Source organism: Equus quagga, chromosome 4 (assembly GCF_021613505.1).
Source record: "Equus quagga isolate Etosha38 chromosome 4, UCLA_HA_Equagga_1.0, whole genome shotgun sequence".
In the NCBI taxonomy this organism is placed as follows: domain Eukaryota; kingdom Metazoa; phylum Chordata; class Mammalia; order Perissodactyla; family Equidae; genus Equus; species Equus quagga.
The window spans coordinates 98,982,533-99,126,711 of NC_060270.1; the positions used below are offsets into that span (position 1 = coordinate 98,982,533).

Here is a 144,179-nt window from a genome sequence, read left to right on the forward strand (position 1 = left end):
TCCAACTGTTTGCTGCTAGTAATGTAGAAGTACAGTTGATTATTGTAAATTGACCTTGCTAAACTCATTGTTCTAGTGGCTATTTGTATATTTCTTGGAATTTTCTATCTACCTAATCATGTTGTTTCTGTGTTTTTGATTTCTCTTGCCTTATTGCCTGGCTAGGACCATTTATACAATGTTAAATACAAAGGCTGAAAGGGTATGTTCCAGTGTCAGGGGGAAAGCAATTTAGTATTTCACCATTCAGTATGGTGCTAGCTGTAGGTTCATTGTAGATGCCATTTATGAGGTTGTGGAAATTCCCTTCTATTTCCAGTTTACTGAGAGTTTTTATCACACGTGGATATTAAGTTTTGTCAAACACATTTTCAATATCTACTAAAAATATCATATGGCATTTTTCTTTTATACTCTTAATATGATGAAGTACATTGATTTTTGAATGATAAACCAAACTTGCACTCCAGGACTACTCTCCACTTTTTATATATGGCTGGATTCAAAATTTATATTGCTGGACTCGATTTCTATTTTCCCCACTCCCTAGTTTTACTGAGATATAACTGACATATAACATTGTATTAGTTTAAAGTATGCAAGATAATGATTTGATATTTACATATATTGTGAAATGATTACCACAATAAATTTAGTTACATTCATACCTCACATTGTCACAGGCTTTTTTCTTGTGATAAGAACTTTTAAGATCTGGGTCTTGGCAATTTTCAAATATATCATACAGTATTATTAACTATAGTCACCCCACTACACATTACATCCTCAGAACTTATTAATCCTATAACTGGAAGTTTATACCTTTGACCACCTTCATTCAATACTCTCACTTCCCCCACACCCACTTCTGCCAACCACAAATCTGATCTGTCTCTATGAGTTTGGTTTTTTATATGCCACATATAAGTGAGATCATATAGTATTTGTCTGTCTTTGTCTGACATTTCACTGAGCACAATGCCCTCCAGGTTCATTCATGTTGTTACAAGTGGAAGGATTTCCTTTTTTTTTTTATGACTAAATAGTAATCCATTGTGTATATATATACCACATTTTCTTTATCCATTCATCCATCGATGAACACTTAGGTTGTTTCCATGTCTTGGCTATAGTAAATAATGCTGCAATGAACATTGGGGCACATATATATTGTTGATTTAGCATTTTCATTTTCTTTGGATAAATACCCAGAAGTGGAATTGGGGGATCATATGGTAGTTCTATTTCTAATTTTCTGAGGAAGCTCCATACTGTTTTCCATAGTGGCTGCAACAATTTACATTCCTACCAGTAGTGCACAAGGGTTCCCTTTTCTCCACGTCCTCGCCAACACTTATCTCTTGTCTTTTTTTATGATAACCCTTCTAAAAGGTGTGAGGTGATATCTCACTGTGGTTTCCATTTGCATTTCCCTGATGATTAGTGATGTTGAACACCTTTTCATGTACCACTTAGCCAATGTATGTTTTCTATGGAGAAATATCTATTCAGTTCCTCTTCCCGTTTTTGAATCAGATTTTTTGTTTTCCTATTCAGTTCATCATAATTTTTTTTGGATATTAACCCTTTATTAGATATGATTTGCAAATATTTTTCTCCCATTCAGTAGGTTGCCTTTTCACTTGTTGATGGTTTGCTTCGCTGTGCAGAAGCTTTTTAGTTTGATGGAGTCCTGCTCATTTATTTTTGCTTTGTCGCCTTTGCCTTGGGTGTCAAATGCAAAAAATCATTGTTGAAACCAATGCCAAGGAGTTTACTGCCTATTTTCCCCTATGGGTTTTATGGTTTCAGGCCTTATGTCCAAGTCTTTAATTGTTTGTGAGTTGATTTTCGTGTATGGTATAAGATAGTGGTCCAGTGTCATTCTTTTGCAGATGGCTGTCCAGTTTTCTCAGCACCACCGATTGAAGAGACTATCTTTTCCCCATTGTATATTCTTGGCTCCTTTGTCATAAGTTAATTGACTATATATGTGTAGGTTTATTTCTGGACTCTCTATTCTGTTCCGTTGCTCTAAGTGTCTATTTTTATGCCAATACAATACTGTTTTGATTGCTATAGCTTTCTAATATAGTTTGAAATCAGGAAGCATGATGCCTTGATCTTTGCTCTTTCTCAAGATTGCTTTGGCTGTTTGGGGTCTTCTGTGGTTCCATACATATCTTAGGATTGTTTGTTCTAGTTCTATAAGAAGTTGCATTGGGATTTTGGTAGGGATTGCATTGAATCTGTAGATAGCTTTGGGTAGTGTGGACATTTTAGCAAAATTCTTCCAATCCATGAGCACAGAATATTTTTCCATTTATTTGTGTCATCTTAGATTTTTCTTTATCAATGTCTCACAGTTTTCAGGATAGAGATCTTTCACCTCTTTGATTAAATTTATTCCTAGGTATTTTAGTCTTTTTGATGCAACTGTAAATAAGATTATTTCTTTCTTTCTAGCAATGCGTTGTTAATATATAGAAAGACAGCTGACTTTTGTACATTGATTTTAGTATCCTGCAACTTTACTGAATTTGATTAGTTCAAACAGTTTTTAGTTGTCCTTAGGGTTTTCTATATATAATATCATATTATCTGAAAATAGGGATAGTTTTACTTCTTCCCTTCCAATTTCGATGCCAACGATAAACCAAACCTGCATTCCTAGATGCTCCTCACTTTTTATATAAGTCTACATTCAAAATATATATTGCTGAATTCAACTTCTATTATCTTTTTAAAGATTTTTTGCATCTACGTCTGTGAGAAATTTTGGTCTATAGTTTCTTTGTAATGTCTTTGGTATCAAGATAATGTTGGCTTTGTGAAATAGATGAATAGTCTTCCTTTTTATTTTTGAAAGAGTTCGGATAGGATTGGTATTATTTCTTCTTTAAATATTTGAGAAAATTCACCAGAGATAATATCTGGGCTTGAATTTTCTTCACAGCAAGGTTTTTAAATGTACGTTCAATTTATTTAATTGCTATCAGGTTGTTCAAGTGTTATATTGCTTCTTGAATCAGTTTTCATAATTTGTATGTCTCAGGGAATGTGTTTGTTTCAACTTGGTCATCAAATTTATTGGCATAAATTTGTTCATATTTCCTTATCTTTGGAATGTCTGTAGTATCTCTAGTGGTATTTACTTTTACATTCCTGATACTGATAATTTCTGTCTTTTCCTTTTTTTGACCAGTTTTTATACAGTTTATTGCGCTTTTCAGAGAAGCAGATATTTTCATTTTTATGTTTGCTTTTTGTTTTGATTTCTGCTCTTATATTCCCTTTTTTAAATTTTGGATTTAACTGCTTTTTCCTAACTTCCTGGGAAAGCTTAGATTATTTGAGCTATTGTTTCTGTTCTGATATAAGCCTCTAATATTATATAAATTTCCCTCTAAGTACTCCTTTAGCTGCATCCCACAAATTTTGATACTTTGCATTTTTATTTTCATTCTCTTCAAAATATTTTCTAAATACTCTTGTGATTTCTTCTTTAAACCATTGGTTGGTTGTTTAATTCCAAATTTAGGAAATATTCTAATTTTCTTTTTGATTCCTAGTTTAATTCTGTGGATGTTCAAGAACATAATCTATATAATTTCAATTATTTTTAATCTATCGAGACTTCTTTTATGGCCCAGCATATAGTGTCTTTTGGTAAATGTTCCACGTGTACTTCAAAAGAATGTGTATTCTATTACTGATGATTAGAGAGTTCTAGACATGTAAGTTAGGTCAAATTTGTTGATAAAATTGTTTAAGTCATGTAAATCTCTACTTGTTCCTGCAGTTACTAAAAGAAAGAATATTGAAGCCTCCAACTACACTTATAGCTTTGTGACTTTTCCTTTTAATTTTTTCAACCTCTGTTATTAGGGCCATACACATTTATGATGTTTTATGTCTTTTTGATGAATTGATCCCTTGTGAAAAGTCCCTCTTTAACTTTGGATATATTCCTTGTCCTGAAATCCACTTTGTCTGATATTAATAAACCAATAACACATTTCTTCTAATTGAGATTTGGATGATTTATCATTTTCCTTGCTTTTACTTTTACCCAATCCGTATCTTTATATTTAAAAAGAATTTCTTTTAGGCTTTCTTTTAGAGTTGAGTCTTGCTTTTTAAGTGGATTCTTTAGACCATTTACATTTAATATAATTATTGATATGATATGATATGATTTGATTTAAATCTACCGTTTTTTCCCCCTACTTATTCCTGCCTTCTTTGGACTGATCCTTTTCATAGGGAATAATTTTTTTTTAATTTTATGTTAGCTCCATTGTTGGCCTATAAGTTATACATGTGTGTGTGTGTGTGTGTATTTAGTGATTGCTCTAGAATTTACAGTAGGCATACCCCCAAATAATATTAATCCCTTCATATATAATATACACTTATAGAAGTTTACTTCTCTTCTCCTTTGTTTGTGTTCATCTCTAGCAATTCCATTTGGTTCTTTAGCAATTCCATTTGGTTCTTTTTATATCTTTTGTTTCTTTTCTCATTATCCTCATGTTTTCTTTTAAGTGTATGAACATATTAAGCATATATTTTTTTAAGATTTTATCTTTTCTTCTTCTCCCCAAAGCCCCCCAGTACATAGTTGTATATATTTTTCAGTTGTGGGTCCTTCTAGTGGGGCATGTGGGATGCTGCCTCAGCATGGCTTGATGAGCAGTGCTAGGTCCATGCCCAGGATCTGAACCCCGGGCCCCCAAAGCAGAGTGTGCGAACTTAACCACTCAGCCACAGGCCTGGCCCACCCACTTTTTTTTTTTTTTTTAAAGATTTAAGCATATTTAAAATAGCTGTTTTAGCATCCTTGACTCATAATTCCATCTCTGCCATTTCTGGGTCTATACATATTGTGTTTTTTTTCCTCTTGGTTATGGGTTACATTTTTCTTTTTCTTTATATGTAAAATTTTTTATGTATGCCAGACATTATGAATTTTACATTGTTGAGAGTGGAATTTTGTTATATTCCTTTAAGAAGTTTTGGACTTTGATCTACAGAGTATTTATTTGTGAACTACTTTTAAAATTAGGAAAATTGTTTTATTCTTTTTTAGAGAGGCTCTCACAGGTCTACTATTCTAAACTTAATTTAATTTAGCCCCACTACCAAGGCCTACACCTTCTAAAGTCTTTATGAGACGTTTCATTTATTCAACGAGGATTCTTCACCCTGGCTATTGTGAACAATTGCTATCACTGTGTGAGCTTGGGAAATTACTTAGCTTATAGATCCCCCATGGTCACTTTTTAAAAGTTTTTATTGCCAACCTCATGAGTTTTTACCCTAAACTTGTGCAAATTGTTATTCAATAAAAGATTTGAGCACACGCCTATAAAGGATTTTTTTTTTTAAATGTCCTTTCTCTGCATAATTTCCTCCTCTCCAATAGTATTTTAAATTCAGGTGATTAGTAACCTTAATTCCACCTGCACCCTTAATTCACCTTTGCCATATAATCTAACATGTTCACAGTTCTGGGGATAGGACAAACACATATTTGCAGGGTTATTAGTCTGTCTACCACAAAGGGCAAATAAACAATCCACCACAACATCTTCCAGTTTTGGTGCCAGATTTGGCTTAAGACCTAAACATTAAAAAGTAACTTCTTATGTAACTTTAAAACTTTACTGTTTATAGTCTTAAGAATATCATTGGCAATAGGCTTTCAAAAGCATAAAATTAACTACAATTTATATTTTTGTGAGCTAGAATATAGATGTGAAAACAAATTAAAAATTCTTATTTATAAATTTCTATAATGGTCACTTTATTTTTCTTATATATTCACAAGTTATGTTAAATATATAAATACGTAAATGTAGATAGGAGTCACTATAGTATATCTCATATATAGTAATTTCAAACTTTGCTATAAAGCTGTGTGCTTATGTGAATGCACAGTTCCTTTTCCTAAGTGTGATATCGCTATGGACTTTTTCCAGTTTTATTCAGATATAATTGACATACAGCACTGTGTTAGTTTAAGGTGTACAGCATAATGATTTAACTTATATTGTGAAATGATTACCACAGTAAGTTTAGTTAACGTCCATCATCTCATATAGATACCAAAAAAACCAGAGATTTTCTTCCTCATAATGAGAACTCTTGGGATCTACTGATAACTCTCAAATAAACCATACAACAGTGTTAACTATACTCATCATGTCGTGCATTACATCTCTAGTACTTATTTATCTTACACAGGAAGTTTGTATCTTTGACCACCTCCATCCAACTCTACCCTCCCCCAAACCCCACCTCTGGTAACCACAAATCTTTTTCTACAAATTTGGCTGCTGTTGTTGTTTTAGATTCCACATATAAGTGAGATCATACTGTATTTATCTTTCTCTGTCTGATATTTCACTTATCGTAATGCCCTCAGGATCCATCCATGTGTTGAAAATGACAGGATTTACTTCTTGTCTGTGGCTAAATAATATTCCTGTGTGTGTGTGTGTATCACAATTTCATTATCCATTTATCTATTGATGGACACTTAGGTTGTTTCCATGTCGTGGCTAATGTAAGTAATGCTTCTATGAACATGGTGATGTAGATAACTCTTCTACATAGTCTTGTCATTTCCTTCGGATATAGTCCCAAAAGTGGAATTGCTGGATCATATGGTAGTTTTGTTTTTATATTTTTGAGGAACCTCCATACTGTTTTCCATAGTGGCAATAACACTTTACAGTCTCAAAAACAGTGACAAGAATTTCCTTTTTTTCTACATCCATGCCAACATTTGTTATCTCTTGTTTTTTTGATCATTGTGAATCTTAACAGGCATGAGGTGATATATCAGTGTGGTTTTGATTTGCATTTACCTAATGTGATTAGTGATGTTAAGCATCTTTTCACGTACCTGTTGGCCATTCATATATCTTCTTTGAGAAAATATCTATTCAGGTCCTCTGCCCATATTTCTAATTGGATTATTTTTTTTGCCATTGAGTTGTATGAGTGATATCAACCTCTTATCAGATGTAACATTTGCAAATCTTTTTTCCCATTCCCTGGATCATCGTCTCATTTTGGTGATAATCACTTTTGCTGTGTGAAAGCTTTTAAGTTTGATGCAGTCCCACTTGTTTTTTTATTTTGTTGCCTTTGCTTTGAATGTCATATTCAAAAAGTCATTGTGGGGGTCTGCCCAATGGCTGAGCAGTTAAGTTTGCATACTCAGCTTCAGTGGCCCAGGGTTTCACTGGCTGGTATCCTGGGCATGGGCCTAGCACCATTCATCAAGCTGTGCTGAGGTGGTGTCCCACATAGCAGAACTAGAAGGACCTGCAACTAGAATATACAACTATGTACTGGGGGGCTTTGGGGAGAAGAAGAATAAAAAAAAGACTGGCAACAGATGTTAGCGCAGGGCCAGTCTTCAAAAAAAAGTCATTGTCAAGACCATGTCAAGAAACTTTTTTTTAATTTTTCTCTTAGAAATTTGGGATTTCCAGTCTTACATTTAAGTCTTTAATCCATTTTGAGTTAAATTTTGTAAGCGGTATAAGGTAAAGGTCTAGTTTCATTCTTTGACATGTGACTATCTAATTTCCTAGTCCCATTTATTGAAGAGATGGTGTTTTCTCCATTGAGTACTCTTGTCACCCTTGCCAAATATTAGTTGACTGAATAAGCATGGGTTTATTTCTGGGCTCTCAGTTCTGTTCCATGGGTTTCTGTGCCTATTTTTAATACCAGTACCATACTCTTTTCATTACTATAGCTTGAAATCGGGAAGGGTGATACCTCCCACTTTGTTCTTCCTTCTCAGAGTTGCTTTGGCTATTCAAGATCTTTTGTAGTTCCACATAAATTTTAGACTTTTTTTCTACTTCTGTAAAAAAAAACTGCCGCTGGAATCTTGATAGAGATTGCCTTGAAGCTATAAATAGCTTTGGGTAGTATGGACATTTTGACGATATTAATTCTTCTAATCCATGAACATGGGATACCTTGTATCTTCTTCGATTTTTCTTCATCAATGTGTTATAGTTTTCAGTGTAGAGATCATTCACCTCCTTGGTTAAATTTACTCCTAAGTATTTTGGTTTTGATGCTATTGTAAATGAAATTGTTTTCTTTATTTCTTTTCCACATAATTTGTTGTTAGTACGTAGAAATGCTACTGATTTTTGTATGTTGATTTGGGTCCTCTCTTTTTCCTTCGTTAGTTTAGGTGAAGGCTTGTCACCTAAAGGCTTGTCCATTTTGTTTATGTTTTCAAAGAACCAACTCTTTGTTTTGTTAATACTTTCTATTTTTTGTTCTCTATTTCATTTATTTCTGCTCTAATCTTTATTATTTCCTTACTTCTGCCTAATTTGGGTTTAGTTTGTTCTTCTTTTTCTAGATTCTTAAGGTGTAGAGATAGGTTGTTTGAGATCTTTGTTTCTTAATGTAGGCATTTATTGCTGTGAATTTTCCTTTGATTTTGCTGCATCCTGTAAATAGCAGTATGTTGTGTTTCCATTTTCATTTGTCTCAAGATACTTTATTTCCCCTTTAATTGCTTCCTTGATTCATCAGTTGTTCAGGAGAGTATTTAATTTTCATGTGTTCATGAGTTTTCCAGTTTTTCTCCTATTAGTGATTTTTAGCTTCATACCATCATGGTCAGAGAAGATACTTGATATGATTTCAGTCTTCCTAAATTTGTTAAGACTAGTTTTGTGGCCTAATATATGGTCTATCCTAGAAAATGTTCCATGTGCACCTGAAGAATGTGTGTTTTGCTGTTGTCAGAATGTTTTGCATATGTCTGTTACATTCATTTGGTCTACAGTGTAGTTCAAATCTCTTTCCTTATTCATTCTCCATCTAGATGATATATCCATTATTGAGAGTGTGGTATTAAAGTTCCCAAGTATTATTGTATTGCTGTTTATTTCTGTTACTTTTTGCTTTATATATTTGGGTGCTCCAATGTTGGGTGCATAAATATTTACAATTGTCATATCTTCTGGATGGATTGACCCTTTTATCATTATATAAGGACCTTCTTTGTCTCGTTAACATTTTTAACTTAAAGTCTGTTTTGTCTAAGTATAGCTACCCCTGCTTTTTTTGTTGTTGTTACCATTTGTTTGAAATTTTTATTCCATCTTTTTGCTCTCAGTCTGTATGTGTCTTTAAAGCTACAGTGAGTCTCTTGTGGACAGCATATTGTTGGATCTTGCTTTTTATCCATTTATCCATTCCATGTCTTTGGGATGGAAAATTTAATCTACTTACATTTAAAGTAATTATTGATAGGCAAGACTTTATTACCATTTGTTAATTGTTTTCTGGCTGTTTTATAGGCCCATCATTCCTTGTTTCTTTTCCTGCTGCCTCTTGTGTTTTGATATGTTTATCAGTATGCTTTGGCTTCTTTATCATGTTCTTTTGTTTAATTACTACAGGTTTTTCCCTTGTGGTTGCCATGAGCCTTACATAAAATATCTTAAAATTATACACCCTATTTTAGACATATAACAACGTCATAGAATTCCTCAATTTTACACTTTTACTTCTCCTCCCCCTCACATTTTAGGTTATTGATGTTACAGTTTAGATATTTTCTATACTGTGTAATAACAGTTTATTGTTATGGGGATTTTTATCACATTTGTTTTTTAACTTTCAAACCAAAGTTGTAAGTGAATTATGTGTAACCATTAACCATATTCTAAAACCAAACTTTGACTATATATTTACCATTGCCGGTGAGTTTTATGCTACCTACATATATTTTTACGATGATAATTAGCATCCTTTTACTTTCACTCAAAGAACCTTCTTTAGCATATCTTGTAAGGTAGGTGTAGCAATGACCAACTCCCAGAGCTTTTGTTTGTTTGGGAAAGTCTTTATTTTTCCTTTATTTCTGAAGAATAGCTTTGCTGCGTATAGAGTTCTTGGTTAAGTTTCGTTCTTTCAATCTTTTGAATATATTATTCCATTCTCTCCTGGCTTGAAAAGTTTCTGTTGAGAAATTCACTGATTGTCTTATAGAGGTTCCCTTTATGTAACATCTCTCTTTTCTGTTGCTGCTTTCAAAATGCTTTCTTTTTCTTTGACTTTTGACAATTTAATTATAATGTGTCTCAGCGTAGCCCTATTTGGACACAAACTATTTGGGATCTTTTGGGCCTCATGGATCTGGATGTCCATTTCTCTCTCCAGGTTTGGGAAGTTTTCTGCCGCTGTTGCTTTAAATATACTTTCTGTCTCTTTCTCTTTCTTTTCTCCTTCTGGAATTCCCATAATGCAGATGTTGCTTCTTTTGATTGTGTCTCCTAAGTCCCATAGGCTTTCTTCACCCTTTTTCATTCTTTTTTCTTTTGCTTCTCTGACTGCATAACTTCAAAAGTCCTGTGTTCTAGATTACTGAATTTTTCCTTGTGCATGGTCATATCTGCTTTTGAAGCTCTCTACTGAGTTCTTCAGTTCAGTTTGTATTTTCAGCTCTAGGGTTTCTGTGCTTTTTTTTAATGGTTTCCATTTGAACTCATTTTGTTTATGCATTGTTCTACTAATTTAATTGTCTATGTGTTTTTATAGTTCACTAACTTCTTTAAGAGGATTATTCTGATTTCTTGGCAGTCACAGATCTCCATTTCTGTAGAATCAGTTATAGCTTTATTAGTTTCCTTTGACATCATGTTTATCTGTTTTTTTCTCTCTTTTTGTTGATTCTTGATTCCTTACATTGGTACATGCACATTTGATGAAGCTGTCTCCTCTTCCAGACTTTACTGGTTTGCTTTGGCAGAGAGACTACTTCACAAAAGTTCTAGATGTGTCCCCTAATAACATCCTTGGGCCTATGGGGCTTGCTATTAGGATCTATTATTGGGCAAGTTCACTGCCTGAGCTCTGAGTTCAGGGGAGGTGCTCCTGGCTGAGGAAAATCAGATCAGTTTGCTGGCTTGGTTCCCTGCCCAGGTGAGGCTGTAGGATGGGCTCTGCAGTTGCTTTGGTTCTCTAGTCAGGCTTACTAGATGGTCAGGACTGGGTACTATTCTTGGTAGTAGATGGGGCTGTGAATTAGCCTCACTGCCCTGTCAGGGAAGCAGAACAGGCCCAGGGCCCCCATGGCTCATTTTTTGGGGACTCAAATCAAGCAAGACTGTGCACTGAATTCTCTGGCCAGACGGGGCCACCAGTTTTGCTCTGCTGATGGAGAAAGCCATGTGCTGTGCTCTCTATTTAAGTGCCACTATAAGCAGGGCTATTGGATGGGCTACACAACTTCCTGTGTGCTCTGGTTAGGTTTCCTTGTTGGGCAGGCTGAATGCCTTATTTGGCAATGTGTGGGGCCATGAATTAATCTCCCTGCCTGGGTGGAGTAGGAGAACTGGCTCCAAGGCTGACCAGACTCTTTGTTTGTGGTCTTGATACAAGCTGATTCATGCCCCAAGTTCCCTGGCCAAACGCGACCACTGGCTTTGCTCTTTGGACAATCAGCTCTGCCTGTCAAACTCTGCTCAAGTGTTGCTGGGCTGCATATCTTCCAGGTGATCTTGTCAGCCTTTCTGGTTGGGTGGGCCAGGAGCTACACTCAGTAGTTAACCAGACTATATCTTGGCTTCTCTGTCTGGGTGGGGGCAAGAAAGCCTCTTCATTTGAAGACCCAAATCAGGCAGACCTGCTCCCCATTGTGTTCCCTGGTCAAACTACACTACCACCTTTGTTCTGCAGGTGAGCAAAGCCACTGGTTGGGACTTATATTTGGATGCTGCAGGTAGAAACTGTCTGCCAACATCCAAAGCTGGTTGTGGCACGCCCCTTCCCCATTTTTCACGATAGTCAGATTTCCAGTGGTCAAGCCCCACAAATTTCCCTGCAATCCATGTGGGGCAAGACCAGAGTGAGGGCTCCCAAGAAGAGACTCACAGTGCTGGAGGGGCTCTGGATGTCCACCCTGGCCTCTCTTTTCCCCCTAGAGGAACAATAGGCTCAGGGAGACCTCTTGGTGTGGTGCTGCCCTGGCCTGGGGGAGGGGCAATGTGCTCAGCATGTAGCCACTCCTCTTAACCTTCTAACGTGGCCTGTTTGGTCGCTATTGTGCAGGGATGTGTTTCAGCCTCACCCCCCGTGTTCTAGGATTTTCTCAGTGGTATCTTGTCCATGAATAACAGCTGTTAGTTGTTCTTGATGGGGAGCAAAGTCAGGATTGACCTATGTTGCCATCTTGGCGACATCACTCTGGTTTTTATTTGGTTATAATCTAATTTTTCATGTATGTCAACATCTATTCTCCTGATCTTAGGTACAATATTCACAGTTAGGAACATGATCTGAGAATGATGCTATTTAGAGGCCATATTAAGTTTTTGCAGCAATTGGCAAAAGCTAAAAGGGCCTAGACCTTGTTGAGTGTTAGGAGGAAAAAAATCTGACTTTGTTTCGCAATATTACAGATTGCAAGAGAATGCAAAGTAAATAAGCCTTTACGTGTGAGGAGAAATTGGCAGAGAGACTCTCAGCCAAAAGTCAGAATGCTTGTTCCCTTCTCTGATTTCTGTCCTTCTTCTTTCTCATTTTGCAACTTCTGCGAACACACTCCCCTGTGGCTGGCTCCATTGTACATTTTCTTCCCAGGCCAATTGTAAATTTCTGAAATACAGACATCATAGCTTTTATTTCTTATTACCCATCAATCCTCAGTGAAAGTCACTTACAACCACACCTGCTGCATAATAGGTGTTGAAGAAACATTCATAAAAATCAGCAAGTGCTTCTCACTCTCCTGAAGATGGTGCCATATTCCAGGAAATTCTTAACACATTCAAAATGAACCTATATTTTCAAAATCATGTTTTTATGAAAAAATTCTTCTCAGCTCTTGTGGGTGTTATAGGCCTTGCTCATAGCAAACATTAATAATGATTATAGGTATGATTGCAGGCAAGAGGAATTTAAGGAAAACACTTCCAGAAAGCAGCAGCTTCCCAAGCAAGCTACCCAGCAAAGATGTTCCCCTGAAGTCCAAAACAGATGAAGTCACCACCCTGTCACATTGACAACACAATGACAAAGCACCACAACCCCTTAGCTATATCCTATGTACTGCCACTTTAGTGAGAGAACAGATTTAATGAAAGCCCTATTTGGGCCAGAGGTTAGATTTTATGCACTTTCCCCTTCATCCCAGAGCTGTTCTTGTCGGTCTCCATCTTTCCCTACCTTTGTTCGCTCTCCTTTTGAAATCTTTGCTTCTGTCTACTAGCCTCATGATTGCTTCATCCGCTCTGGTTCTGTTACAGGATATCATCACAAACTACCATTTTTTTTCAATCTTTTTTTTTTTAAGATTTTATTTCTCCCCAAAGCCCCCCAGTACATAGTTGTATATTCTTCGTTGTGGGTCCTTCTAGTTGTGGCATGTGGGACGCTGCCTCAGCGTGGTTTGATGAGCAGTGCCATGTCCACACCCAGGATTCAAACCAACGAAACACTGGGCCACCTGCAGCGGAGCGCGTGAACTTAACCACTCAGCCACGGGGCCAGCCTCACAAACTACCATTTTTTGAGTGCTCATGTCTGTGTCTGTGTCTCTGTATGCTAAACAAATCATCAAAAAAGCAAAACTATTATTTAGCTCTTTTACAAAAGTAAAACATGTAGAATTCATGTAGAAAATTTGGACCTCAGATTTTCTTGGTTTGGCACAGTGTTTTTAAAAATTAGCAAATTTTAGTAACAATCCAGATTTTTTCACTTATCTTGAAAAACTGGAAAATTTGGCAACATGAGGTCATCATTCTTGTATGGCAGCAATCAGCTGGAAGCGAATAAGAGTTGCCCCCATTGACTGGATACACACTCTCTAGTATGTCTCAGGCCCCACCACTCCCTCTTATATTACCCTCAGCCTACATGATTTATTTAAATGTAAGAGCCCTGGACAAGACAAAGCTGACAAGTAAGGCAGGCACCACAGGAAGGTCCAGAAGCATTTATGACACGTCCATTCAAGCATCTACTATGAAGGGCGGAAAAAAAGAACATTTATTAGGTATCAAGTTTGTGCCGTTTCTGCTATCAGATAGCTCACAGTCTAGAAGGAGAGACAGCCAAGGAAACAAACAGCCCAACTACAATAAGATACACACCAAGACCAGGTAAGGATCAGCTTCTTGTTTGCCACCAGCCTCCCTCTAGGCAGGTACTGACAGAGTGCTTCCAGCAGCGAGTATAAACCCACACACGGGAGGCTGCCTTCAGGACAGAAATCCAAAAACTAGAGGAAATTGTCACTGCAAGGCAGAAAGGAGGACTATCTAAATTCTCCACACCTCAATTTTCTCATCTGTAAATGGGAATAATAATAGCCTCTCACTAGGTTTCTGTGAGAATTAAATGAGTTGATGTATGACATGAGTTAATGGGCAAGCCCTTAGAGAGAGTTTGTGCATACTAAATGGTTTGTGACTGCTAGTTATTATGATTATAATAACTTTTGAGACAGGGTTCTAAGGTAGCAACTTGATTCTGGTGGCAGTGGTGAGGTGATGGAGTGTGGGGATAGGAGACAGACACTTGGTTACAGGGAACATGTGCAGGGCTCAGCGACTGCACCCAGACAGAAGAGACTATACAGACCTTGCAGCAATAAATAGCTCCAGGCCCAGGGCTCCCAGTACCCCCAGAGTATCCTTTGCATTTTTGCATGGCTGCCTTCTTTGAAAGATGGGTGACACTTCTTGTTTGATGCTTCCTAGCACCTGCTACAAGTTTGGCTCTTAATAGATAGCACTAAATTGTTATTGAAAATGTATATGAACAATTGAAGAAACTTGAAACTGGATTGATACCAGAGCCTTGGGAATGGCAAGGGTAAAGGGGACCCAGCAGGCGGACTGAAGAGCTCCATGGGCAAAGGATATGTGCTACCTATTTATACAATTCCTGAGTACTCACAACCCTGGGGCAATTGTTTCAACTGTGTGTATTGCCCTGTCATTGGTCAAATCAACTATATATATATATATCTATATATATCTCTATGTATATATATATAGATATATAGATATATCTCACTTTTTCACCTACTCAGGTATTCCTCAGGCTACCAATTTTTCCTTCCCAAATTAGGGTCTGTTCAGGAAGAGACTGTTTATTTAAATATGAATAAATGTACTGTTTGACAAAAGGGAAACTAACCACTTACAGGAAAAAATAGAGCAGCAACATTTCTCTTTCTCTTCTCTGTCCTTCTTGTCCCATTCTTGACTGGCAGAGAGGAGAGGCAGGGCCATCATGTGGCCAAAAGAGACAGAGTGAGGCCTTTTGGACAAACAAATCCGCCTGTCTGGGAACCTGGCCCACTGCTGCTGAAAGACCAATTTTCTCAAGATAAATGCTTTTGCCCAACATTGTTGCAACTCTTGTCCAATGCACGCTGCCCTATGGCATGAACTCCTCTCCCCTTCTTTGATGCTGCCAACTTCCCCTCTGGAGTCAATAGCCTGTTTACCAGACATGGCATCAGGGACCAAGAAATCCCAAAAGCAGGGGACATGGTCCCTGAGCACAGTCACTTAGCTCGTTTGCCTTGAAAACCTTTTGTGCATAATAGGATTAGTTACTACCAGTGCCCAACTCTCTACAACCCTCTCATCTTCCAAACTCCCTCTGCTATGAGGGAAGAGGGAATTTGGAAAGAATTTTCCTAACCAAGAAATTCCCCAAGAAGAAAGACCATTTTCTCCTTCCTATATTCTCTTCAGCTTGATTAACTCCTATCCTCTCCAATTCTCTGCCTAATTAGGGCCAACTTGTGTGCAAGTGAGGTTGGCAGCTGCCTGCTTATGAGGATTCAAAGGCCTTTGAAAGGTTACCTAAGACTCCTTCACTCCTTACTCAAACTGTGGGTTCTAAGTCATTAGTTCTCAAACTTTAGCACCTATCAGAATTATCTGGAGGACTCATTAAATAGATTGCTAGCTGTGCACAATGCCTTCCCACCTAGAGTTTCTAATTCTGTAGATCTGAGGTGCAACCTAATTGGTATTTCTAATAAGTTGACAGGTGATACTGATGCCATTGATCTAAGGACCACACTTTGAAAACCACTGCCCTGAGGTATCAACTCAAAATCTAAAAACTTAATCACTTAGCACTAGGGAAAAGGTGTGCTGTGTAAAACACTATAAAGATTTCAAATGAGATCTTCTGGAGCTAAAATCTTATAGTTGTATGAAGAGTATTCATCTGGGTACTGGATCGTGCATGTGTGTAAGGAAACTACGCAAAGCTGGGGAAAGAACAACCTGACAGCATTAGAGGCAATTGCCCTTGGTCTTCACACAGGGCCAGGAATAATGCCTATTTCTATGCTCACTAAGGTTGAAAAGGTCATGATTGATGGGGCATTGGGAAAAGTGCATGGGAGAGTCTTTCCCAGTTGTGGGGAATAATTATCCCTAGGCTGAGCACGGCTCCAGGCCCATCTACCAAATCTTAAAAGCAAGAACCAAAAAGGACTAAGCTGTTTCCAAGCAGCTTAACTGCATCCTAGAACAAAGTTGAGGAATATTTAAAAGTTTACAAAGACATCCAGCACTCAGTAAGGTAAAATTCACAATGTCTGGCATCCAATAAAAAATTACTGGAATCGTAAAGAAGCAAGAAAATATGACCTATAATGAGAAGAAAATTCAATGAATTAAAACTGTCCCAGGATTGACACAGATTTTAAAATTAGCAGACAAGGACATTAAAGCAGTTATTATAACTGTATTCCATATGGGCAAAACTTTAATTAGCGACATAGAAGATTTTTTTAAACACTCAAAGTGAACTAGAATTCTAGAGGTAAACTACAATATGTGAGATGAAGAATATGTTAGATGGCATTAATGGCAGATTGGATTGCAGAAGAAAAGATTAGTAAACTTCAAGATAGAGCAATAGAAACCTTCCAAAAGAATTATAGAAAAATGGGCAGAACACCAGAAATTGTGGGACAATTTCAGGTGGCCTAATATATCATTGAAGTCCCAAAAAGACAGGAGAATTACATGGGGAACTGAAAAAATATTTGAAGAAATAATGAAAAATTCCCAAATTTGATAAAAAAAAAAATATATTCACAGATTCAAGAACTTCAACAAAGCCCAAACACAAAAATTAAAAAAAAAAAACAACCCTATACCAAGGCACACCATAATCAATGCTCAAAAACAGTGATAAAAACACAATCTTAAAAGTAATCAGAAGGGTTAAAAAGACATGTTGTTCTAGAAAGAACAAATTAAGGATGGCAGCATATTTCTCATAGAAAACAATGCAAATGAGAAGACAGTGGAACAAGAAAAACTGTCAACTGAGAATACTATAGTCTTGTACCACTTAAGAATGTTTCAGTCAACAGTGAACCACATATATGATGGTGGTCCCATGTAGCCTAGGTGTATAGAAGGCTACACCACCTAGGTTTGCATAAGTACACTCTATGATGTTTACACAACAACAAAGTCACCTAATCACACAGAACGCATCCCCATCAGTAACCAATGCATGACTGTACAGGCCTACCTCGTTTTATTACACTTCACTTCATTGTGCTTCACAGCTATTGCATTTTTTACAACACCCTCAACCAGCAAAAAGAGTACGACTTGCTGAAGGCTCAGATGATGATTGGTATTTGTAAGCAACAAAATTTGTGGGTTTTTTTTGAGGAAGATTAGCCCTGAGCTAACATTCACTGCCAATCCTCCTTTTTTTACCGAGGAAGATTGGCCCTGAGCTAACATCCATACCCATCTTCCTCTACTTTACATGTAGGGTGCCTGCCACAGCATGGCTTAGGTGGTGTGTAGGCCTGCGCTCGGGGTCCAAACTGGCAAACCCCAGGCTGCCAAAGTGGAGCATATGAACCTGACCACTATGCCTCTGGACTGGCCCCAATAAAGTATTTTTTAATTGAGGTATGTACATTGTTTTCTTGGACATAATGTTCTTGTGTCTTAATAGACCACAGTTTAATATTAACATAACTGTTATATGCACTGGGAAACAAAAATTTGTGTGATTTTTCTTATTGCAATATTTGCTTTTCTGTGGTGGTCTGGAAGCAAACCTGCAATATTCTGAGGTATGCCTGTACTCAAAAACATCTTTCAAAACTGAAGGTAAAATAAAGACTTTTCCAGACAAGGAAAAGCTGAGAGAATTCGTCACCAGCGGATCCACACTACAAGAAATGTTAAAGGCAGAAGGAAAATGATACCAGATGAAAGCATGGCTCTACCCAACGGAAAGGAGAGCACTGGAAACACTAACTATGTGGGTAAGTATAGAAAAATGTTCAATTGTTATTTAAGTTTATTGAACTTACCAGCCAGGTTTATGTAGGTAACTAGGAATTATCTAGATAAGTTCTTTTTCCTCAATTTCACACACCAACCCAGAAGAAAATAAAGGAGAGGAGCAAGAGGCCGAGGAGGACTTCTGGGCGCATGAAACCAGCATGCCTTGGTCTTCAAATGCAATAGGAAGCATTTCAGAATAGAGTCCTCATTAACTTAAGAAATAAGGGCCATATTTAATGATGATATAATGTTTATAGCCATCATTATGCAGTCAGCTTTTATACTTAAGTTGACTTTTAAGGATCTGCCCACTTTCTGGAGGGTTTCAGGTATGCCTTGTTATTCTTCTGAGAGGAAATTACTTTTTCCTTCTGTTCAGCTTCTAATCTTAGAGTTCTTATCAAATCATCCTTGGGCATGCATATTCCAAAAATCTGGTCTTTCCATCATCCACACCCAAATCTACTCTTATGAACAAAAGATTATTTAGCTTCTTGTTAAACAACAAACTACAGAAAATCTGGACCTCTTAAATGAAAGATTTTTCATGGAAAAACAAAAGACAAATCATTCATGAGGATTTTTAAGGGTTTCTTTGGGATCTCCATCCTCCCCAGAAATAGCCAGAATTGCATTAACCATTCATTATAATTAGAAATAATCCTAGTCTTCTGTATGCAGGAAATGTCCTCTTTCAGTCTGTCTCCTGATTCTTCATAGTTCCCTTCAGACTTGCCCAGCCTATCCTGAGTTCTACACATTACAAAATGACAAATCTAAAGGAACTATCCTTGATAGGCAGTAAAGTGCTTTATTTTAAGAATATAGGCTTTGTAGTCAAATTAACCCAAGTAGTCATTGTTACCATTTTCTTGCCCGAACAATAACCAACCTCCCAACTGTAGTATATATTTCTTTCCTTTGAGCCTAAACAAAGCCATACTTGATCACATCTGGCTAGTCAGAATTTCAGTCTTCTATATCATGTCATAAGTGACATTGACAATATGCTCCATTGAGAAGGCAACTTCAGAAACAAAATATTAAAAGTGGAGTGAGCCAAATAGTACAGGTATGTATTATACTCTAAAAGTATAGGGTCAGCATTATTCATAATAACCAAAAGGTGGAAGCAACCCAAGTGTATATCAACAGATGTATTGATAAATGTGGTATATACATATAATGGAATATTATTTAATCTTAGGAAGGAAATTCTGACATACGCTAAACTATGGATGAACCTTGGGGACATTATGATAAATGAAACAAGCCAGTCAAAAAAAGACAAATACTTGGATGATTCCACTTATGAGGTACGCAGAGTAGTCAAATTTATGAGACAGAAAGTAGAATGGTGATTGCCAGTGACGGGGGATGGGGAGGAGAATGGAAAGTTGTTTAATGTAGTTTCAGTTTTCCAAGATAAAAAGAGTTCTGGAGATTGGTTGTACAATAATGTGAATGTATTTAATACTCTCAAACTATATGCTCAAATATGGTTAAGACGGTAAATTTTGTATTATGTATATTTTACCATAATTTTTAAAAAGAGAATGAAATTCTGATACATGCTACAAGATGGATGAAACTTGAAACATAATGCTAAATGAAATAAGCCAGACTAAGGGACAAATATTATATGGTTCCACTCCTATGAGGAACATATAATAGTCAAATTCATAGAGAAAGAATACTACTGGATAGTGGTTACCAGGGGCTGGAGGGAGGGTGGAATAAGGAGTTATTATTTAATAGGTACAGAGTTTCTGTTTGGGTTGATGAATTCCAGGAATGGACAGTGGTGGTTGTACAGCATTATGAATGTACTTAACGCCACTGAATTCTACACTTGAAAAGAGAGAAAATTGTTTTATGTTGTGTATATTTCACCATAATAAAAAGGAGGAAAAGTATAGGATCTGAAATTTTTCCGTTTAGTAACAAGGATGCTTATAAAAGGGAACATTTAGATGTTACATGTTTTATATCCACTGATTCTTTTCCTTTTAATTTCACATGTTGGTTTGTACCCAGGCTTCACATTTAAAAATTTTATTTGTTAGATTCTTAGCCCTGATGCCTATTTTTGCCCTTCCTCAGGAAGTCAATAATAAATTGCACCTAGCAGCATTTGCCCCTTTTCTAATAGAAGCCCCAAAATCTATTGGGGCTCTTTCCTAAGATGTGCTTACCTTTGCATATTATTAGCTTGTGCCTATAGAACTTTTTGCTAGAGTGTTTATAGAGGTGGATCCAATGGCAGGAGAAGAACAACCGTCCTAAGAAGGATACTTTAGTGTGAAAGAAGATGCTAGTAAGAAGATGGTTTGCAAATGAAGGCTTTAGGATACAAGCACTTTCCATTGAAGCTGAGCAAGAATGTGAGAACAAAGTTTACTCCTTTCCTCTTGGTGAAATAGATATTTGTCCTCTGTGGCTGTAACAGCTGGAAGTTGAAGCCTGAGAAAAACTAAAGATGATCAAAATGATCGGCAAACCCCAAGAAGGCAGCTGCTTTCCTGAAGGCAGTTGCCTGCAGAGAGAGCCTCTGAGTGTCTCGTAATCCTGACCACCCAACCATGTACCACTGCGTCCTTCATAGTTCTAAGCTCAATCATAGTTCTTCTAAGAATCAAACCAAAAATTCATAAAACTGCTATTCTGTAAGAAAAATACAAGGTGCAAAGAAGAAAGAGAGAAAAGGATTTCATGAATCATGCTGGTCCTCAAAGAGTACCATTCTTCTCTCTATTGTAGTTGGCAAAGAGCATCTATCAGACCAAACGGATTGGTTACAAAGATGTGTTACGTCTGGCTTCATGACTGTTTGACTTAAAAAATCTACCATTGGGAAGCATGGCAGCAGTTAAGGGTTCCTTCGACTCAAAGATTATCTGTGCTTCAGGGTTCTGTATTTTATGAGCCCCTTCCTGCACATGCACCCTCAACGTAGTTTCTGTGGAGTCTAGCTGCCACTCTGCAGGATCAGGCCCAGAACCGAACTTCAAAGGTACTATAGCACTACCCAGTTGGGTATATGATTTCTCCCTGTTGTTTTGAATTTATTTCCAGTTATTAAGCATAAACTCCCTGCCATTGCTGACTGGGCTCTTCCTAACTTCACCTCACCTGCATGTCAAACTCACTGTAGCCACCTGCACATTTCTGTTCGTCTAACAAGCCTCGAAGTCTCTATACTTAATTCTTCTTCCCTCTTTCTTCTCCAGGTTCTCCTAGGCAGGTGGTTCATTCAGGGCTCTGCTTAAAAGGCACTGCCTTGACCCGTCACTGTCAATGTACACTGTTGTATTTGTGTAAATAAAACACCTGTTGACTGACCTTTTTAAAAATCTACTATTGGATTATGAAAGGTTGATGTCACTAAATTCAATTTAGGTTCAGTTCCTGACTATGGATTGACACACTAGTTAACATTTAAGGACTATTTTCTCTGGACCTCAATTTTTGAGTTTCTATAAGAATAGAGATCACCTGCTGCTTCAAATGTCTTATGAGATGGAAAAGTTAATGTTAATTTCAATAAATAATTTTCAACCCATTGAGGGGAAAAAGAAAGGACAACTTCTGCGATGTGGCTAATTAATGAAATGTTAGCATTGAGGAAGACCTTAAACTAGATTCTCTCTCATCCAGTCTCCTGGATTTCACTGAACAGAGACATGAGGCACAGTCAAGTGCTTTGCCCAGATAAGCAGCCTGGCAGGCAGGTACCTGAACTTGGCTCTCCTGATTCCCTATCTAGTGTTCTTTCCTTACCAGTGGTTCCAAAATGAACGTGTATGGCAACAACTATCTCTAAATCACTAAGGTGACGTCAAAAATTACAAACTCCTGGACTCTGGCCAAAATGATATATCTGGTACTTTAATCAGAGAATCCGTATTTTTTAGCTCCTTACCACCAAAGAACTCTGATATGAAGGTAGGTTTCTAACTACTGCCTCCCAATTACCTAGAATCTGAGTTAACTGGCCCGGTGGTGATGAGAAAGGAGTTTCCAAAAGAGGAGACTCTAGAGTCCACACATCACAAAGGTGCATAACATGATCCACTGAGGGGTGGGAAGGAATTTCTATGTGTACATGTACTTATTTTACATCTAGAAAAAAGATTTTAAGCATTACTAATACTAACCCAAGGGTGGGCACTGCAGAATGGGCACATTAGAGAAGCGTGGAGGATCCCCAACGTAAAAGAGCTGACAAAGCACCCCTCCCCCAAGCATTTGTTTGCTTGCAATGTATTGAAATTAATTGCTCTTAAGGTTTATCCAGTTAAGTGGATTTGTGAATTATGTATATACTTCTAGCCAAATTAACTGGCACAACATGACAATTGACTTAAAAGGCTTGATTCAAGTCAAGTTCAGGTTAAATGTAATACTAATAAGGCAAGCAAAGGTGAGCAAAAACATGGTGAAGATAACACTTTTCCTATTCTTAGTATGTTATGCATCAGCTATATTATCAGGTAAAAGCATGATTACCAAACAGGATTAAGCAAGTTAGCCAAAAGACAAGAAATTATCAAGAAGACTTTTAAATATGAATTGACACACACTAGTGTTTTTGTTTCCTTCAGGTATAGTCCCAGAAGCGGAATTGCAGATCGTATGGTAGTTCTATTTTTAACTTTTTGAGGAACCTCTATACTGTTTCCAAAGTGGCTGCACCAATTTACAATCCCACCAAGAATGCACAAGCGTTTTCCGTTCTCCACATTCTCGCCAGCATTTGTTATTTCTTGTGTTTTTGACGCTAGCCATTCAAACAGGCATGAGGTGATAGCTCATTGTGGTTTTGATTTGCATTTCCCTTATTATTTAGTGATAATTGAGCATCTTTTCTTGTAACTGTTGACCATTCATATATCTTCTTAGAAAAAGTGTCTATTCAGGTCCTTTGCTCATTTTTAAATTAAATTATTTGGGGTTTTTGCTGTTGAGTTGTATGAGTTTCTTATATATTCTGGATATTAACTCCTTATCAGATATATGGATTGCAAATATTTTTTCCCATTCTGTAGATTGTCTTTCATTTTGTTGATTCCTTTTGCTGTGAAGATTTTTAATTTAATGTAGTCCCACTTGTTTATTTTTTATTTTGTTTCTTATGTTTTAGGTGTCATATCAAAAAAAAAAAATCACTGCCAAGACTCATGATAAGGAGCTTTTTCCCTGTTTTTTCTTCTCGGAGTTTTTGTGGTTTCCAGTCTTGCATTACTCATTAATCCATTTCAGGTTAATTTTTGTGAGTGGCATAAAATAGGGGTCTAGTTTTGTTCTTTTACGTGTGAATATCCAATTTTCTCAGTGCAATTTATTGAAGAGACTGTTTTTTCTCCATTGAGTATTTTTGGCTCCCTTGTTGCATATGGGTTGACCATACAGGCATGGGTTTATTCCTGGGTTCCCAATTCTGTTCCATTGGTCTGTGTCTGTTTTTTGGCCAGTGCCATAATGTTTTGATTAATATAGCTTGAAATCATGAAGCGTGATGCCTTCCACTTTGTTCTTTTTTCTCAGGGTTGCTCTGGCTATTCAGGGTCTTGTGATTCCATATAAATTTTAGGATTTTTTTTCTACTTCTATTAAAAAATGCTATTGGAATCTTGATAGGGATTGCATTGAATCTATAGATAGTATGGACATCTTGACAATATTAATTCTTCCAATTCATGAACATGAGATACCTTTCCATTTATTTGTCTTCTTTGATTTCTTTTATCAATGTCTTATAGTTTTCACTGTAGAGATTTTTCACTTCCTTCATTCAAATTATTTCTAAGTATTTTGTTTTTGATGCTATTCTTTTTCATTGTTAGTGTGTAGAAACACTACTGATTTTTGTACATAGTTTTGTATCCTGCAGCTTTACTCACTTAGAGGAAAACCCTTTCACCATTGAGTATGATATTATCCCAGGGCTTGTCTTATATGGCCTTTATCATGTTGAAGTATGTTCCTTCTATACCTAGTTTGTTAAAAGTTTTTATCATGAATGGATGTTGAATTTTGTGAAATGCTTTTTCTGCATCTACTGAGATGATTATATGATTTTTTTTCTTTCATTCTATTAATGTGATGTCTTTAGTTGACTGATTTGCATATATTGAAGCATCCTTGCATCCCAGGGATAAATCCCAACTGATCATGGTGAATACGAATAATCTTTTTAACATGTACAGAACTTGGTCTGCTAATATTTTATTGAGAATTTTTGCATCTATATTCATCAGGAATATTGACCTGTTGTTTTCTTTTCCTGTAGTATCTTTCTCTGTCTTTGGTATCAGGGTAATGCTGGCATTGTAAAATGAGTTTGGGGAGTGTGCCCTCCTCTTTAATTTTTGGGAAGAGTTTGAGAAGGATTGGCGTTAATTCTTCTTTAACAGTTGATAAAATTCACCAGTGAAGCCATCTGGTTCTTGGTTTTTCTTCATTGGGAGACTTTTGATTAGTGATTCAATCTCCTTACTAGTAATCGGTCTGTTCAGATTTTCTAATTCTTCCAGACTCATTCTTGGTAGATTGTATATTTCTAAGAATTTTTTCTAGGCTGTCCAGTTTATTGATGTATAGTTGTTCAGAGTAGCTTCCTATGATCCTTTGTATTTCTGTGGCGTCAGTTATAATGTCTCCTTTTTGATTATAATTTTGTTGGTTTAAGTCCTCTCTTCTTTTTCCTTGGTTAGTCTAGCTAAAGACTTGACAATTTTGTTTGTTTTCGAACAACCAACTTTTAGGGGCTAGCCTGGTGGTGTAGTGGTTAACTTTGTGTGCTCTGCTTCAGCAGCCTGGGGTTTGTGGGTTTGGATGCTGGGCACAGACCTACACACTGCTCATCAGCCATAATGTGGTGGCATCCCACATATAAAATAGAGGAAGATTGGCACAGATGTCAGCTTAGGGACAATCTTCCTCAAGCAAAAAGAGGAAGATTGGCAACTGATGTCAGCTCAGGGCCAATCTTTCTCACCAAAACAAAACAAAACAAAACAAAGAACCAATTCTTAGTTTCATTAATCTTTTCTATTGTTTTCCTCTTCTATATTTCATTTATTTCTGCTCTAATCTTTATTATTACCTTACTTCCTCTAACTTCGGGCTCAGTTTTTTCTTCTTTTCCTAAATCCTTAAGGCATAGAGTTAGGTTGTTTTAAGATCTTCCTTGTTTCTTTTTTTTTTTTTTTTGAGGAAGATTAGCCCTGAGCTAACTACTGCCAGTCCTCCTCTTTTTTGTTGAGGAAGCCTGGCCCTGAGCTAACATCCGTGCTCATCTTCCTCTATTTTATATGTGGGATGCCTACCACAGCATGGCTTTTGCCAAGCGGTGCCATATCCGCACCCAGTATCCAAACTGGAGAACCCCAGCCACCAAGAAGCGGAACATGTGAACTTAATCACTGAGCCTCCAGGCCAGCCCCTTCCTTGTTTCTTAATGTAGGCATTTATCGCTGTGAACTTCCCTCTTAATCTGCTTTTGCTGCATCCCATACGTTTTGGTATCTTGTGTTTTCATTTTTGTTTTTCTCAAGACACTTTTTTATTTCCCCTTTAATTTCTTCTTTGATTCATCGGTTGTTTAGGACAGTATTGTTTCATTTCTGTGTGTCTGTGTGTTTTCCAGTTTTCTTCCTGTTATTGATTTGTAGTTTCATACCATTGTGGTCAGAGAAGATACTTGGTATATTCATGAACCAGCTAAGACTTATTTTGTGGCCTAACATATGAACTATCCTAGAAAATGTTCCATATGTGCTTGAGAACAATGTGTATTCTCCTGTTGTTAGATAGAATGTTCTATATTTGTCTTTTAGATCCATTTGGTCTATAGTGTAGTTCAAATCTGCTGTTTCCTTATTTATTCTCTGTCTGGATGATCTATTCATTGTTGAGAGTATGATATTAAAGTCCCCAACTATTATTGCTTTTTACTTCTCCTTTTAGTTCTGTTAGCTTTTGCTTTATATATTTGCATGCCATGGTGTTGGATGAATAAGTATCTACAATTGTTATATCTTCTGGATGGAGTGACTCCTTTATCATTATATAATGACCTTCTTTGTCTCTTTTTACATTTTTAGTTTTAAGTCTATTTTTTTCTGATGTAAGTATAGCTACCTCTGATTTTTTTTTTTTTTTGATTGCCATTTGCTTGAAATATCCCTTCACTCTCAGTCTATGTGTTTCTTTAAGGCTGAGTGTCTTGTAGTCAGCATATCATTGGCATTATTTTTTATCCATTCAGCATTCTATGTTTTTAAATTGGAGAATTTAATTCATTTACTTTTAAAGTAATTATTGATAGGTAAGGACTTACTATTGCCTTTTTGTTATTGTTTTCTAGCTGTTTGGTAGATCCATTGTTCCCTGTTTCTTGCCCTGCTGTCTTTTGTTGTATCTTGATGTCTTTTGCTACAAGTCTGCTTTGACATCTTTATCATGTTCTTCTGTGTAATTACTACAGGTTTTTTCCCTTGTGGTTACCATAGGCTTACATAAAATATCTAAATTATAACACCCTATTTTTAACTTATAACAACTTAACTTCAATAGAATTCCTAAACTTCTACTTTTACTACTCCTCCCTCTCACATTTTAGGTTATTGATAATACAGTTTAGATATTTTTTATATTGTGTAACTAATAACAGTTTATTGTTATGGGTATTTTTATCATGTTTGTTTTTTGAATTTTAAACTTAAGTTGTAAGTGAATTTTGCATCATTACTGTATTACAAAACCAAACTCTGATTATATATTTACCACTACCCGTGAATTTTACACTACCTATTTATAGTTTTACAATGATAATTAGCATCCTTTCACTAGCACTCAAAGAACCCCCTTTAGCATATCTTCTAAGGCAGATGTAGAATGATGAACTCCTGGAGATTTTGTTTGTTTGGGAAAGTCTGTATTTCTCCTTTATTTCTGAAAGACAGATTCTCTGCTTATACAATTCTTGGTTAAGTATTGTTCTTTCAAAGTTTCGAGTATATCATCCCATTCTCTCCTGGCCTGAAAAGTTTCTGTTAAGAAATTCACTGATAGCCTTATGGAGCCTTGTATGTAACTTCTCTCTTTTCTCTTGCTCTTTCCAAATTGTTTCTTTGTCTTTGACTTTTGGCAATTTAATTATAATGTTCTCAGTGTAGCCCTATTCAGGTTCAATTTATAGGAGATCCTCTGGGCCTCATGGCTCTGTGTGTCCATTTTTTCCCTCAGGTTTTGGAAGTTTTCAGCCATTATTGCTTTAAATGTATCTTCTGTCCCTTTCTCTTTTCTTCTTCTGGAATTCCCATAATGTGGATATTGTTTATTTTGATTATGTCCCATAAATTCTATAGGCTTTCTTAACTCTCTTTCTTTCTGTCTCTTTCTCTCTCTTTCTTTCTTTCCTTTCTTTCTCTCTCCCTTCTACTCCCTCACGCTCTCTCTCACTCTCTCGCTCTCTCTCCCCCCTCACCCCAACTGGATCATTTCAAATGTCCTGTCTTCTAGGTCACTGGTTGTTTCTTCTGCACAGTCGAGTCTGATTTTGAAACTTTCTATTAAGTTCTTCAGGTCAGTCATTGTATTTTTAACTTCTAGGATTTCTATTTAGTTCTTTTTTACTTTTCTGATGGTTTCTATTTCTTTGAACTTCTCATTTTGTTTATGCATTGTTTTCCTAATTTCACTTAGTTGTCTGTCTTTGTGTTCTTGTAGTTCACTGAATTTCTTTATGAGGATTATATTGAATTCTTTGTCTGATAGTCCATATATCTCTGTTTCTTTAGGGTTAGTTATTCTGCACATAAGGGGTTTTCTCTTCCAGAGTTAACAGGTTTACTTTAGCAGGGAAATTCTTCATAAGTCAGCTCAGTTTTGGTTTCTGGATGTGTTAGCTGGTAAAGTCCTAGAGCAGGTGGTATTTGCTATCAAAGTTTATTTTTGGGTGAGGCCACTGCTCAAGCTCTGAGGTCAGGGGAGCAGGCTGCCACTGGCTGAAATCAGTTGGATAGGGCTACTGGCTTGATTCCCTGCCCAAGCAAGGCTGTAAGATAGGCTCCATGGTCTCCTGGGTTCTCTAGTCAGACTTCCTAGATGGCCAGTACTGGGTACTATACTCAGCAGTAGGTGGGCGAGGAATCAGCTTTCTGCTGGTGGGTCAGCAGGACATGTCCCAGGGCTTGTGTGGCTTGTTTTGGGGAATCTAAGTCAGGCAAGACTGTGCCCTGAATTCCCTGGCCAGACAGGGCCACTGGTTTTGCTCTGCAGTTGAGGAAAGCCACGGGTTGTGTTCTCTGTACAAATGCCCCTGTAAGCAAGGCTGTCGGATGGGTTATGCAGCTTCCTATGTGCTCTGGCTAGGTTTCTTGGTATTCAGCAATGGGTGGGACTACAAATAATTTCCCTGCCTAGGTGCAGTGGGAGAACCAGCTTCAAGACCAGCAAGGCTCTTTATTTATGGTCTTGACCCAGGCTGATCTGTGCCCCAAATTTCCTAGCCAAATAAGACCACTGGATTTGCTCTCAGACTATCAGCTCTGCCTACTATACTCTTTGTTCAAGTGTTGCTGGGCTATATGCCTCACAGGTGTTCTTGCCAGCCTTTCTGGTCTGACGGGGCTGGGAGCTATACTCAGCAGTGGGTCAGGCTATGACTCAGCTCCCTTGCCTGGATGGGGGCAGACCAGGCTCCAGGGCTGGCAAATCTCTTTAGGGCCTGAATCAGGCAGATCTGCATCCTGCTGGGTTCCCTGGTCAGACTGCACCATTGACTTGGTTGTGCAGGTGACCAAAGCTGCCGGTTGAGATTACTACTTGGAAGCTGCAGGTAGGAACTCTGTCTGAAAGATCTGAGTGCTGATTGTTGCAAGCCCCTCCCCGCTTCTCCATCACAATCTGATCCCCAGTGGACGGGCCCCACAGATTCTCCTGCAATCCCTGTGGGGTAAGATCAGAGTGAGGACTCCCAAGATGTGATCCACAACACTGAGGCAGCTGGATGTCCATTCTGGGCTTTCTTTTCCTGCTGGAGGAACTGTAGGGGAGACCTCTCAATGTGGTGCTGGGCCAGCCTGGAGAGGAGTGAAGCAGACAGCATGTGGCCAATCCTCTTAGCCTTCTAACGCGGTCTGTCTTGGTCTCTATGGTGCAGAGGGGCTTCAGCCTCACCCTTGTGTTCTAGGATTCTCTCAGTGCTGTCTTGTTCATGAATAGTTGTTAAATGTTCTTGTGAGAGGGAACCAAGTCAGGAATGTCGTATGTCACCGTCTTGGTAACGTCACTCTGCAAGTATACTTTTTATTATAAACCTTATAGAACTATTAATCTTTTTAAACAATCATATATATAACTTAGAAAATGTTAAAATTACAAATTCACCAAAATAATCAGTCGTCACCCACTAAGTCTTTTGGTAATCAGTAGACTGACCTGAACCTCCCAAACCAGCACAAAATTGTCATTCCTTCAACATTCCATAATACGTTCTCATTATAGAAAAATGGAAAACGCAACAAATTTGAATAAATAACCTAGAGTGGCACCACTTAAAGATAATGATTGTCAACATTTTTGTATAACCTGAAAGTTTTTTCTAGGCTTTTTTTTTCAACAACTGAGTTGATACTGGCACGTAAATGTGTGTCTTGTATTCATTTTACAAAACACTGAAACTAAACGAGGAAAAAATCATTTGTTGGGGAAAAAAGCAACCTCTCACCACACGTGGTACAGCATTTCAGCATGCATCTTCTACCGAGAAAAAGTCAGCAACATCATTTTCATGGAAAAATGAAAGCAGAAAAAAATGAGTAATTTCTTTCTACAAGCAGCAGCACATGTATTAATTAAGAGCACAAGTGCTGGAGTCAGTCTGCGTGGGTCCAAATTTCAGTTCTACTGCTTTCTGGTTGTGGGACGGACACCGTCACAACCGCCTTGCACCTCAGTTTCTCTTACTGTCCAATAAAAGTAATAGTATTGCCTACCTGCTACTGCTGCTGTGAGGAGTGCCTGTAAGACAGTGAGCACAGCGCCCGGCAGGCAGTGAACGCTGAGGAAATGTTTATTATTATTAAAATTATTAGGATTAATAACCACTAGTGGGTAAAATTTACACCACAAAAATATACAATACCAAGCAGGGTGAGGAAAGGGCTGTAAGGAAAGCCAACACAAAGGGTCATCGGTGTGAGGACGGGAGGGGCCCTGCTCTCTGGAGAGGCTTAGTGGACAGTCACTGTCTACCTGTCAAAGTGAATCCTGGACACACTTTAACGGCAGGCCTGAGGAATTCTGAACTGATTTCGGTGATGTTATCAGACTTTGTGAATAAGAAAGAATTGTATGGGGAAGGTGACAACTATTTATGGTGATTCAGCTGGTGGAAACTGTCAAAATCAGAGTGCTGCTGTGAACTCCGAGTATAGGTTTTGCAAATAGCAGGACACCTCCTGAAATACCTGAATAACTAGGTTTTGAAAAACTGTGTCTTGGGTCCCTGAGAGAAGAATATGAGGCAGGAAGCTTTGGAAAGAAAGCTTGGAGCCCCAAGAAGTGCTCAGAGGTAATAGAGACCTCTCGTAATTTAAAGAATCCTTCCGGACATTCCAATTTAAGGGGAGAAATTCTCATTTATTTTGTGGGTGGGAGACAGGAAGAACAGCTCATCTGTGGAGAAGCTAATATCTTAGAAAAAAGATTAGTCCAGGACATGTGTCACTTGACCTTCCTGCAGAACGAGTACACAGTAAGAATAAAACAACAAAACGGCAGGCCAAATGACCTTCCTTTTTTTAATCCCCCTCCTAGGAAGAAAGATAACTGGGGGGCCAGGATGGGAGTAGGTGTGAAGGAGTCCCAGGGTAACTGAGAGAGCTCTGGCCTAAAAACTTCAGAATCCTCTTTGAGTTCTGCTACTAATTAGCTGAGCAATCATACTCCACTACTGCCTCAGTTTTCCGATCTGTAAATTGGGGATGCAACAGCTGCTCTACCTCAAGGAGAATCAGGAAAGAGGTAATGGGACAATGCTTCTAGCAGTCAGAGTTCAGTCAGAACACAGAGACCACGCCAGATTTTTGTTATTTTTTGGTAGAGAGAATAGTTAACTAGGTATAACAAATTTTTAATAGGGTAACTGAAAAGGCCAAAACGACACATTAAAGGAAGAAGCAACTACAGGAAGCAGCTACACCCCCATGGGTAGAGCAACACTATGAAGAGGGTGGAATTGTTTGAGCTTGGAGGTTTAAGGGGGAGGACCACAGAGCTGACGTTCAGATCTCAGAAGAGGGAGTGCTGTGGGCTGGTGCTGGGCCCGGAGTGGCTCCGAGTTTAGAGGTGGAGCCCCGTGCAAGTGGGACTCCACCCTCTGAAGAGTGAAGGCTTGTCAGTTGGTGCTGGTATCTTGAGGTGGGGGTACAATAAAGCTACTTCTGCAAACATTAGAACAGCTGCAAACTGGACTCACCTGTTGCTACTGGATGACACCGACTGGTGGACTTAAGAAGGAAGACTGGAGTGATGGAGTGATGCGGACAGACTAGGAAGCGTGGGAGAAGCAGCAAGTCTCCCCTGCTCTCTCCTCTTGCCTTCCAGTCTCCGTCTGATGCCGCCTAGAGCAGAGCCAAGCTGGTGTGCTCGCAGCCCAAGCGTCACAAACTAGCGTATAAAAGGGTGGGATTTAAGCTGGGAGACAATAGCTTCATATCTGCACAATGCCCACGAGAGAGATCGTAACAGCCTGTCTGTCTTTTCTTGCAGGTCGTTTGAAACAGGATATCTCCATACATTAGGAAACAACTAGGGGGCCTGCTTTAAGGAAATGAGCAAACCAAATGTGTCCTCACCCCAAAGCTTTCAGCAGTGGCTGTGCAGCTCAGAGAATGTGACCCAGTGCAAATGAGGGTAGAAGAGATTACCTTTGTGGACTGACAAGTGGCCTAGGAAAGCTTACACTGATCTTGGAGTCAAAAGATCTAGGCCTGACACACCAGCAAACCTCATTGGGACTCAGTTTCCATTTTGGACACCAAGATAGTATGAGTCTATGTAAACCTTTCTAGAGGGGCTAGTGTGTTTTGTTGTCTTCTCACCTCACCCACTTCCCCCGCCCCCTTCAAATGCATAAATCTGAAGTGAGGTTAGGTTTCAAGGTCAGCAAATAAGGAGGAGGTCAGATGTGATCAAAATTGCTTAGAAATAGACCATTTTGAGACCTAAGTATAACTTAGCAGTCTGCACAGCCAGATTATCCTCCAGAATTGAAACGACTCTTTCAATGGGTGAGTACCAGATGAAGTCATTAGGTTGTTAGAGGCCCATGTTGTATAAAAAATAACGTGTATCGCTAAATGCCACCCTCACGCTCAGCCAGCACGGGGACCGAGAGCTACACATTGACTGCTTAGTATTTGCTCTCACATGGGTTCTCTAGTCACCGAGGAGAAGAACAAGAGACATGGAAATGGTATCATTTACTCTATCCCGTTTGTTTCTTTGCTTTGTTGAAATATGTGTACAACACTCACTAGAATGACTAAAATGAAAAAGAAAATACTAAGTATTTTTGAAGATACAGAAGAACCAGAACTCTCATATACGGCTGATGGGAATATAAACTGAACAACCCTTTCTGGAAAATGGTTTGGTAATGTTTACTAAAGCTAAACATATGCCAAATCCTATAACCCAGTGATTCTACTGTTGCATACATACCCACCAGCATATATACTGTATGATTTCATAAAATGTTCAGTAATAAGTGAATATCATCTAGGCTGTTAGGAGTCAGGATAGTAATTACTTTGGGGTCAGGGAATGACAGGGGGCAGAACAGAGGCTTCTAGGGTGCTGCTAATGTTCTGCTTTTCTTTTTTTTGAAATATATTTGACATATAATATTGTGTAAATTTAAGGTGTATAACATGTTAATTTGTTACATTTATATATTGTAATACGATTTCCATTGTTGCAATAATTGGCACCTCTATCACATTACATAATTATCCTTTTTTTAGCAGTTGCAATAATTAAGTTCTAGTCTCTTAGCAAGTTTGTCGTCTATACTACCTGACTGTGCATTACATCTCTAGGGCTTATTTGCTACTCTTGTAAGTTTGTAGGCTTAAACATCTGTCCCATCTCCTGGTAACCACCATTTCACTCTTGGTTTTTAGGAGTTTGGCTTTTTTAGAGTTCACATACAAGTGATATCATACAGCATTGGTATGTCTTATCTGACAGCATAACGTGCTCAAGGTCCATCCATGTTGTTGCAAAGGGCAGAATGTCCTTTCTGACAGCTGAATAATATTCTCTCTCTATATATATATACCACATCATCTTTATCCATTCGTTCATTGATGGACACTTAGGTTGCTTCTATGTCTTGGCTATTGTGAATAATGCTGCAATAAATCTCTCTTTGAAATCCTGTTTTCATTTCCTTTGGTTATATACCCTGGAGTGGAATTGCTGGATCATATGGTAAATCTATTTTTAATTTTTTGAGAAACCTACATATTGTTTTGCATAGTGGTTCAACCAATTTGCATTTCCACCAACAGTGTACAAGGGTTCCCTTTCCTCTACATCCTTGCCAGCACTTGTTGTCTCTTGACTTCATGCTAATAGCCACTCTAACAGTTATTTTGGTTTTTCTTTGCATTTCCCTGATAGTTAGTGATGCTGAGCATCTTTTCATGTACCTATTGGCTATTTAGATGTCTTCTTTAGAAAAATGTCTATTTAGTTCTTCTGCATATTTTTAAGTGGATTATTCATTTTGTTTTCTGGTTATTGAGTTGAGTTCTTTATATATTTTGGATATTAACCCCTTGTGCGATATACATATACGGTTTGCAAAAATTGTCTTCCATTCTGCAGGTTGCCTTTTTATTTTGTTAATTGTTTCTTTTGCTATAGAGAAGCTTTAAGTTTGATGTAGTCCCACTTATTTTTTGCTTTTGGTGTTGTATCCAGAAAATTATGCCAAGACCAACTGAAAGAAGCTTCTTCCCTAGATTTTCTTCTAGGAGTTTTATAGTATCAGGCCTTATGTTTAAGTCTTTGATCCATTTCAAGTTAATTTTTGTCACTGGTGTAAGATAAGGGTCTAATTTCATTGTTCTGTATGTGTTTATCCAGTTTTCCCCACACCAGTTTGTTGAAGACACTATCCTTTCCCCACTGGGTGTTCTTGGCTCCCCTGTTAAATATTAATCAACCATATATGCAGAGTTTTAATTCTGGGCTCTCTGTTCTGTTCCATTGGTCTATGTGTCTATTTTTGTGCCAGTACCATATTGTTTTTACTATAGCTTTGTAGTATAACTTTACATCAGGGAGCGTGACACCTCTGACTTTGTTCTTTTTCCTCAGGATCGCTTTGGCTATTCAGGGTCTTTTGTGGTTCCATACAAATTTTAGGATTGTTTTTTCTGTTTCTGTAAAGAATGCCATTGGCATTTTGATGGGGATTGCATTGAATCTATAGGTGACTTTGGATGGTATGGACATTTTAACAATATTAATTCTTCCAACCTTTGAGCATGAAATGTCTTTCCATTTATTTGTATTTTCTTTGATTTCTTTCAGCAAAGTCTTGTAGTTTTCATTGTACAGATCTTTCACTTCCTTGGTTATATTTGTGCCTATTTGATTATTTTTGATGCTATTGTGAATGGGATAGTTTTCTTTCTTTCTTTTTCAGCTGTTTCATCATTAGTATGTAGAATTGCACCTGATTTCTGTATGTTGATTTTGTCAACAGAGTTTACTGAAATCATTGATTAGTTCCAACAGTTTTATGGGTGAGCCTTTGGGAGTTTCTATGTACAATATCATATCATCAGCAAATAATTTTACTTCTTCCTTTCTGATTGGATGCCTTTTATTTCTTTGTCTTGCCTAATACTCTTGCCAGGAATTCCAGTACTATACTGAATAAGAGTGGTAAGAGTGGGCATCTTTGTCTTGTTCCTGATCTTAGAGGAAAAGCTTTCAATTTTTCTCCATTGAGTATGATGTTAGCTGTGGGTTTGCTGTATATAGTCTTTATTATGTTGAGGTACGTTTCTTCTACACGCATTCTGTTGAGGGTTTTTATCATAAAACGATGTTGTATTTTGTCAAATTCTTTTTCTGCATCTGAGATGATTATGTGATTTTTTTCTTTCATATTATTGTGATGTATTACATTTATTGTTTTGCATACATTAAAAACATCCTTGCATTCATCCAGGGATAAATCCTACTTGGTTATGGTGTATAATACTTTTAATGTATTCTCAAATTTGGTTTGCAAATATTTTGTTGGGAATTTTGCATCTATATTCATCAGGGATATTGGTCTATAGTTTTCTCGTGGTGTCCTTATCTGGCTTTTGGATCAGGGTAATGCTGGCCTTGTAAAATGAGTTTGGAAGTGTTCCCTCCTGCTTAATTTTTTGGAAGTGTTTGAGGAGGATTGGTGTTTATTCTTTAAATATTTGGTAGAATTCACCAGTGAAGCCGTCTGGTCCTGGAGTTTTCCATGTTGGGAGGTTTTTGATTACTGATTCAATCTCTGTTATTGGTTTTTCCAGATCTTATATTTCTTCCTGATTCAATCATGATAGATCGTGTTTCTATAAATTTATCCATCTCGTCTAGGTTATTTAATTTGTTGGCATATAATTGTTCATAGTATTCTCTTATGGTTCTATGTATTTCTGTAGTATCAGTTGTAATGTCTCCTCTTTCATTTCTAATTTTGATTCTTCTCTTTTTCTTAGTTTAGCTAAAGGTTTGTCAATTTTGCTCATCCTTTCTTAAATAGCTTTAGTTCTTTGATCTTTTCTATTGTTTTTCTTGTCTCTATTTATTTCTGCTTTGATCCTTATTATTTCCTTCCTTCTGTTAACTTTAGGTTTAATTTGTTCTACTTTTTCTAGTTCCTTCAGGTGTAAAGTCAGATTGTTTACTTGAGATCTTTCCAATATGCTTGTGTTGTATCCCATAAGTTTTGATATGTTGTGTTTCCATTTTCATTTGTTTTTATTTCCCTTTTGATTTCTTCCTTGGCCCTTTGGTTGTTCAGAAGTGTGTCATTTAGTTTCCACATATTTGGAGATTTTCCAGATATCCTCTTTTTGTTTTCTAATTTTATACCATGTGGTCAAGAGAAGATAGTTGATATGATTTCAATCTTCTTAAGTTTTCTAAGATTTGTTTTGTGTCCTATCATAAGATCCATCCTGGAGAACATTTCATGTGCATTTGAGAAGAATGTGCTTCCTGGTGCTGTTTGATGGAATGTTCTGTAAATGTCTGTTAAGTCCATTTGTTTTAAAGTTTGTTTCATCTCCAACATTTCCTTCTTGATTTTCTGTCTGGATGATCTATCTATTGCTGAGACTGGGGTATTGAATCCCCTACTATTATTGTATTGTTGTCTATTTCACCCTTAGATATGTTAGTATTTGCTTAATATATTTTGGTGCTCCAATGTTGGGTGTGTTTATATTTATGATTGCTATATCTTCTTGATGCATTGACTCTTTTATAATGATCTTCTTTGTCTTGTTACAATTTTGGCTTGAAGTCTACGTTGTCTGATATAAGTATGATCATCCTCTTTTCTTTTGGTTTCCACTTGCATGGAATATCTTCTTCCATCCCTTCACTTTGAGCCTACGTGTATCCTTAGAGCTGAAATGAGTCTCCTGTAAGCAGAATATAGTTGGGCCTTGTTTTTTTTAATCCATCCAGCCACTCTGTACCTTTTTATTGGCAAGTTTAATCCATTCACATTTAGAATGATTATTGATATGTAAGGATTTACTACTGCCATCTTATTGTTTGCCTTCTGGTTGTTTTGTATCTCCATTGTTTCTTTTTCCCTCTGTCTCTGTCTACCTTGGTAAATTGGTGGTTTTCTCTGGTGATTTGCTCAGTCTCCTCTTTTTTTGCATTTCATAACTCTATTCTAGATTTTTGCTTTGTGGTTACCATGAGGCTTACATAAAACATCTTGTAGACAAATTAGTCCTTTTTATGCTGATAGCAACTTATCTTCATTCACCTAAAAAGAGTCCACTCTTTTCTCCTCCCCTTTTATATTTTTGATGTCACAATTTTCCTCTTTTTATGTTGTGAATTTGATAACAGATTATAATAGCTATAGTTATTTTTAATACTCTTTTCCTTTAACTTTTAACACATCCTTCTAATATAGTTACAGTTTTCTACTTTGAACTAATTTTCACCTTTACCAGAGTATTATGTACTTTCGTATGTTTTTTGTCACCAATTAGCATCTTTCCATTTCAACTTGAAGAAATCCTTTCAGCATTTCTTGCAAGGCAAATCTAGTGGCAGTGAACTCCCTCAGTTTGTTTGTCTGAAAGCCCTTATTTATTCTTCATATGTGAAGGATAACTTTGCTGGATAAAGTATTCTTGGCTGTCAATTTTTATCTTTCAACACTTTGAGTATGTCATTCCACTCTCTCCTGGCCTGTAGTTTTTGCTGAGAAATTGGTTGATAGCCTAATGGGGGTTCCCTTGTAGGTTCCTTTCTTTTTTCCCCTGGCTTTAAGACTCTTTTTTTAAACCATTTCTTTATAATGTGTCTTGAAAGGTGTTTTTGCATTGAGATAATAGGGTGTTATATTAGCTTTGTGGACTTCTATGTCCAATTCCTTCCCCAGGTCTAGGAAGTTCTCAGATATTCTTTCTTTCAATAAACTCTCTGCCCTTTCTCCTTCTCTTGTCCTGGTACACCAATTGTTCTTATATTTACTTTTCTGATTGAATCTGATAGCTCTCATAGGGTTTCTTCACTTTTTTAAAATCTTAGTTCTCTCTCCTCTTCTAACTGAATCATTTCTAAATTTCTATCCTCCAAGTCACTTACTCTTTCTCCTATGATCCACCCTGTTCCCATGCTCTCTAATGCATTCTTCATCTCATTCATTTAATTCTTCAGCTCCAGAATTTGGTTCACTTTTAAAATTTTGATCTCTTTTGCAAAGAACTCCTTGCGTTTATTAAATTTATCCCTGAGTTCACTGGAATGCCTTTCTTGGAGATCACTGAATTTCTTCATAACAGTTACTTTGAATTCTTTATCAAATCACAATATTCTGAGTCTCTGAGTTCAGTTGCCGGAGAACTATCATTTTCTTTTTGTAATACCATATTTCCTTGCTTTTTTTCAGTGTTTTAAGATATGTGCCTCTGCTTTCACATTTGAAGTAGAAAACACTTTCCTTAGCGAAGGATTTGTTTACTTTGGCTGTTACAGTTCAGCAGACTGAGAATTAGAAACCCTTCTTTTGTGTTCCAGAAGGTGGCACTATAGCTCAAGTTTTGGTTTCTCCCACCAGGGCTGGCTCTCAGGGCTGCTCTTGAGAGCACTGAAAAAGCTGAAAGCATCCTGTGGGGAGGTGTGGGCTTAGCACTTGGGGGTTTGGGGATGCCTGCAACCCAACAGGACAGTTCTCAAGTAGGGTACTCCCAGAGGCCCATAGGCAGACCTCCTGCTGAAATCCCAAAGCAGACAGCAAGAAACGTGTTCCTTCAATGCCCTTTGGTATTCTTGTCTGCCTCCCTTCCTTTCCTCTCCCTCCTTGAGTTACAAAGATGTCTCCTCAGTAATCCAGGTGCTGCTGTGAGAAATGGGTCCCTCCAGCTGCAACACAAGCAGCCAGGCAGTCTGTCACTCATCACTTCCACTTCCTGTGGCAGAGAAGTATCCACTGTGCTTTGCACTGTCACCCTGGGGAGGGAGGGTGCCTTGTGGTGGGGAGGGGGGTTCCCTTTTCCTGTGCCTTCAAACTCATCTCTATCACACTCTGATGGTGTGCTGGGATCTCCTGTCAGGTTGGCTGGACCTCTACAAAATCTCTATCTTCCCTGAGTGTCCACCCAGTTTGGCATTCTCCAGGATCTTGTTTTCCTGATCACAGCAAGTGGGGCAGGAGCAGACCACCAACTCCCTTAGTTCTGCAGCCCCCGCTGAGGCCCTATCCACCTACCTTCAGGTACACAGGTGGGTAGAAATCACCCATATGTCCTGGTGTAATGTGAGGAGGCAGTTTTGTTCAGTTATGGATGTCCAATTAGCTGTAAATTAAAGGGGAGGGAAAAAAGGAACGACTCTCGCTGCCATGATGCTGACGTCACTCTAGAAAAGTCAATGTTCTGCTTCTTGATCTGGGTGCTATTTTCATGGGTGCAACCAATTTATAAAAACTTATAGAAGTGCTTCAAGCTGTAGACTTCTATATATATAGGTAATACTTCAACAAAAGTTAACTGTGACTCCATTCCACCCTTGGGTATACAGCCAAAAGAATTGAAAGCAAGGACCCAAGGAGACATTTATACACTACATTCATGGCAGCGTTATTCACAATAACCAAAAAGGTGGAAGCAACCCAAGGGTCCATCAATAAATGAATGGATAAACAAAATGTTGTATATACATACAATGGAATATTATCAGCCATAAAAAGGAAGGAAATCCTGATATATGCTATAACAGGGATGAAGCTTGAGGACGTTATGCTAAGTGAATAAGCCAGTCTCACAAAAGGACAAATACTGTATGATTCCACTGACATGCGGTACTTAGAGTAGTCAAACTCACAGACAGAAAGTAGAATGATGGTTGCCAGGGACTGGGGCAGTAAGGAATGCAGAGCTACTGTTTAATAGGTACAGGGTTTCAGTTCTGCAAGATGAAAACAGTTCTGTGGTAGAGATGGCAGCACAACAAGATGAATATACTTAATATCACTAAACTGTACATTTTAATGGTTAAGATGGTAAATTTTATGTTATATGTACTTTACCACAAGTTTTTTAAAAAGTTAAATGAGACTTTTGACATATAACCTCCAAGTAAATGTATTACTAACTTACCTCTGGTGAACATTCCAGAATTTTCACACCTCTTATTGGGCTACTCTCAACCCTACCTTTTCAATTCTGTTGAACACAAGAAGTGAAAAAGGCCAACAAGGACTCTTCCCCAAGCAGCAAGGTGAGATGCAGAAGACCGCCTTCCACTCACACAGGACCTTATGCTAAGCAAAATGCTTTGACATTCTTCTTCCCATTTATAACCCCAACCCCGCTGTGAGGAAGGCAGGTCAGACAGGGCTGTTACCCTCACTTCGAAGTTGGGGAAACCAACCAAGAAAAAAATAAAATCACAGCTAAAAAAAGGAACAAAATTAAAATTTTCTGATACCAAATTCAAGCTGGAAGACATCCTCCTAGAACCCTCGAGTTTGTTACTAAGACTGAAAAGCCAATTCGATTTAAGATTACTTTTGTGCTTCCATTGTTCCCATAAGAAAATGCTTTATATTATGTACATCTTTTTCATATGTTGAAAAAAATTCACTTTTGACTTGAAAACATTTTATTTAATTTATACAAATAACTACTAAATACAAAAAGTAGATTAAAACAAAATAGTTATTTTTTTCTGGCAGAGTTTAAATGCACGTAATGGATAATTCCGAAGAAAATGCATTTTCCCCACAGCGTTCAGGACTAAAATTCTACTGAAATCTTTGCTTCTAAATCAGTAATATATTCAGTGGTGTCACGTGGGTAATGGCTAAATACGTTTTGCATATGAACTGAAAAAGAGTTACAGTCTACACACATACAAATGTGAAGCACTTAAAATGTGAATTTAACTCATAATAAAAGAAAATGTCCATTTCAGAGTATAGTGTTAAAAACATTTCGGTAATAAAATCATAAGACCACATAAAAATAAGCTTTAACATATGCACGAAGCAGTTTTGTAAAAACTGCTAAGTGCACAAGTAATAAATAATTTGCAAAGTTGTGTATAAACAATTCCTAATGTTCAGCATCATTGTAAACATCAGCACATGTGTAAAATGCAGCAAAGTCTGACATTACATTTTGTTTTGCCAAATTGAATTCCTATTATCCAAAGACAGACCAGTGGAGTACGCAGCCAACGTTTGGCAAGTTGGGTCTTCAAAATTAAGAGTAACAGTGCAAGTAAGGAATGCAAAGAATTCCTAGTGCAATAAAGAAGAGAAGCACAGGCAATATTGCTGATTAAAAATTCACCACCTCCTTGAGTGTCCCGTGGGGAGTGTCTAGGAGAGCTGTGAAAGATATGCAAAGCCACTGTCTTAATGCCCAGATCTCTTTTAGGATTTCTCTGTGTTCCTCCAGTTCCCTACCTTTGCAACAGTGTCTGTCCAACATTAGTCTCTGCAGTGAACAGTTCGTGAAATGCCCAGTTCACAGTCATTGAGCGAGGTTAGGGTGGTTTTGGTGTCTCCCCAACACATGGCTGGGTAAGATGTCTGCCTTGTCAAAGCAGCCTCTGGGGAGGGAGACAGATGGATTCTGTTCTGACAACCAGTCAGGCCAGCATTAGGTCCCAGCTGGACAACAGCAATATCAAATCTTCCTTCTTGACTCCATGACAATGTCAACAGTCAGTTTTCAATTTGTCTAGGGAATTATCAATTTTGGTCAAAGTCTTTTTGATACGCAGAGCTGTGAGTCTCGCGGACGGATTTTGATACCAGCATTCTTTCATCAGCTTGGCCAGAGAGGTTAATGTCTGAGGAGAGAAAGAACAAACACCACAGTGAATAAGTGGCTTTTTTAGTGGCCCCAGAAGCTGGGCAGATGTCATGTCAACCATTTTGTAGAACTCTGCAGGTCTTGTCAAGTTAAAGTGGTGGTATCGCCATCTTCTTTAAACAAATAATCAAGGCCTTAGCCACTGATAAAGAAGCCACTCTTGTATTTCATGAACTCTGTCCTCTGCACTCCTAATGCTTCCAACTGATGTTATCTGGTAAATTACATAGGCCAGGCTAGACCTCTTGATGCTAAAAGCACCCATATTTATCCTGTGTAACCCATTATTATCCTAATCCAGAGTTAATACTGAAATTTGTAGAAAGGGTCATTTCTCAATGTCTTAGATTAGCTACTACTCAAGAGCAGCAATAAGGATCTTCAGTGTTGAACAGCTTATGTTTGTAATTTCAGGTACACAGAGATAGAAAAGAGGTTAAAAGCATCACTCACAGCTTCTTGATTTACATATGAAACTGCAGTCGTAGGGCCTCCAGCAGAGTAAGGAGTCTCCCAAAGTTAGGGCCTCCAGCAGAGTAAGGAGTCTCCCAATTTCTGGAGCTACTCAGTAGTAGAAATTCCTGTGACTACTGTCATTCACTAGCAAGATCTATCAGATATGGCTCTTCCAAGAAAGAGACCATTTTCTGAACCTACCCAGCTGGGTTTAAGACCCTTCTACATAAAATAGAGAGAGAAAGCAATAGATAAAGCAGATCACTCAAGAACAATACCAGTTGAAACTCAAGAACAAGTAAATAAACAAGCGAGGATAGCTCTAAAACTAGGAAAGTGACATTCTTACCGGGTCTGAGAACCATCTGTTGGGTATGTTCGGCCTCTGTTGATCTACACAGACCACCTTCCTCATATCTTCAAAACTCGGGTCATTGGGAACCACGTCATAGAATGGTGGCTTATAATCTTCCACAATACCTGCACACAAGAACAAGAATTGTGTTAACAAGAGAGTAGGGTTCCCCCAGGGTTTTATTGATGGGTGTCACAGGTTATAGTGTGACAGGAAAAAGTAGTGATCACCTTCCTCACATTGCAAGGTGATTCTGAAAGCTACAAGTAGGTCTTAAAAAAAACAGAACAGGACATTACATAGAAGCCCTGCAGAGAACTGGAGGAAGAACGAATGTTAGAAGAAAATGTGACTACTTCTCATATAATTACAATTATTAACAAAACTCTCTAAGAGCGTCTATAAACAACTGCATAATGCCCAATATGGCACAGGAGACCCATAACAGAAATTCGTTTGGTGATCAAAAGGAGACGAGAAAGAAGGTCCATGAATCTAGTGTTTTCAGACCATAAATAAAAATAAAAACTTGTTCACAAACTAGAGCTAGAGGCAAACAAATAATCCAAGAGCATCATCAAAATACCCCTTTTTGTTATAAAATGATTGGGGGAAACAACCATTAATATAAAATAATCCCTCCCACTGAGAGGATGCAGATAACGTAGTATGAAATAGTCACTTCCTCATTCATTCATTCTACACGCACTGAGTCCCCTCTGCTAGATGCAGCTGTCTGTTTGATGGCTCTATTATTTACTCTCAGATTGAAGGCAGAAAATAAAATGTAGAGGAGGATACATTTGGGAAGGCAGAAGATGGTTAAAAAGAATGAACTTTTCCCTTACTCCCAAGCAAATATGAAAGTGGCTAATTTCAGCTTCTGCCCCTGCATGGTTTCCAATGCCTTAAACACCTTTTTTCTCACCAAAATTACATCAGTTCCTTACTTTTCACAAAGAATAATTCCACAAATAGAGAAACTTAAAACTTCATCATTTGAAATTAGAAAACTGATTCTTTCCCTTATAGAGAGGAAACCAAGAAAATCTGTTCTTTCCCTTCCATCATCAAAGGCTTCAACAATGAGGACAGTGGATTACTCAGCTTGACATCCTCCTTCCTTCCTCCATGTAACTTTCTTCTATTCCTAAACAGCTAACAGCTTGTTGGGGGAGATGAGAGGAGGCCGTGAGGAAAGTTGTAGTTAAGTTTTCCTAGTTCCTACTAGCCATCTGAAAAGCTTCAATCCCCATTTCATTTATCAAAGAAATTAAGAGTGAGAACCCATTCTTAAAAATCCCATATAAATACAAACATATACAAAATTAGCCATGATAAGGAGCATACGTTAAAGAAATACTATAGATCTTTTTCAAAACTTCACATTCAACTAAGTTTATTTTAAAAGTAGAACATAGTCTAAATTTTATTTTAAAAATTTCTAGTTGCTATTCTAGTCTAAATAACTTCTCCACATTGTATAACTGCACCTGTAACATGTATTAGTCGATGGATTAAAACCTTTCCAAGCAAATCATCAACAGCTCATATTAGGCAGAGACCACTGCTCTCAGAAGACAACGTGAGACACCCAACACTGAGGCCCACCCTACTTCTCTTGTTAACGATCTCAGGAAGCATTCAAGCAAAAATATTTTAATCCTTTTCAGTACTAAGAGACACCACATAAAATACAACTGGGCATGGACCTGCAAGATAATTTATACCTTTTCAAGGGCCACATGAATTTATAGGAAACAGGAGGAGATGTGCCCTCTGCCACCTCTCAATTTTTCTGAAAGAATAGTTTTAGTAGCTTGGTTTAACTCTTTAAAAATCTAGCGCAATAGCCAGCTATTTGGGGTAATTTGCCTGGCTAGCTCAGGAAGGGTTATATGATTGTCAACAGTAATACTACATTGGATTTTTTGATTTTTCTATAAATGCAAAAGAAAACATGGCTGGATTTTTAAAACATAGGATCTGGGGATACTGAACAGTACATTGCACTATACAAAGATGGAGTTTTCTCTTGTGTTTATTTGCCCATATTTTAATCTTATTAGATGTCCCGTGTTTTAAAAGGAATCACGTTTAAAAGGAAAAACGATTTAATTGATTACACCTGGGAACCAGTCATGCCTCTCTTTCTTCAACCATCAGCCAATTGTTGATTGTTTCCATCTGACACAAGTTATGCTTTTCCAGAATAAAATAAATCGGGGATTAAACTCCAGCAGTCATATGGAAATCCCTCTGGTCAAGGAAACCAATTATTTCAATCAACATAAAGTACATTACATACCTACTATGTGTGGAACACTGTTAAATATTGAGGATGATGAAAGTATAAGACATGCTCTTGATTTTCAAGGAACTCAAAATCTAGTGGAAGATGAGAACAAGCCCCTTTCTTTTTCCCTTAGATAATAGAAATCTTGTTTAAAAGAACCTCAAGAATGTTTTTCACCTCACTACTTACTCTATATCTTGAAAGGCAAAGATAGGTTAGAAATTCTCACTGTATTTTTACTTGTTGGTTCCTAAATTTACTCAATAACCATTTGATCCCTTAAACTGAGCATACCAGAGGTTGTGCTTGGCACTAGAGATACAAAAATGAAAAAAATGGGATGTTGGTAATGAGGAGCAGAATAATGGGAAAGGGAGATAAGAAAAAATAAATACATTACAAACTAGCCTTAGAGGTAGGGACAGGGAGAAGGGGTGAGGGACGTGGTACTCATCAGGTCTCAGAGAAGAAAACATCTGTGTGGTTGGTGAAGTACCAGATATGAACTGGGTGCCAAGAAGCCTAAGTAAGCTTTCCAGGAGCTAGGGCTTGAGTGGACATAGATAAGGAGTTTGTAAGGCAGAGAAGAGGATGCAGAAGAGAAAACACCAAGGAGAAGAGGCATTCCTGACAGAGTTGGGAGATACAGAGCAAAGACAAGGAGTTACAAATGACCCTCACATACTGGAGAGATGGAGGGAAGTTCCCCATGGCTGAAATCAAGTGCACGTGGTGGTGGGAAGAGTGGGATGTCGCGGCTAGGCTGTGAAATGACTTGCGTTATCAAGGTAGGAAGTTACTATACTTAACAACTGCTCCTCATCTCTGACAGAAAGCGACAAGCAATCTGGGTGGCCAGGCAAAAAAGTGAACTCGAAGTCCTTTAAAGACAGCACCCAATGAGCAACTGCCAGATCGTGAGCCAGCAAAGATGACAGCATGAATTCAGGAAAAGTGACTAAAAATACAAAGTACTTCGAGTGCCAAATGAGTGGTACAAACAACAAAGGATACAGGAATGCAGCGGAAGAGGAGCTCTCAAATTGTGGAAGGATGGTCTGAGCCAGGCCTTGCTTTCTATGTAAGCAGGCTGGTGTGACTCAAAGGGCCACGAGAAAGAAATCAAATAAATTATTCATAACTTACTCCCCCACAACTTTTGGCATGTGTATCTGATTTATACAATCATTCTTTCCTAGGTATATGTCTAATTGAAAGTTTTCTCTGGGGCAAATGTATCTTTACCAACCAATATCTCTACCATTAATTTGCTGCATGACTCTGAGTAAACCCCTTAGTTGCCATGCCTTAGTTCCAACACCTTTAAAGTATGCATCACAGAGCTGGCATGCAGATCAGCAAGAATGCCCTAGATAGTGCTTCAAAAAGCATGACACGCCAGAGTGGTCTTTCTAAAATGCAAGTCTCCAGAAACAAGGGCTTCCTTGTAATCTTCCCCACTAATGCCTCAACTAGGGCCCCAGTCTTCTCCCCTCTTGACAGTTGCATCTGGGACTTACGGGTCTCTCTGCTTCAAGTCCTCCCCTGTAGCCCTCCACCATATCCTACTGCCTCCTTAAGATCTTTAGGAAAAAAGGGAGGAAAAGCTCATTATGTCCCTTCTTCGTGTATTCCATCCATCTGTGGTACCCATGGATCATGCTCATTCCCCAGTAACCCCATTCCCCACCACTGTCCTCCTTCACATACCTGGCCATCAGCAACACTGGAATTACTTGCTGTTCCTTCAATATGGCACCTTTACCACTTCCTACAGCTCTTCCTTTCGCCTGGGATCCCAATCGTCATCCTTGTCTGATTTTATTTCTCTTTCCCACTTGCATATCCTCCCAAGTTTGTCCAACCGAGAGGTCCTATTCATCTCATTTACAACTCAGTTCATGCTTTCTCTCTTCTAAGAAGACCGACTCACCTTGCTGCCACAACTGCAGGCCCCTAGACAAAGTTCAGCGTCTACTTTGTACTCAAGTCACCTCCCTGTACACCTCAGCCATAATGGCTTAATCTATTAATTTATAATAACTTGTCTGTTCAACTAAAATGTCAACACCTTTAAACTATATATTTCTCTTTTTTTTGCCCAACTTTTCCCCAGAGCCTGACAGAATACCTTTCATGTTATAGACACTAAATACAAATTAGTTGAGTATTAATTATGTGTACACAATCCTTTATCCAAACCCCTTGGGGTTAGATGTGTTTGCAGAATTTGGAAATTTTTTAACATTTTACAAAAGTAGTAAGTGGCACACACCATATTTTATGTGACACACTAGCAGAGTCTGAGGAACACCCCACAGCCAAACACATTTCTGCAGCAAAATATATGAACAGTCACACAAAATGGGATAAATAAAGGATATAAATAGACTCATGTCAGTTCAGGTCAGGTCTGACTGCTAAGTGAGTTCTGACAAATAAGTTATAAAAGTCTTTTTTGGGTTTCAAAGCTCAGTTGCAATAAGGGATTGTGGTCCTGGCTACACTCTGAATAATCTGAAGGTGAGGTGAAGAGACATCGATGGGATGTTAGAATCATGTAGATCACAGCCTTAGTTTCCTTTGGAAGAAGAAACTGAGGACCACACAGGAAAACTTATTTTTCCAAGTTCACAGCTAATTAATGGCAAAGCTAAACTAGAACCTCATTCCCTGTTCATATTCTAGAATTCTTCCCAACAAGCCAACAGTGACATAATGAATATACCTTTCTCTGCATCAATCTCATGTCACAGCGTGCTCACTTCACGTTACGCTATCTCTCATCACTGTCCTCCAACTTAGGTCATCACATCTGATATCCAGGGAACAGGTTAGGAGAATAGAATCCCTGGCATCTACATCCACACAAAGAGCTACTGTTAACAGTTAACTCCTACGGAAATTCTGAAATCCTTCAGGGTTTAGAACATTACAAGTAAACCTATGTTAGAGAGGATTAGAGAGAATGGTTCACATTTGACTTCGGAGAGGACTATTCAGTTAATATAGTGTTTCCTTCAGGGGTGGCATGTGAGAAAATGTGATGTGGTTCATGGACAAAACTTCCATCTTATCAACTGCATATTTATTTGTATAGTTATCTTCTACTTTATGCCACGTGATACTGGTTTTCCCATTTCCAGTAGTGATATTAATTTCCCTTTAAAAGAAAATTAAGTTTACAAAAGGTTAGCCAACTTAAAGGAAAATAATGGTACAAGTGGCATTTGGTTATGGAAAAAATCATAAAGGTAGTATGTATATGAATAAATCTTGGGAAGAAAGGCATTCTTCCTGGGGAGACAGGACTCAACAAGGTGTATCCCATTTTTGTGTTACTTCGCTTAACATTTCTCAGAGGAGGACTTTAAAACATTTTTTCATGTCATGGACCACATCAGTAACAATTAGTGGATAAACGGATGAGGTTCCTCCCAGCAGAGGTGACGAGAGCTCAGGGGGTTCTGGTCCTCCTTGGCCCTGCCTCATTGCCTGAGATTTAAGAGAATCAGTACCTCAGGCATTCCTGTAACCCAACAGAGTACACTTGCTGGGAAGCCCTGCCTTACCCCATGGCAGGTACTCCTTTTGGAAATTGGAATTAAGTTGGAAGGATGGCTCTGTTCCCTGCTAAGTAAAGTACCTGTGTGGCAGCTATGACCTCATCCCTCCATCCCCACCGCCATTCATGGGCATATGGAACCATGCACATCACTCAAAGTCAAGACTAACCACATTTTCAGAAATCTGTTAAAATTATAAAAGTAATTTCTATTATTGGGCTTCTCATCAATGTAACACAGCCAAAGTAAATTGTTCATAGATCGCTGTGGCGTCAGACCCTACTAAAAACATTTATTAACGCTACAGTTATCAGAGGAGAGGGCAAAAGCCCTAGGAGAGATGCACAGCCATGCTCTAAGTTAAGCTATGGACAAGATGCCTGAGACCTGGCATACCCCCAAAACCTAGAGAGAGAAGCCCCACAAGAGTTCCAAACATTTGGCAGCTGTGGAGGTCTCATGAGAAGAAGAATGTATCATTCACTGAATGGTGGGCCTGTTACAAGGTTTAAGATACTGTTATTTGTCTTAATGGAGGGCTGCTCTTAAAGGGGTGTCAAGGAAAAGAGACTATAAGCAGTGAACAGCATCCAATAAAATTCTGCTAGCTTCAGGTGACTTTACCATGAGGTCAGTCGACTGTGCCTTACTTTGGTCTGGATCTCTACATTAGGGACATGAAATTCCAGGAATCAGTGGGACAAAAATCCTCCCCTCCTGTTCCACCTCTATATTCCTGCCCCCAGCCACTTACCTAAAGCCTTTTTTAAAAAATGGAAAGAAATCACTTTAATGAATACGAAAAAATTTTCCCAAATATGATGATTTTTCCCTTTGTTCAAACCTTAGCATACACTAGAGTAGTGAACTAAAATCGTGAAACACGGTGGATATTAACTTGAAGAAAATAAGAGTTGTCGTGGTTTCTGTACACAACCCATTGTGCTTAGGAACGGAAGCACAGGCAGTTCTCTGGCAAGCCCAAGGATTAATTAGAAGGAGTTTTCCAAAGTATGTGTGCCAAACATAAGCTTATTCTAACAAGTATTTCCTAGTCCCCACCCCACAAGATGCAGCCTGGCCAGCAAGGATTTTTCTATGAGAAATGAATACTTCTTGACACATTTTAACACTGGATTCCATCACAAAATAAAGCCAGTAACAGTGAAACAAGAGCGAGTCCACACAGCCCTCTTACAGGCAGCGACAAGGGAAATGTATTTAGACTCAGGGTGAAGGGTCAGCATAACGATGCGGGGGGAAAGGCAACTGAGATCTGCAAGCACACAAGTGGCCTCCATCACTCATTTTGAATGGAATGGAAACAACACCCATGGCTGTGATATGCATCGCTTACTAGAGCCAGACACGCACTAGATGCTTTACATACATTATCTCACTTAATCATCAGAACTCTTTAAATACTATTACTATCAATATTTTTTGGATGATGAAATTGTTCTAAGTGATCGAGTCAGAGAGTACGATTTCAGAGCCTGAGATATTAACAATTACATTTCGTTGCCTCTGGCGGGCCCAGGAGAAGCACTGCACAGCTGCAGAGACGGTGCCACCTGTCACAAAGGACTTCTATGTGCAGTGTAATGGCCCGAGGAGAGCCACAGCAAGCAAAGAAACACGTCACAGGGGCCTGCCCTGTCGCATACTGGTTAAGTTCAAGTATTCTGTTTCAGCAGCCCGGGGTTCACCAGTTCGGACCCTGGGTGCAGACCTATGCACTGCTTATCAAGCCATGCTGTGGCAGGCGTCCTACGTATAAAATAGAGCAAGATGGGCACATATGTTAGCTCAGGGCCAATCTTCCTCAAAAAAAAAAAAAAAAAAGAGAGAATACATCACAACAAGGTGTGCGGCAACCAAACACGATAAAGGAACATGTCTGTCCTGTCTTCTAAATGTGTTTCCCTGTTCCATCTGGGTACGCTGCCTTTTCAAAAATTCTGGTGCGTATTCTGATGGGGACCTTGGTACCACATGTTCTAATCTCCAGGTACTTTTAAGATAACTGGGTTATTGATGATAGTGAGGTGTGCCTGTCACATAAATGACAAATTTATATGACATTTAAATCACGATGAAAACTGTGTGTCTATTAAAATAGACAGTAGACTGCGAGCCCCATGAAGGTAACACAGGCTCGTGCTGCTCAGATGATGCTATAGTCAAAGATGTGCTGGAGGATGGACAGTGAAGATTATTTTATTTAGTTTTCAAATCCTTAAGCAGATGACCACAGTATCAGAGCAACCCAACTATGGACTTTCTGCATTCAGGGATCCAAACAAGGTATAACACGAGGGCTAAGGCTCCAGAGAAAGGACTTCTGAACTCAAGAGGGAACAGCTGCAGGATACCTGGAAGGGGCTAGGGAAGGTTTCTGACCAGACCACAGCTAAACGGCACGAGCCCACGGTTATGATGTACCCACTTATCTACAGAATCCTATAAAGTTCTTTCCTCACAGCGCACTGAACTTAGGTAACCAGAAACAAATTTGTCTGCAGAGCTATAAAAGGAGGAGGAGAAGAAAGAATACCGCCAGAGAAGTAGTCAAAATCCAAAAAGAAAGGGCGAGGCCTAGATACCAGACTCTTCAAGGAGAAGTGGACCCCTTTTTAAGCTTTGAAGATAGAGCAAGTTTCACCTGACACATGAGGACACAAGTCATGGACATCCTGCTTGGACAGGCTCTGTCACATCCTGGGGCAGTCTTTATTTCCTGGTCTAGGTGAGACTGAATGAACATACCCCATTTGAACATGACATCTCAAGAGTATGGTCCCTGACCCAGCAGTGTCAGCATCACCTGGGGCTCTCTAAGGAAAGGAGATTCTCGGTCCAGCTCTAGACCTACTAAATCAGAAACTCTGGGGGTGGGCCCAGCACTCTGCGTTTCTACGTGATTCTCACATGCGCTCCAGTGTAAGAAGCCCTGCCTTAAGTTCATATAGAAAATTCACACAGGAAAGGTGAGAAAACTGTTTTCTTTCCTACCAATTCCAGATTCAGTGTCAAACCAAACACAAAAAGTAAATTCCAAAAGACACTTCAGAAATTTTCAGCTGCGAGAATAGACTTAACTCTCATTTCCTGTACAGAAACAGCATGGAGTTTATTGGTAATAGCAAATAAATGTAAAATTCCAATGAAAATACAAAATGCAACATATTTTTATACTCATGGTTCACTTGAGGATCATATTGCTCCAGGAGAACTATCTGGTCATCAATTTTTATAATGGGCTCAGAAACTCAAAGGACGCATAACTGTAATGACCTTCCTAAGATAAGATATTCATATATTTAAATGAGGTACATTTTATATGCAATAATTTCAAAAAAATATATTCTTTTAATGACAGTTCTTAAAGCTGGTAAGACAGCGAAATAGGTACATCACACCCTGGGGTGAGGGGATATTGTAAATTCGTACGACTCTTATGGAAAGCAATTTGGCAATATGTGTCAAGGCGTAAAAACACCCAAACTCCCTGACCTGTTAAATCTACTCCTTTTCAGATTAAGAATTAATTCCCCAAATGAAAAAGTTTTATGAACAAAGATGTCTACTATAAGCCCCAAATGGAGGAGACAGGAGATCTAATAATATGGAAATAGTAAGTTAACAAAATATCATGTGACCACTTAAAATAAAAACAGACTATTTAACATTAAAAACACACACAAACGAAAAAGATGATACAGAATTGTATCTATACCATGATTACAACTACGTCAAAAAATAGATACGTGGAGGCTTACAGAAGTGGAAAGAAACAAGAACATTGCAATGTAAAGGCACAATTTCTCTTATTTTTCTTTCTACTCATTTCTTCTGTTTTGGGGGAGCAATGATTAAAATGCTAATATTAATAAAATAGGTTTGCAAGCAGCAATAAACACATCAAGTTTAAGTTTCAATAAACATTTCTGTGTGTGTGTGTTTGTGTGCATGTGAGCACATGAATATTAATGCAAGAAGAAGGAGTAAAGAGAAGGGGGAAACAGCAAATTAGTCATTGCCAAGGGACAGCAGCGGATTTCAAAGGAGACATGACATACACCCCAGAACAAAAGCTCAACCACAAAGTGTTAGGAACTAGAAAATAATCTAAATGATGATGTAAGGGGGGGATCAATCAAAAAACAACCGAAATATTCTCTCTTCCTCTATCCTTCATGATTTAATCAAAAGTAATGTTGAACACAGGACAGATCAAGCAAACTACCATTTGTGATGCTAAATTTTAACCTGATGACTCCAATTTCACACTGACTGCTATTAATCACAGCTGATCTTTAAAGGCCAATTGGGTTTATGCCCATAACACAGGGAACTAGTTTGCAACATGAGTTCTTACAAAGCCTCAGATCCCAAGTTTTTGCCAAGTTTGGCTTTCATCACACAGACTCGCTTGGCACCACTCCAGCACACCCACAGCTGGATTGCTACCATCCTGGCCTTGGACTATGAGCTTCCTCTTAGTCTGGGACAAGTTCCTCATCAGATGGTGTATTATGACACCAATCCTTCTCTAAAGTTTCTGTTATGATAAACTAATTAGAATTAGATTTTTTCAGTTCCAAGGTGCTTAAGAATGACAGGGGAGGGGGAGGGGGAAATGAAGCTGATGTGCAATTTCAGGCAAAGTTCATAACTTTATAAATCACCAAAACAATCTCTCTGTTGCAAACAATTCTCAAGGCGCTTGAATGGCACAAAATGCAAGTCAGCAGTTCCCAGTGATTGAGAAACAATTACCAAGAAAATGTTCATGACTCCATCAAATAAAAAAAGGACTTTACTTTGAAAGAACTGTCAGGTTACAATGCATGTGTGTTTATGTTTAACTGGAACTGACTTTGACACCCTTAGAGAGTTTCTTAAAAGCAGAAACACTCTGGTGTTAGGAAAAAAAAAGCTACCATGAAGGCATGCCAATTTTCATTATTGCACACTAAGACTATCTTAAATTACCCCGATTTCACTTCTCTCACAGAACCTCCCATTCTCTGGCTGTGTTATTCATGAAAATTATCATTGTCCTAAGAATCTCAATCCTTACAAGAAAATATCAGTGGAAGGTAGGATGGTGCATAGATGTTAGAGACTTCATTATTTCTTTAATACTTCAAATCCAGATTTCCAATGGATCCTAAGAGAGCAAAGTATCTTGTGTAAATGAATATTAATCTCTCCTTTTATGGCATTTCCTTCTGTTTTTCTGGAACAATTTCAGACACAACCTCTGTGAAATAAGATTTCCAGTTCTGAAGATATGAAAAGCTTGATTTAATCAAGTCAAGAGATTCTGGTATGATGGCCACTCTGTAGGTAGAGGGGGCATGTGCAATTTGAAAGGGAATACCTAGTGCTTCCAGAATACAAAGTACTTACAGTAAAGTTCAACAATGTATTTGTGGCTGCTTTGGATACATGAGAGACAAGAGAGTTTATTGTTCAAAAGGGTTGACATATGCTTCCCTAACTGCTAAGGCAACACCATTTCATAAAACCCACTGATAAGAGGACCAGCACAAGCCACCTATTCAAGGCGTCCTAAATTTAAACTTCACTTATTCAGAAGGTACAACCTGAGCCTTTTTCAAAAATCCAAACTTAAGAAGTAAAAATATCTAATAGCTACTTAAGCCTTCTCCTCATGTTAAACCTTACCTGTGAGAAGAGCAAAGGAGGGAGGTTGGGAAGAAAGACTACGCACATGGAGGAAGGAAGGAAGGAAATACAGACCAATCAAAAAAAAAAAAAAAAACAAAGAATAACTCGTCTCTTCCGGAAATACTCTTTTTCAACCATTATTTCCTCCAGTGTAATTAAAACACAGTGCCATTACATTCCACCTACCATAAATCATAAATCAAAATCAAAAGCAATAAATCAAATATAAATGCTGATAGCTTGACAAGTTATGATTCATGGACCAATGTGGACTTAAAGATTCTCTCTGCCCTTTTAAAGGTAACACAATCAAGAGGCTGCGACAAGGACAATATTATCTTAGATCAGATACCTACCGTTGCTCACCATCCGCCTGGCCACTTCCCACAAGACAAGTCCAAAGGCCCAAATATCGACTCTCTTGTAAGAATCGAAACAATCCACCTGGATGGTTTCATCTAGAACTTCGGGGGCCATGTAGCGTTTGGTGCCCACACGGGGGTTGTTCCCCACGTCAAGCTGATTGGTGCTCTGGGAATGCATGACTGCCAGGCCTAAAAGGAAGGGGAAACAGTGTCAGTCAGCTCACTTCATACTCATAGAGGGTTGCTGAAGAATTTTAAACCAACCCCAGTCAAAAGCACCCTCTTGTGGTATCCATGGTCACTGCTGCATTACACCCACAGTGATCTCTGGAACGCTTGTTTTGATGACTTCTGTGAGAGCAGCAAGGAGGACTAATGCTAGAAACACTCTGAGGCTATTAGGTTAACATATGAACTTCCGAGACAAAAAGTTTCAGGTAAATAATAAACTAATCCATCAAAGCAATATGAGGCCGGTGTTGGAAGTCCACAGGAAAACAGACACACAGGTTAAACGGGAGCCTCAAAGTATCTTAACAAGAAGCAAATTAAGCTCTCAGGCTGCACCCCAACTCCTACTAGTCTGCGAAGACAAATTTCAAACAGTGTGAGACAGAGAATTTGAGGTAATTTATCACTCCATAAAGCGGCTACTGCTACAGGAACTGCTCCATCCCTAAGGGAAGAGCTGCTCCTCTGAGCAATAACGCTGCCCAAAGCCACAGGCCTTTCTCCACAGTCACATGTCCAGAGAACACTAAACTGGACCTCAATTCAAAGCACAACTCTCATGTTAAATGGTTCTGAAGCACCTTCTTAAACCATGACTCATTTCGGAATTCCTCACTCAATTAGAGAGAGCTGGCATTCCTCACAGATCAGGGAGGAATAGGCAGATATGTGCATGGTTTATTTGAAAGTAGAATTACTTTTTGATGCATATGCAGACCAAGTGAAAATGATTCTTGTCACACTCAAAATAATGAAAAATGCCAAAATGGAGCAAGCAGTCCCTATAAACGTTTGCAACCCAATGATCCTTTGGGGATCCCTCAAGCCATCTAAGGAGCATGCTTCTCCTTCACTCTATGGCTTTGAATGTATGGGATGAGGACTCCGTATAATGCCAGGGAGACAGCACATATGTCATCTCAGCCTTCATAATTAGCAAAGATATTGGCAACCGCATTCAACAAAATCAGTCTGGTTCCTCTTCCCCTTATTTTTATAATCAACCCCAAGATTCTAAGGCTACTGTGTACATTTCCCAAACCACATATGCCCCTCCAACATTGCCAGAACCAAAGAATCAAAATAACAGAATATTAAAAAGGTGTAATTTAAATAGAGCATTAAGATACTAGCTGTGGTGGTTTAAAAATATGGGCACAAGTCTTTTGAAACTTCTCCCTTTAAGGAGTGAAGCTCAACTCTCATGCCTTGAGTATGGGCTGGACTACTGAACAGAATATGGCAGAAGTAAGTGCGTATCTCAAAATTAGAGCACAAAAAGCATTTTGGCTTCCTATTTGCTCTCTCTTGGCTCACTCTTCATGTTATGAGGACACTCAAGTGCCCTGTGGAAAGGGCCATGATGAGGAACTGAGGCCTCCTGTCAACAGCCATGTGCGAGAGCCATCTTGGAAATTCCTCCAGCCCTGATTCAAGCTTTGACTGTCACCCCCATGACCCTGAGCCAGAAGCATAAAGCTAAGTCATTCCAAGATTGCTGACCCTTAGAGGAATGTGTGCGATAATAAATTTGTGCTATTTTAAGCTAAGTTTTAGAGGTAATTTGTTACCCAGCAATAGATAATTATTACACTAACTAAAGAGACGAAACAACCAAATGCAATGTGTGAACCTTGGCTGAATTCTTGTTTGAAAAAACTGGAAAAGTTTGAAAATGGATATTAAATGATATTAAAGAATTACTGATAACTTTTAGGTGTGATAAACTGTGATTAAGCGGGAGACATATTTTGAAGTATTTTTACGGGATGCATTTTGACGTATTTAGGAGTAAAGTGTTGTGATGTCTGCAACTTATTTTCAAATGAATTAGCAAATATGTACACACAGCCACATAGAGATACAGCAAATACAGCAAAATTTTAAGAATTGTTAAATCTAGGTATTTTGGGTATGAATGATTCTTCTATTATTCTTTTAAACTTTCTGTATGTTTTGAATTTTTTTAATAATAAAAAGTTAGAAAAATAAATAGAATAAATAATAAATAGGTATTTCTGCTAAAATACTGCTATTTTTGCAGTATTAATAACAGAACATGATTTCTAACAAGTGATCCTTCATTTCTGGGTATAAAGTGAAAAATTACATACAAACTGTGGTCTTCCAGCAGCTATCTCCTGTACTACCAATCTACTCCCCTGAATGATGACCCCTTAACACAGACTTCTGCACAAATCCATGTATCCAATCAGAAGGCTGCAGGCCAAAAGAAATGTAGTTGAAGAATTAATCAGTGGGACTTACTGCAAAACTCCAGCCAAGTCCCATAAACCAAAGCCAACAGCTGCCTCCCTTTGTCCATCTTCCCTGGACCACTGGACTACAACCGCAGCTACCATTTGAATGATTTACCAAGCATTTATAATAATCTCTCAATCTTATAAGAATCCTGTAAGGTGGGCATAATTGATTTTTAGTAACATGATTAACACATAAATGTGCTACTATAGAAGTTTCAAACAATACAGAAGTACAATGCGAAGTGTCAAACACTGAAGTCCCCTTTACTGAGCCCCCTACCTTTGTCCTACGTATAAGCAGGGCAGCTCTTAGGGCAGGTAAGTAGATAGATAAAAAGACCTGCACAGAAATACTGAGTATATAATTGGGAAATTCAAATCACCCTGGGTCCAAAAGCACAGCCATAAGTCTACACCACAACTCAACCTGCCTGCAAAAAGCTTCAGGGCCATGCATTCTCATACTTGGAAAAAAAATACTGTAAAATAATATCTCAACATGCACACACAGACTTTAGAGGGATTCAAAAGAAATAAATTTTCTTGACATGTCAAATCCCTTGTGTTCACCAACAAAAATAAATTTTATCATTTATATAATTAGAGCTAATATTGTCTAAACTTTTATCAAACAATAACCACTATGATATGAATACAAGATAAACCACTTTTTAATCAAGTAGAGTGAGGACTCTCAATAGTCCACTGAAATGAATACCCAAAATTACAATTCAGTTCTTATCAGCATAATTATTCAGCCAATATTCTAGGGGTCTAAAATGAATATGGTTTTACACAGAATGCCACTATAAATGAAAATAATCTTATTTATAATGCAATTAAAGCTACACTAAGCATTACCCTAACACCATAAGAATGAGCTATCCCAGCAGGACAAATGGTAAATTAGTTTGGGGATTTTTTTCCTCTTTCCCGATTGACAATTTTGCCTTGGTTACAGAACAACTACTTTAGAAACAATTTTTAAGACCAACTCATTCCATAGTTTGTTGAATTGTGTACCTGCTTCGTCTAAAAGTTTATGAAATCAGAATGCGACAGTCCTGGTTGCCTCTGCAGGTGGTCTGAGGCAGGGCCTGGCTGCACAAGCACGAGGTGACTCTCTAGGGTAATGGGAAGGTGAGCATTTCAATTGTGATTTGAATTTTACAGCATTTTTCAAAATTCTGAGATTGTATACTTTAGATCTGTGCATTTCACATAAAATGGAAATTTTACCAGAAAAGAAAAAGCTAAACAAATAAGGAACTCTAGTGAATGATACAGTGGTGTGCATGCTGAAGTCTTTGCAGGGAAGAACTCTTTTGTCTGTAATTTACTTTGAAATGTATCAAAGGTTAAGATGGACTGAGGAATGGAGGATGGATAGACAGGTGATAAAGCTTAAGAACAGTAGGGTGTTAACAGGAGAATGTAGGTGGTGGATATACAGTTGTTCACTGTGAAGTTATTTCAATTTGTCTGTATGCTTGAAATGTTAGGGGAGAAAAAGGATGCAATCTGGCTAAACATTGGAATACAATAAAAATAAAAACAGTAATTAAAAATTATTTTAAAAAATTTACCCAAATCTGCTATGCAACACTGTCCATTCTTCTTAACCAGGATGTTTTTGCTCTTTAAATCTCGATGAGCAATGGCTGGTTTCCCTTGGGTCCCAAATATCTCTATGTGCAAATGTGCAAGACCACTAGCTATGGACAGCACTATTCGCAGGCAGCTAACTGTATCCAGAGTAGTGAGCTGAAGATAGTCGTACAATGATCCCATTTCATGATAATGTGTGATTAACCACAATTGGGTACTGGAGTGTCTTGACGTCATGTCTGAAGCAATGAAACCTGGAGAGAGCAAGAACAAAACGAACAGACATGTGAGAATTCCACATTGTAACTTTTAGGATGGAAATAGTGACCCATACAGGAGATATCATCTGTAACAAAAAATATTTAAACTAACCAACTACTATAAAAGGTGGTCTACAGAGGCATCAACAGAGAAAAATAATAGTATTTATTCAATAAAATGGCACTGCTAATGAACAGGAAATTTTCATATTCATTTCCATTGTAAATAATCCTTTAAAAAAATATTTTACATTGCATTAAGATTCAGACAGGAGTAATATCGTTGTGCCTACTCATGATGGTGCCAAAGTCTTCATCATGCTGACATTCCAAGTACAGATCATTCATCAACCACCTAAAAAGAACACAACCTAGAACCTGGACACCCGTGTTCTAGTCTCGACTCTGCCTGTGATTCGCTGTGTAACGTTGGGCAACTCATTTAGGCTCTTTGGAATATCTCTGCTCAGATGTAAAACAAAGGGGTGAGTTTACATTAAGTGGTTAACTGATTCATCAAATTAAAAAAAGGAACCAATCAAATATAACAAGCACCTATGACGCTCTTTGTCAGTCACACAGGAAAACCAAGATGACAGTGTTTGTTGGCTAGAAAAGACAGATATAAAAAGGAAAAATTACAATATAATGTGAACAGTACTGTAGCATATACCTGCAAAGGGCAACATGAGCCCAGAGATTTTTCTAGACACTCTGAGGGGACTTTTGAGCACACTGAAAGAACTCTGGAAGTCAGAGGCACTTCCAAACCTATAAAATAAATTCTGATGTATGTGCTTGCCTTTTCTGCTACAGAGATTTTCTAGCATTATTCATATATATATATATGTATAGAACTATAAATATATATACATATATACATATGAACCTTATGGACAGTGAAATTTGGGACATATAAATAGAAAAGAAAATTTAAAAGAAAAACAGATATGCCTTGAGGAAGAATTAAATAACTTGTGAAAGTGTAATGTAAAAGGAAAATACACGAAAATGCCTTACACTTGCTTAGTACTTTATATAAATTTTACGTCACTTTCACATATATTTTCTCACGGGATTTTTCTCAATAGACCAGTAAGATAAAGATCACTGTACTCATTTTGCAAATAATCAAGTTGCTGCTGGGAGATGCCAAGGATCACACAGCTTTTAAGTTGCTCCCAGCTCCAAGTTTGGGGCTAGCTGTTCCGGCACGTCATGCCTTGCACAGGAAGGCTCTGGGAATAATAGTCCCCTATCTGACCATCATTGTCAACAAGAGAAGTGGCTAATACCATTGAGTACTAACAATGCGCCAAGCACTCCACATGCCATCCTCCAAAAGACCACATGATGTGGGTAGATTACATCCTCGACTTTCAGGTCTGTAATGGTCCCCAGCACACACACTCTTACCCACTATAGCATTCTGCCCTCAAACAAGCTGACCTCCTCAGAGAAAGACAATTTGACATCTGCAGAGTGAACTGAATAACATTTCCACATCTTGATCCCCTACCTCTTTCTCCCTCTTCTTCTGAGCCAGTTCCCACAGCCAGCCTTCGTCTCTCACTTCTTCCCTACTCTCCATTCTGTCTTCTTCTCCCTGTAGCTGTTTCTCGTAGAGCCCCAAGCCGGCCATAGTATGAATCAAAATGTGTACTCAGACATTAGCTGTTCTTACTTAAGAAAATGTTCCTGCTTTATCATTTTAAGCCAAATGATATTAATCTTTAATGACTTTCTCTAAAATAAATATCCCACTCAAAAGAAATTAAATTATAGTTGTATATTTCTGTAGCCTCTACTGATTTCTCGGCCCAAGGGAGAATAGTCTCTGATTAAATAAATACATAAATTTTTATTCTCTCACTTTCCCTAAGCTCCCTAGGTCTTAGAGAAGGATTTTGTCTGTCCTGTTAATTATGCTCTAGACCTTCAGGAAAAATTACCTCAAATAAGCAGGATTTTTTTAAACTGTTTCTCTCTCAAGTGTGTATTATATAACTACACTTGCTTCAAAATGCTAGAGCATTTTTACGGGATTTTTGCACTTTGAGTCAAAGCACTCTGCTGTCAGCGAAGGTTGAATAGGTACCCATAAGTTGGAACGCAGGCACAGCTATTGGCTATGTTTATAAGAAGCAGAGAAAGCGATTAGGTTAGAAGCCTCTTATATTAACAGCCAAAGTCATCCTCCCAGGCTCCTCAAGAGCTAAAATATAGTCAGGCCATCACTTAATGACAAGGATATGTTCTGAGAAATGCATCATTAGGTGGGTTTGTTGTTGTGCGAACATCATCGAGTGTACTTACACAAACCTAGACGGGATAGCCTACTGCATACCGAGGCTATATGGAATAGCCTATTGCTCCTAGGCTACAAATCTGTAGAGCATGTTACTGTTCTGAATACTGTAGGCAATTGTAACACAATGGTAAGTATTTGTGTATATAAACATAGAAAAGGTACAGTAAAAATATAGTATAAATGGTAAAAAATGGTACACCTGTATAGGGCACTTACCATGAACAAGAGCTTGCAGAACTGGACGTTGCTCTGGGTGAGTCAGCGAGTGAGTGGTGAGTGAATGAGAAGGCCTAAGACATTACTGTACACGCCTAATGGTTTTATAAACATTGTACACCTAGGCTACACTAAATTTATAAAAAAAATCTTTTTCAATAAACCTTAACTTACCGTAACATTTTTACTTTATAAACTTTTAAATTTTTTTTAAACTTCTTGTCTCTTTGATAATAACATTCAGCTTAAAAGACAAACACGTTGTACAGCTGTAGAAAAATATTTTCTTTCTTTATATCCTTATTCTATAAGTTTTCTATTTTTTTACTTTTTAAACTTTTTTGTTAAAAACTAAGACAAACACACATTAGCCTAGGTCCACACAGGGTCAGGATCGTCAATATCACTGTCTTCCACCTCCACGTCCTGTCCCACTGAAGGTCTTCAGGGGTAATAACATGCACGGAGCCATCATCTCCTATGATAACAATGCCGTCATCTCCTATGATAACAATGCTGTCATCTCCTATGACAATGCTGTCTTCGAGAATACCTCCTGAAGGACTTGCCTGAGCTCTTCTTCAGGAGGCAGGTGATCTCACACAAGTCAAGTAAAACTGCCACCTTGGTTTCCTCATTTGTAAGATAAAGATAATATCATCATCTATGTCCAAGGTTATCGTGAAAATAAAAGAGTTATTAGGGAAAATGCTCCATCTCATGCGTAATACACAGTAAGTGTCCGAGAAGAGTTGGTTATTATCATACAGTCATGCACCGTGTAACAACGTTTCAGTCAACCACAGACCGCCTACACAACAAGTCCCATAAGATTAGCACCTTATGGCCTAGGTGTGTAGTAGGCTACACCATCTGGGTTTGTGTAAGTGCACTGTATGATGTTCACATGACAAAATCATCTAACGATGCATTTCTCAGAACATATTCCTGTCATTAAGCAAGGCAGGACTGTATTTTAAAATAGCTCAGGGTTCAGTTAAAACCAGAACAATTTTGTAACTTAGTATCCTCTGCAAGTAGTTTCCTTCCAACTGGTCTCAAAAAACTCTGACTAATTAAATGGTTCAGCAGTACCTTTTAAGAGTATGAGACGGTTCTGGAGATAAAGGGTGGTGATGGTTGCACTATGTCAACATACTTCATGTCACTGAGCTGTACACTTAACATGATTAAAATGGTAAACTTTACGTATATTTTACCACAATTTTATTAAAAAAGAACGTAAGACGAGACTCTGGAGTAAAATTCTCACATTACTCAAATTCCTTGGTTTTAGAGATGAGGAAAAGAATGCTTGAAACATACAATTTTGGCCTAAAGTCACACAGTGGGCCTCTAATGGTGCTGAGTAGAAACCAGCTTCCCAAACTCCCAAACCACTGCTCCTGCCACCACACAACAGAGCGTCCCATTATTCACTTATCTGTTGACTTCTACACCAGACAGCAGAAGGAACAATGGAAATCCAAACTAATTGTCTGCGAGATATTGTTTTAGGAGGATAAACAACAAGGGCCCAGAGTTTTATATGTATGCATATAGGTATGTATGTATGTATGTATATGTATGTGTGTGTGTCCACGTGTGTGTGCATGTAATTTAATTATGTTTTTTGGGAGGCTGGAGTTAGCAATACTCAAGGGTGGGAGGAAATCATGGTCTGATATTCAAAACAATATGCTCTTCTGACAGAAAAGAAAATGACCACAGAAAACTTTAAAGTCTCTACCTCCAGAAAACTGGTAAAGCAGGGAAAGAAATTTAACAAATTTCTAACAAATTTCTAATGGTGCATTTCTACGAGCTTTCCCCACTAAAAGGACTACATGGTAAGATCAATCCATATGGCTATAATTATGATGAGGGTGGAAAGATCTCATGATTTCAGAACTTCCATGGAGCACGAGTACTAAGAAGTGGACAATGTTTTACCCTGTGTGATCACACTGAGGGAACCTAACTTCCCTCACATGAATCATACGGCAAAGGTGACTTTCAAATTTCTCTTGTGATTCAATCTAATTTAATAAATATTTACTGAGCACCCAGCACGTGTGGGGTACTGTCATCAGCACTGAGTATGAAACCAAAAACAGTGGAAATAATTCTTGTCCTCTGTGTACAATGGAGTGTATCATTCCAGGTCATTTAACTCAGGAGCATGGATAAAGTGATTACCTGCACAGCACAGTGATATCTAGAGCATTTTGCTCAATGAACCTGGGGGCCTCCTGAGTGTGAGAAGTTTTGCCTGAACATGCCCTTCCTTCAATGAGTCTCAGATCCCACATGCTTCTTAGAGTATGCGCACCTGCCCATTAAGAGTAATTCTAGTGTTTAAAGATAAGTACTTCTTGTACATCACAGCTTCTAACATAACCAATGCTTTATCCCTTGCTCAACCTCAGTCTGTTCCAGTGTCAGCGGAAAAATCAGGACATTTAAGGGTAATTTTGACTGCAGATGAATTTTCACCTCATACTCTGACAACAGAATCTAAGAAACAATTCCATTATAGCTAACTACCATGTTGGGTACAGAACCGTGATTAGGAGTTAGACTGCCTGGAGTCTATCACAGCTCCACTGTTTAACTTGCCGGGTGATGTTAACCTTTCTGTACCATGGTTACCCCATGAGTTAAAAGTAGGAAAATAAGAATATCTACCCTCTTATGGTCGTGGTGAGGATTACATGAGAAAACGCACTTAGTGCATTTAAAGCAGTGCTGGCTGCATACTAACAGGTCATTATTGTTGTTACACATATGCATCTACCTGCAACACAAGGCTGCGTGTGGTAAGAGTCATAGCAGAGGTACACAGTGAGGGAGTGCAGAAAAGCACAGTTAAATCCACTGGGCGAAACTGGAAGGGAACTGAGAAGTTCTGTTTTATATTTTTGAGGAAGATTAGTCCTGAGCTAACATCTGCCGCCAATCCTCCTCTTTTTGCTGACCCTGGCCCTGAGCTAACATCCAAGCCCATCTTCCTGTACTTTATATGTGGGATGCCTACCACAGCATGGCTTGCCAAGCGGTGCCATGTCCACACCCGGGATCCGAACAGGCGAACCCCGGGCCGCCAAAGCAGAGCGTGCGCACTTAACCACTGTGCCATGGGGCTGGCCCCAACACTGAGAAATTCTGATTAAGGACAGGGTGGTTGGGGGAAGGGATAGGAACAGTGGGTGATCAAGAACAACATGAACAAAGGCACAGACATCTGAATGTTCATAGCAATCCCAAGGAACGGTAAATATCAGAAGTGGCTGCATATGGGCATATCTGTAGAGGAAGCTTTAGAGACTCCTTGAGACCCCAAAATAGAGAGAGTATGGATTGCCAGGACCAGAAGTCACAAACGCTGCAGGCAATGTGGGAGTCATCAAAGACACATTGAGCAGAAGTATCTCAGCTCCCCAGCGGAAGATAACTCAGTGTGGCGAGATGGATTGGAAACGGGGAGGCCAACAGCAACAACACAAGTGAGGTAATGGCTGGGGCCCAAGGAGTAAGCGAAGGGGAGAAAACAACAGCAGAAACTGGGACAATTCTGAGCCGGAACATACCACCATACTGTTGAAGCAAAGCTTTGGATGACTGTCAAACCATTATTTGCAGACAACTTGACTCAGGTTTAATACTAAAGTGACAGTACTGGAATAGAAATAAACCCTGGCAACGCCCTTCCTATAAGCCAAACCTAATCCAATAGCCATGAAGTGGCCAACACTATCCTGCAGAGAGTCAGATTCTATACAAACCTTCTATCTGCTATTAAAGAACTACTGCTCCAGCATTCATCATACATGTATTAGTATAAACACATTTAGAGAAACTTTTCAAAAATATAGAAGTCAATGGGCACAAAGAATATTCTCACCTTTTATATTTATATTTATATATAGCAGTATTTCAATGGGCTCTTCGCATATTTCACAAATGTTTCTGAGCTTTAGTTTCCAAATTAAAATGCATGCTAAATCCCTCTGTAAATCTTGGCTTTAAAAACGATGCCTAGTTTGAGGGAATGTGCATTTAATTACGATGTCCCTGGGAGCTGTGAATCTCTAGGAAATCGTCCAAAGATCTTTCTTAGTTTGATTCAAGTAATAAATATTCAAAAAGGGTGGGGTGAGTAGCACAACCAAGGAAGCCTTGAAGTGAACAATATGGGGCAAATTTTTGTTGTTTAAATAACGACCTGCAGAATAAGAATTAGCAGTAACGATTTCCTTTTCATCATCCAAAGAATCTTCAAACTTAGCTTCTTTGCAGACTTAAATAAGAAATTGGTGTTCAAAGGAAATTAAACAGTATATAAATGCTGATGATCCCTATATTGCTTTTCAGGAGAGACTCGCAAATTCACATATACCAAATCAGAGAGGGCAACGGCAGGCAATTATTTCTTTCTAGATACAATCAACGAGGGGATTATCTTTGTACTTACCTAAAATATTTTCATGCCTCAGCATCACCGTGTTGTATAATTCTGTTTCTCTGAACCATGACTTCTCATCCCGGGAGGAGAAGATCTTAACAGCGACATTCTCCCCTTGCCAGCTGCCCCTCCACACTTCTCCATACCTGCCTTTCCCTGTTGGAAAGCAACACAGAGGCGACATTGGACAGGAGGACAGAAGTGGCCAATAAACTTCATGCCTGCAACTCTTAATCCCTCCCATTGTTTACTCTGAAAAACTCAGTTCGGGGGTATAAATACCACAACCTTTTGCCTGTAAAGACATACAAAAATAAAGTGGAACCTACCCCTACAATCCACCCCATCGTGATAACAAATTAAACACCGTTGGTATCTCCATTGTACAATTAACTGCTAATTACAAGGCTGACATTTAAATTCCTCTAGTAAAAGGTATGAAACGCATATGGTTTTTAAAAGTACATGAAAGTTAGTGAAACTTAGATAATGATAGATTATTAGACTTCAGTGTTGTGTTGAAAGCCAAAAAAAGTGTATGTGGCTAAATTAATTGGCTTACTTGATTCCTTCCTTTCAGACAGGATCAACATAGGCACTTTCTAAGAGTCCAGATCTGTGAATTTACATATGCATTTATATTTTTCACAAAAGAGACTATGAAGTTTGACATGTGTGTTCTGAAGGACTTTAAAAAACACACACACACCAACAACAGAGAAAACAATACTGTGTAGGAGACTGACAAGCAGCCACTGCCATTCCGAAAGGATTTCTTGGCAGAGAATGTATTTCAAAAGAGGATTTGCAAAGTCTTAAATACATAATCCCAGAACAGTTCTGATTTCTGACATTGGTCATGGGTATTTGCTTGTTAGACAGCCCCTGTGATGCCCCAAGTGGGCTACACTGAAAAGGCCACTTGGAGAAGACATCTTCACAAACGTGGCGATTAGTTGTGATCTGATCTGTTGGGTGCATGCCCCCTCCTACAGCAAGACCACAACTGTCAGCCTCTCAACTACGTGCTCCCTCTCCCATTCTTCTCTTTAATTATAGGTAGGGGTGATCAAGGAGGTTGGGGGGAGGAGGTAATTACCACAAGACTATGGGGATCAGCACAGGGTATAACCAAGGGTAAAGACATTTGCGGCACCTAGATAACGATGCAGCAGGAAATACAACGTGCAGGGCAGCAGGGCTCTCTACCAAGGCCAGTGGCTGCTGGGAATCTCTGCTTGTAATAAGCAGCTGCAGCACCACCTGCATAGACAGGAACGCAGCTCTTTGCTGAAAAACTAAGCCACTGAGAACCCAAACAGGCAGAGAGAAAGCATGTCTGTCCAGGTGATTATGTCTTGAAACACAATCAAAAACCACTCAATCTGGATTCCCTTAGGATAAACAATGTCCCCATTAAATACCAACAAATCATCTAAACGGGTGTTAAATGTGGCCAGTCAGTGGTCATTGTGGGCCACTGTCAGGTCACAAAAAGAGTATTTAGTGCAGGATTAATTTTAATAAAATCTAGTACAGGATTAATTTTAATAAAGTCATAGCAATTGCCCAGCATTTGAAGTTCAAGATGAAAGGTGGTGCTAAGATGCTACAAAAATCAGCTGCTAGAAAATGGTATGCTAATCTTTTCCTGCCTTTGATTCCATTCTGCATCTTTATTTGCCCTTTCTCCTCATATTGCCATTAGGAAGGAGAGAAAAATATCCTAGAGAATTGTGGACATTACTATAAAGTTGCCTTAAACCCTTTTTTTAAAGAAAACAGAGATACATGTCAGGGTACGTAGATAGAATTAAAATAGAAACCTATTTTAATGGTTTTCAAATGTTTTTAAGTTGTCAAATACTTTTTGTAAATGCAGCCTTATGCAGAAGTCCCTAACAACAGAAGCACAGCTACCCAAAAGTCCGGGCCATAGAGGCCCAAAAAGGGATCCCTAAGGTACCTGAATTATAGGGGTTCACTGACCACCATCTGTTAACAACTGATCTAGTCCAACTTCCCGTGTTTCTGAACCAAAAATGATAACATATCTCCAGGCAGTTCATCACATACGTTTTTATTCAAGGCTGTACCACATGAACACTAACTACAAGCTACTGAAAAGATACCGTTTTTATTAAAGTGTTTAGCACTACACCAACGAAACGCTACAACTGAATTTACACTATTTCAAAAAATGATGAATATCTAGACAACCAGAAACAGTACATATTTTTAAAGCTGCCATATTATTTTGCCCTTGGACACTGGGGTTAGTCTCTGAGGGCTGATCTTGCGATCTGCTGCTCTGTGAATGGACAGTGGCCACGGGACAGGAGGGTGGGGGGTAAGCAAGACAGGTAAATGTCCCCCCTTCGCTGCCTCCTCACCACTTTCCAGACACCCTTGTTCATAATCAAACAGGATGTTAGCCAGTACAACCAGGGACCCTGGTTATATGCAACGAGCACATCTGGGGCTTTTCCATTGTTATTTTCTCTGCTCACAGTCCACTATGGAGGAGAGGCATGAAGTGGCATTCAGAAACAGTCACAGTAGCTGCAGACCTAGAGAAAAGGCCACAGGCTCCTGCTGGCCGCCTCTGTGCCTGGAGGTGGCAGTCTCTGCTCTTACTACCTCCGCCCGTTCCCCTTTCCACTACTGCGTTGGGGGGGAGGGGTGTCCTGGTTTCCATGAAAACAGTAAGAAAAGCCAGAGGCTAGCAGCTAAGTGATAGAGGTAGCTTGTGATAGCCAGCTGCCTCCCAAAAGCTTCAAAGTCCAGCCCAAAGAAAGCAGGAGGGCTAGGAGAGCACGGAGACGTCGCCAACCCATTCAACTACTGTGGCCATCCCTGCATGCCATCTACAAGGGAAATTAAAGAAAACGACCACATGGCTCTCAAATACCCGCCATGTACAAGTAAAACTAATCAAAATCAGGATTTATAAAAAGCATTTTGCACCATCTTCCTAGAGGACAATCTGGCAATATATAAAAACAAACCATAAAAAAGTCACAAATTTTGACCCATGAACCACAATTTCTGGGAATTTATTCTGAGCCCTCAAAAGAAAGAAGCAATGTGTGCAAAAACTTTTTCAAGTAGTATTGTTAAGGTTAAACTATATTCAATAGACTATTATTATACAATCTTTTAAAATATGTATGATGTATACAAATATATTGAAATATGTGTAGGCTTAAAAGGGACACAAATGATATACACACTATGATTATATTTACATATAAATATCTTGATATAAGGGGAAAATGTGAGAGGCCATAGATAAATGTATATAGCTCTTGCTTAAATAAAGCAATTACAAAGGTAGCTTTAGCAAATTTACTTCATTTTTTTTTTAAAGCAGAGGAAGAGTGAGAGGGATTAGAGAATTGTAATTAGCAACTTTGTTGTCCAAATACTTACTCCAGATCACTCAATGCCTACAGTCAGGAGCAGTCATATTAATTCATTTTCAAGCACTTCCATCATCCCAAAGGGTCTACCTGCAGCTGAAAGCTTTTGACGAGGGATTCTCTACACTAATGAGTGACAGATTCCTTTGACAAGAAGTTCAAAAAGATCAGGTGCTTCAACACGAGTCCCCGAGAACAGAGACATAGCTATATGACACGGCTGCCCCGCATCTCCTGACATTTAACAAGCAACAGACAACAAGACGCAGATTGTCCAAGTTCCATCCTACTTCTAGAACCCCATCTAACATTGTACATAACCTTCAAAGAAAGGGAAAAAAGAATTACCGACACACTCCAACAGAGTGATCTGACGAGCCACTGTTCTTTGTACCAGAAAAGGTAGGCCAGAGCCACTTCCTGATGTACACGAATGATCCAATAAATCCTGTGGGTCAAGACAAGGAGAAAAGGAAACTGTGAGAAAACAGCTCCCAGTTTAGAGTAAGAGCAGGCATGTCAGTCGCCTCTGGACACGTGGCCCGTGAGTGTGCATGGAAAGCCCCACTGGAGGAAGGACTGATTTTATTTCTTATGAAAACCAGAAGTTGGCCCTTTCCCTAATACGTGACAGGTTTTCCTGAGGGATAAGTAGTCCTTTCTTGCATCCAGGGTTTTAGAAAAAAATATACCAAAAAAAAGAAGCTAGGTGGACAAAGTTGAAGATGCAAATTATAAAGTCCAAGTGCAAGGGCTGAGCACAGGGGAAGCAGTAAAAGAAGAGTAAGTGAAGCAAAAAGAGGAGAAAGGGCCTCCAAGTAGAAAGGCTGGGTGTAATGGACCATATTCTGCTCTGCTCATAAATATCCACCAAAGGATCCACTTAGCAGACATGCCAGCTAAGGAACTCGAATTAGGAACAGACAAATTAGGAATAAAGAACAAACAACTCTAATATCATTGGTAGGGAAAGCCTCCAATGGCCATGTGGGTCATCCAACGGGTATACTCAAGCAGAGAGGGGCTACCTGGATGGAGGTCACCTTTCAGGCCGGGGAGGAACAGAAGGGTCACAAAAATTAACAAGTACAAGTCATTTCTTGATATGAAATTACCCACAAATCAGAAAGAGAAAAAAATAAAACTTTCATTAGAAACATAAAACCACGTCCCAAATCTACTTCTAAAACTGAATATACTGTAAAAAAGATTCCCTGTTAGTTCATTCATAAAGTTTTCCTTCTTCTTCTCAGTGCAAGCCAAGAAGCAGAAGTCTTTTTGTATCAGGAATGGATTGTCGAGAACAAACAATATGGTGCCCATGGTGATGGTGGTAAGGTTGCGGCAATGTTGACCTAACATTCGCCAAAGCTCATCCCTTCCCAAACGCTTAGCTGGCCTGGGAAAGCCATACACTGATTTGTTTAAATTTCATCTTCTTTTTCTTACTCTGAGCACCACTGTGAAGTACTGTTGGTCAGCAAAATTACCAAAATCTGAACATCCAAAGGAGTAAATTTAGAATCCTTAAAAATCACAAAATGGATAATCAACGAGAAATTGAATATAGATCATGTAGTTTCACATCTCCCTAACCATTCTCTTTTGCTGTTATTTTTACTCTTTGTTCCTTCAATATTTTTGAGAGAATAATTCTGAAAGTTAAACTAATGTGTTGTTTATTCAAATTGTATAATCCTGGTTCTAAACTTAGTTCACAGGGGCTGGCCTGGTGGCGCAGTGGTACAGTTTGTATGTTCCGCTTCAGTGGCCCAGGGTTAGCTGGTTCAGATCCCGGGTGCGGACCTACACTGTGCTTGTCAAGCCATGCTGTGGCAGGCGTCCCACATATAAAGTAGAGGAAAATGGGCACTGATGTTAGCTCAGGGCCAGTCTTCCTCAGCAAAAAGAGGAATACTGGTAGCAGATGTTAGCTCAGGGCTAATCTTCCTCAAAAAAATAAAATAAGTAAATAAATAAATAAATAAACCTAGTTCATAGACTTAATGGGGGGAGAGGGGAGTCAACCGAAGACTGACAAACATCTACTTCAACTCTTGGGCTTCCAGGCTTCTTTTTCAATGTAGCAAAGCTGTTCAGTAAGGTACGCTTTGTTGAATCATGTAAATGAGGATATTGCTTAAATAAGCAAGTACATAGACTGATAATGACAACGTGATTTTGTTTTCTGGAGTTTTTTTGCTGGGAAAGATTTGCCCTGAGCTAACATCTATTGCCAATCTTCCTCTTGTTTTCTTTTTTTGCTCCCCAAAACCCCAGTACATAGTTGTATATTCCAGTTGTAGGTCCCTCTAGTTCTTCTGTGAGGGGCCACCACGGTGTAGCTACGGACAGACAAGTGGTGTGGTTCCACACTCAGGAACCAAACCCAGGCCACTGAAGCAGAATAAGCCAAACTGTAACTAGTAGGCCATCAGGGCTGGCATGACAACGTGTCTTAAATAGTCCTCTTTACTGCATTATCATACCCTGATATACTGTCATCTAACACGGTTGAGCTGAGAAGACTCTTTGAGCAGGCACTCCCATTCCTCTCTCAAAGTAATAGAAGCTATTGAAACAGTAATTTACACTAGATATTCTTATTATTGCCCATGATAATCAGTTACGTTAGCAGTTCTGAGGAACGAAGTTTTAGAATCTTGCTTTACTAAAGCTTCGTCAGGATTCAGACTTAGATCTTCATGCTACTAACTCAATAAACTTGCTTAATTTTCCTTAAAACTTGAAATAAACTTCTAAGTACATTTCTAGCAAAAACTCTCTAATTTTTGAAACAGAAACATCCTTAGTTCCATCTTTTCCCCGTTTCACCGTACACGATTTAAACAGGTAGGTAAAAGGAAGATAAACAAGATTCCTTCTCCCTTTTGCATACCAAAAAGGACACTTGACGGGTGGCCCAGGGAGGGGGAAAGCAGCGGAATGGACTATTGCCCAGCCTGTATGGGCCACCACCAAATGTTTTAACAACGCGCCAGGCACCAGAGCAACAGAGACTGGTGAGGACAAGTCTTCCCCAGCAACAAGGAAGTCGCAGGGCAGGCTTAACTGCAGGACTACTTTTACTTTTAAGCTTGTCACCTAGCAGAACAAGACTTAATAAAGAGGATCTTATGCAGTACATGGTCATGGCATTAAATAGCATGGAATCACATGACAAAGTTATTACGTCAATCGTTCTTCCACTCATCAGATTATGACAGAGAGAGAGTCTTGATTTGGTATTGGTAAATCTTTAACATCTCTCTAACACTGACTAATCTTTGTCTTTTTCAGCGCAGGCATCAGACCCAGCATAGTATCCCTTTAGAATGTTAGTACTCTTCTCTTCTCCACCTTTATGGTAACCTATTTATAGTAAGTGATTCCCTTTTCTCATTCAAAGTTTCTTTAAAGTTAACACTTGAGGAGCCAGCCCTGTGGCCGAGTGGTTAAGTTGGCACACACCACTTCAGCGGCCCAGGGTTTCAACGGTTCGAATCCTGGGTGCGGACATGGTACCATTCATCAGGCCATGCTGAGGTGGCGTTCCACATAGCACAACCAGAGGCATTCACAACTAGAATACACAACTATGTACTGGGGGGCTTTGGGGAGAAAAAGAAGAAAAAAAAAAGAGAGAAGATTGGCAACAGTTGTTAGCTCAGGTGCCAATCTTAAAAAAAAAAAAACACTTGACAATTTTAAAAAGTAAAAAAAGGAAGATGGCCACTTTTTCATGTGATTTCATTCTTTTAAAATATGCAAAAGAGTAACTTTAAAACATATAAATAGGGACCAGCCTGGTGGCACAGTGGTTAAGTTCACACGTTCTGCTTTGGTGGCCTGGGATTCGCCGGTTTGGATGCCAGGTGCAGACCTACACACCACTTGTCAGGCCATGCTGTGGCAGGCGTCCCACATATAAAGTAGAGGAAGATGGGCACGGATGTTAGCTCAGGGCCAGTGTTCCTCAGAAAAAAAGAAGAGGATTGGCAGCAGATGTGAGCTCAGGGCTAATCTTCCTCAAAAAAAAAAAAAAAAAATATATATATAAATACAATGGTTTCTAACCCTGTGCTATCCATTAGGGCGGCTACTAGCCACATGCTGACACTGAGCAAATGAAATGCAGCTAGTCTGAACTGACAGATGCTCTAAGTGTGAAACACACACCAGATTTTGAAAACTCAGTTCAAAAAAAAGAGAATGCAAATATCTCCATAATTCTTTATGATTATATATTGAAAGGATAATAATTATATTAGGTTAAATATATTGTTAAAATTAATACCACCTGTGGGTTTTATTTTTTGACTTTTTTTAAGGTAGCTGCTAGGAAATTTAAAATGATAAATGTGGCGCAAGAATTTCTGTTGGACAGCTCTGGTCTAACCAAATGACTACACTCCACAAGGGGGCAGCACAGGAGCAGGAAAAATTAAACAGCTGTTTTTTTTGGATGTCAAGTTTTAGTTTTAAATTACAGGGTGCTGAATTAATCTGGAAGGGAAAGTGATTTTTAATATTAAGCAAAAAGTGCTTTTTTGGAAAGCACTTTCATTGCTAAAAATAGAGCAACTAAGTACCATAAACTCTAACACCACCCCCCAAAATTATAGGCAGCCATTCTCTGTTCCTTTTCCCTTACTCCCCAAAAAAAATAATTACAAAGAATTTACTAAAATAAATCTCCTCCCTCATTTAATGTCAATGTCTGTCTAAAATAAATGTTCTCACACAGGGGAGACTAAGCATATGCTTCCTTAGGACGTGAGTGACCAGTGGTATGAGTGCACACTGTCCAGTCACCCGTTGACTGGGCAGCGTTTCATGCCGGAAAAGAAGAAAGTGTCTTCAGCCATCTTCATTACACTTGGGATTCCCTGGGGTCACAAACTCACTGCTAACGTGCTGTCTCCAACATTGGTGGTGATGAGCCCTTCGATGGTGCCGTACTCCACATCTCTGGGATTGAGGCGTTCTTGGTTGCGCCTTTTAAATTTTCGGAGAGCAACTCCCAGTATGCAAGCCAGAAGGCACACTGCAAACACCACGGACAGAATAATGAGGCCAACCTCCAAGTGGAAATTCTGTGTTCCAGGAAAGGATTTCCCTGGAGATAGGGGAGAAAAGGGTAATTGGCTGTAAGGAACACTATTTACGTATTATTTAGCATAACCAGTACCCTAACAAGTAGCTCCTGATCCTGACCACAAAATCTCACAAGTCACAAAGCTTTAAAACTGAAATACTTCCTAACACCTGGCCAACAGCCCAGTCATTTTAATCATTATTCATTTAGACACACCTGGAGTTTGAAAAATTCCACTGAGGACCAACTGTATTAATGCACGTATGCGAAAAAGCTTTTAAAATATAAAGTACTATACAAATCTCTAATACTGCTCTTATGAACTCGGATTTGATCTGTAAGGATGTTTGATCATCAAGCCCTTACAGACAGACATGGTGCTATAATATCCCCATGAGAAACTGCTGAATTCAAACTGAATTACCCAACCTGTGGTCTCTCTCTTCAATGTATCTTGGATGCCTACCGCTGAATTCTCATTGATCTTTTTACATCACGATTTCTGCCTAGGAACCTACTCATTCATCTGTTCTTTGACTCAGTCAACATTCATTCCCTGGTTCACTCACTTTCCTAATCACTCATTCACCCCTTCCTTTAGACATTATTACATCACCCATTCAAACATTCGTGCATTCATTCAAACACACATCTCACTCAAGCAAATATTCAGAAAGACTTTCTACCTGCCTAGTGAGGAAAAGCAAAATTTCTTAGTTGGATAGTGATGGTCCATAATAAAAAGGTCCCGAAACAATCATCATCTTTGCATTTCAGACCCGTTCATGACATTATGTCACCAAGCCCTGCTCTTCCTCACACATGCCTTACTCTTTTCCATGTGCCTGGTGCCTTCAGCCATCAAATCTCAAGCCTAACTTCCTTTATACATTTCTTTTAACTTTCCAAATCCAAATTAATCAACGACTTGGCACGTAATACTCTATGATATGTGTCACTTATACGATAAAGTGTAAAACTAATTATATAAAACATTAAATTATAAATATTGTGCCTCCCTAATGAGAAATTCCTTAAGAAAATAAATTTTCTATTACAACAAAGTCTAGCAGAGTGCTCTGCAGATAAGAAACTTTCCGTACTGTAGACACAATTTTTGTGCAAATACAGACATTTCTTCATGTCCATTCACTCTATTAATAACATTTAACTCACAAAGTTTTAGTTTACTCCATCAAGTACTCTTTTAGTTTTAACCATTTAAATACTTGATCTCTCTTTTTAAAATCTTCTTTTACTATTCAACCCTATTTGCTTATCAGAATTTAATCTTTTCTATACACCTTAAGGTCATCACTATAACTTCAGAAATTGCTGTTAACACTTGTATCAATTTTTTTTCACTTTTCTGTCTCCTCCCTTGCTGGCTGACATTTCTGGCAGTGGATGCTCCTAGTAGACTCTCCTACTCCATTTTTTGGTTTGTTTCTTCTTTCGTGAGTACAAAATTAAACAATTTTGTCTATTAAAAATGTACTATGTATTAAGTAAATTTGGGTTGCAGTGAGTCTACAAAGACTAAGGTACATTAATATTTGTAGGAACTTTTTCTTTTTGGTGAGGAAGATTGGCCTTGAGCCAACATCCCTCGACAATCTTCCTCTTTCTGCTTGAGGAAGATTGGCCCTGAGCTAACCCCTGTGCCAATCTTCCTCTATTTTGTATGTGGGACACCACCACAGCATGGCTTGATGAGCGGTGTATAGGTCTACACCCAGGATCAGAACCAGCAAACCCTGGAGCATGTGAACCCAACCACTATGCCACCAGGTCAGCCCCTGTAAGGACTTTAAGATAGCAATTTAGGGCTCATTTTATGGGGAAACAGTTTCAGAGGAGGACTGACTTCCATTGGATATGGAATCCATATTGAATACGACACAAGGAAGATTGTACATAAACCACAAGGTTCAGGTGAAACCTTCAAGTTTCTCTGATAGATCACTGGGAACCAGATATGGGAGAAAAGGTTAGTGAGTCTTTCTTTGTCCCCTTCCTCATAAAGAAGGAAAGGTATTCCACCTAGGCAATGAAGTCCTATGTTCCATTTTCCTCCTTATATAATGAACATAGAGATGAGTACTTACTGAGCAAAATTGTTTCAGAAATTATAACATCATGGCTCCTTAACAGAAAAGGGTATGAGGAGCTGTTCACTGCTCATGCCTACAGAGAGATCTGGTCAGCCAAGCCACCCTAAAGGTGGACAGAACCTCGCTCACTTTCCCAAAAATGTCCACCCTCCTTTTAGATTCCAAAAAGCTGTGTCTTTCTCTTCCTCATCTAGAGCTACCTTCCTCGTCACCCATTGCCTCTGGTTCAAAGAGTAGGAGGAAAGCCTTGTGGCTACTTACATCTTTAACCCACACAGAATCAGGACAATATGAACAGAAACCCTTGATCTAGAAACAGAAAAGTCCATGGGAACCTTTAGTGGGCAGCTGGGCCGTGATGTTCCTGTTACACCAGTCCCCTTGGCAGCACTCCACAGCTTGGCCAGGTGATGGCGGGGTCTTACAGGTCATCTTCCCCTGCTCGTACACCTGGAAGCAGCCTTTCTGGTAGACGTGGAAGCCATCGTTGATGCTCAGCGAGGAAAAGCACTGCTGGCCTTCACAGTGGTCCTCATTCCCACAGGAGAGGCCTTCACACACACACATGTAAAGTTTGGGGTTTACCTTGGGCTTCTCATCTGTAAAGGAGAGAGGAAGTGGGGAGAAAAATCACTGCATGGGTTTCACCCGCATTGGGAGAAAAATAGAGTTTCTCCAAGACTATTACAAACACATTAACCAAACAGAAAGTCAGGCTAAGCACTGCCATTGGCCATTATATCCACATTGTGTTATCTCGTACCTCTCACTTAACCAACCACCAAATAATAATCCCCTCTCAATGTATGAATGCATTTATATAGGCTGTGTATTCTTTTAGATCATAGTAGGCCAAAGAATGGTTATCACCTGTCCACAGTCTTCTGAAAATGAACACTGTGGTTTTCTTTTTTTTTCTTTTTTCCTTTTTCTCCCCAAAGCCCCCTGTTACATAGTTGTATATTTTAAGTTGTGGCATGTGGGATGCCGCCTCAGGATGGTTTGACGAGCGGTGCCATGTCCGCGCCCAGGATCCGAACCAGTGAAACCCTGAGCTGCCGAAGAGGAGAGCATGAAGTGAACCACTCGGCCACAGGGCCAGCCCCCCACTGTGGTTTTCATGTTATCTTCAGCCTGATGGGCTCTCATATGCCAATTCTTGCATCAAAATAAAATGATTTACCGGAACATAAAGCTCATTACCTTAATATATGGCCGCTCCATACACATCTCCATCAACTAGTAATACAAGGAATGCTGATGTTCCTGCCGTTACCTGTCTGCTTCAGAAATACATCAGTCTAATATGAGTTTATAAGGATGCACAGTCTACAATTACAAACCCATACTATCAATATTTTCAGCTAGATGTCTAGACTAACTTTTCAATGGTAGTAACACTGAAGTTTTTACAGTGATTACAATGGGAATTCATAGCTGCTTACACATTTTCAACTGGCAGAAAAAATTTAGCACCAATTATTGAGGACGAGGGCCCAAGGAGACAAAAGGAATAGAACAATGTCTGCACAATAAGGTAACAGGTGGGACCAAAGGAGGAGGCCACACCTGGTGGGTCCAAGGTGCAAGGGAAAGAGGCAGAAACGCATCGTCAGTGAAGCACACCTAACCAGACCTCCTAACTGTCTCTTTCTGAAAACGCTCATTAGCAGTTTCATTTTTCAAATCACTCTTTCTTTTCCCCTCCCTTGTTAGAATGATGATTAGTTCAGACTTGCTGCTCCAAACGGTTTCCACTAGTGGGAAAGGAAAGTAAGAACAGAATGTAAATAGCCAAGTCCTAGAGGCCACTGATGAATTAGCTGAGGTCACTTTCACTAAAGCACGGTTCATACGAGGAAATTCAGCTCTCAGAGCTCCCTCCGAAGGCCTATGGCACAGACAGGCTGCCTTCTAATCCTTGAACCCTCTGTAGCAGGTCTGTGTGATAACTGCCTCTTTCTTAAAATAACAGGTCGGGTGGCTGTGCTTTCAAGAGGAGACCTTAAGGTAAGGTCTTTGAAAATGTCAAGTTCATTTACACAGATTTGTGTGGGTGTGTGTAGAGATGAGTTATCTCAAAAAGAGAAAAGCGTTCTTAATCTTTCTTCTTCCCTCTTCAAAGAAGTGAAAAATAGTTCACTGCCCACTGTAATGTGGGTGCCTCGTCCCACAGAGTAAGTGCATGCAGACACACAGACACAAGCCTTCTATTTATAATTGACTTGTTAGTTCTTTTGAAAACCACAAGGGGCTCGTCCAAGAGCAAAGACATGCCTGAAAGCAGAAAATCCAAAATAGCCGCTGACAGTATATGTATGTCACCAGTCTCACCCCTGAGAATCAAGAGCCCTCAGACATTTTTAATGAGCAAAAATTTTAATGAGCCAAGAAATAGTCTTCATTTTCCCTGCCTAGAGAAATCCAAGAGAAATTCCAGCACCAATCTATTTCTATGAGGATGAGAAACATACATATCTGTTGACATAATCCAGCAAAAAGTTTACACTTGCCAAAAGCGAGTTGAAAGATAATATTTCTAGGGAGTCTAGACATGCTCGCCACTCTTGAATGGCACAAAGCTGGGCTGAGGGTTGCCAACTATGCCGCCCAACAGGTGATGATTCTTTGGAAGGAAACAGATGGGCGGGGTAAGGAAGGGAGTTAATGGTGTCATACTGATTTGTTTGTGATGTACGGCAGGGAATTAAAAAGATGATATTTAAAAACTGCAATAATGCAATTTATTTGAAACAAACATTTATTTTAAAACCCTAAATATTTTTTAAAGGTAATAGATATCCAAGGATACATACACAACACATTAAGGAGGATGTGCCTGTTGACAGTGGGTTGGCAATGAGGGATTAGTCTTAGGATGAATGGATAAAATGAAAATAAAATAGGAGGTTAGCTGCTTTTGGACGGATAATGGATTGAGGAGGATGAATTACAAACTCGCTGTACTTACAGTCCACTAGGAACTACTACAAACAAGTTACCCCAGACCCTAGAGGGCTCGGTCACCATGGATCCTATGGCAATGGATGATAGTCCAGGATGCCAAAGAATTAATGACATTTTGTAGTTCTAAGAAAAAAAATGTCAAATTTTAAGAAAAGAAGATAACAACAACAATAATAATTTTTCTAACGTGCTCTGAGTGAAATCTGCTTTTAAATTTCCAGCCCAAACTGAACTCTAGGTCCACAGACGGCAAGAAGGGACACTGCCCTTCCAAGGTCTCTAGTTTTTGACAGGACAAGGGAACATCTGGCAGGTGTTTGGACTGCAACCTCAAGAATTTTGCCAGAATTGAGCAGTCTCAAGTAAATACCATCCTTATTAAAATTCAACTAACTATATACCCAACTACACAGTGCACACAGGCATAACAGAGTATCGAACTTAATCAGATCTTATCCTGTGGGGTCATAATCCAAGCCAAAGGGATTCACTCATTTATTAAACACTCTCCTTGAATCTTTACATCCTTCTCAGAGTTGAGTACTTACAATCAGGGTTTACTACCTTTAAATTGGTGATTTTTTTCAGTAAGATGTCAAAAACCGGGGTTAGCATATCCTCTCCTCCACAATCAGGACAAAGAAAAATGGGGAAGAAAGACGGCTGTTAATGATATGTAATAATTAACTCAATCTCTGATACAGTGGAACCAGGAACTCAGTCCAGCAGTTAGCTAATGGACAAAACCTTCACCGACTTCTTCCTATTTTGATTCTCACCAACATTTAATCTTCTTAATTTGTATATTCCCAAATAACTAATTAGCAGAGCCTGTCATGTATCTATTTTCTATAGACAGCCAAATATAAATGAAGACCCTAAATTCTTAAGAATATAAGAATGACCACACGCACTCACGCACACGCCTGCACACACGTTAGTTAAATGCCACCTTGGCAATTTCATCTGACAGAGCAGATTAGTCAAAGAGCTGCCAAAAGGATTTTCTGAGCTAGGATTACTAATTCAACAAAGGAAGCTAAAAGCAAAGTGGTAGCATTTTCAGATCTTAATATCCACAATCCTAAGGAACACAGCAGGCCCCAAAATGCCCCTGACTCCTGTTTTAGTCTTGTTGACATTTAGGAATAACCATCACATATGTGGGTCTGTGATATTTTATTTGGAGTGAGATTGTCAGGGAATAGGGGTTAGAGAATTATCACCAAATCCCTTTTAGGGTCACAGGTAAGGTTGTGTGAACATTGAATCTCTCAGATCATGATATAAATACAGTACACATCAAGGAACACAGCAAGGAATAGATAATCACCTTCTGGGAGTGATTTTCAACAGCACAGACAGGAAGCACCATATCTGATATGAAGTATTTTACACTTGCCTGTGCAAATAACCAGGAAGTGCCCTGGCAGAAGGCAGCAAGTCTACTCCACCTAATTGACATTCATTTCAATAATTTAGTAATTTAAATGTCAAGCCAGAGGTATTCCCTCTCCGTGGAGCTCACCCACATTGTTTGTTCTAAAAGGCACCTCCCAGCATTACTCAGTGTTATGGCTGGCACTGTCTGCCCTTTGTATCACCAGAACCAGGCCCGTGTGAACACACTTGGAGCAGCAGGGAGTTCTGGACACCCCCTGGGAGGATCCAGGGCTGGCTCCGCAACCAGAGGCGCAGGCCTGGAAACCCAGGCGTTCACCACAGCCAAAGCTTTTAAAAGACTTTTTTGTTCTGGGGAATACTCATTTCACCATCTGGACACACGTACTCTTGTAGTCTAATCCTAGATTGGCAGAGGAAGAGGCAGAGCAAAGAGCATCATGGACTTTTTAAGACTCTCCACGGTTTGGGATAATCTTGTACCTCATAGAAAAGTATTCACATTTATGTTTTAAGTGGGACTTGAGCAATCTAGGCACAACAGGATGGACTTATCCCCAACCTTCTCCCACCCACCTGCCCAGTCATGCACTCTATAATGCTTTAAGGCATTTAAACTGATTATCATTCTAAATACTGCACCAAACCCCACACTTCCCACTAAAGTCTTTGACACAAAAGACAAATGAGAAAGTGCTCCAAGGAAACCAGCCTGTAGCTATGATCCCAGGGGTCAGCAAAAGGAACAGGCTGAATTTCTTACCGGCTCACTTCAATGTAGCACAAATAACAATGCGGTTATTAGACTATTGTTATAAAAGTCCAATAGCTCAGGACTTTATGGGCTAAAAAAGGAACCCCAAACATCCCTGGACCCCTTCCAACAGTATAAACGATTCATTCATTTGAAATGACAGCTTATATTAGGTTTATAAATATGGGAGTCCTTCCATCGTCTCCTAATCCGAGAGTGCAGTTTGGCACCTCTCCAGAATCTGAAAGCATTTGAGATCTTTGGCATTAAACAAAGGCTTAAGGAAGGATTTTGCAATGCCAGGTATCATTGCCAGCAAGTCTGCTCCTAAGACAGAAACACAAAGGTCCGTCCGGAATGCCTCGTGAAGGGCATCTGACGGTCTGGCAAGAAGGCAGGCTACATGTTCAGGGATAAAACACACCAAGTGCCTAAATGCTCTCATTAGAGAACATTCGTTTAGGGAACCTGAATCACATTTTTTTTTCTCATCAGAGAAACTGATACTTGGTAAAGTTATAAAGCCAAGAAGAAAATTCTAGGAGTTAAGAGAGAGAATAAACACATTTGAATGAGATCACATATAAACTAGAATAACAGGAAAGAAATGGTCTTAGGATTTCCAAGATTTTGAACTCATGATGCCTCCACTCCAAATGTGTCCTTCCTCCAAGGCTCCCTAACTCAGCAAATGGCATCCCCATCCAGATGTGCAAGCCTGATTTTCTCTGGCTTCCTTTACTCTTGAATTCCCTCCAAATTGAATGCTCATTTCCCTCCTTGCCAACACTCCCCCTGACCTGGCCAGCTAGCCTAACTTCCCCTCAGACCTCACCTTACATGCGATAGCCTCAGAGAAGCCTTTGTTCGCACACTATAATTTAAAGTTGGAACCATCTGCATACACTCACATACGTGTGCCTGTATGGCTGTTCAACGTCCGTGTCTTTCCTCTAGACTGTGAGCATCATGAGGGTAGGAACTGAGCTTCCTTTGCTCACCATAGCCCACCAACAACCTTCGTACTTGGCAGGAGTACAAGCTTGACGAATATTTGCTTCAGAATGAATTTCCTCTTCACAGAAAGGATTTAGAGGTGGGAAGAGACATGACGCTGGTTTCCAGAGCAGACTGAGTCTATAAAGTCTTTAAATGTCAGCAGATCTTAAGGCAAGGCTTAGTCACCGAGCCAGCATGTCTGTGCAAACCACTTCTTCCTAGAGGAGCTTGCCCTAGCGTCACATCTGTTCACCTTCTCGGGCTTATGAGTGTGGAAAATTAATGCTTGTGGTGGTGTGGTGGGTTTTTTATTTGCTTGTTTGTTTGTTAAAAGAAAGGGGTAAAATACAAGAGTTCCTAAAACAAGGAATTATTTCATGCATTATTGGAACAGCAGGGCTTTTATGGGTGGTCCTTCCTTGCATGGCTGCTTTGAGGACTTCTGGCTACTAGGATGCTACAGTGATCAGGATGATCAAAACACAGCAAGTGCCTGACTCCAGTCAGTTTAGAGGGGTCATGGAGGACTTGCCTGCTCAGCAGTGAAAAAGATGCCCCTGGTCTTTGCTGACATTTTCTCCTATCAGTGAAAATAATGGTGTTTCCAGCAGGGAGTAGGGAAGAGTGAATTACATCATTTTCCCCTTCTTGCTTTGCTGAAGGTGATAAGGATTCCTAAGTCATCCTGCATTTGAACTGCTGAAGCTGAGAGAGGGAAAAAAAAAGTGCCATCTGTTTATTTTGTGTCTGGGCTGACTCCTTGTCTCTGAAATAATCCCTGTAAATTAAACCTATTGCAGCAGCCACACCTTCTATTTGAAAGCCAAAAACTCCGTCTGGGTTTAAGTGACTAACAAGTTAAAGAACACTGTGGGGTACTGACTTAAGACAATGTTGGTCTGACTTTTTTTGCTTTTTATGATTCCCTGAATGTAGCAGACTTCACTTTAATATATCCATCATGTCTGTGAAGCAACTCCTTAATGTGGGGGAAAATAATGATGGCCTCTCTCTTCATTTTTATTTCAAACTTCTTAAATCTCTGCTTCTGAGAAACAAATGATTACAAGGCCTAATGGAAATTATCCAGTTGGGAATGCTTTTAGAGACCAGAAAATACCCCACCCCACCTCCATATAGGGACAATGCCCATGTCTGAATGAAACTCCACTTACAGGGAGAATAACAGAGTATCACAGCCTGAAGGAAGAGGGAAAAAAAACCCCAGTGAATTATACACATTTCAGGGAAATCATTCCTGGGTCCGACTCAGAAGAGAGCCAGAGATATGGTACCATCTATCAATGTCTCAGGCTACAAGCTCTGTTCACAGTGTGAGAAGAGGTGGTTCTGAGTCCTTTTGGTTGTTCCCACCCCCACCTCCGAAGCTAACTAGGGAGTGCATGGCTCTCCAGTGAGGGTTTTCTACTCAGGCTCTATGGGGAAAATTTTGTTTTCACAGGAAATCTTAAACAAGGGCTCTATGTGGGATAGGACAGTGGAGCAGGCACTGCGGGGCAGCTTCGGCACCCAGCTCCCACCTCTAGTTCCCTCCCACACCCTATTTGACCATCTCTGGGATTCAGGGGCCGGGCTCCAAGGTTGTCAGTCTTTCCTCTGCTTCCACCAGCAAGCCATCACTACACCCCCATACCCTTTCCGGAAGCTTTCAAACCACAGAGATAAATCCTTCAAAAGATGGGCAGGGCTCCAATTTGTTGAATACGTCCTAGACGTCAGCCCCTAGGCATTTTGGCACCCAAAGCAAAAGGTGAAAATGTCTAGAATTAGTTAAATTCCTCCTCTTGAGCTCCCTACCCTACCCTACCCCAGAGAAAAGCACAGAGGGAAAAAGGTAACTTCTAGATCATTTTCTTTCCAGGCCAGATGAAGCCAAGTAGATTAAGATATCCAGTGGTGGGGCCAGCAGGGTGACATAGTGGTTAAGTTTGTGAGCTCCACTTCAGCGGCCCGGGGTTCACAGGTTCGGATCCCAGGTGCGGACCTAGCACCGCTTGTTAAGACACGCTGTGGCAGCATCCCACATAAAACAGAGGAAGATTGGCACAGATGTTAGCTCAGCGACAATATCCTTCACATACACACAAAAATATCCAGTGGTGAAAAACCGGGCAGAGCCTAAGCTTCTGATATTGTTACTTCCCTACCCGCAATTTCCCAATTCATGTCCCAAAGTCCTACCAGGCCCAGAACTCCATGAAAGGTAAATGAAGAAAGGAGTCCTACATCTTCGATCCCATGAATACATGCTTTGTGCATCTGTATTCCAGCCTTTATAACTTGATCTTTACTTTGCATATCTTCTTTCACCTGTCAGTCTAACTAATATGGTCCACAAGAATTCATTAACTCCCAAATTCAACACACTTAAGAAGATTGGCTTGTTAGTCATAGACCAAAGATCCTACAGTTATCAAGAGATGGTTGAGTGTGGGTCTTTCTTTTTTTTTTTTTTGAGGAAGATTAGCCCTGAGTTAACTGCTGCCAATCCTCCACTTTTTGCTGAGGAAGACTGGCCCTGAGCTAACGTCAGTGCCCATCTTCCTCTACTTTATACTTTATAGTACTTCCTCTACTTTACACCTACCACAGCACAGCTTTGCCAAGCGGTGCCATGTCCACACTGGGGATCCGAACCAGCGAACCCTGGGCGGCCAAAGTGGAAAGTGTGAACTCAACCACTAAGCCACTGGGCCAGCCCCAACTTTGGCTCATTTTGAGCTTCCTTTTTTACTCCTGAGCCCACAGAAAGGCTCCAGGTATCTACACTCAAGGTAGAAACTAAAGGCACTTCTTCAGAGTGCCATGAACCAGAACTGGCTTTCCAAACACACACTCTCGCCTTCCCAATCTCTGCAGCACAGCACACCACTCTGAGCTTCCACAATAATCTTGGGCCTTGGCAGAAGAAAGACAGCTAAATCTGAGATGTGTCACGAGGCCACTGGCTGGGAAGCAAGAATATCTAAACACAAATCAAGGCGAGAGCAACAGGCCAGAGTTTCCACAGTCTCCCTTTGGCTCCTGTAGCTGCAGAGCCCGGACGGCCTAAAGATAACCCAAGTATCTACGAAGGGTCACTTTTAAATAGTAGCTTTAATACCACCAGTCATTTCAGAAGTATTTCCTTCCAGAGTCTGCTTCCATCCACACTGGCGTGCCAAGCATGCCCAACAATGGCAAGCCCGCTGAAGAGATGAAAGCCCAGAAGGAAATGGAAGGAGTCCCAAAGGGGAACAGACAGCTCCTAACATGCTGTGATTCTATTCTGTGCCCACATTTGGACTGCTGAGAAAGAACAATCTAGCAAAGAGACACCTTGTAGAAGCGACCTCCTGACAATCACTGGGGATTACAGAGCAGGCAGAAAATTAAATAAAATAGTTTAATTCAACGCCTCCCCTTTCTAAAACTAAGGCAGCATAAACCATGGATGGCTGCCATCCAGGAGTTTTTCAGGAAAGCCTTTCCCTCCAAGAGAAAACTTACACCTCTCAGTCTACTGGCCCACAGTTTGGCTGAGCCAGGAGAACTACATGGAGTCCTGAGCACATACTGTACATATACAGCCGCGGTGGCTACCCGCGAACCACAGAAGTGCCAAATGCACTGCTCAGATAGGCTTTTGGTCTTTTTCTTCCTTTTAAGCTAGGGTCAAAGTTCTCAAGATCTTCCTAAGAATCATTAAAATCCGCTCAGCCCCTCATCTATCCACCAAGTGAGTCCACACCGTCCTCAATGGCAGTCGGTCAAGGGCCGGTGTCCAAGGGACAGGTGCTCAGTGGGCTATTTCAGTTGCTATCAGCTCAGTCGGGAGCTGCATAGGCTCAGTAGGCAGGCAAGTTTTGGTTGCATTTCAAACTCTGGTCAGCCAAGAGACATACACCTTCCACAGCTGCCAGGCCAACCAGCTGCCCAGTGCTCCTCTCAAGACGGGAGCAACGAAAACAGTGTAACCTGGCCAGCCAACATGCCAGTGAGCAAGCCGTACCTCTCATTTCACTGCCTGGGCTATTCTGAGCTGGGCTTATTGACACTCCATGGCAACACAGGAACAAAGGGCCAGCTAGAGGGATTTAAGTGTCTCACAAAAGTTGCTAGAAAAGTCAGCAGCTCAGGCTTCTGTTTTCACGATAAAAGTAGCAGCGGAATTATTATTAGATCGGTGTTGTTTGCCGCTGCTGTTATTATTTGTGAACCACCTGTAACAAAGGTCTACTCTTTGAACTAAGGTTTGGGTTTGGTTTAGTTTTGTTTGCCACCATTAAGTTGCTATAGGTGGTATGCCTTTGACAATGCAGCATGGGGTCCTGCCTGCCACCACACTGTAGGAGGACTAGTTTTTCTCATCCACTTACCTCTAATCTTGCCATCCTCTCTGGTTCACTTCCACCACACAACTCTTTGAAAACACACAAATTGTCCCTACTTAATCTTTCGATGGCTCTCACTGCCCTCATGACACAAGAAACACCTTAGGGATGACTCTCCACCAGGCTAGCAGGGCCTGACTCAACCAAGTCCCTTCTCGAGACCGCTCAGGCCATGCTGGCCTGTCCAGGTGGTGTCCTCCATCCCCCCAGTTCTCTGGGCTCAGCCCTTCTGCTGCCTAAAAAGTCCTCCGCACTCCTTTTGCTGGTTATTGCCTATTTATCCTTCCAAACTCCACCTCCCTGGGCTGCTGTCCCCAACCCCAGCCCAGTGTGCTATGAGGCCCTTCCTGTCGATACTCCCAGTGCTGTACTCTAACCTTTGTCTTATCCAACTAGACTGAGACTCCTTGACAGCAGGAACCACTTCTAGTTTGACATGACCAGTGCCTACCACCGTGGATGCGACTAGAAGAACGTGAGATTGTCTTAGAACTGATTCTCTTTTCCCAAACTCAGAATAAATTCTTTGAAAAGGTGTGTTCTCTTATCATCTCCTCAACCCAAATCAGTCCCTCTGTCTCTTATAATATTATCTTTTTTATTACAATTATTATTATTATTGTAGCCAACATTATTTATTCATTCATTCCTCAAATATTCATTGAGCACCAACTACACGCCAGGCACTGTCTTAGGCACCAGGGATAAAACGATGGACACAACCAGGTCCCAGCCTTTCACACCCCAGGACTCACCTCATGTATTCCCCATGACTCCTCACAGCCATCCTGCTACAGTCCCCATCATGCCACTGCGGTAACAGGCCCAGAGAGGGGAGGTAACACACACACAGAGACACAGTAAAAAGGAAGAAGCTGGCTCATGATGGTGTCTGACTTTGTCTCACTCCTGAGAAAGGCCTGACTGCTATGCACGGCTGAGAGCCTTCCCTTTAGAAGACACTCTTTGACTTTGACTAGCAACACCATTTGACTAGCGAAAATTATACTAACCCTTCACAGAACTGACATTGTGAAGCACAGGAGGCAGGACATGATGCTCAGGATAAAGAGAAGCCATGAACATGTAAATCCGCATGGCGTCCTGCAGTATTATATACATCACAGGAGTCAAAGTCTAAACTGGACCGAGGGTATTTTTTTCCTTTCCATTCTCTACTATACAACTTTCCTGAATGCATCTGATTTTTCTTTCATTCAAACTGGCTTGGTGTAGGTACCAGAATTCAGAATGTACAACAAATGCAGCAAAAAGTAAGTAAGAGAGGCCACAACCCCCATCACCATCTGAATAAAAAAAACAGGCAGAGTTGGGTTTTTTTTTTAAGGTGAATTTCACCACCCTCTTCTCAAGAGGAATTTCTCCTTCTTCCTCCTATTCCTTCTCTCCTTCCTACATCCCCCAAATATACATATCCTCAGAAAGGCCGTGCTCTACTGTAACCCATAACAAAGAATTAAATGTAGCATTATGGTGGATCTAGGAAACACCCTGCTCGGCAGAGCTCAGATTCAGCTGATTAGACTGAGGCAGCAGCTGTTCCAGTGTTATGTCCGAGGCTGAGAAGGCGCAAATGTAAACTTTCCTCTTCCTGTCAAATCACTGCTTGGAGGGAGAGGATGGTCAGGCTACATGAAGTTGTGACAAAATAAAAGGTTCTAGGCCAGCTTTGTCAGAGAAAACACCAGAGGACCCAAGGTTAGTTGTCAGAGCTTCATCTGGGGGCAGCAGGGAGTCCTGGGTAGGGCATTCTTGGGACCAGACTGGAGGGGTCTTTTTTAAACTATGAGTTCTGATCCATTGGTGGGCAGTGAAATCGTTTTAGTGGTTCAAGATGAGGTTTCTTTCTTTCTTTATAAGTGAAATTAAACTGAATAGAACGAGAAAGGGAAAAAATAAGAGTACCTTCAACATAGTATGAGTAATCACCGTTTCACAAAATTTTCGTTTCAGATGTGTGTGGGGCCTACTGTAAAATGTTTCTAAACGTAGATGCGCAGGGTCCAACTCTAAAATGCTACTTACGGTGAGTCACGGTGAAAAGTTTGAAAGGCACCCCGCCCTGTGTCTTACATTGACTAGGAGTCGACATGAGCTCTGAGTAATGATGAATATTTCATACAATAATTTTCTATGGAAGCTTGCCTGAGGTCATGCTGGGCTGCAGAGGGAAGCTCCAGGGGACAGTGAGCAGTGTTTGGGGAGTTGCAAATTAATTTTTACATGGGTTTGTTTTCCTTGGTGTTTGTTTCCCCAAGAGCAAAAATTTCATATATGACGTTCCTACAAATTTCCTGCTTCCCTAGTTTTTCCATAAAGAGAAGACGGCATCCAGCCTCTTGCTCTTGAGACCTATCTTTATGAAAGAGAAGCTTAGAAGCTATTGCACTCCCACTCACTGTTAACCACAAAGAAATTATTTAATAGGCCAGGGTCTTGGGTTTGTTTTCATGTTTGTTCAATACTTGACTTTGAATTTCTAGAGTCCCCTCCACACCCCACTGCTACCCCCTCCTCATATAAATGCACGTGGCTTTAGTTTAACGATCCACAGAAGAAACAAACATTCTCCACGGAGGAAAGGCTAACAGAAAGCTTTGTTGCAGCTCACCTTGCATCAACCAATACACTAACATCTTGCTAGATAAGAAAATTTGGCAAAAAAAAACCAAGCAATATCTTACAAGTGTGCGGCTTCATCAGATATTTTATGTCTTAATAGTGGCAAATAGCTCAGTGCATCTCATCTCTCTCCCAAAAGTCTCTCAATTGATGATGTGTCAATGAAAAAGATTTTACTCCCAAAAAAAGGAACAAATTACAGTAATGAGAAACAAGGCAACAAATTTAATATTGAGACATTTCTCTTACATTCATTCACCCCTTCAAGAACTTCCTGAATCCTCAATAATGAGAAATTCAAAGAAAGGCTTATTCTATTCTTCCCCCCAGTGGCAAAGAGGGGCACCTTTGTGGACCCTAACAAATAGTCTATTGAAGTTATCCCCTTCTTCCCTCATTGGGTAATTGGGCTGGAAAGTCTGAGTGGGGATGGCTTTGGAAATACTAAAATCAAGTCAACCCAGAAAATAATTGAGGACTTAGCAACCTTCTCTAGGACAGGCCAAAATCTCTTGCAACAAAATTCTACAGAAGTCCAGCCTCCCTTACTACAATAAAGTCTAACTATGGCTTGCAAATTTCATAAAATGTGGGTCATCTTAGCTTTGAAATATTTCTGAAGAAGGAACATTCCATTTTAAGTATTTGTGTCATGGTCTTCCCCTGCAAATGCTCAAAGGGACAAAGGAAAAGCCAAACATGGAGGTTCTGGAATAAAAAGGGACTTCTCCCCAGAGGCATAACAGCGGTATTAGAGCATGATTAGTTTTATTAATGGGAAGGAAAAGGAAGGATATACGGGTAATTAGGACTCAAGTGCTCTTCTCTGTGAGAGCAAATAAAACGCTTCCTGCAGCTAGAGTTGTATATATAATGAACATGAAAAATGAATACTGGTATGAGACAAGAGAAATAAAAAACACGAACCCAGGTGAAGGGGCCTCATCATTTTCTATTACAAGCTCTCATCTCTGCCTCTCAGACAGACTGGATTGAGCTGGATTCTAGCATGCACCAGATGTAATGTGGAGGTCGCTAATTTAGGACACCAAAAAAACACAAAATTCTAAGAGGACTGATAATAACTGAAATTCTTGCACACCATCCTCAAAGTATATCACACCTTTTGTTGTCTGTATTAACCTTAAGCAAGAGTTTTAAGCAGTTCAAAAGCACATCTCCCAAAATCTATCACATTAGGGTAATCATGAAGATTATGGGAAACAATGCGTATAAAACAGTTAGCCCAATGCTTGGCACATATTAACCACTCAACAAATATTACCTATAATCATCAAAGAGGTAGTTGTAGTAGGCCGTACTTTCCAAACTTATTGGGTCCTTTTTGGCCCTGAGCATTTAGGGTTCCACAGAACTTGAAAAGTTTTCTTTTCCTTTTTTTTTAAGATCGGCATCTGAGCTAACAACTGTTGCCAATCTTTTTTTTAATTCTCTCCAAATCTCCCCAGTAAATAGTTGCATATTTTAGTGGTGGGTCCTTCCAGTTGTGGCATGTGGGATACTGCCTCAGCATGGCCTGATGAGCAGTGCCATGTCTGCGCCCAGGATCCGACCCGGCAAAACCCTGGGCCACCGAGGTGGAGTGTGTGGACTTAACCACTCGGCCACGGGGCCGGCCCTGAAAAGTTTTCTAAAGTACACTCATACTAGTCAATTCTATCAAACTCACTGTTTGGGACCCTATCATTTGAAGTGTTATCACTATTTCTAATCAATATTTAAGAGACATTTGGGAGTAATTTGGGAGACAAAGGGGAAGAAGTTATTTCTTCTAATAGACTAAGAAGAGTACACTACCCAATAAAATGTATTAGAACAAAAACCTCTGACTTTCTTCTTTATGTCCAAAATGCCATCTAGCTTCACTGAAGCACAGTTAATAAGGTGCTGTGGCTGCTCTGCAAAGATCAAACACGGCTCCAGTTCCTTTTAAACGTGGTCGTCCAAAGCTGTGCATTAGACAATCTATGGGCTAGTATAAAGATTTTAGTTATCTGCCCTATTAGTTACCTCTTTTAGTCAAGTATTTTCTACTTAACATTTGCTTTATGACTAATGTTGAGTATGTTAGAGTGTATTACAATTAGGGGTTCTCAGTGGTTCCGTGGTTTTTTGGTTTTTTTAAATTCCTAGTAAATATACAAAAACAAAGAGTCTTTTCATAGAATATGTGGTTAACAAGGAATTGAGTCATGGAGGGAAGACAGGACTAAGGCAACTGCTATTATGTTTAGAGCACTCTAGGTTGTAGCACTCACTGGATATTCTGCTTAAAAAATGAAAAAGCTATTTGAACTAAAGGATGATGTGTTCTTTTCCTTACTTGTAAACAGCCTAGTGATGGTGGTATATTAAATAGCAAAACCTCAGTGGCAATCCGTTTCCATTTCAGCCAGACTAACTCGTCTCATTACATATCTTCACTGTGGCATTAAGAGGTCATTTGCTGGATTCTCTGGGCAGCTTAAGAGCTAAAAGCAGGAAAAAACAACCAGTGGCATGGCTGTTAATATCGTTCCATAAATGCCCTTTTCCCCATTCTTTCTCCTTCTCCTTCTCTAGCCATACTACATTTCCACCTCAAATTTCTCTTCCACTCTCTTTTTTTTTCTATTGTGCCTACACCACAGGTCCACCCATGCCATCAAATGAAACCCAAAGGAACTGATTAATACCATACAGAATTGATACTGCTACCTGGGAAGGGCATGGAATTTGGAGGGACTTTATTCCACACCATTCTTTAGTATTTTTATAGCGATCATAGTGTTTGGCAATTAAAACGAGGAAGAAAAATCCTAGAAACTTGCCTGTTATGTGTCCAGACCTTGTCAAATGTGCCCTGGGGAGTAAAATAGTCCCCAGCTGAGAACTACTGTTAACCCATCAAATCTTTTCAGCCTATTTCTTCTTATTAATTCCTTCAACCCATGACTCAACCCCTCTTCTGGTTAAAAAACCTCCAATTCCTTTAACCTTGCCACACAGGATCCTTATTTCAAATCTTCTTGACACTAATTAAAATGATTGCAGTATTAGTGGAATGCTTCTAACAACACTGCTTAAAGCAAGATGTAGACTATAGATACCTAAATTGGTTTACAGCATCACCATCCAATAGAAACTTAATGTAAGCCACATTATGTAATATTACATAATGTAATATTATTAGATAACATAGGAGAAAACTTAGATGACCTTGCGTATGGCAATAATTTTTTAGAGGCACGATCCATGAAAGAAATAATTAATAAGATGGACTTCATTATAATTAAAAACTTCTGCTCTGTGAAAGACAATGTCAAGAGAATGAGAAGACAAGTCACAGACTGGGAGAAAGTATACGCAAAAGACACATCTGATAAAGGACCGTTATCCAAATGCAGGAAGAACTCTTAAAACTCAACAATAAGAAAACAAACCTGATTAAAAACTGGGCCAAAGATCTTAACAGACACTTGACCCAAGAAGATGTATAGATAGCAATTAGGCATAGAAATGATGCTCCACATCATATGTCATCAGGGAAATGCAACTTAAACCAACGACAAGACACCACTACACACCTATTAGAATGGCCAAAATCCAGAACACTGACAATACCACATGCTGACGAGAATGGGGAGCAACAGGAACTCTCTCATTCATTGCTGGTGGGAATGCAAAATGGTACAGCCAATACGGAAGAGAATTTGGTGGTTTCTTACAAAACTAAACAAACCCTTATCATACGATGCAGCAATCACAATCCTTGCTGTTTATCCAAAGGAGCTGAAAATTTATGTCCACACAAAAACCTGCACATGGATGTTTATAGCAATTGTATTCATAACTGCCAAAACATGGAAACAACCCCAAGATGTTCCTTCAGTAGGTCAACAGATAAGACTATATATCCAGGCAACGGAGGATTATTCAGTGCTAAAAAGAAATGAGCTTTCAAGCCATGAAAAGACATAGAGGAACCATAAATGCACATTAATAAGTGAAAGAAGCCAATCTAAAAAGACTAAATATAGTATGATTCCAACTATATGACATTCTGGAAAAGGCAAAACTATGGAAGCAGTAAAAAGATCAGCGGCTGCTAAGGGTTAAGGGGGACAGGGTGGGGATGAATAGGCAGGACACAGAGGATTTGTAGGGCAGTGAAACTACTCTGTATGATACTACAATGATGGATACATGCCATTAAACATTTGTTCAACCCACAAAAAGAACACCACCAAGAGTGGACCCTAATGTAAACTATGGACTTTGGGTGATAACAACATATCAATTTTAACAAATGGACCCCTCTGGTGAGAGGCTGGTGATAATTGGGGGGTATGCATGTGTGGGGGGTAAGCAGCAAAAAAGGAATCTATACCTTCCTCTTGATTTTACTGTGAACCTAAAAAACGGCTTTAAAAAAATAAAGTCTTACAAAAGGAGAGGAGGAGAGAAGTGTTAAGTCTGACAGAATTAAAAACAAACTAGTTTACAGTAAGTAATAATACACAGTGTACTCATCCTACCCCAAACAGCTGTGAGCCACTGACCTTCCATGCTGGGGGAAGGGAAAGCAATCACCATCAGCACAGGAAGAATCATTACTCCATCCACCATCGTAGAACTGCGGAGGAAAAAAAAAAGATATAAGTAAAACAAAAAAATCTAACTGCAGGATGACAAATTAAATCAAGCATACCACTTTTAAACTCCCATTCAAGGCCTTTCTTACAAATCCCCCTCACATATGTTGCTTTATCTCTTAGTACATTTAAACACATACCCTTTACATGGATCTAAGCAAATCATCTTAAGGAGTTAATCAGATTTACCTCCTACTTGGCCGCTCGAAGGGGACTTGCTCTGACCTGCCCTCTTATGAAGAATTCAATAGGGACGTGAAAAATTCTAGCTATAACACTAGGCATTCCCAAAGGTTTTAGGTTTGAATTTTACCTTATCCTATTGAATGCAAATGGACACTAAATTAAGAACTCTGAGAAGCATGAATAGATTGTTCTAACATGATGTTCAAGCTTAAGCGATGAATAATTCAAGCCAAATTACTATGTTTGAGCCTTACTTCTCCTTTAAAAGGATTAGAAGTGGAGCAGCCTACATCATAATACAGCCCCAAAGGAAAAAAACAAACAACTACAACTTATCCCTCATCTATGGCAAAACAATGCATTCTTACATTGACCTCAAATTTAACAAAAGATAGACTCAACCAAGACAGGAAGAAATCATGTAAATGTGCAATATATGAAACTATAACTGAGAGAAAATAAGATACCTGACATAAATTTTAGGTTGATACTCCCTAAAACTACATTGGCAGAAGCTCAATTTTCTGAGTCAAAGGACTACAACAAAGAACTTTTCCATTTGAATAATTCCTAAAAAACTTCAAGAATATAATGAGAGTTTGGTTATACTAATTTTTTATTATAAGAAATAATTTTAAAAAATTAAACCTTTAACTAGTTGCGATTGTCTAGATGGTAAAATAAAGAAAATTGGTAAATTTTTTAGTGAATAGGTTCGTGTGCTAGCTTGGTCTTACAGATTCAAAGCAAAGAGCAAAAGTTTGTTGCTAACTAAGCTGTTTCGATTGGATACTTTCTGACTTTTCTTTTTTTTTGAGGAAGATTAGCCCTGAGCTCACATCTGCTGCCAATCCTCTTCTTCTTTGCTGAGGAAGACTGGCCCTGAGCTAACATCCGTGCCCATCTTCATCTACTTTATATGTGGGACACCTGCCACAGCATGGTTTGCCAAGCAATGCCATGTCCACACCCAGGATCCAAACCAGTGAATCCCGGGCCATGGAAGCAGAATGCGTGCACTTAACGGCTGCGCCACGGGGCCGGCCCCCTGACTCCACTTAAAATTGAATTTTTTGGTTGGTGGTCTGATTGTTCACTCCCTACACCCTCATCTTACCTTACCAGCCCCCATTTCATAACTGTATTTCAGCCTACCCCTTCTCTAATAGCAAAGTGAGGGAGGGGGATAAAGGAGAGTTTTAGGTACTTTTCTTCTATATTTTTACAAGTACATGAAACTTGAGTGAGCCCCTTTTACTGTTGTTGTTGTTCTTATTATTATTTCCATGTTCACATAGATCTTTTCTATAGCAAGCCCCTATTTCTGACATACAAACCGCTTCATCTTGGCCCCCAGGACCCTCACAACCAGACGCTGACTCCTCCAACACCATCTCATCTCTGTGCCTCTGCGCATGAAGACACTGTTGGTTCCCTCCGCCTCAAAGGCCCTGAGCCTCCTCCTCCGCCCCTCTCCTACCCAATTCCCTTCTCCTGTCCTTCAGGATCTAGTTCAAAAGGCAAATGCTTGCCGAAACATCTCTCCATCAGCAGTGATTTCAACCCCCCAGCACTGGTCTAACACCACTTCGAATCAATTATTTGTCTATGTCAGTCTCCAGCACTAGCCCACTTGTCTCCAAAAGGGGGATGGAAGTCCAAGGATCATGCAAGACAATTCATTGACCTATAGGATGAAAATACTAAAATTTTTATCTTATAAAAAATGTTTTAATCTAATAGAGCAATAAATAACTTGAGCCTTTATTTGGTCTCTTTTTTATGACAGTCTAGTACAAGAGGTATCTTTCAGAAAGAGTGGGGGTTACATAATGTGAAACGGTGGACATGGTTTGCTTATAGAGTACAGCCACATATTTTACCTTTGAAAGCCCATTTAAGTAGAATTACAGGTTGTGTTGGCTGGTTGTAATGAAACGAGCCCTCCCCAAATTGCAAGTGTTCTAAAACCATCAAAGAAACTACAGATTGAATATATTATTAATGAAAGCACCAGAGAAGAGTAAGAAAATGGTGGAGCTGATATCTCTATTGCTAGTAGCTCTTCATTAATCACTTTACTAGAGAAAAGCAAATAACATTCAGTTCAATCTGACATGAAGCAGGCTCCCCAAACTCAAGATTAAAAAATACTTGAAACATGGATTTGCACCTAGTATCACAAACAACAAACATTATTCTGAGTGACTTGAGATGTTCATTAATGATAATCCAATGTCATCACCATTAGCAGTAACTTAGATATTTCCCCTTTTATCTTTTTTAAATTTCTATTTTATGTATGTTTTATAATAAATAGTTTTTCTTTTCTATAAATATTATAGCCAACATACACATTGAGGGTACATAAAACATTTTTAAGTTTTATAAAGCTCAAAAACTGTTTAACTGGTGGGATATATCATCAAAAGCCTTTGAAAATAACTGGACTATCTCGGTCTCATCTTTGAATTCCCAGTCTGTCCTCCCTCCCTCCCTTCCTCTTCTCCTTCCTCCCTTCCTCCTTTCTTCCCTCCCTTCCTCTGTTCCTCCCTCTGTTTCTCCCTTCCTCCCTTCTTTCCATCACTATTGAGAGCCTACTATGTGCTAGACATTAGAAACTTAAAATGATAAAGATATACAAACACAGTTCTTACTATGGAGCTTACAAGATCTGTTTATGTGGGTAATCAACTAATCATCCAAATGATCACATAATTAAAAACTGAATTAAATGTTAGAAAGAAACACGGTTAAATACGACTGTTAACAAAACAACTTGAGATTTTTCAGGAGGGCAGAGGAGCTTCCTGGGGAGGTTATATCTAAATAGGAAGCAGAAAGATAAGTAGGAACTACCAGAAAAAGGATGAGAGAGAGAAAGAGAGTGTGTGTGTGTGAGAGAGAGAGAGAGAGAGAGAGAGAGAGAGAGAGAGAGTGTGTGTGTGTGTGTGTGTGTGTGTGTGCACGTGCTGGGGTGAATAGCAGTCTGTGGTGGAGACAGAGTAGGATTTAAGAAAAAAGGCACACGGGGCCGGCCCGAGTGGTTAAGTTCGCGCGCTCCCCTTCAGCGGCCCAGGGTTTCACTGGTTCAGATCCTGGGCACAGACATGGCACCGCTCATCAAGTCACGCTGAGGCAGCATCCCATATGTCACAACTAGAAGGACCCACAACTAAAAAATACAACTATGTTCCAGGGGGCTTTGGGGAGAAAAAGGAAAAATAAAATCTTTAAAAAAAAGAAAAGAAAAGAAAAAAGGCACAGCTTCTCAGCTTCCATAGAGGCCCTGTGGCCTGGGCAAGCATGGTGTGTCCTAAGGACTTAAGACATATTTCAGAAATGAAAAAAAAACACTAGGCTAGGACACAGGGAGCCTAGAGAGAAGAGTTATAAGCAAGAGGAGAAAATCTAAGAAGGCTGGAGAGGAAGGCCAGGATCAGAACCTTAGTAAGGCATGGCAAGCCCTTGTAAGCCCTCTATATATGACCTCTCCATATTCATGGCCGTCAAGACCCCTTTCCCTTAGTCCTCACAGCCTACCCCTTGACATCCCATTCTCCCAAACACTCCAACCAGCCAGCTTCCCGCCCATCTCAGGACCTTTATATACATGATGCTCCCTGTGACTGGGCCCTTCTATCAGATCTCAACCTGGCAAATGCCTACTCATCCTTCAAGTCTCAACTTCAATGTCACTTCCTTCTAGAAGCTTGCCTAGACTCTCATAGGTCCTCGTTATACTCTCATATACCACTTTGTTAAATTTCATTCACAGCACTTATCATAATTGATAATTATATATTCACACTTGTGTGTGCTTTTGAACATCTGTCTCCCTCACTAGACTGTAAAGCTCACGGTAGCAAAACTTTTAGTCCATTTTGTTCATCCTTATCAGAGCTAAGGAGCTGCACATTTAATTCTTATCGAATTCAAATCTTCCCTGAATTAATCAGCTGAATTTAAACTCAAATTCTAAAAAATTAGCAATCCTCCCCACCCCCAACACACAAGCACCCACACTTGCAAAGGAATGGTAGGATTAAGACATTACCATCTCTGTCACTTCAATCTGTAGAATTTTGTTTGGGTGATACTGAAAGTCAGCAGTCCGCAAGCTTCAAGCTTTAAAATCAAGAATCCTTTCACTATTAAAAAAAATCTAAAAGACAATCACCACTGATTTTTTTTCCTGTCACAAAGCCAACAAAAGCCCATTCCCCAAAATACTTTTTAACAGATCATAACTGTGGAAGCAAATTTAAAACATTAATGTAGGTTTATAAGTAGCAAACAGAAAAAAAGAGTTACAAATTCAGTCTTCCAAGCTAATCTACTGTTTATAGATTGATGGCTCAAAATCCGCCAGAAATCTTTGGAAAAAAAAGTCTGCATTGCTTATTGGTTGCCATTTTGTTCAGCGTCTGGATGGTTGCCGCTGACCAGTTAATCCAGCTATGAAAAATGGCACCTCCTAAAGGAAAGGGGGGAAAAGAATGTACAAAGGAAAATGTTCTGGAATAAATTTCCTAATCATATTTTAATTATAAAAAACATCAAAATGCTAAAGTCCCACCTTGAAGTTCCAAGGATCTAGTTCCAATTTTAAAATACACTAAAAAGAAAATATTGTTTTTAAGAGTAAAATTTCAACTCCCCTGCTCTCAAGTATTTTTGGCTAAGGAGTTTCAGATGTGGGTTGGCAAAAAAGAGGGACTGGTGGAAAAAGAGAGTGGCAGTAATTCAACAGTTCAGCGATGGCTTACTCCAGTGGTTTTCAAACTTTCTGGTCTCAGAATCTTTTTATACTCTTGAAAATTACTGAGGACCCTAAGGAGCTTGTCTATGTGGGCTATTTCTACCAATACTTACTCTATTAGAAATTAAAATGGCCACTTTAAAAAAAATACTATGTTTTAAAATAACAATAAACATAGTACCCCATTTTTTATACATTAAAAAAAGAACTGTACTCTCTCCAAAAAAATATAGTGAGAAAAGTGGCACTGTTCTGCATTTTTGCAAATCTCTATAATGTTTGGCTTAGTAGAAAGCAACTGGATTCTCATATACGATTCTGCATTCAATCTGTTATGATATGTTATATTGGTTGAAGTAAACATAGAAAATCCAGCCTTGCACATATATGTCACCGGAAGAGGCAGGACCTCAAGGACTCCCTGAGACAGTCTTGGATACTCGAGAGGATTCTGAACCACACTTTGAGAACCACTGCCTTCCTCCTTAAATGATCAGTTCTTCTACCATAGCAGAGAATCAGATGGTAGCAGATATTTTAGGCTGAACATTTACTCAATACCTGACAAAAATGTTACTGTTCCACAGGTTTAGAAATCTCATTAGCCTCTCTAACATCAAGGAAATCAACAAATCTATGGTCAAGGAAGAAGGTATTAGATATTTTTTTAAATGTAGGAGTAACATTTTACGTACACAACTAAATATTTTTAAAATGACACATAAGTTGTGATAAGAAAATACTCAGTTGCTCCTCTCCTTTAGGTTCGACCAAATCCTTATGCAATATTCTAAGGTCAAAATCCCTAATTGAAAAATCATAGGCTACTGGGGATTACAGAATATTATATGAGGGGTTCAGAGTATGAATTTTTGCCTCTAGTATATACTACTTGCTTTCTGTTCTTGAATAAGGTCCTCTATCCCTGGTAACTATCTAAATACTTCAGGCACAAGGAAAATAGCTATTCAGAACAAGACGAGGGACTTCCCATCTTAATTAAGGTACCCTCTTTAAATCAGTACCATCTCTTACAATATCTCAGGACTACCTTCTTGGGGATGGAACATTCCCATGATGTTCTGCTAAAAACAGGCATATCACCAGGGCAGAACAGAACTGCTTCCCAAATCCCATAGTACTTTTCAAACTCCATTTATAGGTCAGACTGATATCCAGTTAGGGAGCTAGCATTTAGCTCAATTTCTAACATGTGTGGGCTTGAGACCAAGTTTGGCACTTCTGCTCATCACAATTTTACAGCTGGATAAAGCCACAGATATACTGCAGTACAGTACAAAAAAAATCATGAAGCATTTTGATATTGGTCACAGAATAATCTAGAGAATAATACACTTCCATATTCAACTTTTAGAACTCATATTAAGCAATCTGGTTGATAATCTGCCAGAGGAATAAAAGATATTTCTAAAACCTAGATTTATGAACAGCATACAATTTGTTATCCATAATATTGAGGATGAAGGGAAAGTTATAAGATGAACTCTAAGATTCTTTCCCATCAGAAAAGTCTACAAAAATGTTCATTTGTCTGGCCTATGACACAAACTCATTTGGTTTGTCCATTTGTTCAACACATAATTTACTGAGTACCTACTCATTCAATAGGGATTTTCTTGCTACTCTTCTCAACTCAACTTCTAACAATCTCCAAGTCAGAAAGAATCTTGAAAGACAGGTTGTACATTCACCCATCCCTATTTTGAATGACACCATCCACGTGAAGTCACTCACTCACCATTGGTGAGGGTTGTCACTACTATTCCATGACAGTTTTTTCTTTTATCTCTTCATACAATCTATGCTACACCTTCAATAAGGAAAAAAAATCATTCTTTTTAATATAAAAGGTAAAGGCAAAGGAGAAAAAGAACTAGAGTAATTCTGCTTTCTCTTAATTATCTGTCAATATTACATCATTACCACCCTAATGCAGAGGCACTTACTAACCAGCCAGGCACAGTGCTTAGGGATCGTATGTACTATTTCATTCAATCTCTCCCCAAAACACTTTAAAATAAATACTCATATTAATCCCATTTTACAGATAAGAAAATGGGTGGGTAGAAGCAACTTGCTCAAGGATGCAAGGTCAAACCCAAGACGATCTGACCAGAGTTCAGGTCTTAATCAGCCACCACTCTCCCAACCTTCACTAAACTAGTTAGCCAGAGTTTAACCGCTTTTGTCCACTTTTGTCATCCTTAACATTTTATCCAAGCCTCAACACATACTGCGCTTTAACCATGTTGATTTTTCCCTTAGAAAACAATCTTTACTCTTGGTTATTTAGGCCACCTTTCAATCGTGCCCTTTTTCCATTTCTGTAACCTCAAAATTAATTTCATACACTCCGTAACCTCAGATTTTCTCCCCCTGCCCCTGGATAAAAGATCTTGACGTGAAAGGAAAAAATGAGCTGTCTTGATAGTACAGAAAGTGATTTCAATCTCTCAGTTCTCTTGTAACTCACATCTCAAAAACTGAAATCAGGGTAAGTCAGGCACCTTTTGGGACAAAGTTGGACCCAGTAAGACAACTTCTAGACATAAAACTTTGAGGGAAGGTATACTTACAACTACCTCCAAGTGGAACTAAAATCAGCCATTACGCAAAAACAGTTATGTCTCTTCTATGCTCAACAGGCAGAGAGATAACCCAAGGGCAGCTTGTCCCAAACTACCTCGGCCTTTAGGAGGGGTGAAAAGAGACATGAGCTGTCAGTTACAGTGTAAAGAAAGGATAAACTGAAGCCACCGAACCATATGTTAAGTAAGTTAAGTCAGGGTCTTTTCTCCAGTTCACAAATGACCTGTGAAATATTTTTAACACCACACTCTGTCTGAACTGGCAATGTGCAAGTTGCCAGGGCTTGGTTTTATATAGACTTCACCACTGCTGGAGGGTTTCTGGTGGGGTGTTACTTTCAGAATATTAGCATGTAATTTGATCTTTCGAGATAGATGAACACAAATAGCTTCTTGGACAGTTCTACAGCACTGAGACCCAGCCCCTGGATCAGCTCATCCTGTAGTTAGAGGGAATAATTACAGATTATTTCAGAAAAGAAAGGGTTTTGACTGAAAGAGTCACCCTACAAACATTCCAGCTGTGACAGATGGACCCAAGATATGGTTTGGAAAGGAGGGGAAAGAACAATATAATCTGGAAAAAGAGGGAGGAAAAGAAATGGCTTAACTGAATGAAAATAAGTGAAAGGTTTAAGTTAGGCTACCAAGTAAGAACCAAAGAATCCCCAGTAAATTCACTTTAATTGTATACAAAATGAAACTGACTTTGCTACACCCCCACCAGAGATACAGATAATAACGACGCTAAGCTTCTGAGATGCCAGTGTTTTGATCACCCACTTTTACTTCCTGGTATCTCAAGGCTAGGTTTTATTTCGACACACTTGAATACATGGAAACTGTCTCTCATTTTCCACTTCACTCCCTCTGTATCAAATAGCCATGGCTCTCCTGCTTTGTTTCAACTGATAGGACCCCATCATCTCCCAGCTGTTTTGTTGCAGTCTCCTAGGCAGCTCAGGGCTCACTCCTCTCCCTCGTTGCAGTCTCCTAGGCAGCTCAGGGCTCCCTCCTCTCCCTCCAGTTTACAAACTATGACGGGAACACTATTTTTTACCTACTGGTAGGAAGGACCCCGTTATTCCTCCCCAACAAAATTCTTAGATGCAAAACTGTGGAGTCCATTTAAAATCTCACTTCCTCCCGAAGTCCTCAGAGAATGCTGTCTCAGCCCTCTGTCTCATTTCTATGCCTGAAGTGTCCCCTCTAACCTAACAACTGACCTTTCTATCGCTGCCATTACCAAACAAATGGTGTTGCAGGCACCTACCATCTGACACAACCGTCCCAATTCTAAGGCTAATATGTTTAACCTATAATAATGTGAAGGGAGCAGTGAATAAAATGAAAGGGACGTCAACAGAGGTATATTTCTCTCTTTTTTTTTTTTGAAATGGGAGACACTAGAGCATACTTCTGTGGAGGAGAGAAAAACCACCTTTTGTACACCAGCCTGACAAGAGCTTTCCTCTCATCTACACTCCAGCCCCACACTCAAGCCCATTCCTGCCTCAGCCTTCCCACCCTCGTCTTCTTCACGGCACTTAACGCTGTGTGAAATTTGTCATTTATGACCAGTTTGTTGATTTTTATTATGTTTCCCCCTCTCCCACCCTTCCTTCCTCCACACACCAAAATATAAGCAGCATGAGAGTAAGAATTCTGCCCAGCTCGTGGCTACAACCCCATGCCTGGCACATACGAGGCACTAGATATAAATTCAAACACATTAATTTTAACTTCTTAGTCTATGCTACACTTTGGTTTTGGTAGGGAGAGGAAGATGAGGTTTAAGGAATTTTATACAGCCTGGTAAGGAAATGACTAGGGGAGGAGGGGGCTCCATGTCCTCAATTTAATATAGTAGCAACCAGGTATTTGAGATCAATTCAAAGATATCATTTGTAACTTGGATTTCAGTTTTCAAGGGTGCCATCCAAGAGAAGCAGCCAAACAGAAAGACGGCTGGCAGACTGGGTATACCAGACAACTCCCTGGTGGACAATATCCCATTTGGAAAGGACTGCTTGGATCTCTAGTTGCAGACACCAGCTGATCCGCCCAGAGCCATCCCCAGTGACCTCTGAGACAGCTTCTGTAGCTTGAAAATACATCTCCTACAAGTCAGAAATTGACATATCATCTCCCCGCACCCTCAGTCTCCTAACAGCTATTGACGCTATTTGGAAAGCCATGCTTCCATGCCTATTAATAACCTTCAGAAAGAACCCTGAGGAAGTGTCAAGAGAAAAATAGATCTGGCTGATGGAAGCCAAAGACTCAATCAGAGGTTGCAATTAGCAATTAATACATTTGAAGAAAAAGAAAGTTGTAACATCCTCTGTATCCATATGTTATCTGTTCAGAAGACTTAAAACAAAACACTTAGCCAATGAATTCAAGGAAGGTTGAGTCAAGAACACTGGTCTTTACAGAAAGGAATTCTTTTAAAGACCGCTTATCTATTTAAACACTCGAGCACCACCAGCTAACTTTATCTGCACATCAATGATTCAGGGGGATTTTGCCTACAAGGCTATCATTAAACCTTTACAGTTATTTACGCCTTTATAAAATTTCTCCAGGTGACACCTTAAATAGCAAGCAAATCCATCTACTCTAAAACAATGGAATAACTAAATCAACATTAATGTTTAAAAAGACTTTTCTTGGTGGTCTTTCTCCTCTCCCCTCCCCCAACTAGAATGTGATTAATGGAATTCTCTCACAACTTAGCTTGAAATACGCTTTTGCCAGTCGAGCAGCTAAAGCAGAATCAGATAATTGTGGTATGACTCAACAAATGCACAGCTGTTCATTTAAATATATCCATCAAAAGTATAAATATGATCATGAGAAAGAAAATGAGCTGTGTACACAGGGTCAGTGCCCAAGTTGAACGGGTTAGCATGGAAGTAACCACAACAGAAAACACAGAGAGGGCAGATGAGGCAGGAAGAGGTTCTGCATACCAGGGAGAACGAGATCAGAAGACTGATGTCACCAAAATCCAGCCACCCAACCCAAAACACTCACTGACCTAAAAAAGAAATTAATGGCAAGTTAAAAGTAAAAATAAATGCGCTCTACTAAGTGACGAGAATGAAACAATTTAGGAAATAAATGATGCTCCCAAGTACACAGAGGTAGAAAGCCTACAGGGTAGAAAGGATGAATCCAATCCGTTATTAAAAACAAAACAAAACAAAGACCTTGAGGCAGATGAAAACAAGAGGAACAGGATTCTCACCTCAGTCCTCTCTCCAGAACCTTCGAAGACAGTGATTACGAAATCATGAAAATGTGGGAATCCCTCCAGTCGTTGGTCCCAAAGCAAATAACTGAAAACACCACCCCGTACCAGACAACCCCTTTTGGAGGTTCTACACATGACAGCGCTACTTTGACAGGAGAGAAGGAAACAGAGAAACAGAGGAAGAGAATGTGAAGACGGGCAGGGGAGCACTGAATAAGAGGAAAGTGCCTATGTGAGCCCTGCATACCCCATTCTTTCCTCTTCCTCGGGGATGGCCCATTAGCCCAGTCAGAATCTGAGATGCAGAGGAACTGAAAACACTCTGGTGCCATTCCTCTTTTAATACGTAACCCAAAAGAACAATAAATAAAAAGAACACCTAATCCATGATGACCGTTTCCAAGCTACCCCTGAACCATCAAAAATCAAGTTCTTCCCGGAAAAATAATCTCTCTGGTGGTAGGGAGGCTAAGCTCATGCTTAGCTTGACTACTCAGTCATGGGGAACCATTCCTGTTCTCCTCATTTAAAGGCAAGCCTCTCTTATATTATCGTAAGCAACAACTACTTCAACTACCTTCTTCAGCAACAACTACTTCAACTTCAACCACCTCCTTCAGGCCCAAGTCCTCACATACCTACCCTCTTCATCCTTTCACAGAAAACTTTCTAGAAAAAGCAATCTGCACAAGTCTCCCTCTCCTCCATCCAGTGTTTCATTGAAATGCTAAGATTCTAACTCTTTGTAGGCCTTACCTTATCCTTCAGATTTGCAGGGGAGCTTCCTCAAAACTCAGATTCCCAAGCCTCACCTCCGGAGATTTTGACTTGATTGATCTGAGATGAGGCCTAGGAATCCCCCAGCCCCCAAGCAATTCAAGTGATGCTGAGAGTGGACTCAATCGTCCATTCCATAGCATGGCGGGGCTAATGACCCCCTTCTTCCCCTGGGTTCTTCCCTGGCTGGGATTTGGAGGCTCCACTCTCTCAGGTGTCTCTACTTTTATGGTTTCCTTCTTCGAAGTTTCTTTGGATGGGGATTTCCTCTTCTGCTACTCACCCCTTAAATCTTGGTTTTCCTCAAGGCGCCATATCTCAGCTTTCTCTTCTTCTCACTCAAGATGTTACCCAGTTTCTTAGCTTCAGGGTCACTGAGGCGACACCAAACCCCAAGGATAAGAATGGATTCCCCTTTTTTTTTCTCTTTTCCCCCCCCCCCCCCCCGTCTATTTCTTCCTCCCCTACTATGTGTCCTTGTCTCCTCACTATTTATAAAATTAATTTAAAGGAGCCAGCCTGGTGGTATAGTGGATAAGTGTGCATACTCCACTTCAGCGGTTTGCAGGTTCAGATCTCAGGCATGAACCTACACACCACTCACCAAGCCACGCTGTGGTGGCATCCCACATACAAAAAAACAGAGGAAGATTGCCACAGATGTTAGCTCAGTGACAATCTTCCTCAAGCATAAAAGAGGACGACTGGCAACAGATGCTAGCTCAGGGCCAGTCTTCCTCATACACACACAAAAAAATTAATTTAAAAAATTTATTTATTACAGATATTTCAAGTTCCATAGAAATAGAGAGAAAAGTATAATAAACTCTATTTTTGACCTCACAGTTTCAAAAATGAACAACACCTTACCACCTAGTTTCAAAAATAAGCAATCATCTCCTCTATTTTGCCCATTTTCTTCCTGAGGTATTTTAATGAGAATCTCAGATATTACATCCTTTCACCCACAAATTCTCTCTAATAGATTAGGACTTTTTATAAACACAACTATAAAACCAACATCTCACCTAACAAAATTAAAAGTATTCCTCCTCCAAATATCATGTAAAAGCTAATCAGTGTTTAAATTTGCCCAATTTTCGACAGCTATAAACATCCCCCCACAGCCCCCCAAGAAAACTGTGGTGAGAACGGGAGTGGCATACCAAAAAGAAATTGTTTTTATCGCTTTTCAGCTATCATAACTAGTCGTGCCGTGTTAGGATTGTGGTAGTATTGAGAATACTGTGTGTCTAACGTAGAAGAAAGCAAGTGAGTAGCCACTGCAAATTCAAATCCTACCCTCCCCTGCGACTCTGGAGAACCAGAACTCTCTCCGTGGGATGAAGGAGATACAGATGTAATGCAGAAGAGGTCAGGCAAGAACTTCAGAAACTGAATTTGCATTGGAAGTATCAGTATGAACTCATAACATATTTTATATATATATTTATCCTCTGTCCACAAAAAGGCCTAGAAACAATGACCTGCCCAGCGGCAGTGAACATTCCTGGTGCCCAGGTTGTGGTGTTAAAACAGTATTTCCCACTAAAAGAAAAAGAACAAGTTGAAGTGAATCAAGAGGTTGTAATCACCAAATCCAGCCAGAGGGAAAGTAGAGGTCAAATGGCTGGGTTCTTCAACAGATAAACTGCAAGGAAAAGAAAGGGCTGGAGGAGGAATCTAAGGTTTTAGGGACTTAAAAGACACAAAAAGGGGCCAGCCCGTTGGCACAGTGGTTAAGTGCACACATTCCACTTCGGCAGCCCGGGGCTCGCCGGCTCGGATCCCGGGTGTGGACATGGCACCACTTGGCAAGCCATGCTGTGGCAGGCGTCCCACATATAAAGTAGAGGAAGACGCACATGGATGTTAGCTCAGGGCCAGTCTTCCTCAGCAAAAAGAGAAGAATTGGCAGATGTTAGCTCAGGGCTAATCTTCCTTAAAAAAAAAATAGACAAATGTACTAGATGTACTAGACTAAACTACAGTGGCTAGATACGCACACGCGGGTGATAAAACCATAAAAAAGAAAATGAAGCAATTACTAGAGAAGTTAGGAAAATGGTTACTTCTGGAGGAAGAGGGGGCTATGACGGACATGGGATGTGCTAGGGCTCTAGGGAGGCCACTAATATTCTGTCTCTAGACCTGTGTGGGGGTCACAGAAAATATTCACCTTATAATAATTAACTAAGCTATGTATGCTTTGTGTGGACATCTGTATCTGTGTTTTTATACCAAAAGGTAACAAGGAGGAAAGAAAAGCCGAATGTGTGTTGTTAAAAAAAGGTGCAGACTGACACGTGCGCACACACCGAGGAAGTAGCAGCATTGCGTATCATGTACACATGCAAAAATTTGCCCAAGTTTATGTTACGAATAAATTTATGCAATAAACTTCGGAAATATCAACTATTTTTTACCTTCAAACAGGAAAACTATTTTTTCAAGTTTCAAGTTTATTAATTGCTAATAGAGAAATAGACATCAGTTACCTAGTCATAATCAGAAATCAAGTATTAAAATGAACACAACAGGGGCCAGCCCCATGGCCGAGTGATTTAAGTGCGTGCGCTCCACTTTGGTGGCCCAGGGTTTCACCAGTTCAGATCCTGGCCATGGACCTAGCACCGCTCATCAGGCCATGCTGAGGCAGCGTCCCACATAGCACAACCAGAAGACCTACAACTGGAGTATACGACTATGCACTGGATGGCTTTGGGGAGAAGAAGAAGGAAAAAAAAAAGAAGACTGTCAACACTTGTAAGCTCAGATGCCAATCTTTAAAAAAAAAAATTAACACAACATATTATGCTAAGTTGGTTCTTCCTCTCTCTTACTTCAATTATTTAAGTTTCATGTGTCAAGGATACAGAAAGATTGCAGAGTCCAGATCAACGTTTCCCAAACACCATGCAACAATATCACCAAATACGAAAAATTAACATCCTAAAGACGTGAACCCTCCCTCACAAAGTTTATCTATACATGTAACACAATCCGGGTAACAAGATAAACAGGTTTTCTTCTCAGGGGAGAGGGAGTGGTGATTTTAAACTTCATATGATTTATATGATTATTTTAAAGTTCATATATTTTTTAAAATATATTTTATAAATATATTTTTTTTTAAAAATCACATAAACAAAAACAAGAAATTCTGTAAAATGGAACTTTAAAATTCTATGAAAGGCAACTTTTAAATATTAAAATTCTGTAAAACGGAACTACCCCTACCAAAAAGAAAAAAACATATTAAGCTCTAAAAGTTAAAAAAGAGTGTGATCCTGGTACACACATCAGCAGGGAGATGGATGAAACTAAATGGAGAGCCCAGAAATAGACAAAAATGTATATGTGAATTTACAACACAAACGAAATCAAAGGAGAAAAGTTGGGGACTATTCAGTAAAACTCAAATGACTAGCCAATGTGACAGAGACTGCTGATTTTCCACGACAATTCCTTCCTCACTTCTTCTTGGGCACATCCTGACCAGCCGTGGCTGCATTCCCCACCCTCCCTTGCAGCTCACATGACTGAGTTCCCACCAATGGAAGTAGAAAGGACGTATGTAACTTCTGATCACTTGCCCTGGACTCTCTCCTTTGTCCTTCACATTGAGGGAACCCAGATATGGTAGCAACTCAGCTATGACTACGCAGATAACTGCAGTGACAATTGCTAGAGCAAGAGGACAGAGGAAGCTGAGTCTCACTGAGCAGTGGAGATGGGCTGTCCTGCTCACATTGGGACTGTTAAGTGAGGGAAAAACCAACTTCTACATTCTTTGAACTACAGCCTCATTTCAGTCCCTTGGTTACAGCAACTCAGCCCTACCCTAATTAATAGAGCCCCTAGAGAAGAACTAAGTTGGATTCATACCTAACATTCCAGATGGATCATAGATTTAAATCTAAAAAGAGAACCACATGACAGTACAGGGAACCAAGAGATAGGTTTTTAACTCTAGGAATGGAAAAGGTCTTTTAACTGTAATACAAAATCCTGAAGCCACAAAATGTTTGTTTATATATTTATCTCTAGAACCCACTTTGAACATCTTTTATTGACTGTCTCTTCTACTAGAGTAAGCTCCATGGAGCAAGAACTGGAAGCTGTTTTCTCCACTACTGTATAACCTGCTGCCTAGAACAAGTGCCTAAGACGTAGAGGCATTCAATAAATATATGTTGAACAAATAAATTGGTAAATTTAAGTATAGAAAATTTTAAATAATCTGCACAGCAAAATAATAATTTTTACACAAATGACCATATATAAATATCACATATCACAAAGAGAAAAGGGAGGGCTAATTTTGTTAATTCATAGGCGCTCCCATGAACTGATAATAAAACGATAAATAACCCAATAGGAAAATAGACAAAGGACACCGACATAGAGGGAACAGAACAGTAAATACAAATGGCCTTTAAACTTATGAAAAGATGCTCAATGTCAATCAAAATAAGAAAAAAGGCAAATTAAAGCTCCACTGAACTGTCATTTTTCACCTATCAATTTGGCAAAGGAAAAAACCTATCAGTTTGACAATCATACTGTGATTGGCAAGGCTATGAGGAAGCAATGTTCTCATCCATTGCTGGTGAAATCTAAAAGTTTGCAAGCTCTATGAACAGAGCAACTTGGCAATAAATTTCTACCAAAATTAAAATGTACATACTACCCCTTGACCTAGCAATTCCACTACTAGAAATGGATCCTACAGACACGCTCATGAACATGTTTAAAATTATAGACATACCAGGTTATTCCCTTTAGCATTGTTCATGATAATAAAACTGAAAATGATCTATACGGCCATCAACATAGTATTGGTTAAACAAATTACAGCACATCTCTACAGGGGAATGCTAGGCATCCATTAAAAAAGAATGTAGTAGCAATATGGAAAAACTTCCAGGAAACATTATTTCAATGAAAAAAGGTACAAAATAGTGTATTATGTGTTGGTATATTATATATGCCCTGAAATCTGAAAGAATGCCCAAGAAATCGGTAACAATGGTTGCCTCTAGGAAGGGTAACTGGGCACTAGGGAGACAGAGGGAGGAGGGAGACTTATTTTTCACTCTTTTGCACCTTTTTAACCGTACAAACATTGATTATATTACCTTCCCAAAAGTAAATATTTTATAAAATAAGAATAATACAAATATCCATTCCCAACCCCAGATATCTGAAAACTTCACTGCTGAGTCTCACTGTCAATCACACTAGGAAACTACTGAACTTAATCATTTTAACCTTGTTTCATAATTAAGAAAAACAGGGTCAGCAAGTAACTAACACCATCATCTCCTCCTCCTCCCTCGAATAAACATATATGCAAAATAAAGCCAGTCTCTTGATTCCGTCCCTTTTATTCATTACTGCCTCTTAAAACTAATTCTACCTCATGCCACCTTAAACGGGCATGAAAATATCTCAAAATGCTCCAAGGATGGTAGCCAGAACTAACAACTCTGCTAATATATTAACACAGCCTAGTGCCAAAGAAGTCGCTTCCAGGCATCCAGAAGATGAAAATGTGACATAACTGACACCTCGGCAACAGCCCAAAGCTGTGCATCATCTGCCTTGGAAAATAAAAACGCACATCCTTAATGACAGAAGTCCAATGTCAACAGTCATGGCTTTTGTTTTTCCCTAATGGGAAAGGTCTCCCCCCACATCCCCCTTTAAATTATAGGCTAACCCCTCACTTGAGGACTGGTTATTATTATGTTACAGCCATATAAGGAACACCAGGCAGTCATTTCACAGGCTGAGATTCTGCTGAAAAGGAAAAATTCTGCTTAAAAGGGAAAATGCCCACAACATCTCAAGTGGAAGGAAAAACCAAGTTGCAAAACAAAGTGTGGAGTCATGTTCTATCGATTTTTAAACATAATTAATATGCATATTTTGTTGGTACAGAAAAAGATTTGTACATGAAAAAGTGTGTGTTCCAAATTATTAGCTATGGGTGAAAGAGAGAAGGGAGGAAATTTATCTTTAAATATGTCCGTACTTTATACTGTTTTGTACTATTTGAAATTAAATAATCAAAAATGAACTTTTATAAAAAGACTAAAGCATTTTAAAATAATAAATTAGACTTTCCTTAAAAAGAAAGCACCTGACAGCTACTAGAGACCTTCCAGAAACGTGTTGGCCCTAAGGAGGCTGAATAGACCAATCCTGGCAACCCTTAATCCTAAGTCACTAGCTTCTGTCTCTATGTACAAGTTCAAACCAGACACACCCACTAACATTCAGCCCGTCAGGCCTCCTCTCACAGAAGCATCTTATAGATATTTGTACTACCCCCACTGCTTAACACAACATTTACAGCATTTCATTATGATAGCAAGACTTCTTTACACAGATTTCAAAGTACTCCATAGGAAGCACATTATAAAAATGTAGTTCTGGAAAAGGTAAAAGTATGGAGACAGGAAGAAGATCAGCAGCTGCCAGGGAGTGGAATAGGGAAGGATGAATAGGAGGAGTGCAGAGAACTTTTTAGGGCAGTGAAACTACTCTGAATGATGCTATAATGGTGGATACATGTCATTATACATTTGTCCAAACCCAGAGAAGGTACAATACCAAGAGCAAATCCTAATGTAAACTATGGACTTTGGGTGAGAACGATGTGTCAACAGAGGTTTAACTACTGTCATAAATGTACCACCCTGGAAGGGGATATGGATAGTGTGAGAGGTTGTGCATATATAGGACAGGGTTATGTGAGAACTCTCTGTACTTTCAGCTCAATTTTGCTGTGAACCTAAAAATGCTCTAAAACGTAGTCTATTTAATAATAGAAAAATAGTAGTGGCCTATAAGGTGAAAAGAATGGCAGAGGCATTTTATACATAGGGAAATGTTGGTAATATTTGAACAAATTGGCCAAAGTTAAAGAATAACTGAGCAGCTCCACCAAAAAAAGTCTACCTTCAAGGCAACGCAAGAACTAAGAACTATTAGGCTGGGTCCTAACTTTCTTAGATTGGATTCATATAAACCAATAAAATGATTATTGTGGCTAAGAATTTACCGTGTAGATTTGATCTCTGCCAAAGAACATTAAAAGAGGTGATTTGTTGAAATGGCTCTACTGCCGTCGCTGGCAACGCTGCTCTGAGAGCTCCTGGGGAAGAGCAGACTAGGCTACCTTAGAGCTGGCTCCCGGTCATAGCTTCCTGAAGTCCTTCAAGCAGTGTGCTCTTGTTCAGAGCTTCGCTCCCTCCTTCACCCGGAGACTTGGGGAATGGGAGAGGGGCCCCTGGAGTCTCCTGGAATAATGAGAAGTTCTCCAGTAGCTCTGGATCTGGCAACGTGATGCTCACAAGCGGATCAGGGCTGCAGAAGGGGAGAAGAAAGAAAACCAGCTAAGCAGAAGAAAATTATGCAGTTGTGAATGTGCTGGCTAAAGGAAGTGTACACTTGACAAGCCTTTCAATTGGGACCACAAAACTAAGGCCGATTTATAAGTGAGGCAAGTATTTCACTATTGAAAAATAGTGAAATGCAGTATGTTGAGGTCACAGATCCATACTGTTCTTTAAATATTTTTCTAAGTGATACAAAACAGAGTAAGATCTGCAGTTGGTAAATTTTAAAATCAAGCGCCTTGAAAACCCATATACCATGTACTCTAGTCCATATAAAAACACACACAAACAAACAAAACAATGGCTTTGCATATATTAATTATTACATGTACCTGGTTAAAAAAAAAAGTTCAAGCACTACATAAGTATAGAACGAAAGTCTCTCTCCAGACCCCCACTGCTTCTAGAGACACCCCATGTACAAGAGCAACCAATTTCTTGTGTATCCACCCAGAAATAATCTGGTTTTGGTCCATTTTCAACCACAATTCTCAGTGGCAGATAGATCTAGTTCAAAGGCTCATGAAACAATGGTGGGGAAGGAGCACGCAGCAGAAGGGAAGGGGGCTTTAGATAACTGACACGAAAAACAAAAGCCACCCAAGTTCCTTTTTCCTTAAAAACATCAACATTTGCCAAAGGAAGAGGAAATTTTTATTAGAACCGAACTTTCCCATTCAAACAGTTCAGTAACATAAAACATTGAAAAATTTACTCCTTTTGGAAAACAGCCCCTTTTTTTTTAACCTCAAGGAACATTTTGCCAAGAAAACGTTCACGTAAATAAATCTAAGCAGAAAACAAACCCAAAATACAGCATTCCTAATTATTTGGAAGGAAAATCACATCAACCTTGAAATTCAAGGGAAATGCCTTATAAATAATATCAAACCTTTCCTCGCTTGGTTTAAATTGAGGCTCACAATCAATTTGAAAAGAAAATCTAGACATGCAAAAGGCACGCTGAAAAACAAGACACACAAAAATAACCCCCTCCCTCAGAAAGGTCAACCAGAAATTTGACATTTTCAGCAATCATTTAGCAAAGTTAAAGAGTAAAAAATCCATTTCTAGAGTGGATATCCTTAAAAACAAACTCATCAGCTAAGCAGCATCCACAAACCTTGAGTTTCAGGACAAACTGTTGAAATCCTGCTATTTTCCGAGATCCTGGGGCCAGGGAACTTTGGCGGATTCACACTGAAGCGGCTTTCCCCTCTGCCAAGGACTAACTCGTTTCAGGAGGGGCCAGCGCTAGGCTGCCCTGCTAGGGCCAACCATGTCTTTAACTTAGACGTACTTTTTGGAGGGAAGCTTAAGACAAGGAAGAAAATAAGGAAACATTGGTGCATACTTTTCTGAATCTTTTTAAAAATCAGAGAGTGACATTTTTTTTTGTTTTTTAAATTACAAAGGTGCTCCTATTTCCCTTCCATCTTCCCAGCCCTATCACCATCATGGCATGGAATTCCTTCAAGACCACGCTCAGGTTCCCTTGCCTCTGTTGGGCCTTCTCTAATGAGTCTTATATTTTCCATATCTTTCCATTCTAATTCCTCTGATATTTATATTCTATATGACTCAATCTGGCACTTAATCCTCTGCCTTGAACTAGGTTTGACTCAAAACCCATTTAAGTCTAGGCAGGGATCACCTATTATTCTTCTGCTATATCCTTTCTTCACAGTACCTAGCACACAGGTGGTATTCAAGAGTTACTGGACAAACATGCCCAGTAATTACACTACAATTATTATATTATGTTATATAATATACATATATTATGTATTATATATTTAATACATCATATTTCTAATATTACATATTAATAGCTACTGATCAAGTCTTCAAATTAAACATAATTTAATATTTGCTTTAAAATTCATCACGTTCTCAAACAACCCATGGATTGAAGTCAAAACCAATGTACTACGAGGAAGAACAGGCTAGTAAAATGGGAGCTAAAGTGGAGAGCAAATTCTGGATACTTAATTCTTCAAATGTTCTACTCAGGATTCATTTCCCCACAAATACCCTTCATGCCAATAAGCAAGCTTGGCAGATTCTGAAAGGTAGTGGAAAGTAGTTGTGTTCAAAACCTCGAGTGATTAAAACAATAAAAGCAAAAGAAAAAAAAGAGACATATGCACCAATTAAAATCAGAGCTATGAAATAAATATCTATATAGCAAACTCCAGCAATTCATCACAAAACTTTCGCTGAGCTGAGTTTTTTTCCAAAACCTTAGCCAACTCATTTGCTTGGCTATGGAGGTTTAATTACTGGCAGCTAATCGTGCCACGTGAAAATCTGACCCATAAAGGTTAGAGGCACATTCCTGTGAAGTGGTGGAGGGTGAGTGTGAGGAAGGGGAAAAAGAGAAATCCAACAAAATGTTCTAACTCCAATTGCAGACTTAACAGAGAAGTACATTTTTCTTTAATCCAATTGAAAAGAACATGCATAATTTCTTCAAAGTCATTGTAATATGATGGGGCCTGAATAACAGGCAAGCATAAAAGATACTTAAAATCAAACCAGTTCTTGGCAATCAACAAAGCAGCTAAGCAACAAGAAAAAAAAAAATCAGGGCAACTTTTCTATTATAACTATCTCCTCGGCTTCTAGAAATTACAGCTTCCAAATACTGCAAATCCTTGCCCTTTCAAGACATCATCCTTTGTATGTGACGAATGCTAGACTTATCGTGGTGAACATTTTGCAATGTACACAAATATCAAATCATTGTGTTGTATACCCAAAACTAATATAATGTAATATGTTAATTACACCTCAATTTTAAAAAAAGACATCATCCCATACTTTCCCTGTCTATCCACCCAGGCCCATAACACAAATAAACCATGGTGTATCTTGCTATAGAATGATTGTTAACTGAAATTATGTTAAGCAGCAGCATATGGCAGCAAGAACATGGACTTAGAAAAGAGCTAAACCCAGTTTTCCAATCTACTAAATGTGATCTTACACAAATCATTTAACCTGTGAGTTTCAGTTTCCTTTTCCATGAAATGGTATAAACTTCTTACCTTTGAGAGTTACCAATAAACGCCAGCTATCATTATGTGACCCTTAGTTCCAGCACTGTGCTAACCACATCCTTACACTATCTGATTTAATCCTAACAACACAAAAATTGAGAGAAAGGTATTCTTATCCCATTTGAAGGATAAGAAAATACTATTGGAGAGGTTAAGTAAAATTGTCCAAGGTCACACTTTTTTAATGTGGCAAATCAGTTCAAATTTTGCTGACTCCAAAATCTATGTTCTTAATTGTCAGTACGTTAAATTGCACCTTGACAGTTTGTAAGAACTGAAGTGAATGCTCATAGTAAATATTCTTAGTTCCCTTCCTTGCTTTCCATCCCTTAGAATAACAGAAGTGCTAAAGCAGCATGGTAGAAAAGCATAAAGCACACCAACCCCCAACAATAGCACAAATCATCTGCACGGTACTCCAAAGGTCCTCTTGTCCTGGTTCTAAAATCATATTGCTACACCCAAACATATAAATGTCGAGTATCCTTGAAGAATAATCCCAGATGCTTCAATATGTGGGAAACACAGGTATGATCTATTAGTTAATTCTGGAGAAAGGGGCTTTCAGCCAGTTCCCAGGATTCCCAATCTCCCAGTGGAACAAAAACAGGTCACATGCTCTAGACAACTGATAAACTCAGGGGACGCCATGGAGCAGAAAGAACAGGAAGAGCTACATAAAGTTGAGAATTGAAAAGATAAATGCTGATCGAATCAGGAACACAGAGATACAGCAAATCCTCTTCTCCGAGTGTTTCCAAATTCTCATCAGATATTAATCTTTGGGATTTGGGAATGAGAAATAAAAATTACCAGGAATTTCTCCAGAATTCTCAAAATTATAGATACTCTTCAAGTACTTCCAAACATTCTTTACTCATTATTTTGGATATCTAAAAAAAAATCTGGTAAGTAAGTAAGAAATAAACTTAACAGTATTTACAAAGAATTGTAGCCTATAACAAATATTCAACTGCTGGAAAATGCCAGTGAACATTATTGGGTTGTATTCCAATCGTGGGCTAAATCCAGCCCACAGTCTGTTTTGGTAAATAAAAGTTTTACTGGAACACAGCCCCACTTGTTCATTTTACGTATAGTCTATGGCTGCTTTCACACTAAAACAGCAGAGCTGATAGTTGTGACAGAATCCATATGGCTTGCAAAGCCTAAAATATTTACTATCTGGCCCTTTAGAGAAAAAGTTTGTTGACCTCTACAATAACCTGCATTTGGATTTAAGATGAAGGTTAACAACGCTACACAGAATCACATGCTGAAACTGCCATTTTAAAGACTTATTTTGCTTCGGAAACGTATTTCTTGGAATACCACTCACAGGCGTTGTATACAATATGCCATGCATATAAACTTATACTTATTTTATTTGCGAGGATGACTCACCAGTAGCAGCAGACAGGGCCACAAACGCATTTATAGCATAGCAACAGCTACAAGCAATCATGACCCGGTCTCTCCTCTGTGCCCCTATCCTGTCCTGGCTCTGGGAAATGTCAATTTTATCCTTCAACTCTGCAGGTTAGCTTTCAACTTGACATCAGTGGATTCCTTCAGTCTATTAATGTCTCTATGTTGACTGTCTCATTCTCACAGGAGAATTCCAACACCTTTTCCCATTTACCTGATCTCTTAACTGCTTTTTTTCAGGATTTAGAAAAACACAAATTTACCAAGAAATCCTGGGAAGAAATTCTGCCATGGAAACACTATTCTCTCCACATATATATTTAGGTACTGAGTAGGGATCAAACTCATTAGACTTTTAAAGGCTGGAAGAAAAGAGTTGGGGAGAAGAGGCAGGCAAGTCTCCAGAATGTTTTATGGAAAAGATTGAGGTCTGTCTCAAAGCCCAGAGAGAAGACCAGCCGAAGTGGAGACAGGATGAAGATTAGATTTCTTAATGCTTTGGCCCCAGGGATGGATTTAAAGCCCAAATATCAGAGCACCTTTCTCCTCTAGAATTTAAATTATAATTTGGCTGAGATGAGAGGCATCCGCTGTGGAGTGGCCAGAAGTGAATGTAATTAAGTATCAGAATATATTTCTGAAGATAACCTGCTTAAAATTTATAACCTCAAACACCCTCATCTGAAGCAGTTTGGTGGCCCACCAAAATCCCATTTATCTGTCCGCCAAAGACTCATTTATTTGTGCCAAAAATGTAAGGCTAAAGAATGAAGTATAAAACTCAGGGAACAAAGGCAGTGGGATATAGCAGCATCAAAGGGTTAGGCTTGAACCAAGGACTCTTGGGCTGAATTCCTGTCCTGCCAATCACTAGACATGTAATCTTGGGACAAGTGTCTGAGTTGCCATCTCCCACTGGCAAAACAGGCATCAGGACTTTGCGCAGAGCTTCCGCGTGGGGAGTACATGGCATATGAAGGGTGCTAATAAATGGCAGCTATTATTATAAATTCAATATTTAAGGAGCAGGTGTAAGAAGAGGAAAGTGAGAAATACTGAGAATCACAAGGGTTGAATTATTAGGTTGAATCATAAGAAATTGCCAAAATTTGACCATTTTGACTCATAAAAATAGCCATTTTAAAATAAATATTATAAAGGGCTCTGCAGAGAAGCCTGAAAGGAGAGAACGTGAAAGACTAATACCTCATACTCATTCCCCCACTGGTGGCAGCTTAGAAGAAATGCAGACACCAGATGGGAAGGCTACAGACTAAAACATAATACACCTTAGTCAACTCTTCACCAGATAGGAGGTGTGACTTCAGGGAAGAGAAGATTCCAAGAAAGACAGGCAGATAGAAAGACAAGGAAATATACATGCCTCTCTCCTAGGTAGCCACATAATTCACTCATTTTCTCTCTTCCTTCTTCATTCCTGTCCTCTCCTTTTCTTTCTTTCTTTCTTTCCCCACGCAAGGCCAATGGTGTCCTTTGTTAACCAGATTGGGAAGGAAACAGCATTTCTGGTCAGCTGATGTTACCGATTACATAGCAAGCCTTTCAGTACGCCTTGCAGAACAGCTGGTAGCTTGATAAAGAAATCCAGTGGATCCGTCACATTTTCCCCCTTATTTTTCTATCTTCCTTTCATACCATAGGTGTTAATTTTTTTCAAATCCTGTTAGTCCTCACCCAGTTAATGGGTCTGTAGTTGATTCATGGAGTCATGTCAATTTCTGGATGAGATCTGAGTTTCAAGACACCCCACTAGCCCAAATCTAAGTAGCTCTATTCCAGCATATCTAAATCTCAAAAAGGTTCTGAGTGAGGAATTAGAGTACCTGGTGTAGAAAGGGAGGAAGAACAGGCAAAGGTATGAAAGCAGCAATGTGTCATTTCTTCCATCCTTCCAACCCACTCCTCTGAAACAGAATCAGACTTCACTGGTAATGAGATGGCCTTTCTTAGTCTGTTGGGTCCAGCTTTCATGTATGTAAATCCCATTCCTGCAGCACTTGAGCACTCTTGATTACCATGAGGCATCCGGGTTTTATCTGCTGTCTCTCAGTAATGTGGTAATCCTGGATAATTACCCTCGCACATAATACTATGGAGCCTTTCATCAGCTGATGATCTCAAAGGACTTTTACAAGAGTTCACAGGGATGCCACCCACCTGGGCCAGAACCAGATGTTCTGGTTTTCTAATGGGGTGTCTGGCATTTTGTTTCTCCTAAGCTTTACTCTGGGGTTCCTGTGTCTATAAAACCCTCATTAGACAGATACTAGGAAAACTTCAATGGGGAGCCTCTAGAAAGTAGGAACTCTCTGTATCCAGCGTCCTGGTGTATCTTCCAATGCCTGGTCTAGTCTAGCATGATGAGAGATTTATTTAAATATTTGTGGAATGAATGAAGCTTAAAACTACAGAAAAATCAAAAGCATTAATAATTTCAAGCTCATAAACTTGGTAAAGAAAACTTCTCTATCACTAAATGGCTAAATTTCTACCCCAGACTTAAATTCAAAGCAGTGCAAAAAGTACTAAATACTTGTATTTGAGTGGAATAGGTTAACACAAGAACCATAAAGAAATATATAAAGAATTATAGAAAATGTACTATTTCATAAAAGCGGTCTTCCCCTTAGTATGGCAATAAGTTTTCTTAGCACACTTATTAACTAAACAACTACACCATGGTAAGGTTAAGTTTTTCAAAACTGTATCTTCAGAGATTTCCAGAAACACTGAAAGGGGCTACTACAAAAGAGGGGTGCCAAAATAAATGGACAGAGAACTAAAGCTTTTACAAACCATTCTTGCAATATCCTCTTGCAAATATTTGTCAGTTACCAAGCTAAAATTCTCACCAGATCACTCTCCCTAATTAAGTTCTAAGGAGAATAAAGTGAATAAAAGTCAATCGACATTCTTTTTTCTAAGTGTTTGGTTTAATGTATTATTTGCCCACAGGCATATAGGCATTTCCAAGCCTAGATCAGAAACTGCTTGCCGCCTGTGCAGAGAGAACAAGTAACCAAGCAAAAAAGACCCACTAAAGTTAAAAAAAAAAAAATTAAAAATGAACAACATGTTGTATGGCTTTGTTTTCTTGTTGTTGTTATTATGTGTGTGTGTTACATATCCATAATTATGTCAGACAACCTATGCATTTTATAAGAAGTAGTTGCCAGTCCTGTAATGTGTTATCTGAAAAATTAACCTGCAAACTTCTTGAAGAGAAAAACAGGCTCTTATTTATCTTTTAGTTTTATAATAATTGGGGGAACATCGCTTCCGGATTAGTCAACAAATATTTGCTGACTAGTGAAGAGTGAGATTAATTTAAAGTAAGATTAAAGGCAAGTATCCAGGGGACTCTGGGTCTACCACTGACTGAGCAGCCTTGAGCATCTGAGCCCTTCAAACCATATCATCTGGATGGGATTACTGCAGGGAGTCATCAAGGCGCAGTGGAGAAAACACTGAACTAATGAGCTAGAGGCACCCCTGCACGATAGCTGTGTGACACCGGAAAGTCATTTACCCTCTCTGGCATCCATTTCTCCTGACTATAAATTGAGAGTGGTGGCCCAAGTTGCTAAGCTTCCCTCCAGCTCAAAGATTCTCCGTTTAGGTATTTCGTTTACAATTGCTAGCATGATTCCTCAAGAATTAGGCTAACGGGAAAGGCTACCTCTCTAATTAAAGATGGTTTTCCAAACTACTCCTGTACTGAGATGGCACCCAACCCACTCACTCAAAAAAAAGTAAAAATAACATGTTTCATTTGATTTAGCAATGTACTGCTTAACTCACAGAGGTTTGCTTTTAATCTAATTTGGTACCAATAATTTGTTTGCCAACTGAAAGATAATTGAGTAAGAAAATGAACAAAAAAGAAGTAGAATAACAGTGGGGAGTCTATCAAGACCAGTCTATGAGAATATGCCCAGTTTCCAAAACATGGACTCTAGATTCACAAAACTAAAGTGAGCACGTCCACCTCACCCACCAACTCAAACCTGCTAATCTTTCTTTATGTTCTATTCATGCAATGGAGCCATCAATGAACCTTGAAGAGCAAGTTGGAAACTGAGGAGTTCACCGGATAAACCCCACCCCTGTCTTTGTCTCCGCCCTTATTGTCTCCCACAAGCAGCACTCCAGCTGCCCCCTCTGCCATCTCCAGTAAATACCTGCCTACAGTGCAGTCAATAGCCACCAAGCTGCCTCTCCTCTGCTCAGCCGTCAGTGGCTCTCCTTAGCATGTGCAGATTCCTGATTTCCATGACCTGGCCTGAGACCTCTCCAACCTCATCCAGTCATCACCCCACAGGCACTCTGACTAACTGCACCTTACTTACACCACGATCTTGTTTACCTCTTGTCTTTGCACTTCTCCGCCTGAAATGTCTTTTTCCATGTGGCAAATTCCCATGCTTCAGGATCAGCCCAAGAATCACCTCCTGATGGAAGCCTTCCTTGAAGCCCCCTTGCCCGTACCCTGAGATACATGCACCCTCATCTATTGTTCTCAGACGTAATTATCATGGCACCTAAAAAGTGCATTTCAATTTTTTTTATTTCATTGCCTAGTAAGTCTGTGGATTCCTTGAAGTAGTATTTTTTCATCTCTATAGTCTTATAAACAATTGGGCTTTAAGAAATGTTGATAGGTGAATGAGTGAACCCTGATAATGGATTCAAAACATAAGAGGAACTCTCCAAGGAAAATACGAACAACAAAAATTGAGGGGCTGGCCCCGTGGCCAAGTGGTTATGTTCACGCGCTCTGCTTTGGCGGCCCAGGGTTTCACTGGTTTGGATCCTGGGCACGGACATGGCACCACTCATCAAGCCATGCTGAGGCGATGTCCCACATGCCACAACTAGAAGGACCCACAACTAAAAATATACAACTATGTCCCAGGGGGCTTTGGGGAGAAAAAGTAAAAACAAAATCTTTAAAAAAAAAAAAATTGAGAAATGCTAACGGCAATAAAGGAGGTAGGGCTACCAGAATTCACTTTTAGTGTTGTCATAGCTTTTAATTCAAAGCAAAAAAACTCCCCCAAATCCTAAATTATAGAGACTAAAAGAGAACTCAAGTGTTTATTTCATACAAAAAGACAACGTGTAAACCAAATGCATACACTAAAACACAGCTTCCAACTGATTTACATATAAAAACAAGGAAGTACTCCCTACTCCAACACTTTAGAACATAATCTTTTTCTAAATTATATATATATATATATATATATACAGAAAAGTAACTTGAGAGCAACATTCAAATACCATGCTAAAACTGTAATATTACTGGAAATTAAGATGTCAGTAAAATATAAGAACAGAGATGCTTCATCTTCTAAGAACAACGTTAATTTTTTTCCCAGAAAATTATTCCCGAGATGGTCACTTGGAGCCAGGCCACCATAAAATTCCCATGGCTAGGCTCTCACTCACTGGCCTCCTTCCAGATATCTTCAATGTGCTGGGGGCCAGAATAGGAAAAAGATGAGCTCTTCTTCTTACCATGAAAATGCTGTCTTCTTAATACTTCTCCCCCGCCCCCCCCACTCCCACTCATTTTCCCAGTCCCAACCTTTTCAGACCACATAGTGGGAAGAAAAGAACAAATACATAAACTGCTATATAATGTATTCAACTTAATTTAATGAGCATAAAGAAGGTAACAGCAAGGAGGCAATGGCCAAAGTTGAATGATAAGGAGAAGGAAGATCCAAGGAATAAACTGGCCTGTTATTTGCACTCACTGGCTGGGATCACGTGGAGTTTACACATGAAATTGCTTAATGCATGAGTCATTTCAGATCATAACTGTATTGATTCATTTAATGTGTTCAAGCAAACCTGCAATGAAGATGACCTAGAAATCTCGAGATGCAGGTAATTCTCCAATCAAAATAACGGGGTGGCAGATATATTTTAGAAAAATCAAAAACATAAAGAAGTTTTTAGAAAAATGTTGAGTATTTACTGTTCTGGAGGATTCTGTGACCAATGAAGAAACACTGGTGTCCCCTGGGAGGTTGGCCCATGAACTCAGCTTCTATCCTCACCGAGATCACATGATGACTGGCAGCCCGACCTTTGACTTCTACTTCAATGATCTTAGACTGATCTTTAAAATCAGTCTTACACGCTAATGGTTTCTTTTGGGAGTGATGAAAATGTTCTAACAGATAGTGGTGACAGTTGTACAACTACGTGGGTTTACTAAAAGCCACGGAATTGTATACCATAAAAGGGTGAATGTTTCAGTATATGAACTAACTTAATAAAACTGTTATTTTAAAAATCAGTCTGAAAGCTCTCACACCTTGTTCTATACAACTTAGACCTTGAATGTATGCTGTGCCTGTTTAACTACATGGACATACTCTGTCTCCCAATTCATTTTTGTGGAAAGAACCGAAGCTTTGGAATCACAGAGCTTGGGAACTGAACCAAGGTCTTCCCAGGCTCGGGGATCTTGAGCAAGTTACTCTCTGAGCCCCAAGCCCCAGCTCTAAAACAGGCAGACGCCACCTACCTATCAGATGAGGAGACTGAGAATCTGCAAATCACCACCACGCTCAGACTGGGGGTAAACGGCAGAAAATTAAAATGGAACAGACCCTACAAAAGGTGCTGGGAGAAAAATAAAAGGGAAGATGTAAAAGAAGGAAGGACGTGGCAAGTGGAGATTCAGGACCAAAGCCAGCCAGAATCAGGGTACACTCCTCTGGAATCCCCTTTTTGGTTTCAACGATGCTTTGGAATGGGGATGATATGGAGTCAGAGTGTGAGAATGGGCCTGCTCCCAGAAGCAAGTGCTGTTATCAAGACTACATAATCTACGATACCTAAATCTCTAGATTCCACACTTAAGTAATTTTATATGAGTAACCACAAAGCAGAGACATTTTCTATACTTTTAATCTCCTCAAGTGTCATTAAGCATTCTGCCCACTAATGGAATTATAACCTCTTGATTTGGGTTGCTATTAATTAGAACACGTAGTTTTGCACCAGGATTCATTTTTTTATAGATTATTTCTATATAATAAAACATGCCTGAAGTTGACTGTGTTAACAGGCTTTTCATCGCAAGCCTCAAGATTCCACACCTGTGATTAATTTACATCAGCACAAGTTGAAACATCAGCTTTTCGATCATTTGTGATATTGCAACTCTTAAGAAGCAATTAAAACAAACAATCTATATTTACCATCAATAACCCAAATTTCCCAACAGGGCCAGAATTTCTAATGTGAAATTAATTCTCCACACAGTGGTTTTAATAACAGTATTCTCATTCAAAATGTGCTCTGTTTGTCCAAGCAACAATTAGAGGGAAAAAAAAGTTAACCTTTAAAAAATACATATAGGGGCTGTCCTGTTTGCATAGTGGTTAAGATCAAACGCTCTGCTTCGGCAGCCCAGGGTTCGCGGGTTCAGATCCTGGGCACAGGCCACACACTGCTCATCAAGCCATGCTGTGGTGGTATCCCACATATAAAAAAGAGGAAGATTAGCGCAGATGTTAGCTCAGAGCCAATCTTCCTCACCAAAAAAAATAATAAAATAATAATATGTATATATAATACGTATGTATGTACACATATATATACATACAAACATATATATAAACATACAAACTTTATGCCACACGTTTCTACCCTTGAAAAGAAATTCAAGAAGAGCTAAAAAGACTAGCAAGTTGCCAGCCGTGTCCTCCCCAAGGTAGAGGCCAACCTACGGCCAGCTAAACTCTCTCATTCAAAGCTCCTCAAGAGATCAACGGGTTAACAAACTAATCCTTCTGGGCTGCACATTAAATAAAGCGCCTGGAGATTGCTCTCCGATGGAGCTGGAGAGTGAGCTGAATATCACTGAGACAAGCTTCTTTCAATAGGAAGACAGGACCATGAAAGTCCAACACAAGTATAACAAGGAAATAGAAACATTAAGCAGTTGGCTATGTTTACCATTCACACTGTCAAGAATTCTGAGAAAAACTCCACTGAGTTTCAGGTCACCAAACGCTCATCCATTTCATAAACATTCGTTGCCCTGATTTTGCTTTTTCACTTTTTAAATCCCAGGGGGAAATGAGAATGTTCTCTAAGTTTTAGAATGGCTTATTTTCTAAAGTTGGCAAGAATGAAAAGACTCGCTAGCTTCCGTTAGTTCTAATTTTGAATGCATTAAGTATTGGGGGAGGGAACCCTTAGATAATAACTTTTGATTAACATTTTAGTTGTTTCGTGTGTAGCATTTTCGTTGGTTCTACCAGCATTGCTGTGCAGTCAGGTTTCTTTTCAGATGACACATTCTAGTATAAATTCAATTGGGTCTCCTAGAACTTTTAACCAAATTTAGACTCGTTTAATAAAGTCTAAATCTGAGGTGAGGTGTCCTTCCATCATTTCTCACTTTGGACATCTAAGTGTGGGTCAGATGGATGCCTAGAAGCTATCTTATTTTAAACATAATTTTGTATGAACCTTCCTAGCACAAATACACACACACAAACATGCTTTAACTTCGACTTCAGAGTCATAGTCAACTCCTAATGCCCTTGGCAAAGACAAGAGCCAATATATAAGGTAATTCAGGGGAAAAAAAGGCAAATAAATATGAATATTCCATGAAAGTAGGGACATGCCAGGATTGGGAAAAGCTTCCATAACTTCCATATGTGAATATGTTCTTTCTTTAGAGGGAGATGAGTGATTCCCAACTCTGGGGTTTATTGTACATCAAACTGCAAGAATGGTAAGGAAACTAAGTATTTCACACACACATTTACTGCCATTTCTCAAATATAGTATGAATTCATGGAGATATATATATACACATATGTAACACATTACATGAATATATATTCAATCCATGTATACTAAAAATGCAACTAAAGGCCCTAATTATTATTTTCTTTTTAGGAAAAACCAGCACTTCATGCCCTAGCCCTTCCAGGGTGTCCTCAGTCACTATCCTCTTCCTCCCCCACATTGTGGTGAAAACCCGAACTGAGGCCAGACGGCCCGAGTTAGAATTCAGGCTCTGCCATTTGCTACCTTTAGGGCCTTAGGTGCGTACCTCATGTGCTTCATCTGCAAAATTAAGATAAAAAAGTTGTACATGCCTCACAGAGCAATTATAAGGATTAAATGAGAGGATATATGTAAAGCACTCAGAACAGAACCTGGTATGTATATAGCCCATTATTGTTATTGATGCTCTTGTTATTATTAGAAGCTTAATCTTGACTTCCGTGAAACTCATTCCCTTCTTTTTCTTAATAGTTCTTATCTTTTAACAACTAAAAAATACAGTTACTTTGACTTGTCTTTGAATTGCCTTCTTTTCTCACTCTGGAAGACACGACAATGCATAGGAGACGGTGGTACTGAATTGGCTCTACAGTATGTCAAAACTTCTTTATGTCAATTACAAATAATAAATTATTTGCAATTCTCACAATGACCTGCAATGTAGCTATTCCCCACGGCAGGACTAAAAACCAACGGTATAACCAAGGATCCCTTAACCAGTAGAGTTTATTGACAGACTAAAAGGAAACCTTCACACTGATAGTAAGTATGCAGATGCCATCCCCTAAGGGTTATCTAGTAAGGAGAAAATGAAAGCAGGTCACCACCAACCAATGAGCCAACGCCACTTTTAATTTAATATCCGGTACTATTCTTTATCAATATGGATGCATATACGGACATCTATCAAGAACACTAAGGAGGCATTTATAGTATGAAATCTACAAATGAAAACTAAGGTGTCACATCTGAAACTCACCCATGTTCTTCAAATGTACAAAATTAACACAGTGATGCTCTGACATTTAGAAAAAGACAAGCTGCACAGTAGTATTAAGCATGACATGTTAAAGGTCACTTGATACCTAATATTAATCACTAAGGAATCGTATTTCCTAGAACAGTCTCTCTAGTTTGCCATCTAAATAAAAACCATCCCAGGAAAGGCCACATACTTTTTAAAAAATGCCTCACCTACAGGTTTTATCTAAAAGAACATGGTTTGTCCACAGACCTTACTGTGCCATCTTTAGTCACAAGAGAAGAAACCAGGCTTGAGATACTACGGCCACGGGCCACTTGGTGTGGCCTGGAAGGGACAGCTATGCAGCCGGGAACCATAAAACCATTCACAACCCACGTGTAATTTCCAAAAGGGAAGCACAGGGTGCACCTAAAATCATGGCTTATTGCTCTTCCCTACACATCTTATCCAACATCAAAGCCCTCCACTTCAGGAGCGTAACCTGGACAACCCTCACTCCCAGCCAAGCCATAACCAGGTATTTTTCTCAAGATTCACTTCCCCCAGGGTGCCAGGACACCCATCCTGGTTTTCCACTGCCCTGGCTTTGCCCACCAGGAAATGAAGGCCACCCTCTCACAGCAGGACTTTGGCCTCCTCAGCTCTGAGTCCTCAGGCCCTGGCAGGGTGCCTCACACAGGGTACGCCCACAAGGGAGTGTGTGAAAAATCAATGACTGTCTTTCCTCCTCCATGGAGCCTTCCAGGATTTAAAAGCAGTGTGTGCCCCTCCCCCCACTGCCAGTATTCTGCTGGATCTAGAGAAAGAACACCCACCTCCCTTTCTGGAGGCCCACTGCAATTATGCGCAATAAAGACCATACAGCAGTTCATATAATTTGTTTCATTCCAGCTGCACCAAGAATATGAGAAACAGACTTTGCAGCCTTGGGGAAGTTAATTCTTCAAGCTTTACCTCTCTTTCACCTGTAAAATGAGGCTACAGATATTAACTTCCTAATAGAGGTAAAGTCTGTGGTGCAGGACTTGGCACAAAAGTAAGCACTCAAATATCTGTTCCCACCCCGACATAGACCATACATTAAAAACTCAAAGGAACTTAGATTTCACACTCACAAGAAACAGACAGGACTAGGTCATTGGCTCACCTCTCTGTTGAATTTTCAAAGCTTTTCTCCACCCCTCAAATAGCACTTCTTTCCTTCCCTTCTCTGGAGACCTCAGGGCTTCCCTGGCCTTGAGATAGAAGTTCCCCAAGTGAGGTCTCCTGCACGCAGCCTGGCCCGGCCCAGCGTCCGAGCAGAGGGCTTTCAGAGAATGGACTCAGAATTTCTAGTAGACACAGAATGAATGAGACCAAACCAAGCCTTTGCCACTCTCCAAAACAAGACGTCTAAAAAAAAAATTTTTTTTTTTTTTTTTTTGCTACTAATTTTGAGCATGGAACTTCAAAGATATTTGGGGGAAACTACAGTGTGACATCTGTGACAAGTGACTGTTCTCCTGGTTCTTAAGGAAAACTATCCAACTTTAAGAATAGTAACCCTTGAATATATTTTATATAAATTGACAATTTCTATTGTCACAAACCCAAACTAACACAGATAAATAGGCTTGAAAACTACCAGCCAACTTCATCCTGTGAGTAACCATTAAGTTTTAATCAGATGTGGTTCAATTTCTGGAACAGCGAGCATTAAGAAGGGCTCATCAAGGAAAATGGGCAAAAGTGGGAGGAGAAGGAGGAGGAGGAGAAGGAAGGGAACAAAGAACCGCCCCTCAAGCCAGTCATTTAACGCAGACTCCTGGCTGAATACTTCGGCCCCTCTTGGCAGCTGTTGTCTCCTGCAGTTGGCACGAAGCGCTGCCAGTCTAGGACCGGCTTCCAGTGAGGACAGCATTGTTTTATTGGCTACTTAGGCAGTGCACACACCATTAATGGAGTTTTTATCTCTCCATTTTCCTGTCAGTACAGAACCAGCCAGTCTGACTCTGTTATTATCATTAAGAAAGCTTTTTTCCCCCTCCCCACACATACTCTTTAATCCAAACAACATCTGGGAACTTCAGCCTCTATCATATAAAAAGGAAACAGATTTAGAGGGAAGGGGGGCAGGGGGAATACAGCTCCAGCCACGCTGAACAACAACCAGATTCCAACAGCCCAACTTATCTTGAGCCACCCGATCTCTCTGAAATGCTGTTCACTTCAAAAAGGCAAGGTACTTTCCACCGCATTGCTTTAAACCTCCTCCAGACCCTTGCTACAGGGAAAAAATCCCAGTCTGACAGGCAGCTTTAAACAAATGAAATGTTATTACTGCTTTCCTAGATGGGAAGTTTGGTTGTGAAATAAAAGTCAGGAATTATATTTAAAGGGTGATTTTTAAAAGAATGCATTTGTATCAAAAAGGAAAAAAATACTCTTTATGAGACATTATTAGTGAGTTTATCTCTAGTGTACAAACTAATAGGGAAAAATTGGCGCCACTGAACCCAGAAAATACGTCCTCCCATAACAGACAGCTGTCTCCTCTGTAGTTTAAGTGTGCTTTCTGCTTAGATCATGCTCTGTGCATCATGGAATCAATACAGGAAAATGCACAGAGCCAGCCACACTGCAGATCCACACAGTAGAGCAGGTTCAAACCACACAACTCCGCCGTCCCTTTCCCGTCCAGCACATACATCAGGAGAAAAGGCACACTCTTTCTACGTCATGCTCAAACATGCCTCAAGGGGTCCTCAATGCTGGTCCTTTCAGCATTACTTCTGTTTAAGCAGAACGTAAAAGTTACAGACTTCAAATATGCAGATGTCAAGCAATCTCGCATGCGCCTCATCTCCACTCCTTTCTGAGTTTTCTAAAATGCACCAACTCTACTCAGGTTAGAAGGGATTTACTTCCTCAGAAATGCTCATCACCAAGCAGAAGACACATTCAGAACTGAACATTTAGGGAAAGCCAAAATTTGAGTGTCAGCAAAGGTTAACAGTTTATTTTTTAATTTATCTTTTTGCCCCATTCAGCAAAAATGGGGGAAAATCACTGTCTAAGCCACAGGCTCCTGCTCACTGGAAGCTTTTCCTTCGAGCTCCTTGCAGTCTGTTGTTAATGACAGTCTCAGTAACCTGATCCTCGCACAGTGGGAGACTTGAGTAAGCACTGGCCTCTCTCTGGTCTCGCCTTTCCATTGTCCCACCCTGCAGGGCCAGCTGTTTCTGACAGCCAAATTGCTGCGTGCTAAGCAATGAACGCTGTCAGGGAAGGAATTTTCATTTCTATAATGCATAGGCCTCCGTGGACAAATTATACAGCTTATGGTGCTGGCTGCAGGATGCTGCTCCAGGCTTGAAGCGCTGCCAAAATGCAGCCTGTCCTCCCCTCTCCCCAGCCCCAAGCTGACGAGACAGTCACCCAAAATGGATCTGAATGGCCAGAGAGAAACAGAACACGTGTTTTCTGGGACAAACAAAACATGTCAAGAATAGCTGTCCAGCTACAATCTTTGATGTAATGGCATACAGTTAAAGCTAATGGAGCTAATGTCACACCATAGAGCCACCGAGCATGGCATCCATTAAGATCTACCGTAATCTGATACCCTGCAGAGAGCATCCCCAGGGCATCAGCAAAATCACTGGCCCTCTGCCTCTAAGGGAAGCCAGACTCACCTAGAAAACACACCAAGAACTCACTGCTTTCTGAAAACCAAGGTGTTAACCATCAAGCAACAATCCAGGAGGTCCAAGAACAATACTCTTTCACAGTAGCAAGGGTCCCCAATATGTGCTTTATAGAATCATTTTGTAGGAACTGTTTGCCTCCCAAGCTTCTATCTACACCATCCCCCACTTCCAGCACCAACCCCTGACTTTGGGGTGGGGATATGCCCCCTCCCATTCTGAGTGAATGCTGGAGTAGAGGGACTAGACCAATCAGCACACTGCATTCGGCTTTGGGGTGGGATGTAGCCTAGGCTGGTCCAATCAGAATGACTCCTGGGATTTTACAGGAACTGCTAGAAAAGAAAGTTTTGATTTTCTCATTCTACTTGAACCTGGGAGAATATGCCACAGCCAGTTCGCTACCTCAAAGGGAGAGCCTGTTTGAGAATGGAGACAACAAAGGAAGAAGAATTAGGGGAAAAAATGGAGTCCCAGGGACACTGCTTGAGTTGTGGTTCCAGCCAGATTTAAAATCTGTCCAACTCTCGACTCCCCAGTATGGCAGACTCTGGATTCTCACCTTACAAAGGCTAGTCTGGGTTTTCTGTCACTTGCAAATACAAACTAACAGATGAGCCATCATTCCATCCTAAAAACACCCACTTTGTTAACACAAACACACGTTATATCTTGCCATGTGAACAAGAAAAATTTTTTGCATTTTTGGTTGTTTACTGTGAGAACTTACTCTTTAACTTTTCTCTTCTAGTCCTTATACCCTAATGTGAGCTAAAATAGGCAAAGCATCACTTTGGCCCCTTTGCAAGGCAAGTCTAAATATCTAACCTGAATTCAAGGAGAGAGGAGGAAACTAAATTCATGATCTGCATTTTCTTTTGGTGCCATAAATAAATCTTAACACGACCTGGCCCACGTGGCAGAGCGAAAATGGACTCTGATTAGCAAGTAGTCCATGAGCACCATATCAATGAAGCCAACTCAGAGAAAGGCCAGGAAACCATCGCAGCCCTGACCAGAGCAGGGAGGGGGACACCTGCTCTTCCACTGGCAGTTCGGGTCAGCCAAAGCTCAAGCACCTGCAGGCTGTGAGCCGCCAAGGACATCACGCGCCACATCCTGCAGCCGTCTGCTTTATCATTAACTACTGTCTGGCCAACAAGGGCAGGGTTCGGTTCAAGAACACCAGGAACTTTAAGGCAGGAGGCATATCCAGAAAGATGGTGGGCTCACAGCCACTCACTACGACTATAAATATCCTCCTGGCTGCTGGCCCGACAGCAACCACAATTTCTGCTCCCTTGTTGGTAATAGAACTGCAGGCCTTTTCCCCCAAGAAATTCAGCACAACCAACCAGGTATAGCAAAAATTATGAAATGTGCATACGAGCTTGCTCAATGCACTGGCAAGCCTTGTTTCCTACTCTCCTCTTGGCCATACTTGGCTTCTGATCCCCAAAGATCAGAAAGAGACTATAAGGTTGAAAATCATATAAATAAGATCTCAGTTTGGTGCTTAGAAAACACTGTAGACTACACAGGCTCAAAATTGTAATACAGGGAAGAGAGGGAAGAAGGGAATAAGAAGATCAGCCCACTCTCAACCTCTGCATCATGACAGTCATTAGGAATTCCAAACTCTCACACTCGTTCTTCTACAGGAGGATGTAAGGAAGCGGGATGGGTGGGCAGAGAACTTGCCCTGACTTCTCACTTGTGGGGAGAAGAAAGAAGCACACGAAGGCCACTAGAACTGCTTAGATAGGGAAATCATGTAAATAAATAAATGACCCCATTTCCATAGCTGCTTCTCAGGGACAATAAAATGGACCAAAATTCTCAGGACTGACTTAGGCGTAATGGTTGAAGATCCACCCAATCCCCCGAGCCAGAGTTCACCCCAGGACTGAGGAGAGGTCTTCTAGGGAGACAGCCCTCGTTACAGCCACTGTTGCAAAACGGAAACCACAACTACCCAAACACTGCAGAAAGACCCTGGATACGGTCTTTTATACCATTTCATCTCCAGCACCTGGCACAGCGCTGGCAAGCTGGCAAACAGTTGGTGTCCCAACAAGTAACTGTCTCCAGTGTGGATGGATGTCTCTTCTACCAACTTCTTGACCCTTACGAAAGGCCAACCCAGAAATAAAGTGCACAGACTACAAACGGTGTTCTAGACCCTCCTAAGTTCACTGCCTTTCCTCTGTGTTGTCATTCCTGCACTGAACCAATACGTCCTGAGCACAGACAATGAGCCAGGCCCTGTTTTAGGCCCTGGAGGTATAACAGCAAAGGTAACCAAGATCCTACCATCATGCAGTTTACATTCAGGTGGAAAACTTCACATGGAAGCTCCTTCATACACCTAGCCATATGTCTCCTGCTATAGGCCCTAAATCTGAGACGATTCCCTCCATCGTAAGAACAATGTACATCAGGAATTCTTCAACTCCTGAACCAATTAACTCTGGCAAGTCTTCAACAGCCAGTCACAACACAATAGTCAATGTCAGATGATGGCCACGTTTACTCAATTTGTGGCAATTTGTGCCCTTTTTCTTTCCCCTAAAATGATCTGATACACAGAGGGGCTTAAGGAAAGTAATTTTAGTCCAAAATGCTGGTTCTGGGCCGAGGACTGCTGTAAGGCTCACCCACTATGATTTTTTTCCTTCAAACTGAAAACCAGGGAGGCAGTGTATGAATTTAAGGTTTCCTAGTACAAACAACGTATTTAATCACATCTCTATTATAACAGCCGAGTGATACAGAATAAACCTCTCAGACTTGAACAGTCACAAAATTATTCCTAAAAATAAAAATATAACACTAATTAAACCATACTCTAAATTCTATCCTCCCACTGAGTTTGGAGGTAGAGGCCTTGAACCAATGAGAAGTATAGCTTTCTAGAGCCAGCATGATAAATGCTTCAGCTCAGGCATGTAGTCAATAAGTGTGTTTTTATTCATGTCATTTTTCTATCTTTCTACAAACTAACGAAATAAATACCATATAGCCACACTGTAATGACTGACATATTCAACACCGCATTACACAACACGCTGATGCTCTGTTTACTAAATCCTGCAAGTTAGAATCTTACTGTGGTTGACTTGGAAACATTCCTTAATATTGCTAGTGCCCCAGTTTTCCCTACAAAATAAATAATAATAGCAGCCACAACTTTTTGGACACTTCCCAGGTACCAGATACCGCTATGCTAGAGGTTTGCATGCACATTACCACTTAATCCTCCCAACGTGAATAACAATACAATGGAATTATTGTCTCCATTTTGGAGATGATAAAATGGAAGCACAGAGAGGTTAAATAACTTCCCTAATATCACAAAGCTAGAATGGCAGAATGAAATTCAAACCCACACTTGCCTGGCACCATTATCCATTCTTTCCCATTATGATATAGTTCTCTGCATTCCTTTCTAGCCATGATATCATGGGAGAGGATTCAGAAGCACCTTATGGAACAACTTTGCTGTCGCTGTAAGCAATGGTTACATTTCACAGACTCGAGCAGTTATATTAGGATTCATGGGTGTAATAAAACTCCAAATGAAGGTATCACCAGCTTGAAAATACCAAAAAGGCTGAAAATCAGTCACTTTCAAATGCTTAGCACAAAAAAATCAGCACCACTTAAACTGTAATAGGGTTAGACTGCCAGCATCCATTCCAAGAAAAGCTGAGACTAAAGAAAAAGAAAAAAGATACTATCAGCTAACCTTCAAATTAAGACAAATGAAGAAAAAAAACTGTTTGGAAAACAGCCTAAGACCTGTGCTCTCTGCTAAGCTTTAAAGACCAGCCACGCTTACAGGGCAGGCCAAGCAGCGGGAGCCTGTAGGGCAAATGACACTGGGATGCCACCTCCTCAGAGCAAACCAGGTTAGGGGCTGCCCTTGGCACGGCCCTCCATTGTGCTGAGGAAGATCAAGTTCAGATGCCTACAAGAACTGTCTTCTAAGTTTATAAAATCCACTAGAAAGGATTCCAGCGAAGATAAAGACTTCCAGGAGACCAGGTAAGACAGATTCCCCACACGGTGATGGATCTGCCAATCAGTGATGGATCTGCCAATCGGCCTCAACGCTTTACCTGGCGGACCTCCAAACCCATTGTCCCACCAAGGGTTGCCCTTCCCTGCTGACGCTCCGCTCTGCAATTCCACTGTCAGCTCTGCTCCCTCCCAGCTACTCACTTCAGGTTCCTGAGAAATAAAAAGCAGTTAGTTCCGCCTCCCAAAAAGATGACTACCAGAAATTAATAAACAAACAACCTGCAGTGAGAAAGATTACTTGCTATATTTCAAAACAGTACCCTGATAATCACCATGCTAGGATTTTTACATGCCTTCTTTTGTTTTATTTATCAGTTTCTTAAGCACCCCGTGGCTAGGGGTTGCATAGCAAAAGAAGCCCTCTTGCCCTCAAGGCTTATCGTCTGCTCAAAGAGGCAGGAATTATCCAAATTATCCATTAAAGGGCAAAATGACAGGACAGAGATGAGGGGTTCCAAATCGTTTAGTGATGCCAGTCACGTCAAAAGGTCAAAGAAATAAACCATGACTGCTGGCTGAGGGGGTGTAGTGGGTTGAATGGTGACCCCCCCAAAAGATATACCCACATCTCAACTCCTAGAACCTGTGAAGGTGGCTTTACTTAGAAAAAGGCTCTTTGCCGATGTAATGAAATTAAGAATTTCAAGACGAGATTGTCTGAATTATCTGAGTGGGCCCTAAATCCAATGACAAGTGTGCTTATAAGAGACACACAAAGGAGTCACAGAGACCAGAGAAGGCCACAATGAGGGAAGCAGAGATTGGAGTGATGCAGCCAACAAGCCAAGAAATCCCTGGAGCCACCAGAAGCTGAGAAAGGCAGAGAAGGATCCCACCCCAGAGCCATGAGAGAAGCAGGGCCAGGCCTGACACCTGGATTTCAGACTTCTGGTCTCCACAACTATGAAAGAACAAATTTCTGTTGTTTTAAGCCACCAAGTCTATGGTAATTTGTTATGGAAGTCCTAGGAAAGTAACACAGATGGAGGGAAAAACAGATCTCAGAGGAAGACTCTGAAGGGAGGGTGCAGGACACCAAAGGCAGGAGGAAGAGTGCACATAAGGAAGAGGCTTGTTCATGATGGAAGACAGTCAGGAAACGCACACTGCTGCATTAGAGACTAAAGAGAGACAGAACAGCCTGAAACGTAACTCGGGGTGAAACAGCAACTTGAATATCTATCTAGGTCATATTAATTTTATTAGCTAATAGCGGAGCCACCAAAGACATGTGAGCAAGGGAATACAATGTACAATGTAGTGTTTTAGGAAAATGAATCTAATATTAAAAAGGAGAATGAACTAGAAGCAAATATCCAGCAGACCTTGCTTTTGTGAAGAAAGATTCTTGAAGAGCAGAAACAAAGTCTCCACATGCTAACGCCTGGAATCTGTCAGTTACCTTAGATGAGGAAGACTGTAGACGGGATTAAACTAAGGATCTTGAGATGGCGAGATTATCCTGGATTATCTGGGCGGCCCCTAAATGTAATCACAAGTGTCCTTTTAAGAGGAAGGCAGGGGGAGGTTTCACTCCAGAGAAGAGGCAGTGTGACAATGGAACAGATTGAAGACATGTGCTTTGAAGACTGAAGAAGGAGCCACAAGCCAAAGGAAATAGACTCTCCCTTCAGAGCCTTCAGAACTGTAAGAGAATAAATTTGTTTCAAGATACGAAGTTCGTCATGATTTGTTACAGTGGCACCAGCAAACTAAGTGTTCTGTTTTCTCCTCTGAAATTCAGATAAACCTTTCTTCCCCTGAATTCTTCCCAAAACGATTCTTTCTTGCTTTTTCTCTTGGCTCACCCAAGCTGGTCCTGTTTTATCCCAAAGTGCACATTCGACATCCTCTGTTTTAACATTTCCTAACTCAGTTGCTTTAGACCTTGGTGCTCTTCAAAACGCAACATTATTACCTACATACGCCATACAAGGGAGTTGGAGAGAATCTACTAATTTACTCACCCACCCACCTTGTTCCAAAAAGGATTTAAGAATAAGCTGTTTCCCTTCTGGAGTGTTGAAAATGTTTTATATCTTCATCTGCATGATGCTTACAGAGATGAATACAGATGTAAAAATTCATTGAGCTGTATGGTTAGGATTTGTGTGTGTGCTAATAAAACATAAACAAAAAAACAAAAGAATAAACTGATTCTACTCTTCTCTTGAGGGCAGGAGAGTGGGTTTAAAGTCTCCAAAGGAGAAGTGGGAAGTGACATATATCACACTGGGACACTGAGGTTTATTATAAAAAGAGGCTAGGGGCTGGCCCAGGGGCGCAGGGGGTAAGTTCGCACGGGTTCCGCTTCCGCGGCCCAGGGTTCACCAGTTTGGATCCCGGGCGCAGACCTATGCACTGCTTGGCAAGCCATGCTGTAGCAGGCATTCCACATATAAAGCAGAGGAAGATGGGCACAGATGTTAGCTCAGGGCCAGTCTTCCTCAACAAAAAGAGGAGGATTGGCAGCAGGTGTTAGCTCAGAGCTAATCTTCCTCAAAAAAAAAAAAAAAAAATCTTGGGATCGGCCTCATGGCTGAGTGGTTAAGTTCGCATGTTCTGCTTCATTGGCCCAGGGTTTCACCAGTTCAAATCCTGGGCATGGACATGGCACTGCTCATCAAGCCATGCTGAGGTGGCATCCCACATGCCACAACTAGAAGGACCCACAACGAAAAATACACAACTATGTACTGGGGGGCTTTGGGAGAAAAAGGAAAAATAAAATCTTAAAAAAAAAAAAATAGACTAGATGGCTGAAGAAAAGATTGAGCATAAAATCTGTGTGCATGGTCCCCAGAAGGGATCTGCCGATAAGCCCTTGGAAAGGACATCAAAAGGAATAAACTTTAAAAACAGAAAAAGAAGAAATGAATTAGAACGCTCAGAGTTTAGAAGGGGCTTGAATAGGAGAGCCCCCTTCAAAATTCTTTGGCCCCCAACTGTTATAAAAAAATCTTACCTTTCAACTCACATACGTACACAACTCACATTCAACACACATACATACATAAAACCGAAACAAAATTTCATAAAGCAATTCTTACCCTTGCAACATACCAGTTTTTATTCAAAACGTTTATTTCCATTTATTTCTAACGCTGAGCATGACTCACTACAGTGATCCAGTCGCAGATTGAAACCCACAGTTTGCACAAACAATAAGGCATGGGCAGCAAAGATTGAACTGGACAGGAAGATGCTGATAATATCAAAAGGCTACTCTCCTTTCATTTTACGGCTATAGGGGTGAAAAGTTTAGAAGCTCTACTTTACATGAGAGCGCCAATAAAAAAAACAAAAAGCTTTGAAACAATTTGTTTTAAAAGGAAACAATCTGTATTAAAAGGAAACTTTTTAATTTTCTCATTAAAATTTTCTACTTAACCCCTGCCAAATTCCAACCCATCTGGGTCCCGAATCTGAGACTCGGTTTGACACTGAATGTTCAATTCAAAGAACCTATCAGCTAAGAAACATGCAAAGGTAAACAAGATATGGTCCTTACCTTCGAAGAGTTTATAATCTACCAATAAAGGACAAAAACTGAAAAATAACTTCAGAAGAATTATAAACAGTAATGCTGTGGGAACACTGAGGAAAGAGAAACAGATTTGAGCCAGAGGATGAGACACGACAAAGGCTGCATGGCAAAGAAATGGCATTTGAACTGGGGAGGGGGTACAAGGGGAGAGCAGTTGACAGATAGAGGGGCTTGGACACAGCAGAGTACAGAGGAAGGAGGCAAATAGTAGACTGTGGCAGATTTAGAACATGGCCCCAAAATTATTTGCCTCTCTTCCCATCAAGAGGTGGGATCTACATCCCCTCCCCGTGAATCTGGGCTCTTTGGCTGCTTAACCAATAGAAGATGGTTAAAGAGATACTGTAACAGTTTCCAGGACCAAGCCTTAAGAAACCAACAGCTTCCATTTCCTGTCTCCTGCAACACTTGCTCTTGGAACTCAGCCGCCATGCTCTGAGGAAGCTCAAAATAGCCCATACAGAAAGACCACATGTAGGTGTTCCAGCCGACAGCCAGCATCACCCGCCAGAAATCAGAAATGTGAGTGAAGGAGCGAGCCTTCAGAGGATTCCAGCCCCCAGCTTTCAGTATTCCCAGCTAAGGCCCCAGACATTGTGGAACAGAGACAAGCTGTCCTTGCTGTGCACTTTTCAAATCCCTGACTCACAAAACTGTGAGCCATAATAAAATGGTTGTCATTTTATGCCACTACATTTGGGGTGGTTTATTGTGCAGCAGTAGGTTAACTGGAACCACATAGTCAAGAGTATAAGAGGACATGGTAGAAGAAAGATAACCATGGAGAAAAGTCTGAAGGAAGATGCCACATGTCTTAAAGTCAACCTAAGCAATTTAAAATTTCTCCTCTATGCCATGGTGAGCAGTTGATGGGTTGAAGGTCAAGGAAATTATATGACTGAATTAGGAAGATTATATCAGCAGCATACAAGGGGGATTTCCAGCAAGCTCAGAGAAACACTTGATGTAGATACAACAGTCCTGTGTGTAGATCTCCTAACTATCCCCATTTTACAAATGAAGGGCTTGAGAGGGAAAGATAATCTAGGATAATCTGACATCTAATCCAGCAGCAAATCCCATTGGCTGTATCTTCAAAGTATATCCTCATTCCAGCCAACCTCTTCTCATACCTCCAAGCCTGGTCCAAGCCATCACTCTCTCTCACCTAGACCAGTGCTTATCCAACTAAATTTACCATCCGTAACGGACTAACACTTTTGTAAACTACCCTGTCCAGTGAGTTGGGTCCACTGATCACATGTTTAGTCATGACAATGTCAAACTGCCATAACAGTTTCTAAACACTAATCTCAATTTCTGTACCAATCACATTACAGATTGCTATTACAGAACTATTGCTTTCAAATTCCCTAAAGACATCAATCTTCGGGATTTGGGAATGAGAAACTGGAATTCCAGGGAATTCTGGAAATCACAAATTGTTTTTAAAATACTTTCAACATTCTTCACTCTTTAATATTATGAATATCTTTTAAAAATTGTATTAAACAACTAAAAATAAAAAAACATTAAGTTTAGCAGTAGTCACAGAAACTGAAGCGCATAGAAAATATTCAAACACTGGGAAATGACAGCAAAGGTTATTGTATAGTATTTGAATAACTTAGCAAGGCTAGCAGCATTACACAAAATCACGTGTCAAAACTGCCAATTTAAGGGGCCAGCCAAGTGACGTAGTAGTTAAGTTTGCATGTTCCGCTTCGGTGGCCAGGGGTTCACAGGTTCAGATCCCGGGCATGAACCTACACACCACTCATCAAGCCATGCTGTGGCAGTGTCCCACATACAAAAAATACAGAAAGATCACCACAGATGTTAACTCAGCAACAATCTTCTTGTGGCAAAAAGAGGATGACTGGCAACAGATGTTAGCTCAGGGCCAGTCTTCCTCTCACACACACACACACACACACACACGCAAATGCCAATTTAAGAACTTATTTTGCTTCCAAACTTATCTCTTGGCACACTATACTAGGGTTTTATTAAAAAATACTCTACACATAAATTTATTCATATTTATTTGCAAAATGACTCTTCGTTTGCAGCAGACGGCCACAAACATACCATATACATATAACCTGGCAATACCAACCAGGAAGTCTGACTGGTTAAATCGTGACCACTTCTCTCCTTCACACTCCTCTCCTGATTCCCAGAATAGTCAACCTTAACCTTCTACTCCATGTGTCAGCATTTCCTACTCTGGCTTTCAGCTTGAAGTCAGTAGATGCCCTAGAGCCAATAACATCTCTATGTAGATTGTGGCTAGTGGCTACCTTACTGGACAATGCAAGTATCGAGAATCTCAGGGGATGGAGACCGTAAAAGAAAGGAAGACGCTATCTCAGAAAATTCTAAACTCTGAGGGAAAAGGAACAAGGAAGTCAGCAAAGAACCAGGTCAGAAAGGATTAAGTGATTAGTAGATGCTTTGGAAAACAAAAATGAGGGGGTAACATCAATAAACTACAGACACAGACCAAAGTTTCACACAAGACTTGAGACTGGATTTTAAACACTTAGCAAGTGTTAATCCCTGTGGACCCCCATACTAAGAGCAGGTCATACAAGATTAACCTAATTTCCTTTCTCAATAAGATTCTGAAACTCGAAGTTCAAGGAAACACGCACGTCTAGATTTTAGCAAGGCATCTGACAAAGTCTCTTAGGAAGTATCTGTGGTCAAGATGGATAAAAAGATAGGCAGATGTATTTGTAAGTTATTGCATTCAAAGGGTGCATTAGGCAGAATTCATGTTTTCCTACAGTGACGGAAATGGATTCTAACAAATTCAACGGGCTATTGCTATGGGTGGGAACTGGCAAACTGAATGGAAATAAAAGACAAGGACACAAGTGGAATGCCAGGGAAACAGGACCTAGCAGCAGCATCTCTGATAGGAGATGGATATTATACGAGAAATTCAGAGATTCTGCTGTAGTCAACTCAGTAAGTAGGAGAATGTGGCCATCTGAAATACAGCAGTTTTGGCTGCAATTTAGTACAAGCCTGAAAGTTAAAAAATTAGAGGAGAGAATATCCAGTCAGGAATATTGCAATCAGCTTTAAACAGCAATTTTTAAAGATTTTCAATCAAACAGAAGCATGAGCAACAAGGTGGGCAGGAAGCTCTGGAGAGATTCTGCTCAGATAAAAGAATATCCAGAGTGAATATGATAGTTCTAATCATGTAAATATAGTATTATACTCTATTCCTTATAGCTGAAAAAAAGAATAACTATGTCCAAGGGATAAACAGAAGCTGCATTTATTATAGACCAAAACAATCCAGAAAACAGGAACTTCTGACAGCTAGTGTTGTCTCAAAGTGGAGTGGACTGACAGCGGGTACCGCATCCCCTAACTATGCAGAACTTAGCAAAGCCTGGGGGTTCTCTCAGAGGGCACAATGCAGAGCAACTGCAGGCCCTGGATGGTTGGACTAAATGACCCCTCCCAATGCTATGACTCTCCCACTTAGAAGAGGCCACTGAGGAAGTCAGCAACATCCCTGAGACACTCGCATCTGCCCCAGCCTGGCACTTTCTAAACATTTAGCGAATGGGAGAAACTTTAGAAGAATGAGGAGAGAAGAAAGACAGGACGTTATGATTTGAAGACGACGACTAGGGGCCGAAGAGGCAGCAGCAGCAATGAACGTGGACTTGTTTATGAAATGCTTCCTCAAGAAGTGGCTTAGGAAAGTCGCAGGGCTCAAAACATTTTGCTTAACGATAAAGAAGACGGAAGCCTATTTCTAAGCTCAAGGGAAAAACCCAACAAAGAGGATAAAATTGGAGAGGGTTGGGGGGAAAAGGCAGAGAAAAAATAAAGAGCAAGACCTTGGGAAAGGAGACCAGACTTCAGCTTGAAAATATCTGGCACAGATTAAGTGCCAGATAACATGTTTAAGATACATCCTCACATGTACAAACAGAAGTACTTAAACTTATTCTCTTAAATAGTTATGCAAACACACACAAGATAGGTACCAATTTTACAACAAACATCACAGTCTGCCATAGTTCCATGATTCTCCAAATGGTATTGATTCCCAGTAAATACAGCTTGCATGGAATTCCTAAAACCATAAAAACGTCAAGATTCCTTTAAAACAGTCTAAATGTCACAGTATCAAAATGAGATGAAACAAGGGAGGGCTGTCTAACAGATATAACCCTCAGGCATTAGGTACTGATCATTGGGCTGCATCAATATGCAGAATAAAAGACAGTAAAAAGACTCAAGGCATTAGTGGATTAACAAAAGGTAATATGTTGAGATGTTCGAGAAAGTTCATAGCAGTGGTGTCTTAAAAATATCTCAAAACTAGATTTTTTTAAGTTAAAATGAATAGTTCCATGCTCAAATATTTTTCAAAACAAACTAGAGTAGCCAAATGATTGTTACTTACTTGAATTACTGTAATATCCTTCCTATTTCTAGTTTCACAATTACCCAAATAATGAATAGATTGTATTAGTCTGCTCAGAATGCCATAACAAAATACCATAGGCTGGGTGACTTAAACAATAGAAATTTATTTTCTCACAGTTCTGGAGTCTGGGAAGTCCAAGATCGAGGTGCCGGCCAATTCGGTTCCCAAGGACTTTCTTCCTGGCTTACCGACGGCCGCCTTCTTCTGTGTCCTCACATGATGGAGCAAGCTCTCTGGTCTCTTCTTACAAGGGCACTAATCCCACCAGGAGGGCTCCTCCCTCATGACCTCATCTAAACCTAATGATCTCCCAAAGGTCCTACGTCCAAATAAAATCACACTGGGGGTCAAAAAATTTCAACATATGAATTTTGGGGGGGACACATACAATTCAGTCCACAGTACAGATAGATGGATAAAATTTGAAAGATCATCCTCAAAACTGCTGCCAGGGGTCGGCCCGGTGGCACAGCAGTTAAGTGCGCATGTTATGCTTCAGCGGCCCGGGGTTCACCGGT

At 39.7% G+C, this 144,179-nt stretch overlaps 1 protein-coding gene across 2 annotated transcripts; it reads right to left on the bottom strand.

Annotated features, from left to right (window-relative positions):
• Window positions 1–40,775: 40,775 nt before the first annotated feature.
• Window positions 40,776–114,868, bottom strand: ACVR1 (activin A receptor type 1). 2 transcript variants are annotated; one of them, XM_046659603.1, is made up of 11 exons: window positions 114,679–114,868; window positions 113,336–113,523; window positions 94,461–94,534; window positions 77,076–77,339; window positions 74,436–74,647; window positions 69,877–69,976; window positions 66,116–66,262; window positions 58,833–59,108; window positions 54,743–54,940; window positions 42,819–42,949; window positions 40,776–41,990 (listed from the first exon to the last, which is right to left on the bottom strand). In XM_046659603.1, the coding sequence occupies exons 3-11, from the start codon at window positions 94,525–94,527 to the stop codon at window positions 41,856–41,858; spliced, it is 1,530 nt and encodes a 509-aa protein (XP_046515559.1). In that variant the 5' UTR covers window positions 94,528–94,534; window positions 113,336–113,523; window positions 114,679–114,868; the 3' UTR covers window positions 40,776–41,855. The 2 variants fall into 2 exon arrangements, with proteins under 2 accessions (XP_046515559.1, XP_046515561.1); XM_046659605.1 differs by having other exon boundaries at window positions 113,219–113,523.
• Between the last annotated feature and the right edge of the window lie 29,311 nt (window positions 114,869–144,179).

Bases quoted from the DNA above. Each gene is read 5' to 3' on its own strand.
- ACVR1 (XM_046659603.1), bottom strand. From the start codon at position 94,527: ATGGTGGATGGAGTAATGATTCTTCCTGTGCTGATGGTGATTGCTTTC. The intron at 77,340-94,460 runs GTCAGTGGCTCA...TCTCCTTTACAG, and splicing joins CCCTTCCCCCAGCATGGAAG to ATGAGAAGCCCAAGGTAAAC. The intron at 42,950-54,742 runs GTAGGTATCTGA...TCTTGTGTGCAG, and splicing joins CAGGCGGATGGTGAGCAACG to GTATTGTGGAAGATTATAAG.